Source organism: Mastigoproctus giganteus, chromosome 4, assembly GCF_048544385.1.
Source record: "Mastigoproctus giganteus isolate SK-2022 chromosome 4, ASM4854438v1, whole genome shotgun sequence".
Classification (NCBI taxonomy): Eukaryota; Metazoa; Arthropoda; class Arachnida; order Uropygi; family Thelyphonidae; genus Mastigoproctus; species Mastigoproctus giganteus.
In genome coordinates this window covers 167,634,933-167,742,015 of record NC_143578.1, presented here as the reverse complement: position 1 = coordinate 167,742,015, position 107,083 = coordinate 167,634,933, and the positions used below count along the sequence as shown (strand labels likewise).

At 41.3% G+C, this 107,083-nt stretch overlaps 1 protein-coding gene across 1 annotated transcript; it reads right to left on the bottom strand.

Moving 5' to 3' along the window:
- Positions 1 to 1,438: 1,438 nt before the first annotated feature.
- Positions 1,439 to 84,281, bottom strand: LOC150087177 (uncharacterized). The gene is made up of 4 exons (XM_090372394.1): positions 83,972 to 84,281; positions 58,933 to 59,177; positions 16,468 to 16,582; positions 1,439 to 1,539 (listed from the first exon to the last, which is right to left on the bottom strand). Exons 1-4 carry the CDS (start codon positions 84,279 to 84,281, stop codon positions 1,439 to 1,441), a joined length of 771 nt encoding a protein of 256 aa, XP_090228520.1.
- Positions 84,282 to 107,083: the final 22,802 nt, after the last annotated feature.

Sequence of the window (107,083 nt, the reverse complement as noted above, 5' to 3'; positions counted from 1 at the left end):
GTCTTGGGAGATCCTGCTATACCCTCCAGATGTTTCTGTATAACAAAGGGAGACAATTTACTCATAAGCTGGTTACTGAGAGAGTGAAAGATTAAGAAAGATGGGAAGGGTTGCTCCATCCGATCAGTCTTCAATCTCTTAGGGTTGTCGTTATTAATGTCAATATGGTCTGTATTTGCCATTTTTGCTCCTTTTCGCCCTTGGCAAGAGGACTTTTCTGCCAAGGTTTCCGGCCCCGCCACGGGGAGTAAGTAGCAGTGCCGCAAGGAGGCCAAGCGGTTAGAAAGGTTAGTTGATAGTAAAGAATATAAAATATATATAACAAAAAGAAAGGTGAATTTCCTTTCTCTGTCCTTACTTGATGCTTTACAAGTGTAGAACTTATTTATGATAAATAAACTGCTGACAGAAAACAATATAACTTAAAAAGAACTTTTATCTCTCAGAAAGATCACTGTTTGATTCGCACTAGATACGCTTGATCTCGAATACGCTTGGCAACCGGGGCCCGCGAGAACTGCCTGTATTGATGAATCAGCTGATTGAAGATAGGATGGAGAATTTTCCTTTATCCTAAACTCCTAAACAGTAAAGGGTGTGTTACAAAATATGCATTTAGCAAGTTCGTGGATTCTTTGGCACTAATCCAAATAACTCCTTTAAAAAAGTAGGAAATAACAGACGAAATTAATATAAGGAAACTATTTTAAAATAAATTATTGAAAAAGAATATTACAATATCATAATCTAAGTGACTTCCTTATGAACTAAGTGACTTCCTTATAGCGAATGCCATGTAGAGATACCTCGTCAACTTCAAAATATTCCTCATAATAAAATTATATTACACTTTAAGGGAACATTTAAATTTAACGGCATATACACTATATTAACATATAAATACTTTGATTTGTTAAACAGATAACAGAGGCTTTAAAATTCACACGTTTGTTAACAAGATAGGGGATTCTATGGCACTAATCCAAAATATTCATTCATGCGCCTAACAAATTATAGACAAGATTAACGAGGTAAAGTAAGACAAGATAAAGTTAAAAACAAAAGCCAAAAGATAGTTGCAATAACGGTCAGGAAGGAAACTGTAGAGAAAGAAATTAAAATAAAATAATGCTAATTAGCTCTTTATGACAGAAGTGTCTTTTCCTTGTTGCCAATGCTAAGTGGAGATATCATTCAATCCTCATCCCCGATAGAATAACTAGGCCGTGGTTTAAAAAAGGAGATAAATATTCTTTCCCTCTTGGCACGATCAGCCATTTAGGCCTTTTCCACAGAGTATGGAAAAACGATTGGAATAACCACCGTGACAGCCGCCAGGGTATAACAAATAAAACCTGTGTACCTAATTTTATGTATGATATTTTAAATAATTTTATGTATGAAATTATTTTGTAAATGGTGTAAAATTTCATCATACTCACATAACAGCTATTTGGAGAGTACTGTAGACATTCGGCTCTTTTATCTCACAAAACGCAACCGTTGGGGTTACCTCCGGTATTTCAGCATATCTCAAAACTGTAAAAAAAAAAAGAAAAGAAGGTTATAATCTAAATATTGAAAATTTATTATTTATTAGACTTTCTGAGTAATTTTTTTATTATTATTCTCGGTTTATACCTATTAGCATAAGAGAAAAATTTACACAATAATCCTCAAAATTCTTTTATGAAAATTCTGCAAAATTGTGTTATTTATAAACAAATAATTTCATGAAAATAATTTACTAAATTAAATAGTCTATAAACAAAGTAAAATTATTTCTTTTATTACAGAGACTGCGCAAATTTAACTAGTTGAACTGATTCATTAGTCTTTCTTATGATGATTATTTATAAACATGTAAGATGATTTTTAAATACAAATTTTTAAAAGAATTTCTGAAAAAAACATTGAGTAGGAAGACGGGGCGATATATTTTAAGGTGTAAAATTTTTCAGCTTAAAATCACGCATACCGAATAATAATAAAAATTTCAAGTGGGATTAAAAGCGGTTTTAGTTGATTGGAACTAAAGAACTCTGCGTTCACATTATATAAGGCATAACTGGGTATTGGTATTGGTATTGGTACTGTTATTTCTGGCGCAAGGGCTACTAGGGCCATATTGCGCCTATCAAAGGTATGGAGTTCAGACATTGTGATTATAGAATCATATCAGATGCGATCATATAGTTGTATCTCTTTGAGGAAGCAGAAAAATTCTTGAAGATTTACATCATTGCCTATAATATGACGAAGTGTTAAAGGTTCTTGAAGATTTCGTATAATACTGAAAGAGGATATTCGGGCGTCAGTGTATAGTGTACAATCAATGAGAATGTGTTTGATTGTGAGAAAAGCGTTACAGTGCGTACACTTAGGAGGATCGTCTCCTGTGAGTAGATAAAGATGGGTGAGGTGACTGTGACCGATTCGCGCTCTGGACAGGAGCACTTCTTCCCTTCTGCTTGCACGGAAACTGGAAGTCCATAACTGTGGTTCAGATTTTATTTGCAGGAGCTTGTTCTGCGGTTGAGCTTGCCATAGAAGTGTCCACTGTTCCTTACATACATGTCTTATATAGGATCTGTAGTCAATGTATGGAACGTAGTAATTTGTAGATGTTATGTTGGATGATTGTTTTGCTGCATAATCCGCTTTTTCATTACCTGATATCCCCATGTGGCCTGGGATCCAACAAAAGATGACTACTTGCTGTTGCTCTTGGATATGCATCAGCCGAGATTTTATTATTGCTATTACAGGATGTGTTGCCGAGGAGGAATTTTGCAAGGCTATAAGTGCGCTCTGTGAGTCTGTATATATCACAGTTTTTTGGATTGACAGATGGAGGATATTTTCTAAGGCAAGGTTGATGGCCCATAATTCTGCTGTGTAACTGCTGCATTCAGTGGGCAAGGAAACAGAGATGGTGTTATAGGGAAAGACAGCTGCAGCCCCGACTCCACTTTCAGACTTTGATCCATCAGTGTATACTTTTGTAAAATGTGGATAATTATGTGTGTGAGCAGTATGAAGTTGCTGTATATTGATATTAGCAAGCGAATGTTTTCCCCAGTTTAGGAAATAGCTGTCACAGGATACTTTAATAGAATACCATGGAGGATCTGCACTGTTTGAATTTTTGAAGACTCTGTCAAGATGTATATTCCAGGTTTGCGATAATGCTTGCAATCTGATACCAGTAGGTTGAACTGCTCTAGGTTTGTTTCTATAGTGCATAGAGAACTGTGGATCATTAAGTATTGGCCGAATGAGGTGAGTAGATACACTTTGAATTTTAGCAGCATAATGTAGGAGTAACATCTTTCTCCTGAGTCTGAGGGGAGGTTCATGTGTTTCAATATAAAGACTTTGTACTGGCGATGTTCTAAAAGCACCTACAGCAATCCTGAGGGCAGAATGTTGAATAGGGGCAAGTCGTGCTAACACGCTTTCCCTAGCCGAATCGTACACCGGGGCACCATAATCAAGGCGAGATCTGATTAGGGCTCTATATAAGTGAAGTAAGGTGCAACGATCTGCACCCCACGATGTAGAAGAAATAACTCTTAGTATGTTCATTTTTTTCTGGCAAACAGTCCGTAGATGATTAATGTGTTCTTTAAAGTTCAATTTATTGTCAAAAATCACACCAAGAAGACGAACGTTGTTCACAACAGTGACAGGTTGGTTTCTTAGGTGTATTTCAGGATCTGGGTGCATCTTTCGTTTGTTACAAAAGTGAATGACACTAGATTTCTGATAAGATAGTCGGTAGCCATTCTGTGTCATCCATAGTTCGATATTATTTATTGATGTTTGAAGTTGCCTCTCAATATAACTCATGTTTTGTGAACTGCAAGAGACCGTCAGGTCATCAGCATAAAGGTATGAATTCACTGTATTGGGAATAACTTTAGTCAACTGGTTTATTCTTATTGCAAACAAAGTTGCACTAAGAACAGAGCCCTGAGGGACTCCTTCTTCTTGTATAAATGTTTTGGAAAGGACTTGCCGGTAGCGAACTTGAAAGGTCCTCTGCTGTAGGAAATTCTGTATGAAGTAAGGTAAGTGACCTCTCAGATCCAGGGAATGAAGATCTCTCAGTATGCCAAAACGCCAAGTGGTGTCAAATGCTTTCTCTATATCGAGACATGCCATGACGAGATGCTTATTTTGAATAAATGCATTCCTAATATTTGTTTCTGCTTTGATCATAAGATCCAGTGATGATCGGTTTTTCCTGAAACCAAATTGATTATCAGATATCATGTTTTGGGAATCAAGGTACCATGTCAGTCTACGGTGTATTATTTTTTCTAGGGTTTTACTTAAGCAGCTGGTGAGAGAAATGGGTCTATAATTATTAGGCATAGAGAGATCTTTCCCTGGTTTGGGTATTGCCAGTACAAAAGAGTGACGCCAGGAACTGGGGAATGACTGTTCCATGAAGATGCGATTATAGAATGTCAGAAGGGAAGATAGCGATTTATTATCTAGATGTTGTAGCATTATGTTGTATATTCCATCAGGGCCAGCAGCGCTGTTCCTTGCAGTGGATAGAGCCTCTTGAAGTTCTAGCATAGTGAGTGGTTGATTGTACGGTAGAGACGATTTGGTTCTGAAATTAAGCTGGAATTTTTCAGCTGAAGTCTTAATCTTCTGAAAAGATGGTTCGTATGCCGTTGATTGAGATAACTGTGCAAATACTGCGCCTAGGGCATCTGCAATCTCTGCAGGAGTAGACAGTTCTAGCCCATTCCAGGTGATAAGTGGGGAGGACAATGGGTGAAATTTTCCATTTAATTGCCTGATTTTTTTCCATATAATTCTGACGTCAGTATTTTTATTAATTTCAGTTGCGAATCTAATCCAAGAGTCTTTTTTTGCTTTCTTCCTAATATGTCGGGCCTTAGCTCTAAGTGTTTTGTAGTTTATCAGATTAGCAGTGGTAGGGTATTTGCGGAACAAGTTCCAAGCACGGTTTTTTTCTTTTTTTGCATTTCTACAGTCCTCATTCCACCAGTAGTTTCTGTTTCTACGGATGCTTGTCTGTGTTTGTGGAATGGCAATAGATGCAGCTACTAGGATCTGTTTTGTAATATGGTTGGCAGCGTTGTCAATTGGATGATATTCAATGGTCTGGTTGTCAAAGGATACGTGGGAAGCATATTTTGTCCAATCTGCCTTAGAAAATTTCCATTTTGTGCTGGTTTCTGAAGTTATGCAGAGTGAAGTTTGTATTTTACAGATTATTGGGTAGTGGTCACTACTGAGTGGATCGTCCAGAGCAGTCCACTCAATATTAGGAAAGAGGATAGGAGAGCAGATGGATAGGTCTATTGCAGAGACTGATCCGGTTGGGAGATGGAAATATGTTGGTGAGCCTGTATTTAATATGGTTAGATTTTGTCTGTCGACAAGCATTTCAATGAGCTGTCCTCGGGCGTCTATGTTCGGAGATCCCCACAATGGATTGTGTCCATTGAAATCGCCCAGTAAACAGAATGGGGTTGGCAGCTGCATAATGAGATCTTGAAGTTCTTGAAAGGTACAAGGATAACTGGGTGGCAGATAGATAGAAACTAGTGTTAGGCTAATGCCAATCGCTATTCGCGTGGCAACAGTTTCAATCGTAGTTTGTAGCGGAATGCATTTACAAGGGACTCGTGAATCTACGAGTATGGCTACCCCTCCATGAGCATTTGTGGTTGTAGGTCTGTCTTGCCGAAAGAGAGTATAATTTTTTATCGAGGGAGACAACTGAGGTGTTAAATATGTCTCTTGTAAGCAGATTCCAATTGGATTATGGTTCATGATTATTTCGTGGATGTCGTCAATATTGCTGCGAAAGCCTCTGCAATTCCATTGTACGATGTTTTTCATTGTTTGGATTTATATGAAGTAGCTGCATCTGTCTGTTTTTTGGAGATCTGTTTCAGGCGGTCAGCTTTCATTTTCTCTCTCTTTGAAAAAACAGGTCTGGTTTCTATTTCGTCTTCTGGATGAATTTCCAGAATGGTTTCATTTTCTTCTTGATTGCAAGCCTCATTTGTGTCCATAGCAGAAGAGGATTCAGCATGCTGTTTATTAATGGGGTCAGAATTTTCTCTTTGAGCAGGTCTTACGGAAGCTGAAGCAGCAGCAGGTGGTATCGTGACTGGAGCGTTACTAGATCTGGTTGAAGTCTGTTGCTTTGAGGACTGTGGTACTGAAGAGAGTATAGATCGTGCCCATTCAGAAATAGAAATGTTTGGTGGGATTGATGTTTCAGTCTGAACGGATATTGTGTGAAATCTTTTGGTAGCATCAGCATATGTATGTTTTGGTATCAGTTGTTGTATTTGTTTTCTTGCTTCTGAAAATGAGACTTTTTTTTCTACTTTGTATTTCTGGATTTTCTTTTCATACTTCCATTGGTCACATGTCTTAGAGAAGGCTGGGTGGTTGCCTTTGCAGTTAGGGCAGAGTGAGGACTGTGATTTGCAATCAGCTTGGGCATGCTCCTTCGAGCCACAGTTAGGGCATACCGCATCACTTCGACAGACTGTTTGAGAGTGTCCGAATTTCTGACATTTATAACATCTTAATGGGTTTGGAATATACGGGCGAATGCGGCAATTCAGATACCCAGCTTTCACCGATGTTGGTTGTTGTTGTTGTTGTTGTTGTTTTTTGGCGCAAGGGCTACTATGACCAAATTGCGCCTATTTCTGTGGAGAGACACTGTACAGGTCAGTAAAGGGCGTTTATAAGAGCATATATATATTAATCTGTTTCAGAAAGTGAAAAAATTCAGATAGATTAGAGTTGTCTCCAAGTATATGTCTTAGTTGAAGAGATTCATTCAAGTTACGGAGGGATCTAAATGATGTTAATCTGATAGACTGATAATGGTCGCACTCTACAAGAATATGTTTTATAGTTAGTGGTGAATCACAATGCAAGCATAGTGGGGGGTTATTTCCTTGCAATAAATAGAGATGCGTAAGGTGGGTATGTCCAATACGTGCTCTGGCAAGTACAACCTCTTCGTGCCTGTTTGAGCGGAAACTAGATTTCCATACCTGCGGATTCTGTTTTATATTTCGTAACTTGTTATTTAACTGATTGTGCCAAATTTCTCTCCATTTTTCATTGCATATTCGATGAATGATTAATTTATAGTCTGTGAAAGGAATCTGGATATTGTCATTGTCAGTGGGATTTCTTGCTGCTTTATCTGCTTGTTTGTTTGTTTGTTTCGGGATTTATTGGGCGCATCGGCAAATATGACCATAGTGCGCCATACATATGATAATTATGCATGCTATTTCTTTTCACTTACAGAAAATGGAAAAAGAAATCAGAAAATAATTTTTTTTTTTTTTTTTTCCCTAACTAAAGGAGGTGATATACTTTAATCATCTTCAGAAAGTTATATATGCTTGAGGCATTTGTTTCATTGTTTAAAAGTGAGGTAAGTGTAAGATCTTTTGTCGTGGCTGAAGTGCAAAGAATCTGGCGTTCTCTTGTATATTTTGTGCATTCGACCAGAATGTGTTTCACTGAGAGCAGTGTATTACAGTGATGACATTGAGGGGGTATTTCTCCTCTTAAAAGATAACCATGAGTGATATTTGTGTGCCCTATTCGCAGTCGAGCCAATATTACCTCTTGATGTCGGATTGAATTAAAGCTGGAAGGCCATCGCTCAAGGTTTGGCTTGATACTTCGAAGTTTATTATTAGGTTGATTTTCCCATGATAACTGCCATTGGCACATGCATTTTTCCTGGATTATTGTTCGATAGTCTTGATGAGGCACTTTCCATTTTTTCTCGGGTGGTAGGTGAGCTGATTTGGCAGCATTGTCCGCTAGTTCGTTTCCAGGAATTCCAATATGTCCTGGGACCCAGCAGAAATGTATGTTTTTTCCAAGTTCTGATAAGCTATGTAAAGAGCTGACTATTCTTTTCACGACTGGGTGGGTGATGTTCATGGTGTTTTTTAGTGCTTGGAGTGCACTTAAAGAATCTGTGAAAATTATACTGTTGTTAATATCAGAGGACTCGATATGGTTCAGTGCAACCTGAATTGCTATTAGTTCGGCGGAAAATATACCGAACTCAGGTGATAACTGATAAGCTAATGTGATGTTTGGAAAAACTGCGGCGATTCCAACGTGGACATCATTCTTTGATCCATCCGTATGTACTATGGAAAAGCTGGGAAACTGGTCTACTACTGCATGGTATAGTTGCGAGAAGTTTTCTCTATGCAAAGTAGATTTATTCCATTCATGCAGATGTAAGTCACATGAGGGTGGAATGATATTCCAAGGAGCAAGAGAGGATGGGAGGCTATGTGCCACATTGTCTAAGGTTAGATTTAGTTCTTCTAAGAGGTGTTCTATTCTCATACCCAAAGGACGATTAGCATTAGGGCGGTTTTGGTATAACCTACTGTGCTGTGATGTGAAAAGTATAGGCCAGTTCGGGTGTTCTGGCATAGATCTAATTTTATAGGCATAACGTAGTATCAGTTGTTGTCGCCTGATTGAGAGAGGTGGTTCGTGTGCTTCAGCATATAAGCTATGTATTGGTGACGTGCGATATGCCCCTAAAGCAACGCGTATTCCACTATGATGGATAGGGTCAAGCCAGCGAAGGGCACTAGGTCTTGCTGAACTATAGACTGGTGCTCCGTAGTCAAGTTTCGATCTTATTAATGCTCTATATAACCGTAATAAAGTAAGGCGATCAGCTCCCCATTTGGTTGCAGAGAGAACCCGGATGATATTTAGTTTTTGTTGACATGATGTTCTTAGTCTTTTGATGTGCTCAACGAAAGTGAGTTTATGGTCTAAAGTGATTCCTAAGAACCGTATGCTGGGATGAACTGTTATTTGTTGGCGATTCAGTTGTAGCTCCGGATTGGGATGGAGTTTGCGTTGGCGGCAAAAATGGATGCAAAACGTTTTTTCTGGACAAAGTTGAAATCCATTAGTCTGAGCCCATGAACTGATCTTATTTATTGCCACTTGCAACTGTCTCTCAATAGTATTCATATTTTTAGCATGACACCAAATACTAAGATCGTCTACAAACAGTGCTTTATCAACAGTGTCTGGAATTTGTCCGGCAATGGAGTTTATTGCAATTATAAAAAGTGAAGCACTGAGTACAGAGCCTTGAGGAACTCCTTCTTCTTGGGAAAATACTTGGGACAGTGAGGTTTTGAATCGAACCTGGAATGTACGCTTGCATAGGAAATTCTGTATGAAAATCGGGAGGTGACCCCGAAGTCCATGACGATGTAATTCACGGAGTATTCCATACTTCCACGTGGAATCATAGGCCTTACTGATGTCAAAGCAGACTAACACATGGTGTTCCGATCTGAGGAATGCATTACGGATGGAATTCTCTAGTCTGACTAGTATATCTAGTGTAGATCTGTTTTGTCGGACACCGTATTGTGCAGAATGTAGCAGATTGAGATTTTCAAGGTACCAGATCAGTCGATGGTTCACCATCTTTTCGAGAATTTTGCAAATGCAACTGGTCAAGGCGATTGGTCTATAATGAGTGGGATTTGTAGGGTCTTTACCTGGTTTAGGGAAGGCAAGGACCGTAGCGTGATGCCATTGATTAGGAAATTTATCTTCCAGGAAGAGTCTGTTGAATAGATGAAGAAGTAACTGTAATGATTCGGTACTTAGTTCCTGAATCATGGAATAGTGAATGTTATCTGGTCCTACAGCACTGCGTCTAGATGTTGACAAAGCTCTATGTAATTCGTGAATGGTAAAAGGTAAATTATATTGTTCATCTCCTTTTGAAGAGAAGTTTAACTTATGTTTTTCTAAACTTGTTTTTAATCTTCTGAAGGTCGGTGTATAACTTTCTATTGCTGATGTTTTTGCAAAGGTTTCACCTAGTATATTGGCAATTCCAGCAGGATCATTTACATTCTGCCCTCTCCATTCCATGATGGGTAGGGGTATCGGTTTATATTTGCCACTCATTTTTCTGATTGCTTTCCAAATTTTATGTGTAGACATTGCTTGATTAATAGTCGAAGTGAAGCGGATCCAAGCAGCCTTTTTATTGCAGCGTCTAACATATCTCGCTCTTGCTCTAGCACGCTTATATTGAATGAGATTGGTTGTAGTTGGACTCCGGCGAAAAGAATTCCAAGCTTTACTTTGCATTTTTTTAGCCACAAGGCATTCATCGCTCCACCAGGTTTTTGGATGAATCTGTAATTTTGATGAGGATTTCGGTACGGTTTGTTCTGCTGCATGTAATATCATTTTGGTGACATAGTCAACTGCTTCGTCAGTTGTGGAATTTTGGATTATTTCGGGATCAAGCTTGGTTAATTTTTTATAGGACTGCCAATCTGCTTTATCAGTAAGCCAGTGCGGAATTTTAGTAGGATGATGAGGGGGCTTATTAAGTAATTCAATTATTATGGGGAAATGATCGCTATGTAGCGGATCGTTGTTTACCGTCCACTTTAGAATAGGATATAAGGTTGCAGAACAGATAGACAAATCTATAGCAGTGCTTGTTCCTGAAGGAAGGTGAACGTATGTAGGTGAACCGTCATTTAGAAGAAGGAGGTTGTTATTGTCAAGACACTGTTCAATTAGTTTTCCTCTTTGGTCGATGCTGTTGTTACCCCAAAGAGTGTGATGACCATTTAAGTCTCCCAGAATGAGGAAAGGTGTTGGGAGTTGAGCTATAAGATTGTTGAGATCATTTTGCTGGAAGGTATAGCTTGGTGGAATGTATAAGGAGCAGATTGTCATATGGATGTCAGCAGCTATACGGACTGCTATTGCCTCGAGGGGAGTGTTCAGTGAGACCTGTTTGGTAGGAATATGTGGGTTTGTTAAAATAGCTACGCCACCATGTGCGATATTCTGATTGGTTCTGTCTTTTCTAATAATGTTATAATGAGACAGTTTTGGTGTATTTTGGGGTTTTAAATAAGTTTCTTGAAGGCAGATACATATTGGTGAGTATTTACAGGAAAGATCGTATAGGTCATCGATATTGGCGCGGAATCCACGACAGTTCCATTGTATTATTCTGTTCATTGTTTATCTCTTATTAGACTTTCTGAGCGTTTTCGGGTTGTTGATGTTTTCTGTTTTTCACTTTTGTTTTTATCTTTTTTTGGGAAGGAAGGCCTTTCGGTGTCCATATCTTCTTCAACAAAGATTTGAAGAACAGGGTCATCTGCTGATTTTTCTTTAGTGTCCATTTGTTGTTGGTGACTAGAAGTTAGGATATGTTTTTCTTTAAATCCTTCGTCCGGAGTGTTTATGTTTTCTTGTGGTATGGTAATTGGTGTGTTGACTGCTTGGGTTTGAGTTGCACTGTACAAAGATTTTACGTAATTTGAGAAAGACTGCTTTGGAGGTACTGTTATTTCAGTTTGCGATCCGGTTGATTGGAATTTTTTGGTGGCTTGGGCATACGTAGGTCTGTCTGAATGAATTGGTGGTGAGATGATTCTTTTTGCTTCTTGGTAAGAAACATTATGCTCAGTTTTATATTTTTGGATAAGTTTCTCACTTTTCCAGCGCTCGCATATTCTGGCATAAGCGGGATGATCCTTTTTGCAATTTGGACATACTGATTGAGGAGCATTACAGTTTTCGCAATCGTGTTCGATTGAACCACACTTTGCGCAAGTAGGGATTCCCCGGCAAGCTGTTTGGGAATGTCCATACTTCTGGCATCGGAAACACCGTAGCGGGTTTGGGACGTATGGTCTCACATTACATACCAGATATCCGGCCTTAATGGATGATGGACGATTCGGTGTGTTAAAGGTCAAGATCAGATTGCGGGTAGGGATCAGATTACCATCTTTTCTCGTGGAGATTCTCTTGACATGAATAACTCCTTGTTCTTTCAGTTCTTCTAGCATTTCTTCTTCAGTTACATCTAGTAAGTCCCAGTTTGAGATCACTCCTTTAGAGGTGTTTAGTGATCTGTGGGGTGTTACAGTTACTGGGAGACCTGCAAAGAAATTTGTTTTCAGAAGTCGCTCAGAATGTTTGGTATTAGATGTCTCAATGAGAATATCTCCTGATCTGAGTCTTTTTACGGATTTCGGAGATCCTGCTTTACTTTCCAATTCCTTTTGAATTCTAAAGGGAGAGAGTTTGCCAACTGCATTCTCACCAGTTGAATGGATGATTAGATAGGTTGGAATTGGATATGTCTCTGGCTCAGTTTTTTGGCGCTTTGCCGTTCCTGCTGTGGAACTGTCTTTCTTTTTTGATATCTGGGTTGCGTCTGGCAGCCCAGATAAGTCTGAGTTTGATTTACTCATGGTATGCTCTTTTTGGCCCCGGGAGATTGTCTTTTTCTCCCAGGTTACCAGCCCCGCCACGTGGAGGCAAGAGCGGTGCCGCCTAGTGACCCAAGCGAAGAAAAGGGTTAGTAATAACTAAAAATAAAAAGAGGGATTAAAGAAAGGTGGCTTTCCTTTCTAGGTTATAGTATTTGAATATATCTATTTAATTATAATCTTCAGGAGTTATCGGACTTTCGAAACTCAGGAGAAACGTATTTACAATTAAGCGTACTAGATAATCACTCTGGAAAGGCGCTGTGGTCACTAATATCGCTTGGCACTCGGGGCCACTTTATCTGCATGCTCATTACCTGGTATTCCTGTGTGCCCTGGGATCCAACAAAAAGTAACACTCTGCTTATTTTTATGGAGATCCAATATTTGAGTTCTTATTAGAGTTATCAATGGATGTGGAGAGCGAGAATTGCCGTGGAGCGCTGTCACTGCACTCAAAGAATCTGTATATATTATAGTCTTCGGTGTGGAGTTAGTAGCAATGAAAGTCAAACCCATCTTAATGGCATAGAGTTCTGCAGTGAAAACACTGCATTCCTGAGGCAACGAGACAGAGACTGTTGATGTTGGTAGAACCACAGCAGCTCCCACAGCTGTGTCACTTTTGGAGCCATCAGTATAGATTTGCAGAGTTTGTGCATTTGCCAAGGAGTGGGCTGCATGTATTTTCTGAAAAGTTTCATTGTTCAGGGATTGTTTCCCCCAACGTTGAAAGTAATAATCACATGAAGGTATGCATGCTTTCCATGGAGGTTGTACAATTTCTCTATCTTGATGAATATTGGTCAAATGCATATTCCACTGCTGAATTAGTTCTTGTAGACGGATTCCTGTAGGTTTGTTTTCATGCGGTTTATTTCTAAAAAGGTTTACCCATTGGGGATCATAGAGGTGTGACCAGATAGGATGATATGGAAAACTATTTATTTTAACTGCATAGTTTAGGAGCAGCATCTTTCTCCGTAGATGGAGTGGAGGTTCATTGGCTTCTATATATAGGCTTTGGATTGGCGAAGTCCTGAATGCCCCAAGAGCAATCCTGAGCGCACTGTGTTGTACTGTGTCAAGACAGGCCAACAGAGTCTTTCGAGCGGAATCATAAACTGGAGCGCCATAATCTAATCGCGATCTTATTAAAGCTCTGTATAGATGGAGCAGAGTATAGCGATCAGCTCCCCATGTCATGGATGAGATAACTTTAAGTATATTCAGCTTTTTCATACAGATAGTTCGTGTTTGTAGTATATGCTTCTGGAATGTCAGTTTGGTGTCAAAAGTCATGCCCAAGAATCGGATATTGTTAGTGATTGGTATCGGTTTATTTCCCAATGTTAATTCAGGTTCTGGATGTAACTGACGTTTTTTACAAAAGTGAATGGCTACAGTTTTGGTTGCGGATAGACGATAACCATTATGTGAAGTCCATGACACTATTTTGTTTATGGAAAGTTGCAGTTGTCGTTCAATGGAACGCATATTCTGTGAATGGCAGGATATTGCAAGATCATCAGCATACAGATAGGTGTCTACGTTACCCAAAATGTTGGGCACTAAATTGTTTATCCTGAGAGCAAAGAGTGTAGCACTGAGTACCGATCCCTGTGGTACACCTTCTCTTTGGACAAAAGATTGTGAAAGAGCATTACGGTATCTCACTTGGAAAGTTCTATTTTTAAGGTAACTCTCTATGATCATTGGGAGCCGACCTCTGAGTCCTATGGCATAGAGGTCTTGTAGAATGCCATAGCGCCAGGTGGTGTCAAATGCTTTTTCAATGTCTAGGCACACCATGACAAAATGTTCTTTTCGGATAAAGGCGTTTCGTATACTACACTCTGCTTTCACCATCAAGTCTAATGTGGATCGGTTTTTGCGGAAGCCATATTGATTACAGTTAATGACTGAATGAGATTCTATGTACCATATAAGCCTATTGTGTATCATCTTTTCTAATGTCTTGCCCAAGCAGCTGGTAAGGGATATTGGTCTATAGTTGCATGGATTCGTCTGATCTTTTCCAGCTTTAGGAAACGCTAGCACTGTTGAATGACACCATGAGTGAGGATAGTGGCTTTCGGAGAAGAGCCGATTCAGAAACAGCAATAGGGAGTTTAACGCCTTTTTGTCTAGATGTTGCAGCATGAGATAATAAATCCCATCAGGACCTGACCGATGTTGGTAGGTTTGGTGAACTAAATGTCAGTATGATGCTGCGAGTTTGGATAAGTTCTCCATCCTTCTTCAGCATAATTCTTTTCGCCTGTATGACCTTCTGATCTTGCAATTCATTTACAATTTCCTCCTCTGAGACATTCATTAAGTCCCATTCTGAGATGACACCTTTGGAGGTATTGAGTGTAGCATGTGGTGACACCGTGACTGGAATTCCACCAAATGTGGATATTTTCAGAAGGGAATCAGAGTGTTTGGAGCTGGTGGTCTCAACCAGTAGGTCGCCAGATTTAAGACGTCTCACCATTTTCGGGGAACCTGCTACACTTTCCAGACATTTCTGAATGAGAAATGGAGATAGATTGCCTATGGCTTGATTTGTTAAAGAATGCAAGATCAGAAACGTTGGATGTTCTATTCTGCAAGCATCCGTCTTCAGTCTCTTTCTGGTGTTTTTGTCATCATCGGGATGGTGCAAATCCATTGAATTAGGATTTGCTGTCTGGATCGGGGGAAAGTTGTCAAAATCCACGTTTTGCTCCTTTTGGCCCTGGGGGTTTGCTTTACCACCCAGGTTTCCGGCCCCGCCACGGGGAGGCAGGAGCAGTGCCACGAGGTGACCAAGCGGCTGTGTTAGTAGTTAGTACTAATAGAAAAGGAAACAGAAAGGTGATTTTCCTTTCTGGGCTTCTGCCTACCTCTTGTAGTGCGAGAGAGCTACTCTAATATATATAAATTAAGAAAACGGTGTTTGAAACTAAAATATAAACTGATTGCTTAAATTCTCTTTTTAGAAAACGCTTTCAGAGACGCACTATAATCGCTTGGCCACGGAACGCTTGGCACCCGGGGCCACATAACTGGGATTAATGTTATTGCATTTATACAATAAAGTGCGTCTGACCGTTTAAACTGGTGGTACTAATGTTTGTACCACCATGATTTCTAGATTAAATTTTTTAATCTAGAAAATATGGGTACCTTTTTTAATCTAGAAAATGTGAAAATATTTAATCAGGAAAATTTGGGTACCTTTCTCGTGTAGAACGGGAGAAAAATTCCAAAAAAAACTTATGTTGTCTGTCTTGTTTTTAGGCAATATGCGATTTGAGTGATTTTACGAGTATGCAATAGGTCTGTCTTTTGTATACTGTATATACCTATTAATTAGTTAGAATTCATGGGGGATACACGAATTAATTTTCAATTTACTGTGTTTTTTTTTTTTTGCGATGATTCATAAGAAAGTTCAAGTTGATCGCTAAACGTTGCATGTACTGACCTGACCAAACACAGCTTTCCCATGTTCAGTTATACATAACATGTTGTTGACTAATTCTGGGTGCACCTTTTATCAGATTTCTATTTTATGTATAGAAAAACAGACCCCGTTCATCCATTCCGAGACCGGCTCAGTCATACTGAGAAAAAATAAAACTAAAAATAAAACAATAATTATTCCATTTCATAATTTTCAAAATCTAATTGAGTTAAGCATTTTACTAATTTCAACGTCATTCGATACGTTTCTCAAGATTAATAACAAGGATAAATATCAGGTACGTCTTTCAGTTAATAATATTAACAGGTGCTCCTTAATTAAATTATGACAACTTGTAAAAGTTAACGACTTGCAGGAAATTTGCGTTATTCTAAGTCCCAAACCCTCATATCAATCCTTCAGCATCTTTCACTACAAATTCTTATTTGTGCCATTGACATTTATGAGTTGATTCATACTGCTATTGCTGAAAACGGGCCACTGTCTCCTCTCCGAATTAGTGGGCCAAACCGATTCAGAAATTACTCTCATCTACCTGAGGAGTTCTCCCTGCCTGAGTTAATTCGGTGGTCTCCATTTTCTAATATTCTGATCAAAGTAAAGTAGTTTTCATTTTCCCACATGAAACCTTACCTGCTGAAGCCATTTCGGTGACATCGTGTTCCGAGCACTTCGATGGAAGACAGACTCCTGCTCGCAACGTGCCAGAATAAAGAAGTTGGGCATAACCAGCAATCTCTGCAGTTATCTGTAATAAAATAAAAGTTTAATCTACCTCAAAAGTAATTTTAATAAATCAAAAATGCAAAATAAGCATCTAGGACAGGAACAACACATATCACGCGGCACGTTGTCAGGTAACATCAGAGTCAAGATAACATCGGAACCAATAACTATGATGCGCGTAATTATTGGTCAGTTGGTTGGTATACTATTTCATGGCAAAAGGGCTACTAAAGCCATAATGTTCCTGATTCTATTAAGTAAAGTAGTTACAAGTTAAAATCTGTTCATATAATCATATCTGATTCAAAAACACAAAAAACTCGGCTAGATTTGCATTGTATCCAATCAAATGAGATAATGTTAAAGGTTCTTGCAAATGAGAAAGCGATATGAAAATTGTATTTTCATATCGCTTTCGAATATAACGAACAATAATATAATGGTTACAATTTTTATAATATCCTTCGCCGCAAGTAAAGAATGACAATACGTACAAAGTGGTGGATCCGCCCCCCTCATGAGCAGACAAATATGGGTAAGATGTGTGTGCCCAATACGCGTCCTGACCAGGAACACCTCCTCTTGCCTGATGCTCACGACTGAGGTTACCGTTTAAATTGCAGCTGGTTATTGACGCCATGAGCTTGCAACCATTGTTATTCACACACGTATTTTATAACTGATTTTTGGTCATTATTCGGCACTTGGTAGCTAAGAGAGCATTCAGTATTGGATGTTTAGCGAATTGATCTGCTTATTCATTTCCTTTGATGCTGCATCTCCTAGTATCCAACAGAAAGTGACTGATTGTTTGATAGCATGTAAGGCAATTAGCTGTGATATAATTTGCTTCTAATTTGCTTCAAGACAGGATGAATTGGGTTGGATGATTTTTTTAATACTGTTATTGCATTCAAGGAGTCAGAATATATCATCGCTTTCTTAATGGACAAATTAGTCACGTAGTCTAGAGAGCTATCTTAATCGCAGACAGTCCGTCAGGGTAGACACTGCGTTCCTGCGGAAGGGACACAAAATACGAAAGATGGAAGAAACCGCTACTGGGGCTACTGTCGTACTTGTTTTTGAGCCATGTATTTGGTAATTTTGAGAATTTATAGCTACATGTGAACCATGGAGTTTCCTGATGGCGAGATTTGCTGTTTGTTGTTTTCCCCATTGATGGAAAGAGAAATCACACACTGTCATATGCAAACATGAACCACGAACATGAAACATCAACAAATATGAACCATGGAGGTTCATATTTGTTTGATTCCTGAAATATTTTACTTATATGTAAATTCCAACGTTGTATTCACTGTATTGACCTTATTCCAATTGGCTTGTTTTGGTTAGGTTTGTTGTCACAAAAGGTGGTCCGCTGGGTCTCAAACAACTACGGCCAGATAAAATGAAAGGGAAGCCTACCTATTTATGCTGCATAGTTGAGTAGCAACATTTTCCTCCAAAGATCGAACGGAGGTTTTTTTTTTTATTATTATTTAATTATTTATATATTGCGCCAAGTCAAAAGAGGTATAAAATATAAAAATACAATATTATAATTAATTAATATATTTCATAAAAGAATCTTTGGGGAAATATAATTCCTGTCTATTACAGATCAATGTAGGAGAGGATGATAATGGATATTTTCAAATCAGAAGTTAGATTTTCCTCCAGTTTAATGTAGTATCGGTATTTGTGATACTGGAGGCGAACTCTATCCATGAATATTTTTTTCCTCATGCTTCATATTTGTGTTGCTTTAGCACTGAGTTTCTTATAGTTTATAAGGTTAATAGTAGTGGGACATTTTCGGAAAATATTCCAAACTTTATTTATTTTATTTTTTTGCTGCTGCGTGAACGCGTCAATGACTTAGGAATAGCTTTATCAGCTGCTGCTGCTGCTAGAATTTGTTTAGTAATATGGTCAGCAGCTTCATCTTCTCTGAGCATATATGTGTGGTTCGGTGGAAGATAAATAGATACGAGTGAAAAAATATTCCAAGTTCTATAAGTACAGCATCAACTTCTGAGTTATTTGGTAAGCGGATTTGCCTGGATGGATTGCTACCGGATACTAAAACCGCTACACCTCCGTGAGCTACATTCCTGTCACGTCTGTACAACGTATATTTTTTATTGAGCAAATATTTTTTTATTAAGAAAATGCCTTCTGGATTAAAATATGCGATTAGGTCGTAGAGGTCATCTGTATTAGTACGTTGTCCTCGACAGTTGCACTGTCAAATGCACTCCATTATTTAGTTTTAGTGGTAGGATGATATGGTTGCTTTTAAGAGGCGGTAAGCTTATACCGATCTACTTTAATTTTATTTTTTAGGAAAGGTAAGACGTCCAGTATCCATATCTTCTTCAACGTAAATTTCTAATATACGTTCTTCTTGAGTTTTGTTATCTATTTCCATTTCGGAAGTATTAATTTGGTTCTTAGTAGAGGATTCCGCTTTTGCCATCCTGATCTCAATTTGGGACTTGATGTAACTAGTATATGGGATGGAAATAGGAGTATTACAAGACTGACCTCTATTGTTTGCTTCAAAGAAGACCGAGGAACAGAAAACCGAGCTCTAGCTCATTCAGCAAGCGATTTGTCAGGTAGGACTGAGTCATTAGTTTGAGTAGCAATCGAACGATATTTCTCTATGACATTTGCATATGTACTTGCTGGAGTATCTTTCACTATTTTTCACAAGATTCCATAAATCGCAATTTTTGAACATGCAGGATGATCCTCCTTGCAATTAGGGCAAATTAAAGATATTGCAAGCACAATCTGATTGAACGTGATATTGAGATCCACATTTTCGGCATACTGTTTCCTAGACGTGTTGTTTGAGAGTGTCTGAATTTCTGGCACTAAATCCGATACGTTCCAACACCGTATTGGATTTGGAATATAGGAGCGGATATGACACTTTAGATAACCAGCTTTAACAGTATTTGGTAAGTTCGGCATATCCCATTCAAAGATAACACCAAAATACCATTAACACCATTTCAACAAGTAAATTCCCTGACTGTTATCGTTTGACCAATTTAGCTGATCCAGCAGCATTTTCTAGGTATTGCTGTATTATAAAAGGAAAGAGTTTTCTCACTGGTTGGCTAGTTAAGGAAAGTAAGGGGAAAGTTGGATATTCTGGATATTGTTGATTGTCTTTTTTCAAGAGCTTACGTTGAACATTATCTTGGTCAGAATGATACCAATCTGTGGTATTTTAGCTGGTAGACCCTAATGCTGGATATGATTTTTATTTATTTCAGCTCCTTTTCACCCTGGTTGATTAACTTTTCCACCCAGGTTACCAGCCCCGCAGCAGGAAGCAGAAGCAGTGCTACTTTTGGCCAAGCGTAGGAGAGACAGAAAAAGGTACTTTCCTTTTTCTGTCTCTCTTTTTATACTTTTAAAAAGTAGAGCTAATTAACAGAAAGACGTATAATAAAACAAGGAAAAACTCAGTAGCTCTAGAAAAATTGCTCTAGGAAGTCACAGATCGCTTGGCCACGGAAATTATTGGCACCAAGGGCCGGTGTCGCCTGAGAATAGCGAAATCCGGCTTGGTAAGACGACTTGATAAGAGAAAGAGTTCTCTTACCAAGAAAGGTTTCAGTTCTGTAAATTGTGGCACTTGTCGCCTATGCACCTGCGAGGTAATCTGATTGGGGTGTTTCACGCTTTGAATCGATTGAGCAAGCTCAGTGCTGATGGCATTTTTCTTCTTACTCACACTACACACGTGAGGGGGGCATAAATTGAAATTGAGGAAGGATGATTGCAGGATAGATATGTGGAAGTTTGCCTTCCTCCTGCGGGTAGTTGATTTTTGTCTACTTATTGTTGTGGAAGCGGGTAGTTTGAATAAATTCAAGAAAAAACAAGCCAAAGTTTAAAATTGGATGAACAGACGAAGTCTGGTGATTTTTTTTTTCCTGATGTCGTATAAGCTCGCTATTGTTGAATATTTATCACTCCTAATACTTTCCAACACCGTACACAAATAGTTAGTTAAATCCATGGGTCCTCCATACTGGCTTATAATCAGTAGGGAGCAGTGCTGTGGTCGTAAAATTAGCAGGTATATTCTATTAATGTTAAGAAAAGCAGAGAGTGTAATGTGCATATAGGGCTTATTAATCGGAATCGCTTCGGTCGAATAGAATAAAGCAAGCGATTTTTCAGCATACTATTCTGTATTTTGGTAATCTGCATATGCAAAAATTCTGATTGTGAACGAAATTAAATATTTATAATATTTTGTTTCATGTCTTTCAAATAAACTAGTCACCTAAAAAAAAATCCCGAGGGTATACGGCGGATACCCGCGTATACTTTCCACTACAGCCCTGGTAGGAACTCTATCTCAACTTTGTTTTGGAAAAGGATAAAAATTGCCTTATTCCAGAAGGTGTGTGTGTGTGTGTGGTATGGGTGTTTAATGGCGCACAAGCTTCTGTGGCTATATTGCGCCTATTCATAGGTATGTTGAAAAGATAAAATAAATAATTAATGTGAAGACGGTTCAATCTCATTTCATGCCAGAAACTAATCAGAGTCGCTTATACATTCCTATTTGTTTCAAATAACAGAAAAGTTCATTAATATTGGCATTTTCACCACTGATATCATTTAATGTTATCCGTTCACGGAAATTATCCAGAGAATGAAATATTGAAGTTCGATGTTGTTGATAATGTGGACAGTCAATCAAAATATGTTTGACTGTTAGCTGCTCAGAGCACTGTGAACAAAGAGGAGGATCATTGTTGTTGTTGTTGTATTGGGGTTTTTTGGCACAAGGGCCTCTTGGGTCATATTGTGCCTCTTCAGGATTTGTTTGTCACTTTGATCACAGTCTATTATACAGATTTATGTGCTTCAAATAATTAAAAAGTTCCTCGAAATTTGCTTCATTGCCAAGAATATGAGATAAGGTTAAGGGTTCCTTTATGTTGGACAGGGAGCTAAAGCTTGATTTTCTGACTGTTGAAAGTTGGGGACATTCTATGAGGATGTGTTTTATTGTTAGCAGCGACTGACAAAAGAAACACTGAGGAGGATTCTCTCCCATAAGCAAAAACAGGTGAGTTGGGTGTGAATGGCCGATGCGGAGCCTTGCTAGAATCACTTCTTGTCGCCTGCTTCTCCTGGAACTAGATGTCCACAATTGTGGCTCGTCTTTTATCTGCAGTAGTTTATTATTGGGTTGAGTTTTCCAAAGGAGAGACCATTGTTTCCTGCATGTTGTTTTAATGACAGATTTGTGATCGGTGTAAGGAACTTTTATTTGTCTGGAAGATCCAGAGTCTGGATGCTTTGCGTGTGTGTGTGTGTGTGGTATGGGTGTTTATTGGCGCATTAGCTGCTATGGCTATAGTGCGCCTATTCTTAGGAATATTAAAAAATAATCCAGTTTAAATTATTTTCAGTTCTGTAGCCTATTTATAAAAGATGATACACTCCGATTTGTTTTAAAAAGCAGAAAAGTTTGTTAACATTTGCATCCTCTCCAATTATATGATGTAATGTCAATGTTTCTGAATGATTATCCATATTTTGAAGTATTGCATCTCGATGTTGTTGATACTGCGGACAGTCAATCAGAATGTGTTTGACTGTTAGATGTTCTAAGCAGTGTGGACATTGAGGAGGATCATCGCCCATTAGTAGGTGGAGGTGAGTCAGATGGGTGTGTCCTATTCTCATTCGTGTGAGTACCACTTCTTCGCGCCGCACTGTCTGATTGCTGGAATGCCAGAACTTTGGGTTTTGTTTCAGCTGGAAAAGTTTGTTAATCGTTTGATTATGCCATAATTCTGTCCACTGTGTAATGCATGCTGCTTGAATTAAGATATTATAATCGGGCGCTGGAATCGGGACAGAAGTTAGGTCTGAATTTGGACTTTTGGCAGATATATCAGCCACTTCATTCCCTTTTATGCCTGAATGTGCTGGAATCCAGCAAAACTTCACTAGTTGTTGACGATCATAAATCTGCAATAACAAACTCCTGATTTTTATTACAATATGGTGATTCTTTTGAGATGTATTCTGCATTGCTTTGATTGAGCTGAGAGAGTCAGTATAAACTATATATTTTGTAGATGGATGTAAATTCAAATTTTCTAGAGCTAACTGTATTGCATACAGTTCTGCTGAAAAGTTGCTATATTCAGGTGGAAGAGAAGCTGATATGATAGCAGAGGGAAACACTGCTGCTGCTCCAACAGTTGACAGAGATTTGGAACCATCCGTATATATCGGTAAGAAGTCGGCATAGGTTTGAATATGGCTAGCATGGAGTTGTTGCACAGTCACTGCCGGTAGGCAATTCTTTCCCCATTGAAGGAAATAGGTATCAGAGGTCAGTTGAGGAAAGGTGGTCCATGGTGGATGAGCGTAATTCTTTATCTGTTCCCTATTGTGGAGACGAACATTCCAGTTCTGCGATATTTCAAGGAGCCGTAGGCCAGCCGGTTGGATTTTACTTGGTTTATTTCTGTAGAGATTCACCAGTGGTTGATCAAAAAGGTATGACTGAATAGGATGCGAATAGCAAGTTTGTATTTTGGCTGCATATTTAAGTAATAACATTTTTCTACGAAGATGCAAAGGGGGCTCATGAGCTTCAATGTATAGGCTCTGAGTTGGAGATGTCCTGTATGCACCAATTGCAATCCGCAGTGCATTGTGTTGAATAGGATCCAGCCAGCGTAGCACACTCCTTCGGGCAGAATCATAAACTGGAGCACCATAATCTAAACGGGATCTAATCAATGCTCTATATAGGAGCAGCAAAGTTGTACGATCTGCTCCCCAAGAGAGGGCAGATAAAGCTCTTAGTATGTTGATCTTTTTAAGACAGGCAGTACGTATTGATTTAACATGCTCAAAGAAATTGAGCTTACTGTCCAGGATTAGTCCCAAAAATTTCATATTGCTGGCAATCGGAATGGTGGAATTTGAAATCCGAAGTTCAGGATCAGCATGCAATTTGCGTTGACAGCAAAAGTGGATCGCAATTGTTTTCTGTTGGGAGAGACGATATCCATTCAGCTCAGCCCACGTTTGAACTTTATTGAGGGACATCTGCAATTGCCTTTCGATAGATCTCATGTTCTGAGAATGGCAAGAAATAGCCAGATCATCAGCATACAGGTAAGCCTCTACAGTATTTGGGATTACTTTTGTAATGGAATCAATTCTAAGGGCAAACAATGTTGCACTCAAAACTGATCCTTGCGGTATTCCTTCTTCCTGCGAGAATGTAGCAGAAAGGGAATTTTGATATCTCACCTGGAAAGATCGGCTCTTGAGGAAGTTCCTAATAAATATGGGTAGGTTGCCTCGTAGACCAAGATTATATAGGTCACTGAGAATGCCATACCGCCAGGTAGTATCAAATGCCTTCTCTATATCAATGGAGACCATGACAAGGTGTTCGTTTTTCACAAAGGCATTGCGAATTTCAGATTCCGCCTTGATCATCAGATCTAGGGATGACCTGTTTTTGCGAAAGCCATGTTGACAATTACTCAGTAGATGTTGAGTTTCAATGATCCAAGTGAGTCGACTATGGATCATTTTTTCCAGAATTTTACCAAGGCAACTTGACAGAGATATTGGTCTGTAACTATTAGAATTGGAGGGATCTTTTCCAGGTTTCAAAATCGCCAAAACTGTAGCATGGTGCCAAGAGGTTGGATAAATATTTTCCAGGAAGATCCGGTTAAAAAAGATTAGAAGCAGTTGTAAGTTTTTGTCATCAAGATGCTGCAGCATGACATAATATATGCCATCTGGCCCAGGGGCACTGTTTCGTGTTGTTCTGATGGCCTGTAAAAGTTCACAATATTGCAGAGGCTGATTATAGGGAAGTGATAGTGAGGTTCGAAAGTTGATTGGTCTCTGTTCGGTGGCAGTCTTAATTTTCTGGAATTTTGGAGTGTAATTTGATGCAGCCGATATTTGAGCAAAGGTTTTGCCCAAGGCATTGGCTATATCTAGAGGAGCAGAGAGTTCTTGCCCATTGCAGGAGAGAATTGGAGAAGGAACAGTTGGAAACTTACCAGACAGCTGCCTAATTTTTTTTCCATATTAGTCTGGAGTCCGTGTTTCTATTGATAGTTGATGCGAACCTAGTCCAAGAATGTTTCTTGGCCTGCTTTTGAATGTAACGCGCCTTTGCCCTTAGTTTCTTGTAGCTAATTAGATTAGCTGTGGTTGGAGATCGACGGAATAAATTAAATGCTTTATTTTTTTCCTTCTTTGCTTTTGTGCACTCTTCGTTCCACCAGTAGTTGAAATGCCGTCGGGACGGGGGATTTGATAATGGAGTTGAGTACATAGCTGCAACTAAAAGACGGGATGTAATATAATCAGTAACTTCATCTATGGGCTGTAATTGAATAGTTTTTTTGTCAAGAGTGATTGCTGATTGAAATTTGGCCCAATTGGCTTTAGAGAATTTCCATTTCCTGCAGGGATGTTGTAATTGTGGTTGGGTAGTCAACAGATTACAAACAATTGGAAAGTGATCACTACCCATGGGATCATCCAGGGTGGACCATTGCATAGCTGAAAACAGTATTGGGGAGCAAATCGATAGGTCAATGGCAGAAGTCTGTCCATTGGGTAACTGTATATGGGTGTGCGAGCCACTGTTAAGAAGAGTGAGGTTTTCTTTTTCCAGTAAAGTTTCAATCAGTCGGCCGCGTCTGTCTAATTTAGATGAACCCCATAAAGGGTGGTGGCCGTTGAAGTCCCCTAGCAGGCAGATAGGGGAGGGTAGCTGCAATAAAAGTTCTTTAAGATCATTATAAGAGTAAGCATGGTTTGGTGGGAGATAAAGTGAGACTAGAGTTAATGCAGTTTGAGTAATCAGACGCACAGCGACAGCTTCGATTTGGGTTTGGAGAGTAATTTGCTTAGCTGGAATCCTTGTACTAATTAAAATTGCTACACCACCTCTAGCAGAATCGGATGTATTCCGATCGCGTCTATAGATCGAGTAGTTTTTGATGGAAATGGAAATTTGAGGAGTTAAATAGGTTTCTTGCAGGCAGAAACCAACTGGAGAGTAGCGATTAATTAAATAACGGATGTCATCAATGTTTCCACGAAAGCCTCTGCAATTCCATTGCAAGATATTAGACATTATTTGAATTTAGAGGAAGAAGCTGTACCTGACGTGGCTGTCTTATGGCGTTCTGGCTTTGGTTTTTCTCTTTTCGGAAAGGAAGGGCGACCAGTGTCCATCTCTTCTTCAGCAAATATTTCCAGAATTGGATCTTCCTGGTTGGATGGATACTCTGCCTCCATCGATTTGTCTTGGATAATCTTTTTCGAAGTCGAACTATTATTATTTGTAGTGGCATTCACTGGCGGAGATTGAGATTTTGCTGGTATTGTGAGAGGCGTATTATTTGCTTGGTCTGAGTGCTTAACGGCACTGGACTGTTGCTGAGAGAGAACAGCTCGAGCCCAGTCAGAGATGGAAGTGTTTGAAGGTACGGTAACATCGGTTTGTGTGGCAATGGTTTGATATTTTTTGTAATATTGGCATAGGTACGGTTAGGTATACTCGGTGCAATTAATTTTCTAGCCTCCTGATAACTAACTCTGTTTTCAACTTTATATTTCACAATTTTTTTCTCTGTTTTCCACCTCTCACATGTCTTAGAGTAGGCCGGATGGTTGCCTTTGCAGTTGGGACAGATCATTTCTTTCACCGAACAGTCACTTTGAATGTGATCGGAGGATCCACAGTTGGGACAAACTGGGTTGCTTCTGCACGTTGTTTGAGAGTGGCCATACTTCTGGCATTTATAACATCTCAACGGATTGGGTATGAAAGGACGAGTGCGGCAAAGTAGATATCCAGCTTTTATTGATGTGGGTAGGCTTGGACTGTTGAATGTAAGAATGATATTTCTGGTAGGTGTGAGAATATTGTCTTTTTTTATCATAATTCTTTTTACAGCTATTACATTTTGCTCCTGAAGCTCTTCTTTAATTTCATCCTCCGTCACATTCATCAGGTCCCAACTAGATATTACACCCTTTGATGTATTTAGGGTTGCATGTGGAGTTACTTTCACTGGAATACCAGCGAAAGTTGTCTTTTTAAGTAATTTTTCAGAGTGTTTGCCATTTATAGTTTCAATAAGTAAGTCCCCTGACTGCAGTCTCTTAACCGTCTTGGGAGACCCTGCAATACGTTCCAGGTGTTTTTGGATTAAAAAAGGGGATAGCTTACTGAGAGGCTGGTCAGATAGCGAGTGCATGATTAAGAATGCAGGTAAGTCTGTCGCCGAGGGATTGGTTTTCAACCTCTTTGCTTGCGACGAATCATGGTCATTTTCTGTGGTTGGCCGACAGCTCGACGGCTCTAGAGTTGGAAACATACTTTGTTCCATGTTGGCTCCTCTTAGCCCCTGGCAGATGAACTTTTCTGCCAAGGTTACCGGCCCCGCCACGGGGAGGCAGGAGCAGTGCCTGGTGTGACCAAGCGAAAAGTAGTAAGTGGTTAGTAGTAAACTAGAAGAAACAAAGAAAGGTGCCTTTCCTTTCTTGCTCTGTACAAGTGTTTTTGTAACAAGAGCTGTTTTTAAATGAATAGATTTATTAACGTGAAGAACTCAAAATAACTATAAATCACTTTTGAGAAATCGCAGTAATAGCACAGAGTAATCGCTCAGTCACAATCGCTTGGCACCCGGGGCCTGGATGCTTTGCAGCAGCATCCGCATGTTCATTGCCTGAGATGCCAACATGACCAGGGATCCAGCAGAAGGTAACCTTCTGATTGACTGTTTGATAGTGAAATAACTTAGATCGGATCTCTTTAAGAATGGGGTGAGAAGGACAAAAAGTAGATTGAATGGCAGTGATTGCGCTTAAGGAGTCTGAATATATCAAGGATTCCTTGATATGGTACTTGTTTATATTATCTAGAGCCAGTTTTATTGCGAATAATTCTGCAGTATAAATACTGCATTCAGTGGGAAGAGAAACAGCTACTGAGAAGTTGGAAGAGACTGCTGCAGCACCTACGGCTGTATCTGTTTTGGAGCCATCAGTATAGATATGTACTTTTGCTGAGTTTTCCAACGAGTGCGATTTATGGAGCTGTTGAGAATTTGTATTAACCAGGGATGTCTTCCCCCATCTTAAAAAGAAATTGTCACACAGAGGTACGAATTCAGTCCAGGGAGGTTCGGGAGTACCAAGGTCTTGGAAGACATTCTGAAAATTAATGTTCCAACTGATCATGAGCTCTTGCAGTCGAAGCCCTGCTGGGCGATTCTCATTAGGTTTATTTTGATATAGCATGGTGTATTTAGGGTCAAACAAGTGCTGCCAGCTAGGATGTGATGGAATACTCTTAATCTTTAGTGCATAGTTACATAATAAGGATTTTCTCCTTAGGTGCAGTGGAGGTTCATTTACCTCAATATACAGGCTGTGGATCGGAGATGTTCTAAAGGCTCCCACAGCTATCCTAAGGGCACTATGCTGTATGGTGTTTAGACGTAATAGGGAACTGTTCCTAGCGGAGTCATAGACAGGTGATCCATAATCTAAGCGTGATCTTATTAAAGCTCTATAGAGATGAAGAAGAGAGCTTCTGTCAGCACCCCAGGACTTGGCGGAAACGGCTCTTAGGATGTTCAGTTTTTTAAGACACGTGGTTCGAAGGTAAGATATATGGGAAGCAAAGTTAAGTTTATTATCTAAATGAAGCCCCAACAGACGAAAATTGTTAGTGACAGGTATCAGGCTGTTTTTTAAAAATATTTCTGGATCCGGGTGGAGTTTTCGTTTTTTACAAAAGTGAATTGCAGTGGATTTTTTTTCGGCTAAAGAATAACCATTCCGCAGTGCCCATGATTCTATTTTAGCTATGGAAATTTGAAGTTGTCTTTCAATGATGTTCATAGTTTGGGATTGACAGGAGATAATGAGGTCATCGGCAAACATGTATGATTCTACTGTATTTGGTACTTCCCGTGTCATGTTTGTAATTCTTACTGCAAATAATGTTGGACTTAGAATAGAACCCTGCGGTACACCCTCCTCTTGTTCAAATGATTTGGATAAATTGTTCATATACCTTACCTGAAACGTTCTGTTGCATAGAAAATTTTGTATGAATTGAGGTAACTGACCTCTCAAGCCGAAAGAATGGAGATCTTTTAATACACCATATCGCCAGGTGGTATCGAAGGCTTTCTCAATATCGAGATTAATCATGACTAGATGTTCTCTCCTTATAAAGGCATTTCGGATGTTTGCTGGTTGGTTGGTTGTTGTTGGGTTTTTTTGGCGCAAAAGCAACTTTGGCCATATTGCGCCTATCTATTAATGTTTAGTGACAAAGACATTTATATTTCTTAAATATGATTTATATCTGGTCAAAATATCCTATTAATTTTAAATAAGTGAATATATTTTCAATTTTGGAGTTATCGCCTAGGATTTGTGATAAGGTCAGAGAATCTTGGGAAGTTATAGGGAGGTGGAAGGCTGATTGTCGCGCCATGTGGTATTGTGGACATTCTATAAGGAAATGTTTTACAGTAAGTTGACAAGAACAGTGAGGGCATTCTGGAGGATTTGCTTTGGTGAGTAAATAATTGTGCGTAAGATGTGTATGTCCAATGCGTAATCTGGATATAATGACTTCTTCATGCCGATTCTTGCGAAGACTCGATTTCCATGGCTGTAGCTCATGTTTTATTTGAAACAATTTATTGTTTAATTCATTTTGCCAAATTTGTGACCACTGATTGTGGAGAAACTGTTTTATGATTGGTCTGTAATCGGTATATGGAACTTTGCAAAACCTTTGGTTTACGTTTATAGGATTCTTTGCTGCTTGATCAGCTCTTTCATTACCTTCAATGCCTGTATGTCCTGGGATCCAACAGAATTTTACTTGCCTCATTTTGCTTTTAAGCTTCACAAGGTGAGCTTGTATCTGATAGAGAAAGGGATGTGATGGAGTCTGTCTTTTTTGGAGAGCTTGTATTGCACTCAATGAATCTGTGTAGATGAGATGTTTTAGAAGAGGGGAAGAATCTATGTATTTTAAGGCCATTTGTAGGGCGAATAGTTCAGCGGAATAACTACTGCATTGATTTGGAAGTTGTTGTGAGAGAACAGTGTGTGGAAGTACCACTGCAGCACCAACGTTGGTGTCTGTTTTAGAGCCGTCTGTATATATATGAAGGTATTCCGAGAACTGTGATGCGTGGGCTGCATGCATCTGTTTTATGTTGACATTTGCCAGAGTGCTTTTTCCCCATTGTTGAAAATAAGTGTCACAGTTTGGCGTGTGGGTGTGCCATGGTGGAATACTTATGCTGTTATCCTCATGTACATTTTCAAAGTTTAGGCCCCATTTTGAAATTGTTTCTTTTAGTCGTATTCCGGCTGGTTTATTTACTGTGGGTTTATTGCTGTAGAGGATTTCCCACTGTGGATTGAAAAGATACTGCCAAGTAGGATGGTGAGGCAGACTTCGGATTTTAATTGCATAGTTTAATAGCAGCATTTGCCTCCGGAGATATAATGAGGGCTCATGAGTCTCTGCATATAAGCTTTGTACTGGTGATGTTCTGTATGCACCTAAAGAGATTCGTAAGGCACTATTATGTATGGAATCGAGCCATTTGATGACACTTGGTCTACACGAACTGTACACAGGGGCTCCATAGTCTAGTCTTGATCTGATTATAGCATGGTATAGGTGAAGAAGTGTGAACCGATCGGCTCCCCACTTCATTGCAGAAAGAACTCTGAGAATATTTAGTTTTTTTTGACAGGTTGTTCGGAGGTATTTGATGTGTTCCAAAAAGTTAAGTTTTTTGTCAAGAATCAGGCCAAGGAAACGTATACTATTTGCTAGAGGTATCAGCCGGTTTTCTAGTTTTATTTCTGGATCTAGATGCATTTTTCGTTGTCTGCAGAAGTGTACAGCTATTGTTTTTTGTTCTGATAATCTGTAGCCATTGTTTTTAGTCCACAGTTCTATTTTGTTCACTGCACTTTGTAATTGTCTTTCTATCATGTTCATGTTTTGTGAATGGCACGAGATAGTAACATCATCAGCATAAAGGAATGTTTCAACTGTTTTTGGCAGGTCTTTTATAATGGAGTTTATTTTGATGACAAATAAGGTTGCACTCAGCACTGAGCCTTGGGGTACACCTTCTTCCTGTGTGTATATTTTTGACAGATTGTTTTGGTATTTTACCTGGAAGGTTCTAACTTTCAGAAAATTTTTTACCAAGAGTGGTAAGTTTCCTCGCAAACCGATATTGTGGAGATCTTTAAGAATGCCGTATCGCCAGGTAGTATCAAAGGCCTTTTCTATATCAAGACTGATCATTATTAGATGCTCATTCCTTAGAAAAGCATTTCGGATATTTGCTTCTGCTTTTATCATGGGGTCCAGAGATGATCTGTTTTTACGAAATCCGTATTGAGTTATGTTAAGAACGTTATATGTTTCCAGAAACCAGGTTAATCTATTGTTCACCATCTTTTCGAGGATTTTCCCAAGGCAACTTGTTAGCGCTATTGGTCGATAATTTGTAGGGATCGTGTGATCTTTGCCAGGTTTTGGTAAGGCAATTATAAGGGAGTGAAGCCAGGAATTTGGATAGTAGTTTTCCATATAAATTCTATTGTATAGCATAAGCAATGCCTTTAGAGATTTTTCATTAAGTTGTTGGATCATTTCATAGTGAACTCCATCAAGTCCTGCTGCACTTTTCCTAGACTTAGACAGAGCTTTCTGTAATTCTTCTATGTTGAAAGGTTGGTTATATGGGAGTTGTTTGTTGGTTTTAAAATTTAGTCTGTATTTTTCAGCTGCAGTTTTAGTTTTCTGAAAAGATGGAGTATATGCCGATACTGCTGATATATTTGCAAAAATAGTTGCCAGTAAGTTAGCGATTTCCTTGGGGTTGGTTATCTCCTGTCCATTCCAGATTATTAGTGGAGTTGGAACTGAAAGAAATTTCCCATTCAGTTTTCTGATTTTGTTCCATATGACACGGGTATCTGTATTTTTGTTAATTGTGGAGGCAAAACGTATCCATGATTCCTTTCTACTTTTACGCTGGAGATATCTAGCTTTGGCTCTGGCTTTTTTAAAATTTATGAGATTGATGAAAATGGGATATTTTCGGAAGAGATTCCAAGCTTTGTTCTTCTCTCTTTTGGCTATACTGCATTCTTCAGTCCACCATGCTGTGTCATGTTTATGGCATTTTCCAGATGACCGAGGAACTGTAGCTTCAGCTGCTATTAAAATTTGGTTTGCGACATGAGCTGTAGCATTGTCTATGGGCTGAGTGGTGATTATTTGTTCATCTATTGCTGCAATTGTTTTATATTTAGTCCAGTCAGCTTTATGGAATCTCCATCTTTTTTGGCCATCGTGATGTGCAACATCATTTGTTAGTATTTTGCAGATCACAGGATAATGGTCGCTATTCAGTGGATTCTTCAATATTGACCATTCAATCAATGGGTATAGGACAGGTGAACATATGGATACGTCAATTGCAGAGGCTGTTCCAGTGGGCAAATGGATGTATGTCTCAGTACCAGTATTAAGGAGAGAGAGATTTTGCTCCTCCAGTAATTTCTCAATCAATTTACCACGTTTATCTTGATGACGGGATCCCCACATGGGATGGTGGCTATTTAAATCTCCCATAATACAGACCGGAGGTGGAAGCTGGGCTACTAACGCTTCCAAATCTGAAAATGAAAATTCTTGATTTGGGGGAAGGTAGAGTGAGACCAGTGAGAAAGTAAAATGTACTGAGACTCGAACTGCGACTGCTTCCAAAAGAGTTTGTAGTTGGAGGCGTTTACACGGAATTTTGGAATCAATTAAGATTGCAACTCCACCATGAGCTCCTCCGGAAAAACTTCGGTCTTGTCTGTAGATACCGTAGTGGTTTACTGCTGCATTTATTTGTGGTGTGAGGTTAGTTTCTTGAAGGCAGACGCCTACCGGGTGATATTTATCAACTAGATTGCGAATGTCATCCAGGTTGCTGCGAAAACCTCGACAATTCCACTGTATTATTGTGCGCATTATATTGGCTTTGTATTTGTATTTGTCTCTGACTTTTTACGAGTGGGGGTCTGCTTGGATCGCTCAGGCTTTTTCTCTTTTCTGGGGAAGATTGGGCGAACTTCCATCTCTTCCTCAGCATGTATCTCTAAGATTGGTTCTTCTGGGGCTTCTTTTTCATATGTATCCATATGATCATGGACAGGGGGTTTGTCATCTTTATCTATATTTTTAGTATTCATGATTGGCCGTGACATAGACGGCATTGTTGGCGGAATTGTAACAGGTGTATTTATGGCTTGATTAGAAGTTGAGGTTGAAGATGATTTTGCTGATGGAGCTAGGATTGAGCGAGCCCAATCAGAAATAAAGATGTTTGGTGGGACTGTAACGTTGGTTTGAACTGAAGTGGTAGTGGTGGTAACAGCATTTATTTGTTTATGCTGTTGGACAGTTGCTGCATATGAGCGTGTTATTGTAATTGGTGATATTTGTCTTTTTGCCTCAGGGTAGGAAACTTTGTGCTCGATTTTATACTTCTGAATCATTTTTTCTTTTTTCCATGTTTCACAGTCTTTTGAGTAAGCGGAATGGTTGCCTCTGCAGTTTGGACACTGCAAGGTTTGTGCAGAACATTCGGTATGGATATGGTCTTTAGATCCACATGAAGCACATACAGCAGTCCCCCGACATACTGTTTGTGAATGCCCAAATTTTTGACATTTATAACATCTGATTGGGTTCGGTATATACGGTCGGACATGACAGTTCAAGTATCCGGCCTTTACAGTAGTTGGTGGATTTGGCAAGTTGAACGTTAGTATGATGTTTCTGGTTGGAAGTAATGAACCATCCTTTTTAATTAGGATTCTTTTAACTTGAATGACATTTTGGTCTGAGAGTTCTTGTTTAATTTCTTCCTCGGATACGTGTAGAAGATCCCATTCTGTTACAACTCCTTTTGAGTAGTTTAGGGTGGCATGAGGTGACACTTCTATGGGAATTCCTCCAAGTGTTTTCAATTTAAGTAGCTTGTCAGAATGCTTGGATTGTGTTGTTTCAACAAGCAGGTCACCTGATTTTAGTCTGCAAACCATTTTTGGTGAGCCAGCGACATTCTCTAAACTTTTCTGGATCAGAAAAGGAGAAAGCTTGCTGACTGGCTGGTCAGTCAAAGAATGTATTATGAGGAAATGAGGCCAGATATTCTGGTCTGTATCCTTCTTTTGTCTCTTAGCAAAGGAAGGGGTATATTCTTCCTGCTCTCTAGAATGTGATGGGGCATTGAGCCCGCAAGAGTCTGTGTTGGTATAGTCCATCTTTGCTCCTTTTAGCCCTTGGCAGAGAGACTTTTCTGCCAAGATTTCCGGCCCCGCCACGGGGAGGCAGGAGCAGTGCCTGGTCGGATGTTTGCCTCAGCTTTTATCATCACATCTAGCGTGGACCGGTTCTTCCGAAATCCATACTGGCTGCTGTTTAGTAGGTTGTTAGCTTCCAGGAACCACGTTAGCCGCCTGTGAACCATTTTTTCAAGGACTTTTCCTAGACAACTAGTCAGTGAAATTGGCCTGTAGTTATGCGGAAAGGTATGATCCTTTCCTGGCTTCGGGAAGGCTAGAACAATTGAGTGACGCCAGGAGAGTGGGTAGGTATTTTCTAAGAAAATACGGTTGTAATATTTTAACAATGTTGTTTTTGCTCTGTTGTCAAGTTGCTTTAACATTATATAATAGACCCCATCTGGACCAGCAGCACTATTTGGTGTTTTATTGAGTGCCCCTACTAATTCTGCTAATGTGAATGGGTGGTTGTATGGATGTGAAACTGCCGTAGAAAAATTAATCTTACGCTTTTCTGCAGATTCTTTAATTCTTTGAATGGTTGGGCTAAAGGTGGATATTGCTGATATGCTGGCAAATGATTCCGCTAAGGCATTTGCTATTTCTTCAGGTGATGACAGCTCCTTCCCTTTCCAATTTAGTATTGTAGTTTGGGACTGGACATATTTGCCATTGAGCGTATGAATTTTCCTCCAAATGATTCTACTATCTGTGTCCTTATTTATACTTGAGGAAAAGCTGATCCAGGCTTCTTTCTTTGCATTTCTTCTTATTTTGCGGAACTTGGCTCTCAGTCTTTTGAAGTTAATTAGGTTACTAGTTGTGGGGAATTTACGAAATAAATTCCAAGATCTGTTTTTTTCCCGTTTCGCATTCGTACAATCTTTGTTCCACCAGTAGTGACTGTGTTTCCGTTTCCCCGGTAAAGATTTTGGTAATGCAATGGTGGCAGCTAGTAATATTTGAGTAGTAATGTGTTCCGTGACATTTTCTATCGTCTGAGATTGTATAATTTTATCATCTAATTAAACATGAGAGGCATATTCACTCCAGTGTGCACTACGGAATAGCCAAATGGAGCGGCGTGGGGAAGGGGAGTTTGCTCGTGTTTGGAGTTTGCAGAGAATTGACAGGTGATCACTGTTCATTGGATTGTCAAGAACAGACCACTCCATAATAGTATATAAGGAGGGAGAACAGATCGAGAGATCTATTGAACTCATGGATCCAGTCGAAAAATGAATGTAGGTTGGCTCGCCAGTATTTAAAATGGTGAGTTGATAAGCATCAAGAAAGGATTCTATTAGCTTACCTCTCTTGTCAATTGTTGGAGATCCCCACAGCGAATGATGTGCATTGAAGTCTCCGAGCAAGCAGAACGGAGATGGTAGCTGGTCTATTAGATTTTCTAGGTCGTCTGAAGTGAATAAGAAATTAGGAGGGATATATATTGACGCTATTGTAAGAGTGATGCCAATTACAATACGCACTGCCACTGCTTCAAAAGGGGTCTGAAGATCAATATGTTTCGATGGAACGTTGTTTCTAACAAGAATTGCCACTCCTCCACGGGCTGGCGAGTCTATTCTCCTATCTCGTCTGAAGATGGTGTAATTTTTAATGATGGGACACACTCGTGCATTTAAGTAGGTTTCCTGTAGGGCTATGCCTGCTAGATCATACCGGTTGATGAGATCATATAAATCGTCTTTTTTTATTGCGAAAGCCTCTACAATTCCATTGGAGGAATCTTTCCATTAAGTGGTTTTGTTGTTTATTTTTGCTTCTGACTGCTTTTTAGTTGAAACTTGCTTGGATCGATCCAATTTCCCTTTCTCTTTTTTTGGAAAGTAGGGACGTGTGACATCCATCTCATCAGTCGCATGCAGTTCTAATATACCATCATCTGATTCATTGCGTTGGTCAACATCCATGCCCGTAGCAACTGGTGGGTTCGGAACTTTAGTTTCTGCCACTTTTGGATTTGCTGTTTGAGGCACGTCGGTTGGAATGGTAATTGGGGTGTTACTGGCTTGTTCAGCTTTTTGCTGTGAAGGACACTGTTTGGAAGCAGAGAGCAAGGAACGTGCCCAATCGGCGATGGATATATTTGGAGGAACTGTAACATCTGTTTGAATACCTACTGACTGAAATTGTTTAGCAGCAGTGGCATATGTACGCTTTAGTGCCCCGAGTTTTTAAAAGCGATGGAACTAGCAAATAAGCGTATCGTTGATGGATAATACAACTACAAGCAGAAATAACTTTGGCTACTCTCAAAATACAGACACAATTAGAATTTTACAGATAAACGCACAGCGCTCTCGAGCCGCAGCTGATGAGATCAGAAATGTAGCCATAGAACATAATTATGATATTGTCTGTCTACAGGAACCATATTATTCATCCCAAGTAGGTGGAACAGCGCATAAAATCATGGGCTACCCCAATTCCACTAGAATCATAGCAACTTGTGATCCTCCACCCAAAACTGCAATTGTTGTGTTTAATAACGAACTAGTTATTACTGCGATTACAGGAGAATGCTCAGCGAATGCTACCTGTATCCTCGTATCTTCTAGTTCCATCTCTTTCTACCTAACTTCACTATACTGTCCCCCCTCAGAAGATGTGCATTTAGCATTGCACCTACTGGACAAGATCTGTGATAAATTCGCAAATAATAACTTGGTGGTGGCGGCGGACCTGAACGCCAAATCGACGTTCTGGAACAGTGGCTTCACTGATCCTCGGGGAGCCCAATTTGAAAATTTAATTATGGCTCACAGCCTTTGTATTAAAAATGTACAAAATAAACCATTTACTTTCTCCACTACCAACGGAGAATCAAACATTGACGTCACACTTACTTCCATAAGGATGAATGACAAAACTGGAAACTGGGACGTAAAACCCTCCTTGGTGAACAGCGATCACGTTCAACATATCAAAGAACTCCCAACACAATGACTTGACTGTCCATGACTTAAGAAGATACCGTACGGATAAAGTCAACTGGAAAAAATTCGAGGATTATCTGCGTACAGTATTTAATGGAGCGGATGCTGAAGCATTAAACCAACTATCGGCTTCAGAATATGTAGACACTGTTCAGCAACATCTATATATAGCTATGTCAAACTCAAGTAAAAGGAAACATATAAGAAAGCCTTCAGTGCCATGGTGGAACGCTCAGCTTTCTGATTTGAGGCTTCAAACTCAACAAGCCAGACGCTTATATCAGCGTAGTAGACATCTTTCTAACGAGGACGTTGAAAGGCTGAAAAACAGTTATAGAGAGAAAAGAAAATTATTCCATCGAGCCATATCTGAAAGTAAGAGGACCTGCTGGCAAAACTTGGTCAAAGATGTTGGGAATACCAACCCCTGGGGGATCATATATAAAATAATGAGGAATAAACTGATAAGTGGAGATATCTATCAGACTGTAATTAGTAATAACCTAGAAACAACAGACTGGCACTCTACTGTCGGAACGATCGTTGATAATTTGTTTCCAAAGGATCTACCTCACTGTGATACTCCAGAACAGGCAGAGATCAGGAGGAAAAACCAGAATTATGTTGGATCTACCGATGTTTGCCTTTTCACTCTCGTGGAACTAGGAGCTGCTACTGCTAAACTCAATAAGAAAAAATGCCCTGGCATTGACTTGCTAGAGAATTTGGTAATTGTGAAATTTTTTAAACTGTTTCCCAATATACTACTGAATATGTACAATAAATGCTTCCTCGAAGGACTTTTTCCCAAACCCTGGAAACTAGCTCTACTGAAAATTTTATATAAACCTGGAAAAGTCAAAACAAACCCAAGGGCGTACAGGCCAATATCCCTCCTGGCTAACTTAGGGAAACTTTTTGAGAGATTAATTTCTCCCAGAATTGCAAGCATGTTATCGGACCAGCAATTGTGCTCAGATCATCAACACGGATTCAAAAAGGGTCACTCGACCGAAGATGCTATAATTTCTCTTCTGAAATACATCCAGGATTCTCACAGCAAGTATGTCTTGGTGGTGTTCGTGGACTTCGAGGGCGCATTCGACTCCCTCTGGTGGGAGAGCGCCCTCGGGTCGCTACGATCAGCCATGTGTGATAATCATATCTACCAAATTATGAGATCATACTTTCAAGACAGACAGATCAAGGTTTGTGCCAAACACCTGACTTACAGCACGACTGCTTCCAGAGGGTGCCCGCAGGGTTCAGTCCTGGGGCATCTCCTCTGGAATGCAGTCTTAGACCAATGGCTGACAAAGAAAAATGGAGATTGCAAAAAAATTGCATATGCAGACGACTTGGCGGTTGGCGTTACTGGAATGTCGAGAACAATCTTAGAACAAAAGATCCAAACAATATTGGATGATTTATCCAACTGGGCCAATCTAAATAAGCTCAAAATTTCCCCTACAAAAACTAATTTCATGGTTTTTCGAAAGCAATTCAATTATGGCAGACCTCCCAGAGTTATCCTAAATGGCTCACAAATCCCCTACGTATCCAGCACCAAGTACTTGGGACTTACAATCGATGACAAACTAAACTTTCATACTCACGTATCCAAAATTTCTGAGAAAATTAAAAACTTCACGTCTGGAATTGCAAGGATTTCCAGAAAAGAATGGGGCCTCAGCAAAAAGACGTTGTCTTTATACTATAAGACTATCTTCCTACCAATTGCTGCGTACGCAGCAGGTGTTTGGTTCTGGAGGGTTAGTTAGTTAGTTAGTTAGTTGAGTTTTATTGGCGCATCAGCAACTTAGGCTATAATGCGCCAAAACGTTGTCAGCAAAATTAGTAAAACATTCAGTGACCTAATGAATTAGGTCACTAAGTCAGAGTATAAAAACAAGTATAAACTGTAAAAGACAAATATCTGTAAACGAGTAACAATAGTAAACCTTAGAATAATAAGATTTTTTTTTTTTTTTTAAATACGAGTAAAAAGGTTTACTGTTTTTAGGAAACTAAAAATAGCAGACACATGGTCATTGTCGGATAAAATCTGACTGAGTGTATACGGCTCAGTCAGATGGTTAAAAGCGGTATAACGAGCATTTCTAAAATTGGTCAGTCACATAAAATATGTTTGATGGATAAAATGGTGTCGCACTGCTCGCACATAGGAGGGTCATCAGCCCTCAGCAAAAAGGCGTGTGTTAGATGACAGTGTCCTATGCGGAGCCGAGCAAGAACAACTTCCTCTTTGCGATCCCTGCGTAAGCTGGACCGCCATGGATGGATCATAGGCTTAATTCGACATAGTTTGTTTGTAGTAATCAGTCGATGCCACGAATCTTGCCACTGAGATTGTAGGTTACTACGGATCACTTGCCTGTAGTCTGTATAGGGGACTAACAGGTCAAGATTATCCGTCAGGGCTGCCGATTTGGCTGCAGTGTCAGCCAAATCATTTCCTCTAATCCCGATGTGACTGGGAATCCAGCAGAATCGGATATCGAATCCACTTACAAAGAGGCTGTATATTATCTGCTGGATTCGGGACAGGGTTGGATGATTAGTGTGTGACATCGCTGATAAAGCCTGTAGTGCACTCATTGAGTCGGCATATATAATACTCCGTTGGTAACGGTGTTTTCTTATGTGATCTAGAGCTAACTCTATGGCATGCAGCTCTGCAGTGTAAATACTGCAGTCAAGGGGTATCTGCTCTGATACGGTATTATTTGGAAAGACAGCAGCAGATCCCACATACGATTCTGACTTCGAGCCGTCTGTGTAAACTGGCAAGAAGTCAGAATGTTCTGCACGGTGTTGTGAATAGAGCTGAAGGTAGCCAGAGGCTGGAGTATTAGACTTCGTCGCAAGTTTGAGCGAGAAGTCACATGCTGGTGTTTGTGCATGCCAGGGTGGAAGGGGCTCCTTTGGTGATCGAGCGACCTTGTCTACCGAGATGTTAAGCTCATTGAGTAGCTCTTGAACACGAATGCCGAATGGGCGATTGGTGGTCCGCCGTGTGTTATAAAGATTTTCCCATCGTGGCTCGAAAACGGATGTCCACGTGGGATGGTCCGGCAGGGACTTCAGCTTGAAGGCATATTGTAGAGACAACTGCATTCGTCGAAGCGACAACGATGGTTCATTTGCTTCGACATACAGACTTTGGACAGGTGATGTTCGGAATGCACCAGTAGCGATTCGAATGGCTTGGTGATGGATGGGGACTAGCCAACGAACGGCGCTATTTCTGGCAGATGCATACACCTGAGACCCATAATCTAATTTTGAGCGTACAAGTGCACGGTACAGACGTAGTAGAGTGCATCGGTCTGCACCCCAAGAGGTAGAAGAGAGAGAGCGGAGGATGTTAAGCCCTCTCGTACACTTCGTACGTAGCTGACGAATGTGTTGAACAAATGTCAACTTTTTGTCAAAAATGAGTCCCAGGAATTTTGCCTCTGATACGACTGGGATGGTGCTTTGTCCAAGTCGTAATTCAGGCTCAGGGTGGAGGTTACGTTTGCGACAAAAATGGACGCAAACGGTCTTCTCCGGTGAGAACCTGAAACCACTGGCCGTGGCCCAGATGTTAACACGGTCAATAGCTTGTTGCAGTTGTCTCTCAATAACCCTCATATTGCATGATTGAGAGAATATGCTGAAGTCATCGACATAGAGTGCACTGTTTACAGTTGGAGGAAGTTGTTCTGAAATAGAATTTATTTTAATGGCAAAAAGCGTAACACTTAAGACAGATCCTTGTGGTACCCCCTCCTCTTGGCAAAAAGGCCGCGAAAGGGAGGATCCTACACGAACTTGGAAATAACGGCAGGATAAAAAATTTTTAATGAAAATGGGAAGGTGGCCTCTCAGACCGAGATTGTATAGGTCTCTTAAAATACCAAATCTCCAAGTTGTGTCGTACGCTTTTTCCATGTCAAAGAACACCGACACCAAATGTTCTCTTTTTAGGAAAGCATCTCGGATAGATGTTTCCAGTCTAACTAAGTGGTCCAATGTGGACCTATTTCTTCGGAAGCCGCACTGAAAGCAGGAGAGAAGGTCATTCGACTCTAAATACCATAGGAGCCGAGCATTGACCATTCTCTCCTATATTTTGCACAGACAGCTGGTCAGAGCAATAGGACGATAGTTTTTTGGATATTTAGGATCCTTTCCTGGCTTAGCAAAAGCAAGAATAGTTGCCTTGCGCCAGGTTTCCGGAAAGTGCTCCTCGAGGAAGATTCTGTTGTACAGGAGGAGCAGACGGTCCATGGATTCTGGTGAAAGATGTTTGATCATTTCATAATGGATGTTATCTGGTCCAACAGCGGTAGCCTTGGTACGGGCGAGTGCTGTTTTCAGCTCATGGATATTAAATGGCCCATTGTATGGGTGGGATCCCTTCGATGTGAATTTAAGGGCCTGCTGTTCAGCGTTGCGCTTTAGGACCAGAAACTCTGGGGAGTAAGATGATGTTGCGGAGATTTTAGAAAAAGTTTCCCCAAGAGCATTCGCTATTGCAGTAAAGTCTGCAATAGTACATCCATTATATTCAAGGACCGATGAGGGGTGCGCTGTGTATTTTCCCTTCATTTTCCGGATTTTATCCCAGACTACCTTAGAGTTGGTAGACTGGTTAATAGATGATGTAAAACGGATCCACGATTCCTTTTGACTCTGACGACGGATGTAGCGTGCTTTGGCTCGTGCACGTTTAAAGGCTATAAGGTTGGTCGTGGTAGGATATCGGCGGAATATCCCCCACGCTTTGTTTTGAGCCTTTTTTGCTGCTGTGCATTGTGAATTCCACCAGGGTTTGGGAAATGGTGGAAACCGGGCAGATGTTTTTGGAACAGTATTCGCAGCTGCTTGGACAATATTTTCTGTGATGTACTTAATTGCATCATTGATAGGCTCTTGACTGACTGTACTAAGATCACAATTTGCCTGATGTTGGAAGGCAGTCCAGTCAGCCTGATCAAACTTCCACCGTGGTAACCTGAAGGGAAGACATGGTCTCCCACTGTGTAACAAGGTTATCACAGGGAAGTGATCACTTCCGTATGGGTTCTCCTCCACTTCCCAAGTGAGTGAAGGGAGCAGAGAAGGGGAGCAGATAGAGAGATCAATGGCAGAAAAGGTACGGGTAGGCATGTGGAAAAAGGTGTTTGTTCCAGTATTTAGAAGGGAAAGGTCATTGTCATTGAGCATGCGCTCTATGACTCGTCCCCTTCCGTTGATGTTAGCACTACCCCACAGGGTGTTATGTCCATTCATATCCCCGAGAAGTAAGAAAGGGGGAGGCAACTGCGTTAGAAGATCATCAAGGTCTGCCTGGGAGATGTCAGTCCCAGGTGGCAAATAAATAGAGCATACAGTTAATAAGAATCCCACTGAAAGGCGAATTGCAACAGCCTCTATGCTGGTTGTAATTAGCAAGGGCTGCACTGGGGTATGGTTACCCACAAGGATAGCCACTCCCCCATGTACAGAGCCGTCCGCAATTCTATCCTTCCGAAAAACTGTGATGTTGCGCATGGTGGGATCATCATTTGCCTTTAGGTATGTCTCCTGCAAGCAGAAGCAAACTGGCTCGTGCTTTTGCAGGAGGGCCTTGATGTCATCTATATTTCGCCGGAATCCACGACAATTCCATTGTAGGAATTTAGCCATTATTTTGGCTTGGTGGGTCCGTCAGGCGGCTTCCGAGGTGCTGAGGGCTTACTTTTATCAGTCTTGGATTTATCTTTTTTGGGGAAGAATGGACGCTGTCCCGTGTCCATTTCCTCCTCCGCAAAGAGTTCCAAGACTGACTCTTCGGGTACCTCCTTCTGCTCGACATCCATCTTTTCTTGGGTACTAGGTGGGACGTCCCCTTTCTTATTCTTTTCTTTCATAACTACTTTTGTAATTTGTGGAGCATTAGGAGGTACCGATATAGGAGTGGCAGCTGATTGGTCCTTTTGTGCAGGTTTTTGAGAACTTAATAGATACCGCGCGATGGGAGTGAAAGACTCCTTTGGAGGAATGGTCATGTCCGTCTGAGTTCCGACGGAACATCTCCCTGCTACCTTCTGGGCGTAGGTAGGTTTGTTGATATTCAGGGGTTTGACCGATTTCCTTGCCTCCTGGTATGATATGTTAAGCTCTGCCTTCAGCCGTTGAATCTCTTTTTCTTCCTTCCACCTCTGGCATGCTCGTGAGTAGGCCGGATGTTCGCCCTCACAGTTAATACAGGTGGGTTTTGCGGCTGAACATGCTGTTGTTTCGTGGTCCTTTGCACCGCATCGAGCGCATGCAAGGACTCCACGGCAGGCCATTTGAGAATGTCCATACTTCTGGCACTTAAAGCACCGTAAAGGGTTCGGAACGTATGGACGCACTGAACAGTTGATGTATCCAGCTTTAATCTCATCAGGAGGTTTAGGAGTGTTAAAAGTCAGGATAACGCTCCTGGTTTTAACAATTTTACCATCCCTTCGCGCAGTGATTCTCTTGACGGCAATGACTCCCTGTGGTTTTAATTCGGAGCAGATTTCCTCCTCGTATACGTCGAGAAGGTCCCACTCCGAAATGACACCTCTAGATGAATTGAGTGTTCTGTGTGGTGTCACTGTTATAGGAATACCTCCGATTGATGTTGTTCGGAGTAGATGTTCGGATTGCCTGTCATTTTTAGTTTCAATTAAGAGGTCTCCAGAACGGAGCCTCTTAACTGATTTGGGAGAACCTGCTAACCCGTCTAACCCTTTCTGTATGAAGAAGGGCGACATTTTACCAATCGGTTTTTCACCGGTTGAGTGCATGATTAGGAACCTTGGGACTGGCCCTGATGGTAGTTCGGTTCGCTGCCTCTTATTAGCAATAATGCTATCTGGATCTTTGTCAATGGTTTCAGATAGGGACCGGGTTGGGGCCCCTGAAGAAGGTAGTTTATCAGCATTCATAGAGTTTTTTATATGGTTCAGTGCCCGGGCTCCCCACCCACCACGGAGCCCAAAGGGACGCCCACTACCCGGCATGCAATAAATGCGCTCGGGAGTGGGACGCCAGGGCTACCCAGACACTATACCCGCACCACCGCCAGCCTGAATCCTGTCCCTCGGACCATGAGGGTAGGGGCGTGGCATTGTCACGGTTGACCCTCGCAGGCGAGCCTACTAGCCGATTGATCCTAGCCGGGCCTTCCAGGACCACCCGTCTTGTCGAAGCAGGGGCCAAAGTGGTGTATTGAAGCTGGGCCCCTCAACCACCAGGATCCCCCTTTCCGAATTTCCACGGGTCGCAGCGCACGGCAAACACGCCGGATTCCATTGATGTAAGCCTGGAACCTGGGCTGTGGGCGTTGGATCCCAGTGATGCTAGTCTGGAAGTCCAGTAGCGTCACTGGGAGGTCCCCTCACCACGTACAGGTGCCCACGTCGAGGGGTTCTGGAGGGTCTCAAAAACTAAGACCAGGACTAAACTTCTTTCATTACAGCGTTCGGTGTTGCTCACACTTCTAAAAGCTCCTCGGACGGTGTCGAATAATGCTCTACAAGTTCTAGCAGGAACCCTGCCTCTGGACCTTTATATCTCCTACAGGGGTATGATCTACAATCTTAAAAAAGGAATTTCTGTAAATATTTTTAACATTGTAACAGACCCTACGAACAGAATAAAAGAGGAAAAACGAAGACTCTGGAAGGAACTCACCGCTGTTTGGCAGCAAATTTGGATTTGGATTTGGATTTGGTTTTATTGGCGCATTAGCTACTAGGGCTATAATGCGCCAAGACCATGTCATTAATAAAAATTGAAACTTTCAGTGACCTAACTAGTTAGGTCACCATGTCAAAATAAATAATAACAAAAGTATAAAAGATAAATCAATGGAAAAGAACAATAAAATGTAAATTTTATATGGCAGTAAAAAAGTTTATTGATTTTAAAAAGCTAAAAACAGCAGACACATGGTCATTGTCAGATAAAATCTGACTGAGTGTATAAGGCTCAGCCAGATGACTAAAAACGGTAAAGTATAAATCACGTTCATGTCTAAAACGTGGACATACGGTTAAAATGTGATTAATAGATAAAATGGTGTCGCATTGCTCGCACATAGGACAGTCATCTGCCCTCAGCAGAAAAGAATGTGTAAGATGACTGTGTCCGATGCGGAGACGAGCTAGAACAACTTCCTCCTTACGGTTCCTGCGCAGACAAGACTGCCACGGTTCAATTACAGGCTTTATACAATATAATTTATTCGCAGTCTGTCTATTCCACGAGTCCTGCCATTGGGAATGTATGTTTTGATGTATTATTTGCCTGTAGTCTGTATAAGGGACTAACAGGCAACGGTTATTATTGGGAATTGCTGATTTGGCTGCGGCGTCGGCCAAATCATTTCCCCCAATCCCAATGTGGCTCGGAATCCAGCAGAAGCGGATGTCATATTCACGATCATGAAGAACGTGAATCTTCTGCTGAATGCTAGACAGAACTGGATGGGGATTATACCTCACAGATATTACAGCCTGTAACATGCTAAGAGAGTCGGAATATAAAATGAACCGTTGGTATTGGCATTTAGTAATATGATCCAAGGCTAACTCTACAGCGTGCAGCTCTGCAGTAAATATGCTGCATTCAGAGGGAATCTGCTCTGAGATAGTGCTGTCTGTGAAGACAGCAGCAGATCCCACATATGATTCTGACTTCGAACCGTCTGTGTAGACTGGCGCGAAGTCGGAATATTCAGTTCGGTGTGCTGCATGGAGCTGCAGGTAGACGCATGATGGAGTGTCCGACTTTCCCCAGTTTCTTAGCGACAAGTCGCATGCCGGGACACGAGCATGCCAGGGTGGAAAGGGTTGCTTGGATGTTTGGGCAACCTTGTCTACCTTGATATTGAGTTCGTTGAGTAGCTCTTGGACACGAATACCAAAAGGTCGGTTGGCAGTCTGACGGGTATTGTACAAGTTTTCCCAACGTGGCTCAAAAACGGATGCCCACGTAGGATGGTCTGGCAGGGATTTCAACTTTAAAGCATAGTTTAAAGACAACTGCTTACGTCGAAGGGATAACGATGGTTCGTTTGCTTCGACGTATAAGCTCTGGACAGGAGATGTTCGAAAAGCTCCAGTAGCGATACGGATAGCCTGATGGTGGACAGGGTCCAGCCATCGGAGGACACTATCTCTAGCTGAGGAGTATACCTGGGACCCGTAGTCTAATTTGGGTCGTACAAGTGCACGGTAAAGGCGTAGTAGGGTGCATCGATCTGCTCCCCAACGCGTTGAGGAGAGAGAGCGGAGAATATTGAGTCCCCTCGTGCATTTTGTACGAAGTTGACGAATATGTTCGAGAAAGGTCAACTTTTTATCAAACACAAGTCCCAAGAATTTTGTGTCTGACACTACTGGAATAACTTTTTGTCCGAGCCTTAATTCAGGTTCAGGATGAAGATTACGCTTGCGACAAAAGTGTACGCAAACGGTCTTCTCCGGCGAGAACCTGAAGCCATTAGCAAGTGCCCAGGAATTAACGCGATCAATGGCTTTCTGCAGTTGTCTTTCAATAACCCTCATGTTGCATGACTGACAAAAAATGCTAAAGTCATCAACATAGAGGGCACTGTTTACCGTTGGAGGAAGTTGTTCTGTGATGGAATTTATTTTGATGGCAAAAAGCGTGACACTTAATACTGATCCTTGTGGTACTCCCTCCTCTTGAGTAAAGGAACGAGAGAGTGAGGATCCCACACGAACTTGGAAAGATCGATTGGCCAAAAAGTTTTTAATAAAAATGGGGAGGTGCCCCCTAAGGCCTAGGCTATACAGATCTTTTAATATGCCAAATCTCCAAGTTGTGTCATACGCTTTCTCCATGTCAAAGAACACCGACACCAAGTGTTCGCGTTTTAGGAAAGCATCCCGGATGAATGCTTCCAATCTAATAAGATGGTCCAAGGTGGACCGGTTCCTTCGGAAGCCGCATTGGATGTTGGAGAGAAGGTCGTTTGATTCAAGATACCATATTAAACGAGAATTAACCATTCTCTCCAGGATTTTGCACAGACAGCTGGTCAGAGCAATAGGACGATAATTGGTGGTGACTTTTGGATCCTTTCCTGGCTTAGGAAAGGCAAGAACGATTGCCTTTCGCCAGGAATCCGGAAACCGCCCCTCAGTAAAGATTCTGTTATACAGAAGGAGCAGACAATCCATAGATTTTGGTGAAAGATGTTTAACCATTTCATAATGGATGCCATCTGGTCCAACAGCACTTGCTTTGGAAAGACTGAGGGCTCTTTTTAGTTCCTCTATAGTGAATGCCCCGTTGTAGGGATAGAGGCCCTTGGTCTTAAAATTAAGTGCTTCCTTTTCCAGTTTATCTTTAAGGACCAGGAACTCTGGGGAATACGAAGATGTTGCAGAGATGTTAGAGAATGTTTCCCCAAGAGCATTGGCTATTGCAGTTGGATCTGCAATAGCGCATCCATTATAATCTAGGATTGCAGAAGGGTGGGATGTATATTTTCCCTTCATTTTCCGGATTTTATCCCAGACTACCTTAGAGTTGGTAGACTGGTTAATAGATGATGTAAAACGGATCCACGATTCCTTTTGACTCTGACGACGGATGTAGCGTGCTTTGGCTCGTGCACGTTTGAAGGCTATAAGGTTGTTCGTGGTAGGATATCGGCGAAATATCCCCCACGCTTTGTTTTGAGCCTTTTTGGCTGCTGTGCATTGTGAATTCCACCAAGGTTTAGGAAATGGTGGAAACCGGGCTGATGTTTTTGGGACAGCATTAGCAGCTGCTTGGACAACATTTTCTGTGATGTACTTAACTGCATCATTGATCGGCTCTTGACTGACTGTACTAAGATCAAAATTTGCCTGATGTTGGAAGGCAGTCCAGTCAGCCTGATCAATCTTCCACCGCGGTAGCCTGAAGGGAAGACATGGTCTCCCACTGTGTAGCAAGGTTATCACGGGGAAGTGATCACTACCGTATGGATTCTCCTCCACTTCCCAGGTGAGTGAAGGGAGTAGAGAAGGGGAGCAGATAGAGAGATCAATGGCAGAAAAGGTACGGGTAGGCATGTGGAAAAAGGTGTTTGTTCCAGTATTTAGAAGGGAAAGGTCATTGTCATTGAGCATATGCTCTATGACTCGTCCCCTTCCATTGATGTTAGCACTACCCCACAGGGTGTTATGTCCATTAAAATCCCCAAGAAGTAAGAAAGGGGGAGGCAGCTGCGTTAGAAGATCATCAAGGTCTGCCTGGGAGATGTCAGTCCCAGGTGGCAAATAAATAGAGCATACAGTTAATAAGAATCCCACTGAAAGGCGAATTGCAACAGCCTCTATGCTGGTTGTAATTAGCAAGGGCTGCACTGGGGTCTGGTTACCCACCAGGATAGCCACTCCCCCATGTACAGAGCCGTCCGCAATTCTATCCTTTCGAAAAACTGTGATGTTGTGCATGGTGGGATCATCATTTGCCTTTAGATATGTCTCCTGCAAGCAAAAGCAAACTGGCTCGTGCTTTTGCAGGAGCGCCTTGATGTCATCTATATTTCGCCGGAATCCACGACAATTCCATTGTAGGAATTTAGCCATTATTTTGGCTTGGTGGGTCCATCAGGCGGCTTCCGAGGTGCTGAGGGCTTACTTTTGTCAGTCTTGGATTTATCTTTTTTGGGGAAGAATGGACGCTGTCCCGTGTCCATTTCCTCCTCCGCAAAGAGTTCCAAGACTGATTCATCCTGTACCTCCTTGTTCTCTACATCCATTCTTTCTGTTGTTACTTGAGGCTCTTTACCACTTGGTTTTGGTAGTGGTGGAGCACTAGGAGGTACGGATATAGGAGTGGCAACTGACTGTGTTTTTTTGGTGGGCTTTTGAGAACTCAATAAATAGCGTGCAATCGGGGTGAATGACTCTCTTGGTGGTATAGTCATCTCAGTTTGTGTCCCGATAGTGCTCTTAGCAGAAACCTTCTGGGCATATGAAGGTTTCCCGCTATTTACTGGTTGGATACGTTTTCTGGCCTCTGGGTAGGAAATATTCAGCTCTGTTTTCAATTTTTGGATTTCTTTTTCGTCCTTCCACCGCTGGCATGCTCTTGAGTAGGCGGGGTGCTCACCTTGGCAGTTGACACAGGTGGGTTTTGGAGCTGTACATTCCTTGCTCTCGTGGTCTTTCACACCACATCGAGCACAGGCAGGGTTACCACGACAAGATGTTTGTGAGTGGCCATATTTTTGGCATCTAAAACACCGCAGTGGGTTTGGGATATAAATCCTCACTGGGCAGTTTAGATAGCCTGCTTTGATGGAACTTGGAGGCCGTGGGGTGTTAAACGTTAGGATGAGAACTCGGGTAGGGACGAGATTCCCATCCTTTCTCATTGATATTCTTTTGACAGCTGTCACTCCTTGTTCTTTTAATTCAGAGCAGATCTCTTCTTCAGAAACATGAAGAAGGTCCCACTCTGATATGACACCACGTGAAGTATTTAAAGTTTTGTGAGGGGTTACGACGATAGGTATTCCCCCTATGGATGTAGACTTTATGATTTTTTCCGCTTGCTTGGTGGTAGAAGCTTCGACCAAAAGGTCGCCAGAACGCAGTCTTTTTACAGTTTTAGGTGAACCTGCCAACCCTTCTAATCCTTTCTGGATAAAGAAGGGTGACATCTTCCCAATGGACTGCTCTCCGGTGGAATGGAGAATGAGGAAAAGCGGTGTCACTGATGATGGTGTATCCTCAGTCCTGGCTCTTTTTGCAGAGGTGTTTTCTGCGTCATCATTTCGATTAGGTAGGGGCCTTGTTGGGGCCCCAGAAGAAAGATTTAAATTACTCATATGAGTAAAGAGAAAATGTCTGATGCCTAAGTACCTCACCCACCACGGAGCCCTACGAGGGGACGCCCACTCGTGAACTAGCAGGTACTGCGTACACGAATGGGACGCCGAGTTCGCTTAGAGCACCATACCCACGTTACCAATAAGTCTTTATCCCGTCCCAGGACCATAGGGAGGGAGACTTATTGGAACGCAGTTGACCCTAGCAGTATAATACCACCCGCCGATTGATCCCAGTCGAGCCGGTCCGGGACCACCCGTCTCGTCGAAGCAGGGGCCAAAGTGGTGTATTGAAGCTGGGCCCCTCAACCACCAGGATCCCCCTTTCCGCTTCCACGGGTCGCGGCGCACGGCTGCACACGCCGGATTTCAAAGATGTAACCCTGAAACCAAGGTATGGGCGTTAGATCCCAGTGATGCTAATCTGGAAACCCAGCAGCGTCACTGGGAGGTCCCCTCACCACGTACAGGTGCCCACGTTGAGGGGTGTGTGGCAGCAAAGATGGGCTGAAAGTGAACACGGTGAGGTTACACGAAGATACATTTCAAATGTTGAATTCGCATCATTATCCACAGTCTCAAAATGGTTTGTGCCTAGCATGACTACATCATATCTAATGACTGGCCACGGATCGCTCAGGGCTAAACTTTTCGAAAGGAGCCTTGAGCCTGATCCTTTCTGTCACTGCGGAGCATCTGAGACATGGCAGCACGTTCTCTTTGAATGTAATGATTATTCGAATGAAAGACAGGTACTGCTGAGTAAAATAAATAATCTCTCAGAAAATAATGTACATTTGCTCGTCGAAAATTCTGATGTCTTCACTACATTTCAACAGTTCTCTGCGGCAGTTTTCAAGAAAAGAATTGCGGCTAGAAACTCTACTGTGGTGTCATAATGATCCGGATTAACTCACTTTTGGGAAGAACATATAGGAAGATAGCCACCAACGCAACAGGAAATAGCAGGTAGACCCCTTTCTCCTTCAAGAAGCTTTGTGTATAAACGGGCCTAAATTATTAGGAAGCTAACCTCGAAGAATTGTAAATAATTGCTTAACGTACAGTTAAGAATACCCATACTTCTGCGCACCCCAACACGCTTCTCTCTCATGAAATCTTATTTAAAAAGGGGGGGGGGGAAATAAATAAAATAAGATCTTCTCCCCATAGGATGAATCCTGCAATAATCTGAAATGCCATCAAGCCAATTGAACACAAAAAACTCCAATTTCTGCTCTCTGACTGATGTAATGCTACACGTATAGAAAACCCTTCTGCAAGGACGCTAGTGTTACTCCGAGTGCTTTAATGCATGCTGGGAACTTCCTCTCCTGCCTCAAGCTCAGGAATACAATGTGAACTATCTACATGGAAATCGCCTTGAGGAACTTCTATAGCCCTACTCTACAAGTTCAGATCCTACCGGGGAAGAAATTAAATGAGACTATATATTTCCTGAACAGTTAGACTACTAGGATTGTCTTTAAAATTGTACAAAACAGAAATACATGTAACTATTGGTAAGTAACAACTAACATTGCTGTAAAACGACTGTAAATAATTCTCAAATTCTGTTGCTAGAACTGTCAAACAGAGAGAGTGGTAAATCTCACTGTAATGTAAATAGTGTAATCAATGTTAACAGTTTATTTCCTTGTTAATGCTACACTTAATAGGGTAACTGATATATAATGCTATTGAAAATTGCAGTTCTTTAAAAATGTTTGTCTTGGCTGTGTGACTTCAATGGGTTTTTGGAGCTCCAGCCTTGTTTTTTTTTTTTTTTTTTTTTTGCGGGCTCTAGGCCTGGGCAGCCTGTGAGCGGGATAGCGGGCACTCACTGGTATTGCACTACCTCCAGTGGGTGCGGGATTTCGTGCACTTTGGCATGTAAAAGGTTTAAAAAAAAAAAAAAAAAAAGCCTGGCTACTCGCGCCTGGGGACAGGCACCAGACAGCAGCTGCACAGGTGGTGGCTGCTCCTTTGCAGAGGTCCTACATTCAATACAGATCCACTAGGTGGAGATGGGCTATGCCTAGGGGCCACCCTTGATACCAGGACACACACACACGTGTTTTGTACTGTGTTTCCTCAACTGTATTGTGAACAAAAAAAAAATATATATATATATATGCTAGAGTAATTATATATATGAGAATGAAAATGTACATAAAATTGTATATAGATTATTGTTTATGTTTCTTGAAATTGTACATAATATTTGAGTGTGTAAATAAATGAAAAAATGAATGAAATGGTTCTGTTATGAGTATTTGTCTTCTTGCCTCTGAGTATGTGACTTTATTCTCGACTTTATATTTTTGGATTTTTTTCCCTTGTTTCCATAGTTCGCATATTTTGGAAAAAGCTGGGTGATTACCTTTACAGTTTGGGCAATGAGGAGTAGCAGTGCATTCAGATTGATTATGTTCCTTTGATCCACAATTTGGACATATTGCCTCACCTCTACATGCAGTTTGGGAGTGTCCATATTTTTGGCACTAATAGCACCTGATTGGATTCGGGATGTAAGGACGCACACGGCAATGAAGATAGCCAGCTTTGACAGATGTTGGTAGGATAGGAGAACTAAAAGTGAGTATTATACTCCTTGTAGGAACAAGAATACCATCTTTCCGAGTCAGGATTCTCCTTGCTTGGATTACTTTTTGTTCTTGAAGCTCTTGGACTATTTCCTCTTCTGATACATTTACTAAGTCCCATTCTGCAATTACACCCTTCGAGGAGTTTAGGGTGGCATGGGGAGTGACTTTTATTGGTTGTCCACCAAAAGTAGTCTGCTTTAATAACTTTGCAGAGTGTTGCGCTTTACTGGTCTCTACAAGAATATCCCCGGACTGAAGTCGCCTTACCATTTTCGGTGAACCTGCAACAGACTCAATACATTTTTGGATAAGGAATGGCGATAACTTACTCAGAGGCTGCTCTGAGAGAGAGTGTAGAATGAGGAATGATGGTATCTCCTCTTGAGGGGTTGTTCTCAGCCTCTTGGGTTGAGAGAAGTCATTATCATTGTCATTTATATTGTCTCGTCTTGAGCTCAATGGCTCTATAGGTGGATATATATTTTTATCCATCTTTGCTCCTTTCAGCCCTGGGAGAGTGAATTTCTCCTCCCAGGTTACCGGCCCCGCCACGGGGAGGCAAGAGCAGTGCCGCTAGAGTGACCAAGCGGTATAAAAGTTAGTACGTTAATTTAAAGAAAAAAAGAAAGGTGTTTTTCCTTTCTTAAACTAGCTTACGATTTGTAAGACTAAGTTGCCTAATAATAGGAAAGTAAGAAAACTTTTATAACTGAAACAGAACTATATCTTTGAGAAAACGCTCTAATAATCACTCAGGAAATTGCTTGATCACTATAACGCTTGGCACCCGGGGCCGAGGAGGATCATCGCCTGTGAGTAGATGGAGGTGAGTCAGATGATTATGTCCTATTCTAATCCGCGCGAGTACCACTTCTTCTCGCCGAACTGTCTGAATGCATGAGTGCCAAAATTTTGGGTCCTGTTTTAACTGGAACAGTTTGTTATTTGCTTGTTTATGCCATAGCTCCGTCCATTGTGCATGATATGCTGTTTGAATTATAATATTATAATCAGAAACTGGAATAAAGGCAGAGGTTAAGTCTACTGTTGATGGATTTTTAGCCGAAATATCAGCCAACTCGTTCCCTTTGATGCCTGAATGTGCTGGAATCCAGCAAACGTTCACTCGTTGCTGGCGATCTTCGATTTTCAACAGCAAATACTTGATTTGATTTAGTATAGGGTGATCCTTATAAGAGAAATTCTGCATTGCTCTAATTGAGCTTAGAGAGTCGGTGTAAATTAAATATTTTGCAGATGGGTGAAGACCCAAATTTTCTAGAGCTAATTGAATTGCATATAATTCCGCTGAAAAGCTGCTGTACTCAGGTGGAAGAGAGGCTGATATGATAGCAGAGGGAAACACTGCTGCTGCTCCAACAGTTGAATGAGATTTGGAACCATCAGTATATATCGGTAAGAAGTCAAAACAGTTTTGAATATGGCTAGCATGGAGTTGTTGCACATTTAGAGTTGGTAGATGATTCTTTCCCCATTGGAGAAAATAATTATCACAGGCTGGTTGAGGAAATGGGGTCCATGGTGGGCAAGAATAATTCTTTCTGTGCTGCCTACTCTGGAGAGGAACATTCCAATTTTGTGCTATTTCAAGGAGCCGTAGGCCTGCTGGGCGTATTTTATTTGGTTTATTTCTACAGAGATTGTGAAATGATGGATTAAAGAGATATGGTTGGATGGGGTGCGGAGAACAGTTTCGTATTCTGACTGCATATTTAAGTAGTAACATTTTTCTGCGGAGGTAAAGAGGGGGCTCATGGGCTTCAATATGTAGACTATAGGTTGGTGATGTCCTATAAGCACCAAGAGCAATCCTCAGTGCATTGTGTTGTACAGGATCCAGCCAGCGTAATACACTCTTTCGAGCAGAATCATAAACTGGGGCACCGTAATCTAACCGAGATCTAATCAGTGCTCTATATAAGAGCAGCAAAGTTGTACGATCTGCTCCCCAAGACTGGGCAGATAGAGCTCTAAGCATTTTCAGCTTTTTCAGACAGGTAGTACGTATTACTTTAATGTGCTCAAGGAAATTTAACTTGCTGTCTAATATTAATCCCAAGAATCTAATATTGTTGGTAATCGGGATGCTGGAATTTGATATCCGGAGTTCAGGGTCTGTATGTAATTTGCGTTGGTTACAAAAGTGGATAGCAACTGTTTTCTGATGGGAAAGCCGATATCCATTGAACTCAGCCCATTTTTGAATTTTATTGAGGGATATTTGCAATTGGCGTTCAATAGATCTCATGTTCTGAGAGTGGCAAGAAATGGAGAGATCGTCAGCATAAAGATAGGCTTCTACAGTATTTGTAAGTTCTTTGGAAATGGAATCAATTCTAATGGCAAATAGGGTTGAGCTCAAAACCGACCCCTGTGGTACTCCTCCTTCCTGCAAGAATGTAGAAGAAAGGGAGTTTTGGATTCGAACCTGAAAGAGCGGATCTGGAGGAAATTCCTAATGAATATAGGCAGGTTGCCTCGTAGACCAAGATTATGTAGGTCACTGAGAATGCCATATCGCGAGGTAGTATCGAATGCCTTTTCTATATCAATGGAGACCATGACAAGGTGTTCATTTTTCACAAAGGCATTGCGAATTTCAGATTCGGCCTTGATCATCAGATCTAGAGAGGACCTATTTTTGCGAAAGCCATGTTGACAATTACTCAATAGTTGTTCAGTTTCAATGATCCAGCTGAGTCGACTGTGGATCATTTTTTCAAGAATTTTACCAAGGCAACTTGACAGAGAGATTGGCCTGTAACTATTAGGACTGGAAGGATCTTTTCCAGGTTTCAAAAAGGGCAAAACTGTAGCATGGTGCCAAGATGTTGGATAAATATTTTCCAGGAAGATCCGGTTAAAGAAAACTAGCAGCATTTGTAAGTTTTGCTCATCGAGATGCTGCAGCATGACATAATATATGCCATCTGGCCCAGCTGCACTGTTTCTCGTTGTTTTTATGGCTTGTAAAAGTTCACAATATTCAAGGGGCTGATTATACGGAAGTGATAGGGAGGTTGTAAAGTTAATGGGCCTCTGTTCGGTGGAGGTCTTAATTTTTTGGAATTTCGGAGTGTAATTTGATACAGCAGAGACTTCGGCAAAGGTTTTACCCAAGGCATTCGCTATATCTAGAGGACCAGAGAGTTCTTGTACATTGTATGAAAGAATTGGGGAAGGGATGATTGGAAACTTCCCAGAAAGCTGTCTAATTTTCTTCCATATTAATCTGGAGTCGGTATTTCTGTTGATAGTACATGCAAACCGAGTCCAAGAATCTTTCTTGGCTTGCCTGTGAATGAACCGCGCTTTTGCCCTTAGCTTCTTGTAGCTAATTAAATTAGCTGTTGTCGGAAATCGACGGAATATGTTGAATGCTTTATTTTTTTCCTTCTTTGCTTTCGTGCACTCTTCGTTCCACCAGTAGTTGAAGTGCCGTCGGGTTGGGGGGTTTGATAATGGAATTGAGTATTTTGCTGCAACTAAAAGACTGGATGTGATATAATCGGTTACTTTATCTATAGGTTGTAGCTGAATAGTTTCTTTGTCCAGAATGATTGCTGATTGAAATTTGGCCCATTTGGCTTTAGAAAATTTCCATTTTATGCAGGGTTGGTCTAATGGTAGTTGTGTAGTGAGCAGGATACGGACAATTGGAAAATGGTCACTTCCCATTGGATCATCCATAGCGGACCACTGAATGACTGGAAACAGTATCGGAGAACAAATCGAGAGGTCAATTGCAGAGGTCTGTCCAGTAGGTAACTGTATATGGGTGTGTGTAGCAGTATTAAGAATGGTAAGGTTTTGTTTATCTAGTAGAGTTTCAATCAGTCGGCCCTGTCTATCTAATTTAGAGGATCCCCATAAAGGGTGGTGGCCATTAAAATCCCCTAGCAAGCAGACTGGTGAGGGTAGCTCTACTAAAAGTTCTTCGATATCTTTGAAAGAGTAGGTATTGTTTGGTGGGAGATAGACTGAGACTAGCGGAAATGCAATCTCAGCAATCAGACGCACAGCAACGGCTTCAATTTTGGTTTGAAGAATGATTTGACTAGCAGGGATCTTTGAGTTAATCAAAATAGCTACACCACCACGAGCAGAGTCAGATGTATTGCGATCTCTTCGGTAGACTGAGTAGTTTTTTATAGAAACAGAGATTTTAGCAGTTAAATAGGTTTCCTGCAGACAGAAACCCACTGGAGAGTAGCGTCTAATTAAGTACTGAATGTCATCAATGTTGCATCTAAAGCCTCCACAATTCCACTGTAAAATATAAGGCATTATTTGAGTTTAGAAGAAGCTGTACCTGACGTGGCTGTCTTGTGGCGTTCTGGCTTTGGTTTATTTCTTTTTGGAAAGGTGGGGCGACCTGTGTCCATATCTTCTTCTTCTTCTTCTGCAAATATTTCAAGAATCGGATCTTCCTGTTTAGATGGGTACTCTTGATCCAGTGATGTTTCCTGAATACTCTGTTTGGAAGTTGAACTGGGATTATTTGGTGTGGTAGCAATCATTGGTGAATGAGGAGATTTTGCTGGAATCGTAAGAGGCGTATTACTTGCTTGATCTGAGTGCTTCTGGATATTGGACTGTTGCTGAGAAAGAACAGCTCGGGCCCAGTCGGAGATTGATATGTTGGATGGAACAGTAACATCAGTTTGCGTGGCTATTGTTTGATATTTTTTTGCAACACTGGCATAGCTACGGTTAGATATACTGGGGGCAATTAATTTTCTTGCTTCCTGGTAAGTAACTTTGTTTTCGACTTTATATTTTACAATTTTTTTCTCCATTTTCCACTTCTCACATGTTTTAGAGTAAGCAGGATGGTTACCCTTGCAATTAAGACAAGTCATTTCTTTTGCCGAACAGTCGTTTTGACTGTGATCGGAAGATCCACAGTTCGGACAAGCTGGGTTCCCTCTGCATGCCGTCTGAGAATGGCCATACGTTTGGCATTTATAGCATCTCAGCGGATTAGGAATATAAGGACGAATGCGACAGAGTAGATATCCTGCTTTTACTGTTGAGGGTAGATTTGGACTGTTAAAGGTGAGAATGATACTTCTGGTGGGTGTGAGTATATTGTCCCTTTTAGTCATGATTCTTTTGACAGCAATTACATTTTGTTCATTTAGCTCTTCTTTAATTTCTTCTTCTGTCACATTCAAAAGGTCCCAACTAGATATAACACCCTTAGATGTATTTAGGGTTGCATGGGCAGTTACCTTTACTGGAATTTTTGCAAAGTTTGTCACTTTCAGGAGTTTTTCAGAATGCCTGCAGTTGACAGTTTCTACTAGTAAGTCCCCCGATTGCAATCTCTTAACCATCTTGGGAGACCCTGCAATACTTTCCAAGTGTTTTTGGATAAGAAAGGGGGATAGCTTACTAAGAGGCTGTTCTGATAATGAATGCATTATTAAAAATGCAGGAAACTCGGTCGCAGAGGAAATGGTTTTTAACCTCTTTGCATGTGAAGAGTCATGTTCCTGTTCTGTGTCTAGCCGACTGCTTGTCAGTTGTAAAGAAAGAAACATATTTTGTTCCATTTCGGCTCCTTTTAGCCCCTGGCAGATGAACTTTTCTGCCAAGGTTACCGGCCCCGCCACGGGGAGGCAGGAGCAGTGCCTGGAGTGACCAAGCGAAATTAGTAGGAGTTAGTCTATTAAATATGAAAAATAAAGAAAGGTTACTTTCCTTCCTTGCTCTCTACCAGTACTTTTGATAAAAGAGCTACTAAATAAAAGGATTTCTCAACGAGAGGAACGTAAAAGAGAACGCAGAATTCACCAATGAAAAAGTCGCAGTGAAAGCACAAAGAGAAATCGCTCAGTCAATTGCTTGGCACCCGGGGCCTATTCCAGAAGGATAGATTTTCAGGATCTCTGTTACCTTTATCTACAATTGGCCCTCTTTCATCCTGTTTACCCACTCTAACGGCATCTGTACCATTACTGAAACGTGCTTGGAAGTATTTGAAGAAATTCGTGCATAATGCAGTCACAGTTCCCCTCTCAAAGATCTGGAAATGCATGTAGGCCTTACACATATTGCATATCCAGATTACCAAGTTCATCCTCTCTATACCGGTGGAAGAGATCGCCTTGAACTCTTCTCCTGCTTAAGGAGCATATTAAGTAGTACCTGATCTGCATGCAGTTTCGGTTCCATTTACAAAGGATAATTAAATTGAACCGTAATCAACTATATCTTAACTTTTGTCAATAGTTCATATGAAATAAAATAACCACCGAAAAATTTTGGGCCAATAAATTTATTCGTAATAAATCGAGTAATGGCTTTAAACCTTTGTGCTAACTTTGTCATCAAATAGGTTTATTCAAAAAATAATCCTGCTTATTAATGAGATTATCTTTCATGTATATATACTAAATAGTCATATGATTTTATTTTTACTTACAGTTTGGCGTTCGGTGAATTCCTTTAACTCCTTTAAAGGTTCGTCAATTGTGTATCGCCATGGCTTTGGAGGCATTGGTAAACCTAAGTTTATTGCACAATATTTGCCTCTAAAGATTTCTTGCGGTGGGCCTGATGTTCGACGATCATTATATGCAATAGCATCCACACACTGATGATAAGAACCAAGCAGGGCTGATGACCCTGACATGAAGCCTTCCGCTGGCCGTCCAGTAGCATCAATTACTGTAAGAGAAAATATTAATCACTTTAAATAAGACTTTAAAAATAGGCTGACAAGAATTAAAGAAAAATATGTATTTTATTAAAAGAAAAATGAATATTTTTTGTATTTGCCACAATCTTGAAAAGAGATATCAAATCAACATAAATAGTAAAAACGAAATTCATAAAAGAAAATGTAAGCGAAGTAACAATTAGCTCTTCAGTGAATTTGACTGCTATGTCTGCACTCTCAATGTTATGTGTGCCAGAATGAGTAGGAATCAAAACAAAATTAATCGACGCTTCCGTAGCATGTTTGTTTGTTTGTTTGTTTGTTTGTTTCGGGATTTATTGGGCGCATTGGCAACTATGACCATAGTGCGCCATACATATGATAGTTATGCATGTTATTTCTTCTCAATTACAGAAAATGGAAAAAGAAACCAGAAAATAATTTTTTTTTTTTTTTTTTTTTTTTTTTTCCCTAACTAAAGGAGGTGATTGTTTGGTTTGGTTTTGGTTTTATTGGCGCATTAGCTACTAAGGCTATAATGCGCCAAGACCATGTCATTTATAAAATAATTTAAACTTTCAGTGACCTAATTAGTTAGGTCACTATGTCAAGAAGTATAAGAAAAATGTAGATTTTATAAACGAGTAAAAATATTTATTGACTTTAAAAATCTAAAAATAGCAGACACATTGTCATTGTCGGATAAAATCTGACTGAGTGTATATGGCTCAGTCAGATGATTAAAAGCGGTAAGACGGATACTGCTAAAAACTGGACATTCGATTAAAATGTGTCTAATTGATAAAACTGTGCCACAAGACTCACACATAGGAGGGTCATCAGCCCTCAGCAAAAATGAATGAGTTAAATGACTGTGTCCTATGCGGGTCCGGGCAAGAACAACTTCCTCCTTACGATTCCTGCGCAGACTAGACTGCCACGGTTCAATTAAAGGCTTTATACGGTATAGTTTATTCCCAGTCTGTCCATTCCACAACTCCTGCCATTGGGAATGTATCTTCTCGTGTATTATTTGCCTGTAGTCTGTATAGGGGACTGACAGGCAGAGATTATTATTAGGGATTGCTGATTTGGCTGCGGTGTCAGCCAAATCATTTCCCCTAATCCCAATGTGGCTGGGAATCCAGCAGAAGCGGATGTCATATTCGCGATCATGGAGAACGTGAATCTTCTGCTGAATGCTAGACAGAACCGGGTGAGGATTATACCTCACGGATATTAAAGCCTGTAACACACTGAGAGAGTCAGAATATAAAATGAACCGTTGGTATTGGCATTCACTAATGTGATCCAAGGCTAACTTTATAGCGTGCAGCTCTGCAGTAAATATGCTGCATTCAGAAGGAATCTGCTCCGAAGTAGTGCTGTCTCTAAAGACAGCAGCAGATCCCACATATGATTCCGCCTTCGAGCCGTCTGTGTAGACTGGCGCGAAGTCAGAATGTTCAGCTCGGTGTGCTGAAAAAAGCTGCAGGTAGACAGACGATGGAGTGTCCGACTTACCCCAATTTCTAAGGGACAAGTCACATGCCGGGACATGAGCATGCCAGGGTGGAAGGGGTTGCTTTGGTGTTTGGGCAACCCTGTCTACCTTTATATTAAGTTCTTTGAGTAGCTCTTGGAGACGAATACCAAAAGGACGATTGGCAGTCTTACGGGTGTTGTACAAATTTTCCCATCGCGGCTCAAAAACGGTTAGCCACGTAGGGTGGTCTGGCAGGGATTTCAGTTTTAGAGCGTAGTTTAGAGACAACTGCTTACGTCGAAGCAATAATGGCGGTTCGTTTGCTTCGACGTATAAGCTCTGGACAGGAGATGTGCGATATGCTCCAATAGCGGTACGGAGAGCCAGATGATGGACAGGAAGGAGGTGATATACTTTAATCATCTTCAGAAAGTTATATATGCTTGAGATATTTGTTTCATTGTTTAAAAGTGAGGTAAGTGTAAGATCTTTTGTTGTGGCTGAAGTGCAAAGAATCTGGCGTTCTCTTGTATATTTTGTGCATTCGACCAGAATGTGTTTCACTGAGAGCAGCGTATTACAGTGATGACATTGAGGGGGTATTTCTCCTCTTAGAAGATAACCATGAGTGATATTTGTGTGGCCTATTCGCAGTCGAGCCAAAATTACCTCTTGATGTCGTTTTGAACTAAAGCTGGAAGGCCATCGCTCAAGGTTTGGCTTGATACTTCGAAGTTTATTATTAGGTTGATTTTCCCATGATAACTGCCATTGGCACATGCATTTTTTCTGGATTATTGGTCGATAGTCTTGATGAGGCACTTTCCACTTTTTCTCGGGTGGTAGGTGAGCTGATTTGGCAGCATTGTCCGCTAGTTCATTTCCAGGAATTCCCATATGTCCTGGGACCCAGCAGAAATGTATGTTTTTTCCAAGTTCTGATAAGCTATGTAAAGAGCTGACTATTCTTTTCACGACTGGGTGGGTGATGTTCATGGTGTTTTTTAGTGCTTGAAGTGCACTTAAAGAATCTGTGAAAATTAAACTGTTGTTAATATCAGAGGACTCGATATGATTCAGTGCAACCTGAATTGCTATTAGTTCGGCGGAAAATATACCGAACTCAGGTGATAACTGATAAGCTAATGTGATGTTTGGAAAAACTGCGGCGATTCCGACGTGGACATCATTCTTTGATCCATCCGTATGTACTATGGAAAAGCTGGGAAACTGGTCCAATACTGCATGGTATAGTTGCGAGAAGTTTTCTCTATGCAAAGTAGATTTATTCCATTCATGCAGATGTAAGTCACATGAGGGTGGAATGATATTCCAAGGAGCAAGAGAGGATGGGAGGCTATGTGCCACATTGTCTAAGGTTAGATTTAGTTCTTCTAAGAGGTGTTTTATTCTCATACCCAAAGGACGATTAGCATTAGGGCGGTTTTGATATAACCTACTGTGCTGTGATGTGAAAAGTATGGGCCAGTTCGGGTGTTCCGGCATAGATCTAATTTTATAGGCGTAACGTAGTATCAGTTGTTGTCGCCTGATTGAGAGAGGGGGTTCGTGTGCTTCAGCATATAAGCTATGTGTTGGAGATGTGCGATATGCCCCTAAAGCAACGCGTATTCCACTATGATGGATAGGGTCAAGCCAGCGAAGGGCACTAGGTCTTGCCGAACTATAGACTGGTGCTCCGTAGTCAAGTTTCGATCTTATTAATGCTCTATATAACCGTAATAAAGTAAGGCGATCAGCTCCCCAATTGGTTGCAGAGAGAACCCGGATGATATTTAGTTTTTGTTGACATGATGTTCTTAGTCTTTTGATGTGCTCAACGAAAGTGAGTTTATGGTCTAAAGTGATTCCTAAGAACCGTATGCTGGGATGAACTGTTATTTGTTGGCGATTCAGTTGTAGCTCCGGATTGGGATGGAGTTTGCGTTGGCGGCAAAAATGGATGCAAAATGTTTTTTCTGGACAAAGTTGAAATCCATTAGTCTGAGCCCATGAACAGATCTTATTTATTGCCACTTGCAACTGTCTCTCAATAGTATTCATATTTTTAGCATGACACCAAATACTAAGATCGTCTACAAACAGTGCTTTATCAACAGTGTCTGGAATTTGTCCGGCAATGGAGTTTATTGCAATTATAAAAAGTGAAGCACTGAGTACGGAGCCTTGAGGAACTCCTTCTTCTTGGGAAAATACTTGGGACAGTGAGGTTTTGAATCGTACCTGGAATGTACGCTTGCATAGGAAATTCTGTATGAAAATCGGGAGGTGACGATGTAATTCACGGAGTATTCCATACTTCCACGTGGAATCATAGGCCTTACTGATATCAAAGCAGACTAACACATGGTGTTCCGATCTGAGGAATGCATTACGGATGGAATTCTCTAGTCTGACTAGTATATCTAGTGTAGATCTGTTTTGTCGGACACCGTATTGTGCAGAATGTAGCAGATTGAGATTTTCAAGGTACCAGAGAAGTCGGCGGTTTACCATCTTTTCGAGAATTTTGCAAATGCAACTGGTCAAGGCGATTGGTCTATAATGAGTGGGATTTGTAGGGTCTTTACCTGGTTTAGGGAAGGCAAGGACCGTAGCGTGATGCCATTGATTAGGAAATTTATCTTCCAGGAAGAGTCTGTTGAATAGATGAAGAAGTAACTGTAATGATTCGGTACTTAGTTCCTGAATCATGGAATAGTGGATGTTATCTGGTCCTACAGCACTGCGTCTAGATGTTGACAAAGCTCTATGTAATTCGTGTATGGTAAAAGGTAAATTGTATTCTTCATCACCTTTTGAAGAAAAGTTTAACTTTTGTTTTTCTAAACTTGTTTTTAATCTTCTGAAGGTCGGCGTATAACTTTCTATTGCTGATGTTTTTGCAAAGGTTTCACCTAGTATATTGGCAATTCCAGCAGGATCATTTACATTCTGCCCTCTCCATTCCATGATGGGTAGGGGTATCGGTTTATATTTGCCACTCATTTTTCTGATTGCTTTCCAAATTTTATGTGTAGACATTGCTTGATTAATAGTCGAAGTGAAGCGGATCCAAGCAGCCTTTTTATTGCAGCGTCTAACATATCTCGCTCTTGCTCTAGCACGCTTATATTGAATGAGATTGGTTGTAGTTGGACTCCGGCGAAAAGAATTCCAAGCTTTGCTTTGCACTTTTTTAGCCACAAGGCATTCATCACTCCACCAGGTTTTTGGATGAATCGGTAATTTTGATGAGGATTTCGGTACGGTTTGTTCTGCTGCATGTAATATCATTTTGGTGACATAGTCAACTGCTTCGTCAGTTGTGAAATTTTGGATTATTTTGGGATCAAGCTTGGTTAATTTTTTATAGGACTGCCAATCTGCTTTATCAGTAAGCCAATGCGGAATTTTAGTAGGATGATGAGTGGGCTTATTAAGTAATTCAATTATTATGGGGAAATGATCGCTATGTAGCGGATCGTTGTTTACCGTCCACTTTAGAATAGGATATAAGGTTGCAGAACAGATAGACAAATCTATTGCAGTGCTTGTTCCTGAAGGAAGGTGAACGTATGTAGGTGAACCGTCATTTAGAAGAAGGAGGTTGTTATTGTCTAGACACTGTTCAATTAGTTTTCCTCTTTGGTCGATGTTGTTGTTACCCCAAAGACTGTGATGACCATTTAAGTCTCCCAGAATGAGGAAAGGTGTTGGGAGTTGAGCTATAAGATTGTTGAGATCATTTTGCTGGAGTGTATAGCTTGGTGGAATGTATAAGGAGCAGATTGTCATATGGATGTCAGCAGCTATACGGACTGCTATTGCCTCGAGGGGAGAGTTCAGTGAGACCTGTTTGGTAGGAATATGTGGGTTTGTTAAAATAGCTACGCCACCATGTGCGATATTCTGATTGGTTCTGTCTTTTCTAATAATGTTATAACGAGACAGTTTTGGTGTATTTTGGGGTTTTAAATACGTCTCTTGAAGGCAGAGACATATTGGTGAGTACTTACAAGAAAGATCGTATAGGTCATCGATATTGGCACGGAATCCACGACAATTCCACTGTATTATTCTGTTCATTATTTATCTCTTATTAGGCTTTCTGAGCGTTTTCGGGTTGTTGAAGTTTTCTGTTTTTCACTTTTGCTTTTATCTTTTTTTGGGAAGGAAGGCCTTTCGGTGTCCATGTCTTCTTCAACAAAAATTTGAAGAACAGGGTCATCTGCTGATTTTTCTTCAGTGTCCATTTGTTGTTGGTGACTAGAAGTTAGGATATGTTTTTCTTTGGGTCCTTGATCCGGACTCTGGACGTTTTCTTGTGGTATGGTAATTGGTGTATTTACAGCTTGGGTTTGAGTTGCACTGTACAAAGATTTTACGTAATTTGAGAAAGACTGTTTTGGAGGTACTGTTATTTCAGTTTGCGATCCGGTTGATTGGAATTTTTTGGTGGCTTGGGCATACGTAGGTCTGTCTGCATGAGTTGGTGGTGAGATGATTCTTTTTGCTTCTTGGTAAGAAACATTATGCTCAGTTTTATATTTCTGGATAAGTTTCTCACTTTTCCAGCGCTCGCATATTCTGGCATAAGCGGGATGATCTTTCTTGCAATTTGGACATACTGATTGAGGAGCATTACAGTTTTCGCAATCATGTTCGATTGAACCACACTTTGCGCAAGTAGGGGTTCCCCGGCAAGCTGTTTGGGAATGTCCATACTTCTGGCATCGGAAACACCGTAGCGGGTTTGGGACATACGGTCTGACATTACATACCAGATATCCGGCCTTAATGGATGATGGACGATTCGGTGTGTTAAAGGTCAAGATCAGATTGCGGGTAGGGATCAGATTACCATCTTTTCTCGTGGAGATTCTCTTGACATGAATAACTCCTTGTTCTTTCAGTTCTTCTAGCATTTCTTCTTCAGTTACATCTAGTAAGTCCCAGTTTGAGATCACTCCTTTAGAGGTGTTTAGTGATCTGTGGGGTGTTACAGTTACTGGGAGACCTGCAAAGAAATTTGTTTTCAGAAGTCGCTCAGAATGTTTGGTATTAGATGTCTCAATGAGAATATCTCCTGATCTGAGTCTTTTTACGGATTTCGGAGATCCTGCTTTACTTTCCAATTCCTTTTGAATTCTAAAGGGAGAGAGTTTGCCAACTGCATTCTCACCAGTTGAATGGATGATTAGATAGGTTGGAATGGGATATGTCTCTGGCTCAGTTTTTTGGCGCTTTGCCGTTCCTGCTGTGGAACTGTCTTTCTTTTTTGATATCTGGGTTGCGTCTGGCAGCCCAGATGAGTCTGAGTTTGATTTACTCATGATATGCTCTTTTTGGCCCCGGGAGATTGTCTTTTTCTCCCAGGTTACCAGCCCCGCCACGTGGAGGCAAGAGCGGTGCCGCCTAGTGACCCAAGCGAAGAAAAGGGTTAGTAATAACTAAAAATAAAAAGAGGGATTAAAGAAAGGTGGCTTTTCTTTCTAGGTTATAGTATTTGAATATATCTATTTAATTATAATATTCAGGAGTTATCGGAATTTCGAAACTCAGGAGAAACGTATTTACAATTAAGCGTACTAGATAATCACTCTGGAAAGGCGCTGTGGTCACTAATATCGCTTGGCACTCGGGGCCTCCGTAGCATGACTTGTCGATATGTAATATCACCAATTAGAGACGGTAGTGATGTTTTCTTGCTAGTTATAAGATGAGAATAGAGCTGACAAAATCAGTGAAAATTACGCTACGAGAGGACTGCTAAAAGTAGGTTGAATCCAGATCCACTTGTATTACATAACAGTTCTGCGATAAATATGCTCTCTATAGGCAACTTTTTTTTTTTTTTTTTTTTTTTTTTTTTAGGAGCATTAGCAACTAATATATTGCTCCGGGATATGGTGGTCATTCCCTGACACTTCCGCATCCTCCGTATTTGGTGGTGACGGGCTCGAACCCCGGTCTAATCAAGAAGGGGGTGCTACGCACTGTTGCTCTTTCCCACCTGGCTACGGAGGCGCCTCTATAGGCAATCAAGTGGAGATTACGCAGAACGAGAAAATATCAGTAGCCCAGACCTGATAGCAAGTTTCGTCTGCGAATATATACAGGGTGATTCGCTACCAGTGCGACAAACTTGCAGGAGGTGTAGGGGGCACAAAGACGAATCGGAATAACATAGCATTGCAGGGTCCGAAATGCCTTCGTCATGCGGTAGAGGACGTTGAACGGGAGGTCGCGTGAACGGCGATCCCGCTGGAAGTCAGCATTTTCGAACCGGTTCCCGAGGCAGTAGGATGGACGAGTATTCAAACGTTGAACTGGCCGACATGGACCTCGCGTATGGAGCTGCTGACTTTAACGAGCGCGCCGCTCTGCGCTTGTACCAGGAACGTTTCCCGCACAGGCGTGCTCCTCATCATACGATTTTCGCACATGTGCACAGAAGGTTACGTGAGACTGGTTGTTTCACGAGAGGTACCATGAATCGAGAGCGAACGACGAGGACGCCAGACAATGAGGAGAATGTCCTACGTCTTGCAGAAGGCAATCCGAGTACGAGTACTCGAGCGATAGATCAACGATTGGGTATTTCCCAATCCACTGTATGGAGGATACTGTCAACAAACCAAATGAGTTCATACCATCTGCAACGCGTCCAATCATTGGAGCCTGCGGATTATCCACTCCGGAGGACTTTTGCTACTTGGTTTCTTCAACAGAAACGGTTCGCAAATGCTGACTTCCAGCGGGATCGCTATTCACGCGACCTCCCGTTCAACGTCCTCTACCGCATGATGAAGGCATTTCGAACCCTGCAATGCTATGTGATTCCGATTCGTCTTTGTGTCCCCTACACCTCCTGCAAGTTTGTGGCACTGGTAGTTGATCACCCTGTATATACACTGTGCAGTCAAAACCTTATGACAACCTACCTAAAAGCGGGAATATTCTCCTCTTGCCTCCAGTACCGCCACATGGCTAAGGAAGTACTTTTTTTTTTTCTTTTTTTGATAAATTAAACCATTTATTGTTTTCAATGTCAACATTAAACAGAACACCGGGTATAAATAACCTAGTTACTTCACCAGTTGTGCAACATCTAGCAGAAACCCTAGATGTTGCACGAGGAATGTTGTACCATGTCGCAAGGATTGCGCCCCGTAAATCTGCGATAGTCCGTGGTAGAGGATCCAAACGCCGGATCTGTGTGTCCCCGTAATTCCAAAGACGTTCCATGGGATTCATATCCGGGGAATTCGGCGATCAAGGTAACAGCACCTGAAAACACTTTCGTGTTCGGCAAACTACTCTCGAACAATACCGGCAAAGTGTCAAGGCACACTATCCTGCTAGAACACGCCTGTGGCATCCTGAAAGACAGTCAGCATAAAAGAGTGTACCTGGTCAGCCACAATAGACAGGTACTTTTTAACATTCAGAGTGCGGTCTCGGGGAATAAAGACGTCAAGAGATTCCCCAGGAAAATATCCCCCATACCAAAACACTGCCGCCTGCCTGTTTCTGCTGGATTAGGACGTCAGAATGATTCCATCGCGCCATGCGTCGCCGTATACTCTCCATCTATCGTCAACACAGGATATTTTTTATTTATTAAAAAATTAACAAACTGACCAGTATGAATCTGCTGGTCAGTTCATTAGTTCTTATTTCAGTGAAACATTAAATACAGCCTCAATATACCATACAATATAATATACCATTGGAGTATATTGTCAGTCATTGTTTCATATATCAATGAAACAGCTATTTCACACTAAAGCTGATCATGAGTCCGTTGGTCTTTATTAGAGGATATTTTTCTTATGATGAAATATTTAGCCATTTCACCTCACTACTATATAAAATCACAATCAAGTTAAGTCAAGAACTTTGTAACCACAGCAGCATATGTAAGTGATGTACCCATCAGATAGCAATGGCGAAGCCGTAATCAAGAATAACACTGCTCAGGGAATAAAATGCAATCCATATACAAGTCCATTCAAAAATAGAATGAATACGGGATGTAGCATCCTTTCATTTACTACTAAGGAACACGAAGCTCAGTAGAACACAAGTCCGAACAACCAACACATTCTAGAAGCAAAGCAACGAGTCGCTATTCGACCTTCGCCATCATAAGCGGCAGGCTCGCCGCGAAGGTCTAATTCCTTCAAAGGCGCCCCCAGTTTCTCCGAAACGAAACCAACCAACCAGGGGGGGCTAGTTCTGCTTCAAGGGTGATGGATCAAAAATTCAAACCAGTCTGTTTCCTAAATGCTGACCCCACCTCAACATCAATTTCCTAGTTGGCTCATCAGTTTATTATTATTATTATCATCAGTTTATTTCTCTTAGGAGAACACCCGGTTACAGCCACTGGCTAGGGGGTGATCATACATATTCAACTATGTTACAAAATGTAACACAGTTATAAAATACATGAAATACATGTTATCTGATTTAAAAGTACATTTTATCTGGAATATAAAATATTTGAGTTATTAAATACTCGCTAAGGCTTTTACTACTTAACTACTATACACTGGTAAGAACTTAATACCGTGACAATTGAAGCATACCTTCTGCTTAAACACACACAAGTGGGAGTTTCACCATATTTACATAAACACAAATGTTTACAGCCAATCAACGTACAGCATATGAAACAACATGACAACAGGAATGACCGCGATACAGTAAAATAAAAAATTGACAGTTCAATTTTCCAGCAGTCGTCTTCTTCTGTGGAGTTAGAGTGGAGTAGGTAGGACAATCCTGACACCTATTTCTTGATGAGGTCGGGTTTCCTAAAACCCAGTGGCTCGTGCCTGGCCGAAAAAAAAGGTGCGGAAACTGTATCCTTACATCTGTACAGTATTTTCAAGTAAGAGTTTCTGAGAACTTCCTTTCTGTAGGATTTCCAATTGCAGAGCTTTTCAGGATTGATATTGAGGTTGTTGAAAAGCTGGATGGTATTTGCTGGAAAGAATCTTCCGAGGCTATCCAACTGCGTAAATGCCGCTTTGAGTTGCGGTTCCTTCTCTGCAACTCGTCCTGGATTTTCGCCTGGTATTATTATCCACTCTCGGGCTTTCGGTGCATCCAGCCGTCCGGTTAAAAGCTGAGCGAGGGTCATTATGTTTCTTGACGTGATTATTTGTCTCCAAGGTGTGACCTCTAAATTGGAGTATAGTATAGCTCTTGAGATGGTAAAAGGCTTAGCTGAAATTCTGTTCAGCCATCTCAAGAGCCAGTATTCGAGTCCTAGAAAGGCTTTGATACTGCTTTCGGGAGCTGAAGACCAGATTTGTGCCGCGTATAGGGAAATAGGAGTAACACATCTGTTGCTGTATTGCTTTATCAGACAGGGATCTCTAATACCGGCGAGCTCCTGCCTGGTTGCCCAAAGCGCCGCGTATGTTTTGTTATGGATGTATGCGAAGTGCGTGTGGGTCAAGCCTACGTCCCACTTGAGCCCAAGGTCAACGTGTGACTGCGCCTTTTGGAAGAGGATGCCGTTCACAAATATTTCCATTTTGTTTGGCTTTATTTTATTTGTGAAAGTCATTTGTGCCGTCTTGTTTTCATTCAATTGCAGCCCGATACAATCTAAGTACTCTTGAAGTTCTTTTATTTTAGTATTAGCCACTTGGTTGTGGTATTCAGCTGATTTCTGATCTGCTGAGGCAATAAAAAAATTTATATCATCGGCGTATGTGATGAAGTGCTTCTTGTTCTGGGCTAAGAAGGGTTCGAGGGCGATGGCAAAATTGTGGCTTTCTGTTTGTTTGGTTTGGTTTTAATGGCGCATTGGCAGCTAAGGCCATAATGCGCCAAGTCAGGTTTAAAATGCTATTAAACATTTTGGTAGCCAAGGCTACCACGTAAAACAAATAATTATTATGTTAAAAAGGTATAAAAGTAAAAGCATAAAACTTAAATCTTTGAATAAAAATTAATAAATTGTAAAAAGTTAAAAACGTCAGACATATTGTCTCTGTCACCTATTATCTGACTGAGTGTAAATGGCTCAGTCAAATTATTAAAAGCGGTAAAATACAGGTGTCGTGCTTCTATATAAACAGGACATTCTATTAAAATATGACGGACGGTTAAAATAACATTGCACATCTCGCACATAGGTGGGTCATCCGCCCTCAGCAAGTAGGAATGGGTTAGATGACTCTGACCTATGCGGAGCCGAACAAGAACAACTTCCTCTCTTCGGACCCTGCGTAGTATTTATTATGCCTGTAATTATGCCATTGCATAATTACAGGCTTGATGTGATGTAATTTATTTGTGGCCTATCCATGCCAAAAATCTTGCCATTGGGAAAGTAGTTTAGAACGTATTATTTGCCTGTAGTCTGTATAGGGGACTGACAGGCAATAATTATCCAGGGAAATGGCTGATTTGGCAGCGGCATCAGCCGATTCATTTCCCCGGATCCCAAAGTGGCTTGGGATCCAGCAAAAACGAATATCGAATTCTAATTTCTTGAGAGAAAAAAGAATCTGCCGGAACCTGGACAGGATCGGATGAGGGTTAAAACTCACCGATACCAGAGCCTGTAACACGCTCGATGAATTACAATAAATTATATACCTCTGGTAGTCGCGATTTTTAATGTGATCTAGGGCTGTTTGTATTGCATGCAACTCTGCAGTATAAATGCTAGTTTCTTGTGGGATCTTATAGGATAATGTTTTGTGAGGGAACACAACAGCAGATCCCACATGACATTCTAACTTTGAGCCATCTGTATAGATTGGCAGAAAGTCAGAATACTGCTCTCTATGTGATGCAAAGAGTTGCTGGTAGACAGATGGCGGTGTAGTAGCCTTCTCCCAGATCTTAAGGGAGAAGTCGCAAGTTGGAAAATAAGCATGCCAGGGTGGAAAGAATTGCCTTGGTGACTGGGCAACGTTGTCTACCGTCTAGTTTAGCTCATTCAACAGCCCTTGAATGCGAATACCAAAAGGTTTGTTGGCAGTCCGACGGGTGTTGTACAGGTTTTCCCAGCGCGGCTCAAAAACGGATGGCCACGTGGGATGATCGGGCAGGGATTTTAATTTGAAGGCGTACTGTAAGGACAACTGCTTACGTCGAAGAGACAGAGATGGTTCATTTGCTTCAACGTAAAGGCTTTGGACAGGAGATGTGCGAAATGCTCCAGTGGCTGTCCGGATGGCTTGATGGTGGATTGGATCTAACCACCGAAGTGCACTATCTCTAGCAGAACCATAAACCTGAGACCCATAGTCGAGTTTGGAACGGACAAGTGCTCGGTAAAGACGAAGAGCAAAATTGTGGCAGGCAAGACTCCGCCTTGTGGGACACCTTTATCAACCTCATACGTTGCGCACATGTTTTCGTTTGTCACCGCAATTTGTCTGCCCTGAAGAGTGCTCTTTAATAAATGATCTTATATAGGTCACATACCGCGGTATGTGACCTATATAAGAGCATATCTCGTACAGTGGTATGTGACCTATATAAGTGCTCTTTTATAGGTCACATACCACTGTACGAGATATTTTCCAGCCGCAGACAACTTCCGATCCTCTATCTAGCAGGAATATTGATTCATCAGAAAAGGCAACTTTTTTCTAGTCGCCAATGGTCCAGTGATGCCTGTAGGATGAAAACTTTAGGTGCCGTTAGTGATGGGTTGCTATAAGTATGGATGTCTTTACAGGGCACATCTACTCCGAAGGCCCTCGTTGGACCTTGCGAACACCGCGAATCGTATCGTAGTTAAAGTCCATGGTCAGAAGTTCCACCGTTTTCCGTCTATCGGCTCACACAAGGCGGTACAGCTTATGTTTATCAAATGAATGTTCACCATCGATAGCAGACAGAGGTCTGCTCTGTCCACTATCCGTCCACTCTTGGAACACCTTAGTATAGCACTCCTAGAATATTCCACAATATTCGCAGTTTCCGTAATATTGCCGTCCTTCAACTAGTAACCGATAATTAACCCTTTAAGCCCGTCAGATCATATACCTGGCCCATGTCGATCAAATACTTCATGGACCGCATACTATGAACCTAGAGTATCACATTTACAGATTCTCACCGACACTCGCGTGCCACTAGGAAGGTAGGAACGGTTGATTGCTGAAACACGGGAGAGTGGTCAATGTTTTGACTGGACAATGTATATTACACTCATTTCAGTCGATATATGGAAGACATTTTCTAGAGCAAACTGCTACGTTCGATGGAAAGTGTTATGGAATGAGCACTAATAGAGAGCAGAACTGATGCACCCACTTCATTGCAAGTCTGAACCACCTTTGCAAGACGCCATGAAAACGTCCGCCGGAAAACCCAGAACAACCTGGATAACTAAGGCTTTCCATACTCACTGCACCTGAATCCTGACGGACGTAGTGGTAGTCCATAAACTGAGCAAAGAGAAGTCAATAATCCAAAACAAATCTCAAAACGAATGTATGTCACATAAATAATAATTGGAGAGCATTCCCAACCTCACAACAATCACAATAACATGACGCACCAAGAAAAAACTGGACCATTCACCAGCTGTATCTAAACTCCACTCTTCCAATTTTGAGCCATAGATGGCACATCGATCCCATGTGAGAACCCCAGCAAATGACATTGCACGGACAGCAATCGAACCAACACCCACATCTGGCTGAATATCCTGATCTCCTGCATGCCGACTATGGACGGAGTCCACCTTGGCAGTGATTGAACCCCATCCTTTTGAACATCGACCAATGGACGGAACTTGAGTCCCATGAGTTGTTGTAATAGCGCTTAACAACATAAGGGCTACTGAGGCCAAATTGTATCTGTTCCTGTTTATTTACAGGCAACATATAGTTATAGATGTTAAATTATATGCTCCTGTACAGGTCAATATATTTTAGGATCATCAAAATTTCTTCTACGTTTGCTTCATTTCCTATGAAGTGCGATAAATCATGAGAGTTTTTCAATGTGGAGAGAGATTTGAAAGTGTTAGAGCGGTTACTTGAATGTAAGGGACAATCAACCAGAAAATGACGGACCGTAAATTGCGTCTGACAGGGATGAACACCGAGGTGCATTTTCTCGCAATAGCAGGAAAATATGTGTTTACGATGAGTGTGTACAATTCTGAGATGTGCCAATACCACTTCCTCTCTTCTGTTTGGTCGGAAGCTAGAGTTTTGGATTTGGATCTTGTTTTATCTGGTAAAATTTATTGTTGGTGTTACTTTTCCATATCTGTGACCATTTGTCGTAGCATGCTTTGCGAATGATAGGCTTATAGACGCTGTAAGGAACTTGAGATGTTGTGAGAGAGAGGGTTGAGGATGTTTAGCAGAAAAGTCAGCACTTTCATTTCCTGGAATGCCAGAATGACCAGGTATCCAGCAGAAACTGATTGAACACGTTGCAGAAGATTAACTGGGTTTGGTTTGGTTTTTAATGGCGCATTGGCAGCTAAGGCCATAATGCGCCAAGGCAAATTTAAAATGTTATTAAACGTTTTGGTAGCAAAGGCTACCACGTCAAACAATTAATTATTATGTTTAAAAAGGTATAAAAGTTAGAGCATAAAACTTAGATCTTTGTATAAACATTAAGAAACTGTAAAAAGTTAAAAACGTCAGACATATTGTCTCTGTCACCTATTATCTGACTGAGTGTTAATGGCTCAGTCAAATTATTAAAATCAGTAAAACACAAGCGTCGTGCTTCAATAAAAACAGGACATTCTACAAAAATGTGACGGATGGTTAAAATAACTTTACATATCTCGCACATAGGTGGGTCATCCGCCCTCAGCAAGTAGGAATGCGTTAGATGACTATGACCTATGCGGAGCCGAGCAAGAACAACTTGCTCTCTTCGGTCCCTGCCTAGACTGGACTGCCATTGCGCTATTACAGGCTTAATGCGATGTAATTTATTTCTGGCCTGTCCGTGCCAAGAATCTTGCCATTGGGAGGTTGGTTGATTGGTTGGTTAGTTGAGTTTTATTGGCGCATCAGCAACTTAGGCTATAATGCGCCAAAACAATTAGTAAAACTTTCAGTGACCTAATGAATTAGGTCACTATGTCAGAGTATAAAACAATTATAAACTGTAAAAGACAAATATCTGTAAAAAAGTAACAGTAGTAAATCTTAAAATAATAAGATTTTTTTTAAATATGAGTAAAAAGGTTTACTGTTTTTAGGAAACTAAAAATAGCAGACACATTGTCATTGTCGGATAAAATCTGACTGAGTGTATACGGCTCAGTCAGATGGTTAAAAGCGGTAAAACGAGCATTTCTAAAATTGGTACTGTCACATAAAATATGTTTAACGGATAAAATGGTGTCGCACTGCTCGCACATAGGAGGGTCATCAGCCCTCAGCAAAAAGGAGTGTGTTAGATGACAGTGTCCTATGCGGAGCCGAGCAAGAACAACTTCCTCTTTGCGATCCCTGCGTAAGCTGGACCGCCAAGGATGGATCACAGGCTTAATTCGACATAGTTTGTTTGTAGTAATCAGTCGATGCCACGAATCTTGCCACTGAGATTGTAGGTTACTACGGATCACTCGCCTGTAGTCTGTATAGGGGACTAATAGGTCAAGATTATCCGTCAGGGCTGCTGATTTGGCTGCAGTGTCAGCCAAATCATTTTCTCTAATCCCGATGTGACTGGGGATCCAGCAGAAGCGGATATCGAATCCACTTTCATAGAGGCTGTATATTATCGGTTGGATGATTAGTGTGTGACATCGCTGATAAAGCCTGTAGTGCACTCATTGAGTCGGCATATATAATACACCGTGGGTAACGGTGTTTTCTTATGTGATCTAGAGCTAACTCTATGGCATGCAGCTCTGCAGTGTAAATGCTGCAGTCAAGGGGTATCTGCTCTGATATGGTATTATTTGGAAAGACAGCAGCAGATCCCACATACGATTCTGACTTCGAGCCGTCTGTGTAAACTGGCAAGAAGTCAGAATGTTCTGCACGGTGTTGTGAATAGAGCTGGAGGTAGACTGAAATTGGAGTATTCGACTTCGTCGCAATCTTGGGCGAGAAGTCACATGCTGGTGTTTGTGCATGCCAGGGTGGAATGGGTTCCTTTGGTGATCGAGCGACCTTGTCTACCGAGATGTTAAGCTCATTGAGTAGCTCTTGAACACGAATGCCGAATGGGCGATTAGCGGACCCTTCGTGTGTTGTAGAGATTTTCCCATCGTGGCTCGAAAACGGATGTCCACGTGGGATGGTCCGGCAGGGACTTCAGCTTGAAGGCATATTGTAGAACAACTGCATTCGTCGAAGCGACAAGGATGGTTCGTTTGCTTCGACATACAGACTTTGGACAGGTGATGTTCTGAATGCACCAGTAGCAATACGAATGGCTTGATGATGGATGGGGTAAAGCCAACGAACAGCGCTATTTCTGGCAGATGCATATACCTGAGACCCATAATCTAATTTTGAGCGTACAAGTGCACGGTACAGACGTAGAAGAGTGCACCGTTCTGCACCCCAAGAGGTAGAAGAGAGAGAGCGGAGGATGTTAAGCCCTCTCGTGCACTTTGTGCGAAGCTGACGAATGTGTTGGACAAATGTCAGCTTTTTGTCAAAAATGAGTCCCAGGAATTTCGCCTCTGATACAATTGGAATGGTGCTTTGTCCAAGTCGTAATTCAGGCTCAGGGTGGAGGTTACACAGAAATAAAACTAGTTGTGGTAGTAGTAATGGCAAGTGATGCAAGAAAGCAAGCTTATATAGCATCAGCAAAAAAAAAAGAAAGTTAACCCGTTGGTACCATCCAAGAATTTGTCTATTTCTCCCTTGAATTTATTTAACCCATCCACTTCCACAACAACATATGAAAGACTGTTCCAGCAACCAATCACCCGCTGGCTGAAGGCGAACTTCCATACAGTGGTGTGCAAAATTTAAGGACCAGTCAGATTTTCACCTGTAGCTTCTCATAGGAGTGGCGTGGATATGGCAAAAGCACATCAAAGGAACCTCGTGAGGTATAGAAATCATGAAGGAAACAACACCGACATAACCACCGAAACAAAACGGTACAGAGCGACTTTATTCAAAACTGGCAACATAGGACTGGCTGCCATGATACAGATGTATCACTACCAAAGATGGAACAAAGGGAAGAGGTGGTCCTCAGTAGGAGATATGACCACCCCTAATGTCGATGCAGGCTTTGCACCGCCTGTCCTTACTTAGAACAGTGTGGTTGATATGTTCTTGCGGTAACATCGTCCATTCCTTTGTCAGCGCTATCTTCAGCTGGTGAACATTTTCTGGTGTGTGTGAACGTGCTGCAAGGCGTTTTCCCAGAGCGTTCCATATGTGGTCGATGGGATGTAGATCGATGGAACGGGCAGGCCAATGCATACGAACAATGACGTCACTTTCCAAAAGCATATCAATAACTGCAGTGCGATGGTGTGGTGCGGCGTTATCATCCATAAACATGAACTCAGGGCCAATGGCAGCTCGGAACAGACGCATATGGGGAAGGATTACCTCAGTACACCGATTACAGTACCGCCTTCCAGTATCTGGAGTTGTGTACATCAATCCAAGATAACGCCTCCTCAGACGAGAACACCTCGGCCCTCATATCGATCCCTTTAAGTGATGTTTGCGGGGTGATACCGTGTGCCAACCTGTCGCCAGATTATCTGACGTCCAGAATCGCTGGTGAGACTGAATCTACTCTCATCAGTAAAGAGTACCTTAAGTAAAGATTTTGTGGTTGTAACCTTTAGAAATAGTGTTGGTCTTTAAGTTTTGCACACCAGTATATATCCCACAACCAACCTTCTTCAACTTGAATTTATGCGACCTCATGAGTGAAGTATAGTGCAGTCTCAGCATGTGGAAGAATACCATTAACAGTCAGCTTACTCAAACCACCATTCAAGGCTTTAAACACCTCAATCAGATCTCCCCGCAGGTGCCAAGTCTCGAGATTGTTGTTGTTGTTGTTGTTGTTTTTTGGTGCAAGGGCTGCTTAGGCCATATTGCACCTATCACCGTTATAAATGTTACATATGCATGGTGATTGTGATGGCATTACTCAAAAACGATCATATAATTCGATATTTTTTGTGAAATGAAAGAACTCCAGTAGATTAGCGTCGTTACCTATGATGTGGCAAAGTGTCAAAGGTTCTTTAAGGTTTGGCAGAAAGCTAAAAGAGACTTGGCGGGCAGTGGTGTATAAAGTACACTCAATAAGAATATGCTTTATTGTGAGTAGACAGTTGCACTGTGTGCATTGTGGAGGATCATTACCTGTGAGGAGATAAAGGTGGGTAAGGTGACTATGGCCAATTCGCGCTCTAGTTAAAATTACTTCCTCCCTCCTGTTCATACGGAAACTGGAGGTCCACGATTGCGGTTCAGGTTTTATTTGGCGGAGTTTATTGTGCGTTTGGGCTTGCCATTGAATTCTCCATTGTTCTTTACACATTCTTCGAATGTTACTTTTGTAGTCAAGATATGGGACGTAATGCTGTGATAATTCACTGTCGGATGGATGTTTAGCGGCATAGTCTGCACGTTCGTTTCCTTGTATCCCAGCATGGCCTGGGATCCAACAGAAAATGACCACTCGTTGGAGTTCTTGAAGATGCATCAGTTTGGATTTTATGAGCTTTATTAAAGGATGTGTTTTAGGAGAATTGTTCTGTAAAGCTATAATCGCACTTTGGGAGTCTGTATATATCATGCTTTTATGGATGGTCAGATGGAGGATATTTTCCACTGCAATTTTGATGGCGTATAATTCAGCTGTATAGCTGCTGCATTCATTGGGAAGTGATACAGAGAAGGTTTTATGAGGGAAAACGGCTGATGCACCCACTCCACTCTCAGATTTTGATCCGTCAGTATATATTTTTGAAAATTGCAGATAATTTTGTGTATGGGCTATATGGAGTTGTTGTATATTAACATTTGCAAGAGAGTGTTTTCCCCAGTTTAGAAAATAATTGTCACAGAGTGGCATAATACACCTCCATGGGGGATCCGTACTGCTTAAATCTTGTAGAACTTTATCGGGATCTATATTCCAGGTTTCTGATAGTGCTTGAGCTCTGAGAGCAAAAGGTTGAATTGCTCTTGGTTTATTTCTATAGAATGTTGTGAACTGTGGGTCGTTAAGTATCGGCCTAATGGGATGGGTAGGTAGACTTTGGATTTTAGTTGTATAGTTAAGAATTAACATCTTTCTCCTGAGGGTTAGAGGAAGTTCATGAGCATCAATATAAAGACTTTGGACTGGTGAAGTTCTATAAGCGCCTGTAGAAATCCTCAGGGCAGAGTGTTGAATTGGTGCAAGTCGCGCTAGTACGCTTCCTCTAGCAGAATCATACACCGGGGCACCATAATCAAGGCGAGATCTGATTAGGGCTCTATACAAATGCAGTAACGTGTACCGATCTGCACCCCATGATGTGGAAGAAATGACTCTAAGTACGTTCATTTTTTTCAAGCAAGACGTCTTTAGATGTTTAACGTGCTCTATGAAGTTCAACTTACTATCAAAAGTCAGACCAAGCAGACGAATGCTGCTCACAACTGAGATAGGTTGATTTGTTAAGTGCACTTCTGGATCTGGATGCATCTTCCTTTTGTTGCAAAAGTGAACTACTTTCGATTTTGAACAAGAGAGTCTATACCCATTCTGTGCCATCCATAACTGAATATTATTAATTGAAATTTGGAGCTGCCGCTCAATGAAAGTCATGTTTTGAGAACTGCAAGAAAAAGTGAGATCATCTGCATAGAGGTATGAATTCACAGTGCTGGGCATATATTTAGTCATATGGTTTATTCTTATTGCGAATAAGGTGGCGCTGAGCACAGAGCCTTGTGGGACCCCTTCTTCTTGTATATATGTTTGAGAGAGAACTTGTCGGTATCGGACTTGAAAAGATCTGTGCTGAAGGAAATTCAATATGAAGTACGGTAAGTGGCCTCTCAGGTCAAGGGAATGCAGATCTCTTAGGATACCAAAACGCCATGTGGTGTCGAAGGCTTTTTCTACATCAAGGCATACCATGACGAGATGCTCATTTCGAATGAATGCATTCCTGATGTTTGTTTCCGCTTTGACCATGAGATCCAGGGCTGATCGATTTTTCCTGAATCCAAATTGATTGTCAGAAATTATATTTTTAGAGTCGAGAAACCAAGTAAGTCGACGGTGAATTATTTTTTCCAGGGTTTTGCTTAAGCAGCTGGTGAGAGAAATAGGTCTATAGTTTTCAGGAATGGAATGATCTTTTCCTGGTTTCGGAATTGCTATTATATAGGAGTGGTGCCAGGAACTGGGGAAACAATGTTCAAGAAAGATGCGATTGAAAAAAATGAGCAGTGAACAGACCGATTCTTTATTTAAGTGTTGGAGCATAATGTAGTATATCCCGTCGGGGCCTGCAGCACTGTGTTTTGAGCTAGATATGGCTTCTTGAAGTTCAAGCATTGTAAGCGGCTGATTATAAGGTAAAGTACATTTACTCGTAGATCTGAAGTTCAGTTTGGACTTTTCAGCTAATGCTTTGATCTTCTGGAATGATAGATCATATGCTGTTGAGGCAGATAGCTGTGAAAAAACAGTCCCTAGGGCATTGGCTATATCTGTAGGAGAAGAAAGATCCTGTCCATTCCAGTTCAGAATTGGAGAGGATAATTGGGGAACTTTGCCACTTAGTTGTTTTATTTTCCGCCATATTATTCTTGAATCAGTATTCTTATTAATCGAGCTCGCAAATCGAATCCAAGATTCTCTTTTAGCTTTCTTCCTAATGTGACGGGCCTTGGCTCTGAGTCTCTTGTAGTTTATAAGATTGGCGGTGGTGGGATATTTTCGAAACAGATTCCATGCTCGGTTTTTTTCTTTTTTTGCACCTTTGCACTCTTCGTTCCACCAATAGTTTATGGTTCTATGGGTTGTTGACTGTGATTGTGGAATCGCAGTGCATGCAGCAGCCAGTATTTGTCTCGTGATGTGATCGGTAGCTGTGTCAATAGGACAGCTTTCGATGATCTGTTCATCAAAGGACACTCGGGAAGTGAATTTTGCCCAATCTGCTCTGTGAAATTTCCATTTTACATAGTTTTGGGAAATTATGGAATGTCCTGTTTGAATTTTACATATTAGCGGAAAGTGATCACTATTTAGCGGGTTGTCGAGGGCCGTCCACTCAATACTAGGGAAGAGGATCGGAGAGCATATCGAAAGGTCTATTGCAGAAGTTGTACCCGTAGAGAGATGGATGTAAGTTGGCAAGCCAGTATTTAGTATAATCAGATTTTGTCTGTCAGCAAGCTGTTCGATAAGTTGTCCTCGTCTATCTGCATTGGGAGAACCCCACAATGGATGGTGTCCATTGAAGTCACCCAATAAACAGATAGGGGTTGGCAACTGCTGAATAAGATCTTCCAGTTCATGGATAGTATAGGAGTGATTGGGCGAAAGGTAGATGGAAACAATTGTCAAAGTAATACCAATCACAATACGTGTTGCAACAGCTTCGATGGAGGTTTGTAAAGGAATTAATCTGCAAGGTACTCGTGAGTCTATGAGTATGGCTACCCCTCCGTGAGCATTATTTGTAGCAGTTCTATCTTTTCTGAAGAGTGCATAATTCTTAACTGAGAGTGATACATGTCGTGTTAAATTTGTCTCTTGTAGGCAGATGCCTACGGGATGGTAACGATCAATTAACTCGTGGATATCATCAATGTTACTGCGAATTCCTCTACAGTTCCACTGTATGATTTGGTGCATTATTTGGTTTTGTTACTTGAGGTGGATTCTGAGTCTTTTTTATTCCCAGGCTGTTTGTGGCGATCGAGTTTCATTTTCTCTTTTCTTGGAAAGGTTGGGCGTCCGGTATCCAAGACATCTTCTGCATGAAGATCTAGAATAGGTTCATTTGGGTCAGTATTGTTATCAGTGTCCATATTTTCTGAAGTAATATTGTTTGTCTTCCTATTTGTAACTGAGTCGGTTTTTGACTTTGAATTATCTGATGGTCTATGTGGGGTTGCAGGTGGGACTGTGACAGGGGTGTTGTTGGCTCTATCTACTACCTTTTGCTCTTTTGGAGTCTGTTTCATTGTTGGTGACAGTATAGATCGGGCCCAATCTGCAATCGACATGGTTGGGGGAACTGATACTTCAGTTTGTGTTGCTGTTGTTTGGTATTTTTGCATTGCTGCTGCATATGTGTTCTTAGGTGCGTTAAGCATAATTTGCTTTCTTGCCTCTTGGTATGTGACTTTTCGTTCTACCCTGTACTTTTGGATTTTTTTTTCAGTTTTCCATAGATCGCATGACTTGGAGTAGGCTGGATGCACGCCTTTGCAATTCAGACAGTGTGGTGTTTTGGCGTCACAGTCTGCTTGCGAATGTTCTTTCGATCCACAGTTTGGGCAGACTGGATCTCCTCGACAAGCCATTTGTGCGTGACCAAATTTTTGGCACTTGTAGCATCTTATAGGATTCGGGATAAAGGGTCGTACTCGGCAGTTGAGATAGCCGGCTTTGACACTGGATGGCAAGATAGGTGTTCCGAATGTCAGGATGATGTTGCGGGTGGGAACAAGTTCTCCATCTTTCCTGATCATGATGCGTTTGGCTTGTATCACTTTCTGATGTTTGAGTTCTTAGGCCAGTTCATCTTCTGTTACATTTATCAGATCCCACTCTGCAATTACTCCCTTGGAAGTATTTAGTGTTGCATGAGGGGTAACTTGAATGGGTAGTCCGCCAAATACTGTTAGTTTCAACAGTCTCTCAGAATGTGCGCGACTCGCTGTTTCTACCAAGAGGTCTCCAGATCTTAGTCTTCTCACCATTTTGGGAGAGCCCGCCACATTTTCCAAACATTTTTGAATAAGAAATGGTGAGAGAGTGCTCATAGATTTGTCCGACAGACTATGTAAGATAAGGAATGATGGGCATTCCTGTTGGTCTGTGTCTGTACGCAGTCGTTTAGACTTTGTTACATCGTGAGAAATTTCATGATCAGCATTGTTGATGGTACTGGATGAGCGCCTAGGCTGCTCAAGCTCTGGGTAGTTGTCGTAGTCCATGTTAGGCTCCTTTTTGCCCTGGGAGGTTGACTTTCCCTCCCAAGTTTCCGGCCCCGCCACGGGGAGGCAGGAGCAGTGCCGCAAGGAGGCCAAGCGGTTAGATAAGTTAGTTGGTTAGTAAAATAGAGTAAATATATGTATTGAAAAAGAAAGGTGAGTTTCCTTCCTGGTTCTTACTTGTGATTTTTCAAGTATAGAACTAAATTATAAATGAACTTCCAGTAAAGAACGATATAACTTAAAATGAATTTTTATCACTGGGAAAGATCGCTGTATATTCGCACTTTGAACGCTTGACCTCGAATTCGCTTGGCACCCGGGGCCAAGTCTCGAGATGCCGCAATTTTCAGAACTGAGGCCTTCTAGAGAAGAGCACCCTTTTGTTCCCTTGAACAATCTTGTTGCCCTTTTCTGCACCCGTTCCAGCATTCTACATCCTTTCTAAAGTGAGGAAGGATGTAGAACTGCTGGGACGGTACTCAAGATGCGGGTTAACGATGGTCTTATACAAAGCAATAACCATCTCCTTATCCGTGATGGCAAGGTTACTATATATCATTGACAAAACTCCATGAGTTGTCCTGGAAGCATGTCTGCCCAGCTCAGAATTTCATTGACTGTCGTTGATGAATAAAAGTTACTTCCCAGAGTGTTGGCAAAAAAAAATCAGAAAGCTGGGCTCCCATTTTAACGAGATAAATGTCTTGCGATACAGAGTTAATTTTATTCTACATTCATACTTACATAAAATGGTATGTGGAATTAAAAAAAGTAGTTAAACGCAATCGAAGACTGTTATTTGTAATTAATTTAATAAGGTCCTTGTGACAAATTTATTTCAATGAAACACACAGGAAGGGCTGCTGCAAGTTGATAGGCGTTGCCTACAGGCAGGAGTTCTGAAGGGCGCCAATTTTTTTTTTTACTTTGCTTTCTGATTGGTTAACGTTTATCAGTATATAGCATTTAGCGCAGCAAATTTAATTGCTACTATTAACGGCACGTGGAGTCTGCAAGAGAGGATCCAAACATTTAAAATATTTTGGAATCACTGCTCTGGAGTACATGCTCATAGAAACAAACCTCTTTTTCAAGACATAAATACAGAAAACCACGCAGATACAATAAAATCCTCTACTAAATTAAATGAGCCGAGAAAGCTTAAATTACTTACTTCGGAAAGCCCAAGGAGTCAGTTTCTTGAAAGCTGCGATAAGCCTGAGAAGGCTGTTCATACACTTGGGAGAAATGGTCACGTTTTCTGCAGCACGCATAGCTACTGGTAAGGCTAGCTTTATCATTTCATTTATAGCACCCTTTAGGGTTTGATCTATCTTCTCGAATACTTTATGCAAAGGAGCAATGTTCGTGGCATGTCCTGTTTTTAAATTCACATTTGGCACAGAGTTCGTCAAGTTCCATCCACGTACACCTAAAAAGCCGAACATCAAAACAGTCGCGGTCAGCAGTGAAAGCACCTTCATTTCGCTCTTCACTCTAATCTCACCAAGACACTGACGGTGAATTGAGAGTAGCCGGAATATATGAAATTCCTCTTAAAATTAAGTCAGAAGGTGAATGGCGTGCTCCAAGATGTACTGCGCACATCACGTGTCTCCCTTTTCTTACCAACAAATTTCAATTTCAGAACAGACAGTTCCAAGTTCTCTGACCTTGAACCTCAGATAAATAAAGATCATTATTCCCATCACGTGCTCTAAGTGACGCCTAGTCAACTGAGGACGAAAGCGAGTTTGCAGGTTTATGAACGTGTCCTCTTCAGGATAACCGCTCCAGTAGCAATTCCAAAGCATTCTCGTCATGAAAGGTTAATAATCTCCTGTAATGATAGCAGCCGACAGCATGTACTGCAGTGTAACCGCTGGCATTAAATTCTGTGAAGAGCGTTTATTTACTTATGTAATAATTGTACATTTATTTATTTATGTAATAATTGACGCCCTCGTGAGTTGGTATAATCGGCGTTCTTCACACACCGGGTGGAAAAAGACACGGGTTCGAATCCAGTAAATAATGAAGGAATTTTTAGGGGTCTCCCTTTAGTCGGTCTCAAAAAATTCAGTCAATGGTTGTTGGTTATGCTCCATTTTACTGCCTCATCAGCAACAAAGGCTACAATGGGCCAAAACCAAGTTGTTGTTGTTGTTGTTGTGAGAGTTTCTGGCCCAAGGGCTACATAAGCCATATTGCGCTTATCAAAATAAATGTGGGTACATGTGATGCCTGCTATGGTAGCAATTAGAATCGATCATAAATTTTAATTCGTTTCAAGTAAGTGAAAAATTCAAAAAGTTCTGCGTCATTGCCTATAATGCTGCTGAGTAACATAGGGTTTGAGATGGAGCTGAAAGTAGACTGTCGGGCAGTGTTAAACAAGCCACATTCAATCAGTATGTGCTTTACTGACAATGGTCGCCAACAGTGCATGCACTGAGGAGGATCATTTCTTTTTAGCAAAAATAGATGAGTGAGGTGAGTAAGGCCGATTCCAGTTCTGGCTAGCAGCACTTCATTTTTTTCTATTTTTGCGGAAGCTAGATGTCCATAATTGTGTTCAGGTTTCAGTTGAAATAGTTTATTGTGGGTTTGCTTTTTCCACAGAAGTGTCCATTGTTTTATACATATATTCTTTATGTTGTGTTTATAACTGGGATATGGGATCCCAGTTATAAACACAACTCCAAAAAGGCAGAAAGGTTTTGGCAATTGTGCTATAAGATCTTCTAGTTCTTTAAGCATGAAAATTCTGTTTGGTGGGAGGTATATTGAGACAAGTGTTAGTGTTATTCCAAGCGCAATACGCACTGCAACAGCTTCTAAGTCAGTCTGTAGAGAGATATGTCGAACTGGGATTTTAGAGTTAACTAGTATTGCTACTCCTCCAAGTGCGGATTTTGCAGTATTCCTGTCTTTTCAGTACATTGTGAAGTTTCTAATTGAGAGAGTTACCTGTGGTGTTAAATTTGTTTCTTGCAGACAAACACTCACTGGATTGTACTTATTAATCAGGTCATATATATCATCAATATTGGCTCGTATGCCTCTGCAATTCCATTGAAGTATGTGCTGCATTACTTACTTTTAGGAGTTGTGTTTTGATCTGTCTGTTTTTTTGAAGCAGTTTGTTTGTAACGATCTGATTTATTTCTGTCTTTTTTGGGGGAAACCGGTCTCTCTGTATCCATGTGTTCTTCTGCATGAAGTTCTAATATAGTTTCTTCTTGGTCAGTTTTGTTGTCAACATCCATATGTATAGGGAATTGTTTCATGGTCTGAGCATGATCTGTAGGTACTGTTTTTTCTGCTTTTTTTGTAGTTTCAGGCACATTAGGAGGAACTGAAATTGGTGTATTAATTGCTTGTTCCAGTTGCTTGTGTTTGGCAGGTTGTGGCTTAGCATTAAGCACGGACCTGGCCCAATTTGCAAAAGAAATGTTTGGAGGGACTGCAATGTCAGTTTGAGTAGCAATAGAATGATTGTGTTCGGTTGCTTGTGCATACGTGCGTTTTGGCATAAACTGCATGATGTGCTTTTTGGCTTCCTGATACGTTACTTTGTTTTCTGTTTTGTATTTTTGTATTTCTTTCCCCACTTTCCACATTTCACAATTTTTTGAATATGCCGGATGATTACCTTTGCAATTGGGACAAGTGAATGAGGTTACGGTACAATCAGCTTGGGTGTGTTCTGTTGAACCACAGTTTGGGCAAATCATACTGCCACGGCAAGCTACCTGGGAGTGTCCATATTTCTGGCATTTGTAACACCTGATGGTTGTTGTTGTTGTTGTTGTTGTTGTTGTTGTTTTTTGGTGCAAGGGCTGCTTAGGCCATATTGCACCTATCACTGTTATAAATGGTACACATGCATGGTGGTTGTGATGGCATTACTTAAAAACGATCATATAATTCGATAATTTTTGTGAAGTGAAAGAACTCCAGTAGATTAGCGTCGTTACCTATGATATGGCAGAGTGTCAATGGTTCTTTAAGGTTTGGTAGAAAGCTAAAAGAGACTTGGCGGGCAGTGGTGTATAAAGTACACTCAATAAGAATATGCTTTATTGTGAGTGGACAATTGCACTGTGTGCATTGTGGAGGGTCATTACCTGTGAGGAGATAAAGGTGGGTAAGGTGACTATGGCCAATTCGCGCTCTAGTTAAAATTACTTCCTCCCTCCTGTTCATACGGAAAAACACCTGATGGGATTCGGTATATATGGACGTATACGACAATTCAGATACCCTGCTTTAACCATTGTTGGTAAGTTTGGGGTACTAAAGGTCAGTATTATGTTCCTTGTTGGCTTTAATTCTCCATCTTTCCGGATTAATATTCTTTTTGCATGTATTACTCTTTGATCTGTAAATTCTTGTACAATTTCATCCTCTGAGATGTTAATCAGATCCCACTCTGCTATAACTCCTTTAGATGTATTCAGAGTGGCATGAGGCGTTATTTTCACGGGAATTCCACCAAAAGTAGTCAGTTTCAATAATAATTCCGAGTGTTTTGGCTTCATTGTCTCTACCAGCAGATCTCCAGACTGTAATCGCTTTACCATCTTCGGTGGTCCTGCAGCATTTTCCAAGCATTTCTGGATTAGAAATGGGGATAATTTGCTAACGGGAGAATCTGATACAGAATGAATAAGGAGAAAGGCTGGGTGATCTTGTTGACATAGATCTGTTTTTTGTCTCTTATTTTGATAAGTGTCATGATCGGGTTGGTTTTGATCAGTAGGTGATCTCAACTGATCAAGTGAGGGAAAAGTTTCTTTGTCCATTTTATACTCCTTTTGGCCCTGAGGGTTGGCTTTCCCACTCAGGTTACCGGCCCCGCCACGGGGAGGCAGGAGTAATGCCACGAGTGGCCAAGCGGTTGTTAGGTTAGTTGGGTTAGTAACTCTAATAAATTTAAAAGGAAAGTTGTTGTTGTTGTTGTTGTTGTTATGGGTGTTTAATGGCGCATAAACTACTATGGCTATAATGCGCCTATTCATTTTTTTATATAGGGAAATCAAAAAATTTTTATAAATTCAGAAAAGATTTAAAAGTCCAATCTGCTTCAGAAAGTTGAAAAATTCAAAAATATTTGCCTTGTCACCAATGAGATTCTCTAAAGTTATTGGTTTATTAAGATTTTACCAGTGATAGCAGGGTTGATGCTCTGTCTTGTCTATAGTAGGGGCAGTCAATGACTTTGTGTTTAACAGTCAGATTTATATAGCAATGTGGACACTGTGGTGGATCGTCTCCTCTAAGTAAATAAAGATGGGTTAGATGGGTATGACCTATTCTTGCCCTTGATAGGACTACTTCTTCTCGTCTTGATGTACGGATACTGGAGCACCAATTTTTTGGATCGTGTTTAAATTGAAGGAATTTATTATTTGTTTCAGAGTGCCAGATTGTTGTCCATTCTGACAAGCGTGCAGATTGAATAGCTACTGCAAAGTCTGATGGCGGAACAGGGATATTAGTTAAGTCTAAGCTAGTTGGATTTTTTGCGGCTTTGTCAGCCAGTTCATTGCCCAAAATACCAGAATGTGCTGGAATCCAACAGAAGATGACCTGTTGATGGCGTTCTTCAATTTTTAGTAATATGTTTCGTATTTCTTCTATAACAGGGTGAACTTTATCTGAGAAATTACATAAAGCCATGATTGAACTAAGCGAATCGGTGTAAATAACTGATTTTAAAGATCGATCAGCACAGAGATTTTGTAAGGCCAGTTTAATTGCATATATTTCAGCTGAAAAGATACTGAATTCAGATGGAAGGGATACTGAAATAACGGTATTCGGGAACACTGCAGCTGCTCCAACGTTTGAATTTGATTTAGAGCCATCTGTATAAATTGGGGAAAAATCACTATATCTTTGAGTGTGAACTGCATGAAGTTGTATGATATTAGATGCTTGTAAAATGTCTTTTCCCCATTGGCAGAGATAAGTGTCACAAGTCACTAGAGGAAGAGAAGCCCATGGTGGTTGGCAGCAGGTTGCTACCTGTTGTACGGAATGAACGGAAAGATTCCAAACTTCCATCAGTTCAAGGAGACGAAGACCAGCTGGCTTTACTATGCTAGGTTTATTTCTGAAGAGGTTTTCTAGTGGTGGATTGAACAAGTATGACTGAATCGGATGCGAGGCACAGCTTTGTATCTTAACGGCATACTTTAGTAACAGTGTTTTTCTACGTAACGATAATGGGGGCTCATGAGCATCAATATAGAGACTATGTATGGGCGACGTTCTAAAAGCACCAAGTGCAATCCTCAAAGCACTGTGTTGAATGGGATCAAGCCAGCGTAATGCGCTCATTCTGGCAGAATCATAGATGGGAGCTCCATAATCAAGGCGGGATCTGATTAATGACCTGTATAGCCGAAGCAGAGAAGTACGATCTGCACCCCATGTTTGGGCGGATAAAGCTTTGAGAATGTTTCACTTTTTTAGACAGGAAGTACGTACATTTTCAATATGGTCTATAAAATTTAACTTGTTGTCAAGGATTAATCCTAGAAATCTGATATTATTAGTGACCGGGATGGAGACATTAGAAATTTGAAGTTCGGGATCTGGATGAAGTTTGCCCTGCCTACAAAAATGAATTGCAACTGTTTTCTGCTGCGAGAGCCGATAGCCATTGATGCTAGCCCACTGTTGTATTTTATTTAGTGATATCTGAAGCTGCCGTTCAATAGACCTCATATTTTGGGAATGGCAGGAGATGGAGAGGTCATCTGCATGAAGGTAAGTCTCGATTGAATTTGGTTGTTGTTATTTAGCTTAACGACACAAGGGCTACTGAGGCCAAATTGTGTCTGCTCATAGTTTATTTAGTCGAAATATAACACTGTTGATGTTAAATTAAATACTCCTATATAGGCCAATACATTTTAAAAATATTACAAGTTCATTTATGTTTGCTTCATTTCCCAGGATATGAGTTAAATCATGTGAGAGGTTCAACGTAGAGACGGACTGGAAAGTGTTTGACCGTATGGTTGAATATAGGGGACAATCAAAGAGGAAATGCCTAACAGTAAGTTGACTGTCACAGGATGAACACTGGGGTGGATCTTCTCCCAGTAGCAGGAACAGATGAGTATGATGAGTGTGTCCAATTCTGAGTCTTGCCAGTACTACTTCCTCTCGTCTGTTTTGTCGAAAGCCTGAGAGCCACAGCTTTGGTTCTTGCTTTATCTGGTAAAGTTTATTGTTGGTGTTTCTTTTCCAGATCTGTGACCAATTGTCGTAACTTGCTTTGCGAATAACAGGCTTATAATCAGTGTAAGGAACCTGAGGATGTTCTGGAACAGCTGGTTGAGGATTTTTAGCTGCAAGATCCGCACTTTCGTTTCCCGGAATACCAGAATGGTCAGGGATCCAGCAAAAACTGATTGATTGATTAGACACACTGCAGGAAAATAGCTGAGAATGAATGGGTTTCAAGGTAGGATGAGAAGATGAAAAATTCTTCCTTATGGCAGAAACAGCACTGAGCGAGTCAGTGTAAATTATGACAGGTGAGATGGAAAGTTCAATAATTTTACTGAGTGCTAATTTGATGGCATATAATTCGGCTGTGAAGACGCTGCAGACTAATGGTAGTGAGGCAGTAACCGTTAGAGAAGGAAAAACTGCAGCTGCACCAACCGCAGTAGCTGTTTTGGATCCGTCAGTATAGACATTACAGGCATGGGAGTTCAGAGTAGTGTGAGCTAAGTGCAACTGCCTGATATTAAAGGAAGGTACAGTATTCTTTCCCCACTCCAAAAAATGTGTATCGTGGGGGGAAGAAACGTATGTCCAAGGTGGCACAGGTGCAGTTGTGTCCTGAAAAATATCGCTTAAATTGATATTCCAACTCTGAGAAAGCTCTTTAATCCTGAGTGAAGCAGGTCTGTTTTCACTTGGCTTGCTGTCATATAACAAATCCCACCGAGTATTATAAAGATACTCCCAACTGGGGTGAGATGGAAGACTCTGGATCTTAGCAGCATAGTGGAGCAGTAATGATTTCCTACGAAGATGTAATGGAGGATCATCTGCTTCGATATAGAGACTCTGGATTGGAGAAGTCCTAAAAGCGCCCAACGCAGTCCTGAGAGCACTGTGCTGGACAATATTTAGACGTTGTAAAGTAGTGCTCCTGGCAGAGTCATACACCGGACAACAATAATCTAGCCGTGACCGGATTAAAGTTCTATAAAGATGCAATAGTGTATACCGATCAGCGCCCCATGACATAGCCGAGACTGATCGCAGTATATTCAGATGCTTTAGACATGTATTTCTTAAATGAGAGATGTGAGCTTGAAAATTCAGCTTGCTATCTAATATCACTCCAAGGAATTTAACGGTACTTACAAGCGGGATTGGAGTATTGTTTATTTGTAATTCCGGATCGGGATGGAGAGCTCGTTTCTTGCAAAAGTGGGTGAGAGTACATTTCTTTTCTGATAGTCTGTAGCCATTCCGTGAAGTCCACGATTGTATTTTGGTAATAGCAAGTTGGAGCTGCCGTTCGATGGTGTTCATACTTTGAGATTGACAAGAAATTGTAAGGTCATCTGCATACATGTAGGTTTCAACAGTTTTTGGGATGTCTCGTGTTATGCTACTAACTCGGATTGAAAATAGTGTTGGACTAAGTATCGATCCCTGCGGGACTCCTTCTTCCTGAATGTGGGATGCAGAGAGTACATTTTTATATCGGACCTGAAAAGAACGCAATTGCAGAAAATTTTGAATTATTTTCGGCAAATGGCCTCTAAACCCCAAGTGGTAAAGGTCCATAATAATCCCATGACGCCATGTAGTGTCAAATGCCTTTTCAAGATCTAGGTTGACCATGACTAGATGTTGTTTCATGACAAAGGCATTTCGGATATGAGATTCGGCTTTGATAAGCACGTCCAGATTGATCTATTCTTCCGAAAGCCTGATGATCTGGAAGGAGATTTTGTGACTCCAGGATGTAAGTAAGCCTAGTGTGAACCATTCTTTCGAAAATTTTACCCAGGCAGCTCGTAAGAGATATTGGCCTATAGTTTTCAACACAGGAATGATCTTTTCCTGGTTTTGGTAAAGCAATAATGAAAGAATGATGCCAGGAAGAAGGATAGGCATTTTCGGAGAATATCCGATTATAAAAGATTAACATGGTACTCAAATCTTCTTGAATTAAATGCTTCAGCATAACATAATGAACTCCATCTGGGCCTGCAGCACTGCTTGAAGATCTGTTTAACGATTCTTGAAGTTCTATGAATGTAAAGGGTTGGTTGTACGGGAAAGAGCGGTGCGTGAAAAAGTTGATTTTATATCGTTCTGCACTAGCTTTGATGTTCTGAAATGTGGACCCATAGGAGGCAGAAGCAGAGATTGTAGCAAATGATTCAGCAAGTGCATTAGCAACTTCTTCAGCTGTAGATAGGTCTTTTCCTTTCCAATGAAGTATTGGAGAGGGAATACGAGCGAATTTCCCATTTAGTGCCTGTATTTTTTTCCAAATGAGGCGTGTGTCGGTGTCTTTTGTGATTGTTGAGGCAAAAGCGATCCACGAGTCTCGTTTCGCTTTCCGTCTAATCTGCCTTGCTTTTGCTTTAAACCTTTTATAAGCAATGAGGTTATTTGTGGTGGGATTCTTACGGAAATTATTCCAAGCTCGGTTTTTTTCCTGTTTGGCAGTGAAGCAATTTGCATTCCACCAGTGATTTCGGTGATTGTGATATGTCTTGGATTTTGGAATGTAGGTATTTGCTGCAGTCAGAATCTGATTGGTGATGTAAGTATTTACATCATCAATAGGTTCTTTTTTAACGTAAAGTCTATCTAGAAGTATTTGAGCAGAATAGCCATCCCAGTTCGCCTTTTGAAACTTCCAAGAGGATCGTTTATCAGGATTTGGTGTTACTCCTGTTTGTAAGGAGCAAATGATCGGAAAGTGATCACTGCTAAAAGGATCAGTTAATACAGACCATGTCATGCTTGGAAAGATGGAAGGTGAGCAAACTGACAAGTCAATTTTAGAAGTAGATCCTGTAGGTAAGTGGATGTATGTAGGAGATCCAGAGTTTAATAAATTTAGGTCATTATTATTTATAAATTCCTCGATCAACTTGCCTCTTCTGTCCATTGTAGCTGATCCCCACAATGGATGGTGTCCATTAAAGTCACCGAAAAGACAAATTGGAGTTGGAAGTTGTGCGATGAGGTTGTCAAGTTCTGATTGGGCCAGTGATAGAGATGGTGGAATGTAAATCGAAACAATGGTAACTGAAATACCAACTGCAATCCGAGCTGCCACAGCTTCTAGGCTGGGTCTTAATTGGATCGGTCTGGACGGTATGTTAGTATTTACAAGAATGGCTACTCCCCCACGGGCAGGAGACTCTGGGCTTCTGTCTCGTCTGTATATCATAAAATTTGAGAATTTCGGCGAAACCTGGGGTGACAAGAATGTTTCCTGTAGGCATATACCTATGGGATTAAACTGAGAGATTAAATCCCTTATGTCATCAGAATGGCTGCTTAGTCCTCTACAATTCCACTGTATGATGTTAGGCATTATTTTGGTTTGGCTGAAGATGATTCATCTAACTGTTTTTTATGTGCAGGGCATTTTTTTCGGTCTTTTTTTGGGAATAATGGACGTCCAGTATCCATAGTGTCATTGGCATGGAGTTCTAGGATAGGGTCTTCATCATTTTGGTGTACATCCACTTCCATAGTGTTGGTTGTTGGATCAGTTTCCTTAGATTCTTTATTGGGTTTCAATCTTTCAGCATCATTTGAGACTGTCACAGTAGCAGTTGGGATACTAATTGGGGTGTTGGTGGCATGGCTGGTTTTAGTTTTAGAATTTTCTTTTCCAGTGGTTGATAAGGTTGTTTTAACCCAATTAGCTAGCAAGACGTTGGGCGGTATTGAGACATCTGTTTGAATTGCAGTTGTTTGAAAACTGCAGGTTCGAGAGGCATATGATGGACTTGGCATGGTCAACATTATTTGTCTGCGTGCCTCAGGATATGTGACTTTATGTTCTACTTTGTATTTTTGGATTGTCCTACCTGTTTTCCACATCTCACATGATTTAGAAAAGGCGGGGTGATTGCCTTTGCAGTTGGGGCAAATGGGAATTGCGGCTGGACAATCTGCCTGTGTATGATCTTTTGCTCCACAAATAGGACAGATGGCGTCACCTCTGCATGCCTGCTGTGAATGTCCATATTTTTGGCATTTGAAACAGCGAAGAGGATTTGGGATGTATGGACGAATTCGACAATTTAAATATCCAGCTTTTACTCAGGATGGCAAATCAGGAGTACTAAAAGTTAAAATGATGGAACGAGTTGGAATGAGATTTCCATCTTTTTTGGTCATAATTCTTTTAGCAGCGATTACTTTTTGATGGCTAAGTTCTTGGACTAATTCCTCCTCAGACACTGTAATTAAGTCCCATTCTGTGATGACTCCTTTAGATGAATTTAAGGTATTGTGAGGAGTAACAGACACTGGTAATCCACCAAATGTAGTTGTTTTTAATAGCCACTCAGAATGTTTGGATGTGGCTGTTTCAACCAGGAGATCTCCTGATTGTAGTCGCTTCACCATTTTTGGTGACACTGCAATAGATTCTAGATGTCTTTGAATCATAAATGGTGATAACTTGCCCACGGGCTGCGTGGACAGAGAGTGTATCACAAGAAAATTAGGGATGTCTGGACGCTGTGCTTCAGTTCGAAGCCTTTTTGGTTGATTGTCATTATCATGACAGGATTCTTGTCTTGAGCTTGGAAGCTCTAAGGGTGGAAAATTGTTTGAATCCATGATAGCTCTTTTTCGCCCTGGGGGTTTATCTTTACCACCCAGGTTTCCGGCCCCGCCACGGGGAGGCAGGAGCAGTGCCACGAGGTGACCAAGCGGCTGAGTTAGTAAGTTAGTACTAAGAGAAAAAAACAGAAAGGTGGCTTCCCTTTCTGGGCTTCTGCCTACTTCTTGTAGTGCGAGAGAGCTACTATGCTATAGAAATAAAGAAAACGGTTTTTCAAACTAAAATAGAAACTGTTCGCTCAAATGTTCTCTGTAGAAAAACGCTTTAGAAAACGCACTAGAATCGCTTGGCCACGGAACGCTTGGCACCCGGGGCCGATTGAATTTGGAAGCTGTCTTGTAATAGAATCTATTCTAAGAGCAAACAGAGTGGCACTCAGTACTGATCCTTGTGGAACACCTTCTTCCTGCATGAACGTTGTAGAGAGAGCATGTTGGTACTGAACTTGAAACGATCTGGTACATAGGAAGTTTTGAATAAATATAGGAAGGTTGCCCCTCAGACCAAGGGCGTATAGATCACCAAGTATGCCATGCCGCCAGGTGGTGTCAAAAGCCTTCTCTATGTCTATTGAAACCATTACAAGATGTTCACGTTTAACGAAGGCATTTCGAATGGCGAATTCAGCCTTGACCATAAGATCTAAGCACGACCTATTTTTACGAAAGCCATATTGACTATGGCTCATTAGATTTTCTGACTCAATGATCCAGATGAGTCTTCTGTGGACAATCTTTTCTAGGATTTTGCTGAGGCAGCTTGAGAGAGATATCGGTCTATAGCTATGGGGGTTGGTTGGATCTTTCCCAGGCTTTAGAAGTGCCAAAACAGTAGAGTGATGCCAGGAAGCTGGAAAAACATTTTCTGAAAATATACGATTGTAAAAAACCAGCAGCAAGCGCAAAGCTTTGTCATCAAGATGTTGTAGCATCACATAATAAATCCCATCTGGCCCTGCAGCACCATTGTGGGCTGTTCTAATAGCATGCAAAAGTTCAGAGTATTGCAGAGGTTTGTTATATGAAAGAAGGCGGGCAGTGTGAAAGTTTATAGAATGCTTTTCTTTGGTGTTTTTAATTCGTTTGAATGATGTAGAAAAGGCTGATGCTGCTGAGATTTCAGCAAACGTACTGCCCAAAGCATTGGCAATATCTAAGGGACTGGATAGATCTTGTCCTTTCCAGGAGAGAATTGGAGAAGGTATAGTAGGAAACTTACCAGATAACTGTCTAATTTTTTTCCATATAGTTTTCTGATCAGTGTTTCTGTTAAAGGTCGATGCAAAACGGGTCCAGGATTCTTTCTTGGCTTGCCTTTGTACAAATCGTGCTTTTGCTCTTAGTTTCTTATAGTTAATGAGATTGGTTGTGGTTGGACATCGCCGAAATAAATTCCAGGCTTTAATTTTTGCTTTCTTTCCTTTTGTACATTCCTCATTCCACCAGTAATTGTAATGCTTGCGACCAGGGGGGATTTGATAATGGTATTGTCTCCTTGGCCACTTTTAGAATATGTGACGTGATGTAGTCTGTCACATTATTAATATTCTGGAGCTGGATTTTTTCCTCATCAAGAGAGATTGATATCCGAAATTTTGCCCAGTCTGCCAGAACAAATTTCCATTTCCTGCGGGGTTTGTTTGAAGGAGTCTTTGATATTAAAAAATTGCATATGATTGGAAAGTGATCACTGCCCATAGGATCATTTGAAACATGCCACTCTATGCTTGGGACCAGGACCGGAGAAAAAATTGAGAGATCTATTGCTGAGGTGTGTCCAGTTGGGAGTTGTATGTGAGTGTGTGCACCAGTATTGAGTATGGTAAGCTTTTGTGACTCTAGAAAGCTTTCAATTAGTCGACCCTGTCTATCTAGTTTAGGATCGCCCCATAAGGGGTGGTGCCCGTTAAAATCTCCTAATATACAGAGGGGTGGAGGTATCTGTATGAAGAGATCTTCAAGGTCTTTTAAGGAGTAAGTATGGTTTGGTGGTAGGTAAATTGAGACAATTGTCATTGAAATACAGTGAGTTATATGAACAGCGACAGCTTCTATTTCAGTTTGAAGTGGAATATGTTTAGTTGCGATATTTGAATTTATTAGGATTGCTACACCACCATGGGCAGCATTTGTTCTATTACGATCTCTTCGATAAAGGCAATAATTCTTTATCGAAGGAGAAATTTGTAAGGTTAGGTAAGTTTCCTGAAGACAAAGAGCAATTGGAGAATACCGGTTAATTAAAGCATTGATGTCATCTGTGTTGCAGCGAAAACCTCTGCAGTTCCATTGTAAAAAACACAGGCCATTATTTATGTTTAGTTGATGGAGCTGTATCTGACTGCTTTTTGAGGGTTTGTTTGTTTGTTTGTTTGTTTGGGGATTTTTTTGGCGCATGGGCATCTATGGCCATAGTGCGCCATACATAGGTTAGTATTTCTGCTATTTCGTTATAGATCGAGGGTCAGGAGACTGATTTTTGACTAGCTAAAGGAGGTGGTATACATTGATCGCTTTGAGAAAAGTAAAAATCTTTGAGACATTTGTTTTATTGCCCAAAAGTGAAACAAGTGTTAGTGGGTCTTCAGTTGTGGCTGGAGTGAAGATATTCTGGCGTTCTATTGCAAATTTTGCGCATTCCACAAGGATATGTTTCACTGAAAGTACTGTTTTACAGTGATCACACTGGGGGTGATTCTCCCCTCTTAAAAGATAACCATGAGTAATATTAGTGTGACCTATTCGGAGACGAGCTAGTATTACCTCCTGTTGTCGAATTGCACTGAGGCTTGAAGGCCATTGCTCAAGATTTGGCTTGATACTTCGAAGCTTATTTTCAAGTTGATTTTGCCATGTTGATTGCCACTGGTACATGCATTTTTCCTGTATTATTTGTCTATAATCTTGATGTGGAACTCTCCACTGTACATCAGGTGGTAAGTCGGCCGTTTTTGCGGCACTGTCCGCTAATTCATTTTCTGGAATTCCCATATGTCCTGGGACCCAACAGAAGTGTATGGTTTTTCCAAGCTCAGATAAGGTATATAAAGAGTTTGTTATTTCTTTAACGACAGGGTGGGTGATGTTCATGGTGTTTTCCAGGGCTTGAAGTGCACTTAGGGAATCAGAGAATATTATGCTGCTTTCAATATTGGAGGACTCGATATGCTTCAGTGCAACCTGAATTGCCATTAGTTCAGCAGAAAAGATACTGAACTCATGTGGCAGTTTGTAGGCTAATGTTATGTTCGGGAAAACTGCGGCGATTCCAACGTGGCTGTCATTCTTTGACCCATCTGTATGAACTACAATGAAGTTTGGAAACTGCTCCACCACTGCATGGTACAATTGCAAAAAATTTTCTTTATTTAGTGCAGATTTATCCCATTTATGAAGGTATTTATCACATAAAGGTGGAGTAATTCTCCACGGTGGAAGGAGTAGTGGAGGGGTACTTGTGATATTATCAAAACTCAGATTAAGTTCTTCTAGAAGATGTCTTATTCTTATACCTAACGGTCTGTTAGCAGTAAGGCGGTTATGGTATAACCTGCTGTGTTGGGGAGTGAAAAGTAATTCCCAATTTGGGTGTTCAGGCATAGATCTAATTTTATATGCATAGCGTAATATAAGTTGTTGCCTTCTGATAGAGAGAGGGGGTTCGTGAGCTTCGGCATATAGACTATGTGTTGGAGACGTGCGATATGCTCCTAGAGCAATGCGTATTGCACTATGATGGAGAGGATCAAGCCAGCGAAGGACACTAGGCCTTGCTGAGCTATATACTGGGGCCCCGTAATCAAGTTTTGATCTTATTAAAGATCTGTATAGCCGTAATAAGGTAAGGCGATCAGCTCCCCACTTTGTTGCTGAGAGAACCCGGATGATATTTAATTTTTGTTGGCAGGATGTTCTTAGTCTTTTAATATGTTCCAGGAAGGTAAGTTTATGATCTAAGGTGATTCCTAAGAATCGTATGCTGGGTTGAACTGCTATTGGTTTTCCGTTCAGTTGTAGTTCCGGGTGTAGGTGCAATTTACGTTGTCGGCAAAAATGGATACACAACGTTTTTTGAGAACAAAGCTGAAAACCATTGGTTTGTGCCCATGTACTGATCTTATTTATTGCCCCTTGTAATTGTCTCTCGATCGTATTCATGTTTTTCGCATGGCAAGAAATACTAAGGTCATCTACGAACAGTGCCTTATCAATAGTGTTCGGAAGTTGTTCAGCAATGGTGTTTATCACAATTATAAAGAGTGTAGCGCTGAGTACAGAGCCCTGGGGAACTCCTTCTTCCTGAAAAAATAGTTTGGACAGCGAAGTTTTAAATCGAACCTGGAAAGTTCTCTTGTCTAGGAAGTTGCGTATGAAAATCGGGAGATGTCCCCGAAGTCCATGGCGATGTAGCTCACGGAGTATTCCATACTTCCACGTGGAATCATAGGCCTTGCTGATGTCAAAGCAAACCATTACATGGTGTTCCGATCTAAGGAATGCATTCCGAATGGAATTCTCTAGTTTTACTAGTATATCTAGTGTTGATCTGTTCTGTCGAATGCCGAATTGTGCAGAATTTAAGAGATTGAAATTTTCCAGGTACCATATCAGTCGACGGTTCACCATCTTTTCCAGAATTTTGCAAAGGCAACTAGTCAAAGCAATGGGTCTATAGCTAGTAGGGTTTGTCGGGTCTTTTCCAGGTTTAAGGAATGCAAGGACTGTAGCGTGGTGCCATTGCTCAGGGAATGTGTCTTCCCGGTAGAGCCTATTGAACAGATCAAGAAGTGACTGCAGTGATTCAGCACTTAGTTCCTGTATCATTGAATAATGGATATTATCTGGTCCTACAGCGCTACGCCTAGATGTTGACAAGGCTCTATGTAGTTCGTGGATAGTGAATGGTAAGTTATATTGTTCTTCTGCTTTTGAAGAAAAGTTTAACTTTTGTTTTTCTGAATTTGCTTTGAATCTTCTGAAGGCTGGTATGTAACTTTCTGTTGCTGATGTTTTGGCAAAGGTTTCTCCTAGTATATTGGCAATTTGGGCGGGGTCAGAAATGTTCTGCCCTCTCCATTCCATGATAGGCTGAGGTGTCGTTTGATAATTACCACTCATTTTCCTGATTGTTTTCCAAATTTTGTGTGTGGGAGTTGCTTGATTGATGGTTGAAGTGAAGCGAATCCAAGCGGCCTTTTTATTACTGCGTCTAACATACCTGGCTCTTGCTCTAACGCGTTTAAACTGAATGAGATTAGCTGTGGTTGGATAGCGCCTAAAGGTATTCCAAGCTTTATTTTGATCTCTTTTTGCTGCACGGCATTCGTCATTCCACCATATTTTTGGGTGTACAGGTAATTTTGAGGAGGACTTTGGTATAGCTTGTCCTGCTGCGTGTTGATTGATTGATTGGTTTGGTTTTTTATGGCGCATTGGCAGCTGTGGCCATAATGCGCCAAGACTAGGTAATATTTAAAAAGTTTAAATTCTCGGTGACCTAATTAGTAAGGCCACCATGTCGAAATATATAATAATGTAACAAAAGCATAAATTAAATACAATTAAAAACTTTTATTAATTTAAAATAGCTAAAAACAGCAGACACATTGTCATTGTCAGATAAAATCTGACTGAGTGTATACGGCTCAGTCAGATGGTTAAAAGCGGTAAAACGGATATTGCTAAAATCTGGACAGTCAATTAAAAGGTGTCTGATAGTTAAAGTTGTACCACAGGACACACACATAGGAGGGTCATCAGCCCTCAGCAAAAACGAATGAGTCAAATGACTATGTCCGATGCGGGTCCGGGCAAGAACAACTTCCTCCTTACGATTCCTGCGCAGACTAGACTGCCACGGTTCAATTACAGGCTTTATACAATATAGTTTATTCCCAGTCTGTCTATTCCACAAATCCTGCCATTGGGAATGTATCTTTTGCTGTATTGTTTGCCTGTAGTCTGTATAGGGGACTGACAGGCAACGGTTATTATTTGGAATTGCTGATTTGGCTGCGGCGTCAGCCAAATCATTTCCCTTAATCCCAATGTGGCTAGGAATCCAGCAGAAGCGGATGTCATATTCACGTTCACGGAGGAAGTGAATCTTCTGCTGAATGCTAGACAGAACTGGATGAGAATTATATTTCACGGTTATTAAAGCCTGTAACACGCTGAGAGAGTCAGAATATAAAATGAACCGTTGGTGTTGGCATTCACTAATGTGATCCAAGGCTAACTCTATTGCGTGCAGCTCTGCAGTAAATATGCTGCATTCAGAGGGAATCTGCTCCGATGTAGTGCTGTCTGTAAAGACAGCAGCAGATCCCACATATGATTCCGACTTCGAGCCGTCTGTGTAAACTGGCGCGAAGTCAGAATATTCAGCTCGGTGTGCTGAATAAAGCTGCAGGTAGACAGACGATGGAGTGTCCGACTTTCCCCAATTTCTAAGGGACAAGTCACATGCCGGAACATGAGCATGCCAGGGTGGAAGGGGTTGCTTCGGTGTTTGAGCAACTTTGTCTACCTTGATATTAAGTTCTTTGAGTAGCTCTTGGAGACGAATACCAAAAGGACGATTGGCAGTCTTTCGAGTGTTGTACAAATTTTCCCATCGTGGCTCAAAAACGGATAGCCACGTAGGATGGTCTGGCAAGGATTTTAGTTTTAGAGCGTAGTTTAGAGACAATTGCTTACGTCGAAGCGATAACGGCGGTTCGTTTGCTTCGACGTATAAGCTCTGGACAGGAGATGTTCGAAATGCTCCAGTAGCTATACGGAGGGCCTGATGATGGACAGGGTCCAGCCAACGAAGTACACTGTCTCTGGCCGAATTGTATACCAGGGACCCGTAATCAAGTCTGGATCGTACAAGTGCACGGTAGATGCGTAGTAGGGTGCATCGATCCGCACCCCAAGATGTAGAGGAAAGAGAGCGCAGAATATTCAGCCCTCTTGTGCACCTTGTGCGGAGTTGACGGATGTGATCCAGAAAGGTTAACTTTTTATCAAATACGAGTCCCAAAACTTTTGTATCCGCCGCTACTGGAATAGCATTATGTCCGAGCCTTAATTCAGGTTCAGGATGAAGATTACGCTTGCGACAAAAGTGCACGCAAACGGTCTTCTCCGGCGAGAACCTGAAGCCATTAGCAAGTGCCCAGGAATTAAGGCGATCAATGGCTTTTTGCAGTTGTCTTTCAATAACCCTCATGTTGCATGACTGACAAAAAATGCTAAAGTCATCAACATAGAGGGCACTGTTTACGGTTGGAGGAAGTTGTTCTGTGATGGAATTTACTTTGATGGCGAAAAGCGTGACACTTAAAACTGATCCCTGTGGTACTCCCTCCTCTTGGCTAAAGGAACGAGAGAGTGAGGATCCCACACGAACTTGGAAAGATCGATTGTCTAAAAAGTTTTTAATAAAAATGGGGAGTCGTCCCCTAAGACCAAGGCTATGCAGATCTTTTAAGATGCCAAATCTCCAAGTTGTGTCATACGCTTTCTCCATGTCAAAGAACACCGACACCAAGTGTTCGCGTTTTAGGAAAGCATCCCGGATGGATGTTTCCAGTCTAATAAGATGGTCCAAAGTGGACCGGTTCCTTCGGAAGCCGCACTGGATATTGGAGAGAAGGTCATTTGATTCTAAGTACCAAATTAACCGAGAATTGACCATTCCCTCCAGGATTTTGCACAGACAGCTAGTCAGAGCAATAGGACGATAATTGGTAGTGACTTTTGGATCCTTTCCTGGCTTAGCAAAGGCAAGAACGATTGCCTTGCGCCAGGAATCCGGAAACTGCCCTTCGATAAAGATTCTGTTATACAGAAGGAGCAGACAATCCATAGATTTTGGTGAAAGATGTTTAATCATGTCATAATGGATGCCATCTGGTCCAACAGCACTTGCTTTGGAAAGAGCGAGGGCTCTTTTAAGTTCCTGAATAGTAAAATCCCCGTTGTAGGGATAGAGGCCCTTGGACTTAAAATTAAGTGCTTCTCTTTCCAGTTTATGTTTCAGGACCAGGAACTCTGGGGAATACGAAGCTGTTGCAGAGATGTTAGAGAATGTTTCCCCAAGAGCATTGGCTATTGCAGTTGGATCTGCAATAGCGCATCCATTATAATCTAGGATTGAAGAAGGGTGGGATGTATATTTTCCCTTCATTTTCCGGATTTTATCCCAGACTACCTTAGAATTGGTAGTCTGGTTAATAGATGACGTAAAACGGATCCATGATTCCTTTTGACTCTGACGGCGAATGTAGCGTGCTTTGGCTCGTGTGCGCTTGAAGGCTATTAGATTAGCAGTGGTAGGATATCGACGGAATATCCCCCACGCTTTGTTTTGGGCCTTTTTTGCTGCTGTGCATTGTGAATTCCACCAAGGTTTGGGAAATGGTGGAAACCGGTCAGATGTTTTTGGAACAGCTTTCGCAGCTGCTTGGACAATAATTTCTGTGATGTACTTAACTGCATCATTGATAGGCTCCTGACTGACTGTACTGAGGTCAAAATTTGCCTGATGTTGGAAGGCATTCCAGTCAGCCTGATCAAACTTCCACCGTGGTAACCTAAAAGGAAGACATGGTCTCCCACTGTGTAACAAGGTTATCACAGGGAAGTGATCACTTCCGTATAGATTCTCCTCCACTTCCCAAGTGAGTGAAGGGAGTAGAGAAGGGGAGCAGATAGAGAGATCAATGGCAGAAAACGTACCGGTAGGCATGTGGAAGAAGGTGTTTGTTCCAGTATTTACAAGGGAAAGGGCATTGTCATTGAGCATACGCTCTATGACCCGTCCCCTTCCATTGATGATAGCACTACCCCACAGGGTGTTATGTCCATTAAAATCCCCAAGAAATAAGAAAGGGGGCGGCAACTGCGTTACAAGATCATCAAGGGCTTCCTGGGAGATGTCAGTCCCAGGTGGCAAATAAATAGAGCAGACCGTTAATAGAAAACCCACTGTAAGGCGAATTGCAACAGCCTCTATGCTGGTTGTAATTAGCAAGGGCTGAACTGGGGTCTGATTACTCACAAGGATAGCCACTCCTCCATGAGCAGGACCATCCGCAATTCTATCCTTACGAAAGATTGTGATGTTATGCATGGTGGGATCATCGTTTGCTTTTAGATAAGTCTCCTGCAAGCAAAAGCAAACTGGCTCATGCTTTTGCAGGAGGGCCTTGATGTCATCAGTATTTCGCCGGAATCCACGACAATTCCATTGTAGGAATTTAGCCATTATTTTGGCTTGGTGGGTCCATCAGGCGGCTTCCGAACTGCTGAGGGCTTAATTTTATCAGTCTTGGCTTTATCTTTTTTGGGGAAGAATGGACGCTGTCCCGTGTCCATTTCTTCCTCCGCGAAGAGTTCCAAGACTGATTCATCCGGTACCTCCTTGTGCTCGACATCCATTGTTTCTGTTTTATCTGTTTTATCTGTTAGCTCTTTACCACTTGGTTTTGGTAGTGGTGGAGCACTCGGAGGTACGGATATAGGAGTGGCAGCTGACTGTGTTTTTTTGGTGGGCTTTTGTGAACTCAATAAATAGCGTGCAATCGGAGTGAATGACTCTTTTGGTGGTACAGTCATCTCTGTTTGTGTACCGATAGTGCACTTCGCAGAAACCTTCTGGGCATATGAAGGTTTCCCGCTATTTATTGGTTGCATGCGTCTTCTGGCCTCTGGGTAGGAGATATTCAGCTCTGTTTTTAGTTTTTGGATCTCTTTTTCATCCTTCCACCGCTGGCATGCTCTGGAGTAAGCAGGGTGCTCTCCTTGGCAATTTATACAGATCGGTTTAGAAGCTGAACATTCCTTGCTCTCGTGATCTTTTGAACCACATCGAGCACAGGCAGGGTTACCACGACAAGCCGTTTGTGAATGGCCGTATTTTTGGCATTTAAAGCACCTCAGTGGGTTTGGGATGTAAAGCCGCACTGGGCAGTTTAAATAGCCTGCCTTGATGGAACTTGGAGGCCGTGGGGTGTTAAATGTTATGATGAGAACTCGGGTAGGGACGAGATTCCCATCCTTCCGCATTGATATTCTCTTGACAGCCGTCACTCCTTGGTCTTTTAGTTCAGAGCAGATCTCTTCCTCAGAGACATGAAGAAGATCCCACTCTGAAATGACTCCTCGTGAAGAGTTCAAAGTTTTGTGGGGTGTTACACTGATTGGTATTCCCCCTATGGATGTCGCATTCAGGATTCTTTCTGCTTGCTTTGCACTGGAAGCTTCGATTAAAAGATCGCCAGAACGCAGCCGTTTTACAGATTTTGGTGATCCTGCCAGCCCTTCTAATCCTTTCTGGATAAAGAAGGGTGACATCTTCCCAATTGACTGCTCTCCGGTAGAATGGAGTATGAGGAAAAGCGGTGTAATAGGTGGTCGTTTATCCTCAGTTCTGGCTCTTTTGGCAGAATTGGTGTCATTCTCATCTGATCGGTTAGGTAGGGGCCTTGTTGGGGCCCCAGAAGAAGGATTTAAATTACTCATGAGAGTAAAGAAAAAATGTCTGATGCCTAAGTACCTCACCCACCACGGAGCCCTACGAGGGGGCGCCCACTCGTGAACTAGCAGGTACTGCGTACACGAATGGGACGCCGAGTTCGCTTAGAACACCATACCCACGTTACCAATAAATCTTTATCCCGTCCCAGGACCATAGGGAGGGAGACTTATTGGAACGCAGTTGACCCTAGCAGTATAAAACCACCCGCCGATTGATCCCAGTCGAGCCGGTCCGGGACCACCCGTCTCGTCGAAGCAGGGGCCAAAGTGGTGTATTGAAGCTGGGCCCCTCAACCACCAGGATCCCCCTTTCCGCTTCCACGGGTCGCGGCGCACGGCTGCACACGCCGGATTCCAACGATGTAACCCTGGAACCAAGGTATGGGCGTTAGATCCCAGTGATGCTAGTCTGGAAAACCAGCAGCGTCACTGGGAGGTCCCCTCACCACGTACAGGTGCCCACGTCGAGGGGCCTGCTGCGTGTAGTATAGTTTTTGTGACATACTCAACCGCTTCCTTGGTTGGGGATTTTTGTATAATTTCAGGGTCCACTTTAGCTAATTTTTTATATATCACCCAGTCTGCTTTATCAATTAGCCACCGAGGAATTCTAGTAAGTTGATAAGAGGGTTTATTTACTAATTCAATTGTAATGGGAAAGTGATCACTATGCAGTGGATCATTGTTTGCCGTCCACTTTAGAGTAGGATACAAAGTTGCAGAACAGATAGACAGGTCTATTGCAGTATTTGTTCCAGAAGGAAGGTGAACGTAAGTAGGTGAGCCGTCATTTAGAAGGAGAAGGTTGTTATCATCTAAACATTTTTCAATTAGTTTTCCTCTTTGGTCAATATTGTTGTTACCCCATAGTGTGTGATGACCATTTAAGTCTCCCAGAATGAGGAAAGGTGTGGGGAGTTGAGCTATGAGGTTGTTTAGATCATTTTGTTGGATGGGATAGCTTGGTGGAATATATAAGGAGCAGATTGTAATATGGATGTCAGCAGCTACACGGACCGCTATTGCCTCGAGAGGAGAGTTTAGTAAGACCTGTTTGACAGGAACAAATGGGTTTGTTATAACAGCTGCTCCACCATGTGCAGTATTTTGATCAGTTCTATCTTTTCTAAAGATATTGTAATAAGACAGTTTTGGTGTGTCTTGAGGTTTGAAATATGTCTCTTGGAGGCAGAGACATATTGGTGTGTATTTAGAGATAAGGTCGTATAGGTCATTAATATTGGCACGGAAACCACGACAATTCCATTGAATTATTGTGTTCATTGTTTATCTCTAGTTAGACTTTCCGAGCGTTTTCTTGGTGCTGAGGTTCTCTGTTTTTCACTCTTGTTTTTGTCTTTCTTTCGAAAGTAGGGCCTTTCTGTTTCCATGTCTTCTTCTACAAAAATGTGTAGGACCGGGTCATCTGGGGGTATTTCCTTAGTATCCATTTCCTGTTGGTGAGTAGTTACGATTTGTTTTTCTTTGTGCCCTTCATCCGGGGAGTGGTGATTTTCGATTGGTACAGAAATAGGCGTATTGACTGCCTGAGTTTCAGTTGTATTGAACAGTGTTTTTACATAGTTCGAGAAAGACTCTTTTGGGGGTACTGTTAGATCAGTTTGCGATGCGGTTGATTGGAATTTTTTGGTGATATGAGCATACGTAGATCTATTTGCAAGGTTTGGTGGTGAGATATTTCGCTTAGCTTCTTGATAGGACACGTTATGATTGGTTTTATAAATCTGAATAAGTTTCTCAGTTTTCCAGCGTTCACATGTTCTAGCGTAAGCGGGATGATCTTTTTTGCAGTTTGGGCATATCGGTTGGGGTGCAGTACAGGCTTCGCAGTTGTGATCAACTGACCCGCACTTTGCACAAGCAGGAGTTC

Excerpts from the sequence above, each read along its gene's own strand:
- LOC150087177 (XM_090372394.1), bottom strand. The coding sequence starts at position 84,281 with ATGAAGGTGCTTTCACTGCTGACCGCGACTGTTTTGATGTTCGGCTTT. Across the intron at positions 16,583-58,932 it reads AATTCACCGAACGCCAAACT|ATAACTGCAGAGATTGCTGG; the intron begins GTAAGTAAAAAT and ends ATTTTATTACAG. Across the intron at positions 1,540-16,467 it reads CACCGAAATGGCTTCAGCAG|TTTTGAGATATGCTGAAATA; the intron begins GTAAGGTTTCAT and ends TTTTTTTTACAG.